Genomic DNA, 124,774 nt, shown 5'->3' on the forward strand with positions numbered 1-124,774 from the left:
GGGACAGTCAGAGGAGGAAAGACATTTGGTCAAACTTACCCATGTCTACCTTGACCTCTACATTTTCTATGACAAAGAACCAGCCAGTGTTTCGAACGTAGCCTGGCAGACAAAGTCCCCGCTGCTTCCATGTCTCGGGTGCTCACAGGTTTGGAGCTTTTCCATGGACCAAGAGAACGAAGGGTTTAGTGCAAAACTCAGCCTCAACAAAGGCGAGTACAAGAGGTGCGCTCAGATAGAACACCACCAGCTTTTGTTTAAGTTCCTTTTATTTTCCTCCACACTGGCAAAAGGTCCGAGGGAGCTTCAAGTTTTGTAAACATTTTAACTATCCCTCTTTCCCACCCCCCACTTTTGAATTTACAAAGCAAAGGAGAGCAGGAGTCCCAATTTTAAATGGTTCCCCATCTCCTCATGCTATTTGATCCAAAAACTATATACAAGTTTATAGCAGTCTCTGTATAGTTATTGTACACATTTCGGAGGGAGGGAGGCAAGAAGGGATAGGGAGAATGGTGATCCAAAAGAATAAAATAGAAACCAAATATAATCATCCCAAACCAAACTGCTCTTAGAGCAACTCCAGCCTTCTTCAGGCAACGATGACAGAAAGAAAAGGTGCTCTACCAGGAGCCACCCCAACTCAGCACTTCGTGCCCAGGGACGGACGTCCAGTGGCTTCAGACCAAAGTGTGATTGGCAATTCCAGGTGATGTTGTTTGGGGAAGGAGGGAGGCTGGTGGAGGCAGGTAGAGTATTTGTTTATAAATAGGGCTTGGGTACATTTATATCTGAAGTGAAGGGCTATTAGGAGGCCACGACCAGAAGCCAACACCAGGCTCTTTCCCCCGTTCTCTCCCTTCCCCGCCATTCTCCTGTATAGTGGTTTCCACGGATGAAGGTCTTAAAGATGATCAGGTCTGGTACGTTCTCTTTTCAGAAAAGGCAAGCAACTTGCCATTCCAGAATCTTTAAACAAAATCTTTTTGGGGCCACAGCAAGACACACACGCAATGCTCTGAGGAACCAGATGAAATTCCGGGCTTTTATCTGATGCAAAAGTTTATCCCTATCCAAAATGAAATTATACAAATTCATACATATGGTAAAGATCCTAGCTGCCTCTTAAACGAGACAAATTTTCAGCAGAAAGGCCCAAAACAAACTGGTCCTAGTCCTCTGAAGTAAAAATATTTATGGGAAAAATCAGTTTTGTAAGAAAGGAAAATTAAGAGTAAGTCCCTCTCCCAGGCCCCAGGGTCTCCTCTGTCCAATTGGGCTGGAGTATGCCAGGGGAGAAGGCAGCTTGCTTGGAAGTCACTATCTAATGAAGAAACATGAGTCCTTTCTCCGAAAGGATGCTCAGAAGGAACAGGCCAAGGGTGTGCAATGCCAAACAATGCAATCTAAACTCCACCCCACTCAGGGCCTCTGGGATGCAATCCCGAAGGCAGCAGTGGCCATGCAGCCTTCAGACCGGGAGAGTGCCGACGGCCTGTCGGACGCTCACGTCACAGTACATGGGCGTCGTTGCTGGCCAATGTCTGTTACCATGAACTCTCTTCACGACTGCACCAGGTAGACCCCTTGCCCTTATGGGGGAGGGGGGAAATAAAATGAAGAAGAAAAACAAGATAAAAGGAAAAAAGTGACAACAGAAAGTAAATTGCTATTGGCAGATCCCAATACACTTTCTGGGGGACAGTAGATGAAATCACGAGGTGAACACGTGCTGCCGAACACGGCCTTGTTGGGGAGAAATCCCAACTGCCACCCCCGAGACACACGGTCTGGTCCACTCATCTATAGTCTGAGATGCTCACCAACAAAAACGGTTTAAAGATCTTGGACACAACGGGCTAGAAGAAAAAGCCTGAGATGATCGGTTCTGTGATTTGTTGCAGAGTGAGGAGGAGTAAATGCTAAGTGTTGTGTCCCAAGGTGGAGAATCCATGGTCAGCAGAGAGAGAGGGAAGGCCAGGCACTGGCAGGTGCTCAGTAGTCATCCACAGTCTCGATTTCACCCATATTGAGTCTCTCCGATGAAGCGTTGACTGAAAACCCTGCAGGAAAAAATGGCAATGAGTGACAACCCTGTGGCTCCAAGTCCAGGCAGTGGGCTGAATATAGGCTCTTGTTTTTGAGCATTCCATAGGGACAGTCAAGAGAAGAAGAAAGGAGGAGAAAGGTCAGAGCAGTGGTGTTCTGCCCTTCCAATGAGAGATTCTTTGTTTTTACTTCTTAGGGTTCTGGTATAATCTAATTAAGGAGGAAAAACAAACAAAACAGCATCACTGCTTAAACAGAATTGCAAACCACTGCCCTAGAGAACTTCTCCTGAGAGGAGCCTGGGGTGTAAGTGTCTGTTAAGGCCAGGCCAGGCGGGACTGTGGGGAAATTCATTCCGGAGATGTGCCTTACATGGGGCAGGTGGGGGGGCAGGAGGAACCCACGGGGAGTGGGCGTAACACGCCCCAGCCCCACCCACCACTGGGACTACTTCTGGCCAAGAGCTGTGCTATCCGAAGGCAAGATCCCCCGAGCCCTCAGATGTTCTTCCTATCACATAGCAGACAGCACAACACAATTTAAGTACTTTATTGCACTCAATCTACTGTAGCAGACCTGCAAAGGAAAGGATTTCAGTTAGCAATATTGACTAAAACGGAATCTGGTTTAGAAAAAGCAGGACTAGCATGGCCATTGAAAGCAACACGCACTACTCACAAACACCAGTGACATTTGAATACCTAGTGCTATCAGCCATTAGTGTGTTGTAGACTCCATAAACTCCACAATCAGAGACTGACAGATAAAGGGAATTATTGACAGAGCCTCTTCGGAAGGAGTGACTCCAGGAAGCCGTTCAGTTCATCCACCTTAAATGAAATCCCAAGCTGTCTCAGCTGCTATTTGAATATCAAAAAGCAAACAAGCGATGCTCTCCAGTCTAAAAGCAGTTCTGTTAATATTATTTGAGTTTTCTGACCCCTCCTTTCTGTTCCTTAATGTTCAAGTTTTCAAACAAAGACACATTTTAAATGTACCAATAATAAAAAATGCCTTACATAATAAAAACAGCTTAATTATATTACATTCTTGACTCCAAAATATCCTGATTTGCAAACATAAACATGCCTATTTCTAAACCCAGGAAGCTGTGGTACAAGCTGCTTACAAGGCCTAATACCTCCGGGGGAGGCTCGGCCTCCGTCCAACCTGGGTTCTACCCATCACTGTGCTCCCATAGCCCGCAAGACTTCTTTCCCTTGAAAATGATGAAAGGCTTAGTGTTCATATTTTAAAATAAGGGTCTAATTAGGTAAGCCTAAAAACCGAAAGACTATGAAATGAGCTATTACTGTATTCTGAAGCAGGTTTTTCTTTGATTTCATATGCACCTCAAGAACAGATGAAAGAAATGTGATAAAAACAATAATGAGCTACATGCAATGAAAGTAGAAATGTAATAAAAACACAAACTAAATTGTTTTTAATCATGAAAAGATGGGAAGCAAAAAGAAGCCTGGGGCCAAAAAAGTTATTCATTGCTATACTATCTTGATTACTAGGCATTTAGCAGACATAATCTCACTTACCCGTCTTAAACCAGTAAGGTGGACACTTCTCCTCCCCATTTGATAGAAAGGAAAACTCTAGGATATCCAAGGCAACACAAATGAGGATTTAAGCCCAGGAAGCCTCGCTCTAAAGACTGCATTCTCTTAGGTTCAGAACAACAGGCTGTTCCCTTGCTCGCACAATTTCTTTCAGGTTTGAGAGACTGTTCTTATCAGGAAAGTACGACTGGGACAAAATGGCATTGTGTATACACAGTTGACCCTGAACAACACGGGTTTGAATTGCACGGGTCTACTTACACGTGGATTTTTTCCAACATAGTCGACCTTCTGTATCCCAGAGTTTCACATCCATGAAATCAGGTATATTCGATCCACAGCTGGGAATCAGTGGACGTGGAGGGCCAACTGTATGCATTGTTCTACGTCATCTTATAGAAGGGGCCTGAACATCCTCAGATTGTGGCATCCGCCGTCGTATTGGAACCAATCCCCCCATAGAGAGCGAGGGACGACTATAATTAAGTTTTTGGGGAATCAAAAAGTAATATGTGATTTCAACTGTGCAGGAGGTCGATGTTCCTAACCCCTGTGTTGTTCAATGGTCAACTGTGTTTGTCATATCCAAGTATAGGACGCTGGTTCACAGTGGCACCTGGCAGCTCTAACAACGAAAAGAAGACACCAGTACAATGGAGGATATGGACCGTTCAAATGGGGCTGGGCCCCTTTCTGATGGTTTGTTTTGGAAGCAAAGATCTCCTCTGAGTAATGACTACAGTTGCAATGGGTAGTTTTGGATCAAATTAAAACCTGTTTCCCTACTCTATGCATGGGGAACTTGTAACTGATGGATATTTACTAATTTTCTTAACCTGTAAATCCATAAGGCACATATCAATTAAAAATAATAAGAGCTTCCCCTCATTTTCAGAGGAACCGTTCCCTGACAGCCTAGCCCTTAAGTGCCATAGCTAAAGAGCAAGGGATTCTTAGCTAGAACCCACAACCAGAATTTAAGGAACACTTTTAAATCTATATTCACCTATTTCTGTCAGAACTAGAAAAAATTTTGGACTATTCCACCCATTCTTAACATAAACTTTCAAGACAGGCAGAAGAAAAACATAATTTCACCAGATCCTTATGTCCCCAAAGCCAGCTTTCAGGCACCAGTTCCAAAAGAGCAATCCTCAGTTGAGTTTTTGTTACTGACATTTTGTTCTCTCCAGGGCAGGAAACCACTGAATGAAAATATAGGATTCTACCCAGGGCAGAAGAGGTTTATAATCTACTGCGTGCTGCGCTATCAGCTCTTTCACGCGGGTTTCTCCACGTGGTGTCTCACAGTCATTTCACTCAACTCACCCAACACTCCAACACCCTGACACCTCCCCGGAAGCCGGCTCCACTTCCCAGTGCTTGTGCTTTTAGCGAAAGGCAACACTACCCATCCAGCTGTCCACACCTGCCCATTCTCCTCGTCCAGCCTATTCTACACCCTGAACTTCTCAAATCCATCTTTGTCCTCTCCCTCGCCAATGCCAGATCCCACTCCAGGCCGCCAGTGTCTTTCCCTGATCTACGCTGCAGCCACCTAACCGGGCCAGCATCCCCACCTGCAATCTTTGCCAATGTCATCATTCTACTCCAGACAGCATGGTTTTATAATAGCCTATTTTACATTCATAAATGGAAAATAATTTTATCATTGCATATAGGTCGGTAGGCCAATTTAGGGAGCACAGGCAGCCCATCAGCTTTGCCTATGCTGTTTATTATTCTAGAAACGCCATTCCCCATCCTTCCTGTCGGTCTTTCAAAGCCCCAATTCAGGTGTCACCTGTTCCACGAAGCTGCCTTGTATGAAGACACTAGTCCTCAATTCTAGACAACAGGTGTGGGTAACACAGAAGAGTGGAAAGCAAACAGGCCTGTTCTGAAACCCCAGCCCCCATGCTGATCGATCAGCTGTGTGACTCTGGGAAATGTTCTAAGTCCTCCAGTCCTCTAGCTTCACTCAGTAGTAAAACGAGAACATCACGCCATAAAGCAGTCATTCTGAGAATCATTTGACGGATCTAGTGAATATATACTCACTACTCAGTTCTTTTCTCTGAATACCTGTTTGGATTTATGGTCGCCTTTCACACAAATTAGCAGTAAGTTTGTAAACAACTTTGACGGTTTTCCATTAGCATTATTTTCTAACTAAATTGAAAGGCCTTCTAGGGAAATTCATATTAAATATGAAACAAGCGTTAAAGCACCATACAATGTAAGTCCCTAAACCACACGAGGCACAATTCTTATACTGAGATGCCCAGTAAATACTGACTACTTATTTTGAGCTGGTTAAAAAAGTTAAATTCTGTGTACGAATTATTTCCTTCATGAAAAACACTCCCCCCGGGAGTCACATAGTAACTGCTAGAACCTGCACTCTCCCAACACTCAGCTGAGATTTTAGGCCTGTGCTCACCTAACAAGCTGGGATCTGCTCGGACCATCTTCTGTTTTTTCTTCTTCTTGCCACTCTGTACGGCCTCAAAACTGGATTGTTGGTTGTTGCTTTGATTGGTCTGAAATACTGAATGTAGTGCGCTGTGGTTCATCCCCCACACAGAGTCCTGTGGAGCAAGAGGGCACAGCTGAGTTTACATGGAGCAGGCAGGCGTGCCCCCGCCCCCCCCAAGAGAAGCGCTGATGCGGCCTCACCTTATCAAGTAACAGTTTAACAACAGGAAGCCTACTGTGCATTCTGATGACAAGGAAACCAAGAGCAGTCCACTGAGTCACCCTTTACCTTCCTGTAGATTCTGACGTCCCTAAGGAAGCTCTATGCCTCCACAAGGCCTGTCCTGTCACTCCACGTGTTCACACTGCTATGACAGCACAGCTGTCAAAACCTCTCAGGTACACAAGGAGTCTGTACCACCCATTAGAAAATTAAATCTATAGCAAATAAAATCACGAATAGACCTCTGCCCTCTGGCAATTTATACCCCTCACCTACCCAAAGCAGAAGGTCCCTTTGTTCTCTGGGCCCCAGACTACAGACCAGCGAGCAGCATGCTACCAAACAAAGTTAGTGTCACGTACTTTATTCCGACCAGCAATCCCAGAAGGGATCTGGTCTTAAAACATTACCCACACTTCCTACCAACTGGTTAAACTATGGAATAGTCTACCAGGTGTTCACACTCAATTGGTGCTCTTACGAGAGCAATTCATTTTAAACTGGGATCAGATTCAATGAGCTAGGTGAAAGCAGGTGGGGGTGGAGAAAGCATTGTGGGAGGACAAGCCTGGCTGTGCACGCACACTGGACCTCCACCTTCTAATTGCAGCACTGTCAGCCATTCACAAATGCAAAAAGCCTTCTGTGTTGCTACCATGTTTCCCGGAAGGTAAGACCTAGCCGACAATCAGCTCTAATGTGTTTTTTGGAGCAAACATTAATGTAAGACCCGGTCTTGTATTATAGTAAAATAAGACCGGGTCTTATATTAATGTTTGCTCCAAAAGACACCTTAGAGCTGACTGCCCGGCTAGGTCTTATTTTCAGGGAAACACAGTATTAGGATGCCTTCTCTTCTGATTCCCGTTCGTGTTTACAACTTTCATTTTCCTGCAGTTGATCCCTGTTAGTCCATCTACCCAAGTGGATTTTAAATGCCCTGTACTTCACTGTACTTTACATATCCCCAGAAGTGACCTATAAAGCAAACATTATCTCTAGTAGAATTATGTGATTAAAGGATATGAATATTCTTAAGCCTCTCCCTGAGTCTTGCCAATTCTTCTTTCAGAAACCCTGAACAAGCAATCCTCATTATTCACGGAGTCCGTATTTGTGAATTGGCTTACAGCAGTCCCCCTTATCCAGTTTCATTTTCTGTGGTTTCAGTCACCAGCAGTCAACCACAGCCCAAAAACAGAAAATTCCAGAAATAAACAATTCATAAACTTTACATTGTGCACTGTTCTGAATAGCGGGATGAAATCTTGCACGGACATATCCCACTCTGTCCCGCCCAGACATGAATTATGCCCTTTGTCCAGCGTATCCATGCTGGGTTCTGCCACCTGCCGTGTGTTAGACAGTAAGCAGCTACCTCGGCTTTCAGAGGGAGACAAAGACACCACGTTCTATACCACTTGTATTACAGTATGTTGTATAATTGTTCTGTGTTATTACTGTTGTTAATCTCTTACTGTGCCTAATTTATAAATGAAACTTTATCATAGGGATGTATGTGCAGGGTTCAGTACTGTCCAGCTGCAGGCATCCACTGGGGGGGGTCTTACGACGTATCCCCCGTGGATGGGGGGGCTGCAGTACTTGCTATAATCTACTTGTTACCCCCAAATCAGTGGGTAATAAAACCGCAGTGCTCTGCGGTTATTCGGGACATGCACACGTGCAGAGCAGTGAACAATCTGAGGGGCTCGAGGCCACCTTCCCAGCTGAGGCAGACGACAGCAGGACTCTGCCTTCTGGTCTCAGCTCTCATACTGTAAACAAGCATCCTTTTCATTCTATTTAGTGTCATGTTTTCGCATTTGTGTCCTTTCTGTTGGTGATTTCATTATATAAAACGGCCCCCGAGTGTGAAGTGCTGTCTAGCGTTGCTAAGCACACGGAGGCTGTGACGTGCCTCCTGGACAAAATGCGTGTGTTAGCTGAGCTTCAGGCTGAGTCACGGCGCTGCTGGCGGTGACTTCAATGTTAAGGACTCCACAATAAATGACATAAAGCATCTTTAAACAGAAACACACGTAAAACAAGGTTACATACTGATCAGCTGACAAAAATGCTGTGACCAGAGGTTCACAAGAAGTTAACCCTGTATTTCCCCTGGGAGCAATGGTCCAGTTTTTGCTGTTTCAGTGCTGGCGGCAACTTCACAGAACACGAAAGCAGTGAACGAGAACTGACTGCATCCCCATCAGAAACGACAAGCTTATCAACACTGGGGGGAAACTGGATCCCAGGCACTGGGGATTTAGTATTTGTAGTTTGTAACTGTTCACAACCAAATTTATGGCTCTGTGACAAGCTGGAATTTGCGATTTGAGGCACTCGCATGAACCAAGAATGATGGGGTTGGTGCGCCTAATGGAAAATGCATGGTTATATTTGCTACCTTTTGGGAAATTCACAAAGGTCTCTAGATATGTAATTTAAAAAGATCACGTCCACCACATTTTAAAAAGCCTGGGTCATCTGATGTACAAAAACGGTATCTTTGTTTTAATTTTCATTTCTCTGGTGCTCGGTCCTTCATGGTACTAACGCTCGGCTCGCACGGGGCAGCGCCCTCACGGCCGCCTCATACCTGTTGCTGCGGCTGCTGCGGTGGCTGCTGCCGCTGGTTGACTTTCTGTTTGGCACGGCGCTCGAGGAACTGCTTGGCAAACTCCTTGGCCTCAGATGTGTCTCCCAAGTAGGCCCTGATATAGTCATGGACCTCATAAGGAGATTCTACTTCTTTCAGGAAAGAAACAAATGTGGGAACTGCAACACGAGGGGGGAGAAGACATAAAGAGCAATAATGAAATATCACATACAAAAAATCAGTTTTAGTTTTTAATATATTGTCACATCCAAAAAACATTAATGATGGAAACTTAAAAGGTATGTAGCAATTGTGTTAACTATTTTTTTCATCTGCTTTAGAAATGAAAAAGAAAAAACAAAAACCCACTATCATCGCAATGCCCCAAATTATGTGAAATAGCATACAATCAAAGACATATCACACATGTTTAGTTTCACTAAATGTTATGTTGATTGAAACAACCGCTTGCCTAAGACTTAAGTTATTTGGGGATTCGTTCTTTTCTTAAATTCAAACAATACTTATTATTAAGTGCTATGATGGGTGCTGTACACCACGACAGATGCTAAAGATAAAGCCGTACCCTCCTTCACGTCACTGAGATTTCATACAGTTAGAGAAAATCAAATGGAACATGCAAGCAGTATGGTGTAGGAGAAAAGCACAAGTATCAGAGTTAGACAGACATGGGTTTAAAACTTGACTCTGGATTTTGCTGGCTGTGTGACCTTGATGAGTTACTTAACCACTCTGAGCCTCGTTTCCTAATTTATAAAATGGGAATAAGATCACCTACATTGTAAAGATATCTTTAAAAATTGCTTCAAAAATTAAATAACTGCGATAACATACATTAACCCCTAGAAAGTGCCCAGCACATGGTAGGTGCTTAATGGATGGTAGCCTTTACTATCATTCACTATTATTCTCTCTGGCTCTTTCAGACCATTAAATATTGTTACAGTGTTGCAAAGAACCCTTCATTCCTTTACCTCTCTGTTTTTAAAGATCCTTGGTTGTGGACAAGACATCAGAGGTAGACTATGAGCTATGGGAATCCCTTCCATATCAAGCTGACGAGTCTCTGTTCATTTGGGGTTGGGGGAGGGACTCACTTCTACCTCAGGCAGAATGTTCTTTTCGTGAACAGCTAATAATTAGCAACTTTTTCTTCAAATTGTGCTGAAACCTCTTCACTTCCACATACTATGCTACACAAAGTACCTCTACTTGCTCTGTCACAGGATTTCCACCCCGCTCCCAAACACAGGAAGATTTTAAAGAGTTCACATTACCTCAGCCTTTCCAGCCCAAGCTGACCTCTGTCCCCACCATGCCAGTTACCTTCCCTTGGACTTGGTCCGGATGGCAATGTCCCTCATTAAACGAGCAGTATGGAACTCTGACTGCCTCTGTCCAGTACATCATAAGGCAGCCTGAGATAGCATTTACCTTTATGGCAACCACTGACAACCAATTTGAGCACAGTATTACAGGGCTTCTCTCACAAGTAATATTACATCCTATACTGTTACAGAAGCAAGTTCTTATGGTAGGTGCAGGACCTGACCTCCATTAGATTTCACTCCTGAGTTCTGGCCCATCATTCCAGTGTGCCAACCTCTTTGTGGGTCCTGCTCTGCCATTCCACATGCTGGGTTTCCCTCCCCAATTCTTACCATCCAAGTTATTTGCCGTATTAAGGGCATGAAGCATCTGTTCACACCACTGGGTAAATCCATCTTGGGCTTTATTTACTCCCTGAAAGAGCTTCAGCAACTTTTCTTCTTCTTCTACTTTCTTATTCTGCCGGTTAGACACACCTACAGATTTACTAAAGCAAAACAATAGGGCGATATTATATTCCCAGAAACTGTTACTATATGATTATACTACAATACCACAAATAATGTCTTGGCAACACTGGGTGGCTGTTCAATCACCCAAAGCTTAGCTCCAAATATTCAAATATTTGGATTTGGGGTGAAGCAGGGGTTACTCAATACCCCCTTAAAAATCTAGCCTCAGCTAATATATTCCAGTTTGTGAATGTAGGGCTGCTTTTCAGAGAAATGATGAAATTCTTCCTGTGTGTCCTTTGTTTTTTAATTTTGCTAAGCCTCAGTTTTCTCATCTGTAAAATGGTACTGATACTTCTTTGGGTTACCATAAGGAATAAAGACATTGTATACAAAGGCCTAGAGCACTGTGCTCTATAAACTGACGTATTTATTTAGTGTCTTAGTCATAATATGTTAGGCCCTCAATTGAGAAGAAATTATCTGACAACACTACCATTTATTAAGTAGTTGCTATGTGCCAGGCACTTTACTAACTACTTCACGTGTATTCATTTAATCTTTACAACTACACCCATGAAGTTGTTATTATTATCTTCATTTTACAGATGAGGGAACTGAGGCTCAAAGAGGTTCCCTCTTGCCCAAGGTCACACAGCTAATAAGTGGTAGTGCTGGGATCTGAGGTCATGTATTTTACACTAAAACCCATGCTCTTTCAAAAAGAATGTACACTAAGGAAAGAAAGATGAAGGTGAAAGGTAACTAACTTATCATAAAAATAAATAGACCGTTACAGAGGTGTTTATAATACTCACTATATTGTAAGTAACTTAAAAAGACACATTTAGGAAAAAATGCTATCATCTAGAGAACACCTTGGAAAAATGTTAAACAACATCAAAAATATATTATTCCTAATATTTATTAAGTGGTTACCATGTGACAGGCAATGGACTAAGTGCCAGCAACAGAAGGAACCCCTAGTGATAATACAGATGTGTTTCTAGGGGGAAGAAAGCAACCCCCAAAATATAACCTCAGGTGCTTAAGATACAGATGAACATAAGTAAAAACTAAATTAACTGCCTTTCCCTGCCCACCCACCATCCCACTCCTCACACGCCCCTTCCCCCCAACCCCCCAAGGAGCACGGGTTTGATCATTTGAGCCCTACCTGAGACTGGCGCTGTTTTTATTTTTATTTGTTGAGTTCCTAGGTCCCACCTCTTTCACTGCATCATCCCAGAATCCCATGTTGGAGTTTTTAGTGTCAGCGTTACTCCAGATACTACTGACTAGGTCAGACGCCCATTGGTTAGGGGCACCAGTATTTATAGAGCCCCAAACAGAATTCCCAATGCTGGTGTGCAGGTTGGAATGCTGGTAGAGAAAAAGAGACACATGATGACTTAACAATAACAAAAATATTTTTTAAAAAAGAGTCCACACCAATTAGAAGTGCTAACGGATGCCATCGGTCCATAGGAAAAGGGACCCACCGTAGTGTTCCGGGCTCTGTTTGGTGGCGGCTGCTGCTGCTGCTGCTGCTGCTGCTGCTGCTTCTGCATCTGCCGGGCTTCCTCCTGCTGGATCTCCAGAAGAGACTTGGCGGTACCTGCGGGTTTGCTGACATTCCCCCAGCCGGAGAGCTTCTGCTGCTGCTGCTGCTGCTGCTGCTGCAGAGCTTTCATCAATTCCCTCTGCTGGCGCCTTTGCTGTGCCACAAAAATGGAAGTCAGCTCAGGCTACCAGTTTTAAAAGTCATAGTTACACATGTCCAGTAACGAAATGGAATGCAAAGGAATACACAATAGCTACACCAAATCAAACACCTGACAGGATTAACTCATTTACTACAAATAAAGATGTAAACAGACAGAGCTACTAGGAGGAGAATAAAAAAATCAAATGCAGAACTACTTCTTAAAAATTAAGTAGGCTTTTTGGTGAAGCACAGAAATGAAACACATGTTTATTTCCTAGAGCCCTACCAACATGACAGAAAAAAAATATTGTTAGAAAGCTAAGTACGAAGAGAACAGAATAAATTTTACAAGCTAGACAGCATACAAATGATGGCCAATGTAACAGACCCGATTAAGATGAAACCTAAGTTACAGGAAGCTCAGAATGGGGCCAGCAGGTGCAGAAAGCTCAGGACAGAGGTGAGCGCATCTCCAACAAAGGAAGGCTGGCTGACAGTCTATAAAAAAGCAGCAGTGAGACCCCAGACTGCCTCCTACAGCTGATGCAGTTGGCCTGCTGTCTCTCCCTCCCCCTGGCAGAAAACGGAAACTTCCTCTTCGGAAAGGCAGAGCCACCCTGGAGGGCAATTCTGTGGGGGAGCTGACCCTGCACAAGAGAACACACCTAGAGACACCAACAGGTCAGGGACCATCACGGCAAAGCCCACCAAGGTGCTATTCACCAGCACCTCCTATCGGCTTTTGAGTGCCTTATTCCTAAATATGAACAGACAGCCCAGGAGTCACAAACATTTGACATAAGCTTCTGAAATGAAAGCCAAAGACACAATCGAGCAAATAAACAAACCAAAAAAAAACAAAATTCAGAGGAAACAAACAAGACGGGAAAGTAGGAGATAGCTTTTTAAAAGTTATCATCACTAAGTAATATTCTTAGAGAGTAAGATGGTGCATTTGAGGAAACAAGAATAAGAGACTATAAAAAGAAACAGAACCAAATAAGGACTCAGAGAAATTTTAAATAAAATAGCATACATTAAAAATTCAATAGGAGGACTAAAAGGTAAGACTGAAGAAATGCCCCACCAAAAAAAGGATAAAAAGACAGAAATGAAAACACAGGAGAGAAAATGTGAGAAAAATCACAATCAGTCCAGGAGGGCAACAAACAACTGAGAAGAATTCAAGAAAAACCTAACAGCTGGGCAGCAAGCCAAGAGCATACAGATCGAAACAGGTCAGAGGGTCCTGGAAAGGACACCTGCATGGAAAAAATGAAATAAAATTCTTAGGTTTTTCTCTCTCTCTGTGAGAAATAGCTATTGAGTGGCATTTTATACCTTTTATAGAGTGTAGGAAGACTTAACAGTTCAAAGAAAAGTAATCAAATGAAAATACAAATGAGGCAATCATTAACTTCGACACACAAAAAGACAAACAAGACCTGTGATTCTGACCCTGATGACCACTATTATTTTTTGACCAGAACAATTTCTAGTCTTAAGGTAAATGATATACTCTGCTCTGCATCCATTTATTATAACCTTTTAAAAAAGAAATATTTCAGAGAAAGTTCAGTCTCTTTTAAGAGAGTAGGAAATCAGGGAATTTTAAAGGTGAAGAAACATTTTAACCTATTTGATGAGGTGAAGCACACTACATGGTGAATATGCAGAGACAACTCCCACTTCTCTGTACCCATGGTTTTCAGTGAACGATACCACCCAGATCCAAAAATGACAATTTGCATTCTATGACAAATTGACCGCTCTACCTCAAACCATATCCAAACAAAGCACGTTCTTCAAGATTCTACCTCCTGCCACCTTTTCAGAGAAGCCTTCCCAGATCACACTACCTAAAACTAGACAATCACTAGCAGCACCAAGTTTTACTGTCCATCTCCCCTTAACTAGAGGGTAAGCTTTATAAAAGCAGAGAATTTTGTCAGTTTCAGACTCAAAACATAACCCCAGACTATAACTATAACCAAGTAGATACTCAGCAAATATGGGATAGATGGCTGGATTGTGGATAGATGGATGGATGGATGGACGATGCATGGATGGATGGATGAATGATGGATGGGTGGATGGATGGATGGATGAATGATGGATGGATAAGTGGATGGTTGGATGGATGAATGAATATGGCACCTAATGGCATGCTGAACCAAACCATTTCTTATTCATTTTCTCTTCTGTCAAGAACTATATTCTCCTCCCGCCCTTTCTTTCACTCTTTTGTATCCTTCTTATCCTAATGATATAGACTTACAAGCAGAGACTTTTTCTCCTACTGGAATATTTTATGGTTTTCTAGGGTAGTCAGAAAACCCAATCCCCTTAGAGAAAACTGTATTCTGCATTCTAGAAATCAAATTTACAGAAGGATTATCTGCATAAAGCTCACCCATAATTCTGAAAAACCCATGTACTTTTGTTTATGAGCTACTCTCTCAAGAGCTACATTAAAATGTTTAAGATAAATGAATATTTATGTTATCCCATCTTAATGTTATTCCTGTTACATCCTTCGTATTTGCTAGAATGACCAAATTATAGGCTAAAGAGTTTAATAACGAACATGCAATTCAGACACACAGCAATCTGACAATAATTATCTTTACTAACCACTAATCCATAATGCACACAAGCTATTCTGGAACACTGTTTGAATGGACCCCTTTTACTTTTAAAATTTACCTCTTCTCGAAGCTGCCGTTCTCGTTCTTCCTCCAGTTTTTGGATTTCAGCCAATGACAGCGTTGCCTGGGACTGACATGCTGTTGTATTGGACTGTTGGCCCCACGTTGAGGAAGAGGGAAGCTAACAAAAAGGAAGGCGGAAGAGTTCATGAGGAAACGGAGAAAGGAAATGAAGAGGCAGTGATGCAACATGTACGAAAAGAACATACACACGTGTCCTTCCTTTTACATTGATTCTCCCAGTCAGTCAGCTTCTTTTACTTAAATTTCCTGTCACTACTCTAAAGCTAAGATTATTTTAAAACAACTTAAAATACATACCATACACTTTTATTTGATATACCATTTTGGGATTGCAAACTTGATACATCGATCACTAACATTTATAGCTACAGACATAAAGGGAAAGGATTAAACAAGGAATCATTAAATTTTTAATCCAAGGAGGCAATAAAAAACATGATATGTGACTTTCCAGTGAAAGGGTTAAGGACAAGCTCTCTGAAGGGACAGCCGAGGGGGACAGTTAATGGAAGACACAGGCATAGTTCTTAGTCTTTTATGAAAAAGAGTCACTGTTAACCAAACTATCTTCTAGTTATGAGCACCAAGCTATTTTTAATTAATAATTCTATTTTTTCCTATCCCCTAAAATTATGGACTAAAATAGAGTGTAAATATCTGGGTTCTGAGTACTTCAATGTTCTTAAAAGCCTGATTATTCTAAGAGAATCCCTCGGTCTTCTAGGCCAGAAAAGAAATGCACTCTAATTTTGAGACATCTTATGGATCTCAAAAACAAACAAAAATAACAAGAAACAAATCTAACCAGACTTAAAATATGTTTAATTGAAATAATACATGAGCATGAATCAAAACAAACAAAATGCCCAAAAGCCCCCCAAAAGAATGGCTCTATAGCAGCTATCTCTAAAAACTAGAACTGATGGGCTAAGGGGATAAACAGTTTCAACTGTCACTGACATCACCAAACAGCTCTCCAAATGAGTACCCACAACACTACTGAACAGAATGAGCTGATCCTTAACAGTCTGGGGCCACTATGACAGGTAGTAGTGGGGGGAATTTCTCTCAAAATGCCCTTGTGCTGGGGTGGGACAGGGGTACACAGGAAACCAGGAGAGAAAGATGGGGGGCTAGGTAGGCAAAGCTGAGCGCAAACAACCGCTCTTCTCTGGAAGAAATGACCCACTTGGAAGGTGCTATCAAGATCAAATAGGGCAGCAGATCTCACACCAGGAAGCACCGCCTGGGAGGACCTGTAAAAAACACTGATGCCCTGGCCCCACACCTAATGAACTAGAAGACCCAAAGGTCGGGCCAGAGAACTGCGCCCTTTTGTAATTCTGATGCCAACTATCAGCCAGAACCACTGGTAGTGTCTAAAGTCTCAGTGGATGTGTCACCCACTGTCCCTGGAGCCAGTCCCCAGTTGTCTTCAGAACGTGAGGCAGCACCAGGAAGAGATGCACCACCTCCTGAAATGGCCTCGGCCCCTTTCAGGCACCTCTGAGATCCTTCCAGTTGCTGTGCTGAAACACACTTTCGCTCATGATTCCCGGGCCTGCTCTCTGGAGTAAAGCAGACGAATCCGAGACTTCACGTGACATAAGGGCTGCTGACAGCTATCCTTTTCCTGGTCTTACCTGTGCACAGGGAATACTATCCCATTACGTGGCAACACTGCGTTGGACCATTTTCCGGCCCCCACCATCCTGTACAGCCCACTCAGAGAACCGCAGTTCATCCATCATGCTTTTCAGAAAAATTCTCTGCCAAATCAGAAGCACCCAGTAGGGAATGTGGCACATTCTGTGACCCCTGAATGCCTAATATCCTTCACTGATTTTTTTAAACTTTTACTTTGTTTTCTGCCCTGACACTGTTATCTTACTTTTTACACTATTTTTTATTTAAAAAAAAATAAGATGATTGTGTTCCACATCCAGTAATGACACCACAAGGAGCTGTGGACCAACCCCCAGCAAAAGTGGTAAAAATTATTATTTTTTTTTTAATTATTTAAAGCCTCTAGAAATGGCTCCAAAGGGAATACAGCAAACGACACTTTTTTCCCCAAGAAACTCGATCAGCTAAAACTTGATCAGAACAGAAGATGTGGTACCTGGACCAAGCCCCACTCTCTCCCAGCTCCTAGCTCAGCCAGACAGAAACTCCATCCCAGGTGAGTGCGGCCAAAACACAGGCCTCCCCGCTCCTCAGCTGCCAGTCAGTGGGCAGACTTCCTGAAAAGCACATCAGCACTTCTCAGCCTAAGTGACAGCGAATACAGCTCAGAGGGGCTCCCTTCTTATGCCTACCCTCACTCGTAAAATGGAAGCTACCTTGAGCACTGCACTACTGAGACTACTAGGGTCCTGCCGCTGCCCCAGCTGGAAAGGCTGCCAAGCCACCAGGAGAGGCAGGCCCCAAACACCCGAGGCTACCCGCCCCCAAGGGCTCAACTCCTACAGCAGGGGTGTCACTCGGAGAGCAGCACACCACTTTCTCAGGCTCGAGCTGTGACTCAGATTTCTGCATGGGGGTGGAGGTGGGAGGACCAGACTGGAATATGAGAGCTCCAAGCAGCTTCCCAAAGGAACTGACTTCCTCTGCAAAAGTGTGGAGAATGAGGAGTTTGACTCTATGAGCATTTCAAAACCTCAGTGAAGGACCAGTGAAAGGCAGCTGGGAGGAGACTGGTGGATTTACTGGAGAGGCAGGCTGAACTATCGCCACTACTTTATGTCAGACAACCAAGGAAAGAGCAGAAAGAACAAATCTCCAATACAGACCTGGGCAAGTGTTTCTTCAAAAAAGACAGAAATTGACTCGATCAGATCACAAAGCAACTTATGCCCCAGGGCACTTTGACAACAGAGCAATCCAGCTGGCAATTAGTGGAGCTTAACAGCCGGACCAGGAAAAAGACAACCAAAGAAAGGCCTGCTGAAACCAGTGTCACCCGAGTGGCTGGGCATACCCAATGCTGTGCTCCCAGAAGAGCAGCAGAAGAGACTTCACACTTTGGGGACAGTGGGACTTCACTAAATTAATCCAGCCAGCCACAAAACAAGTAATGCCTACTGCCACCTCTCTCACCACACTGTATTCTAATTGACGGTTTCTAGGTCTTTCTCCTGCGGGCCCTTAAGATAGGGGACACTGAGCCTTATTACCAACCACTGCCCCCACGTGAAGTTCCACACACCTGCCATACACCGCTCGCCCCTTCCCAATCACCCCGGTGGCTTCACCAGTAATCCCACTGCTTTCCCAGTCCCTGAGCACTTCCTGACTAGGACCGCTCCAGACGCTGCCTTGGTCCCTCTGACCGGACACTCGCTCTCAAGCTAATTCTGTCCTGCTGGCCCTTCCTATGCACTGTCACCACCACCATCACACTCTCTTGACTGGTCTCCCCATCTTCACTTCCTACTATTTCCAATAATGCTTTGAATGCTCATAAAACAACCGTTTGCATACATCACCCCAATCCGACTTTCAGTAAACCCACGCACGGTCAGCTGCTTCAGGCCCTGGTGACGACCCACAGACACACCCAAATGTGTGTGTGTCCTGCTTGCGGGGGGCAGATGCCTTCTCCCGCTTCCCTGTCTCAGCAGTGCTGAACTGCTATATATAGAGCCCAGTCCCACGTCTGCTGGGCTGCACTTCATTTACGGACCAGAGACTGCCTCAGCTCTGTGGCACCACTGCTCCAGTCCGAGCCTCTTTCCCTGATTCCTCTCTGGTCGAGAGGCCTACCCCGAAGTGCACGCGCCACACGGCACTCCGCAGTGCTCATACTCAGCACGCAAGGAAGCAGCCGTCTTACCGGCAGCACCGCCCTACCTGAAACCGGGTGCCCAGGCCTTACCTTCATCTGCGCCAGCTGCTGCTGCTGCTGCTGCTGCTGTAGCCTCCGCAGAGCCTCCTGCTGCTGCTGCCGCTGGCGCATTAACTCCTTCTGTCGCTGCAGCTCCAGCTCTTTCCGCTTCCGCTCCTCCTCCTCGTGCCGGAGCCTGGCGGCCTCCTCTTCCATTCGCAGCCGGTTCTCCTCTAATCGACGCTGGGCTTCTTCTTCTTCTCGGGCCCATTTTGCAGCCTCCTCTTCCTTCCCAGAAGGAAAAATAAAGAGAATAAAACTTAATTGTGTTTCTAAAAAGAAAAATGTGAATCACTGTTGAAGGCTTTTGTCAAAAGATTAGAGAAGCAACAGAGAAAGCAGAAACTTTGCTTATGATGACAGGTAGGGTTTTCTTTTAAAATGTATTTATAGTAGCCACAAAGGCCTGGCACGCTTACAGGATAAAAGTTTCACTTCTTTGGTAATTTCTACATAGAAGGAATGTCACTTGGAACATGTGTGGTTAAATACTGATCTCTAAGAGGTCCCCGCCAACTGCAGCGAAGCCCCCAAGAAACGGCTCCAACACTGAGGCAGAGCGAGTGTTACAGAGTGCTGAGTACCTACAGATGCCAGGACCTTGAGGGATACTGATTACTGGGGAAGCCCAGCCAGTTCTGGAACCAAAGCAACTTTACAGGACATTTTCTTCAATCCTGCTCCTCACCCCTGGGCCCACAGGCCCCTCGGACCATCTCTCCCCGATCCATCCTCCACCCGTCTCCTACTGTGCCCCATACACTGGCTCACTTTCCTTCCGCTTCCCTCCCTCAAAACCATGCCATTGTGCCCTCTGGAGCTCTCCTCACCTTCCTAAGCACTGCAATGCTCCGTCTTATCCAGACAGCGCATGCCCCTCTATTGTTCAGAACTCATGCCAGTCACTCTCAAAGGACCTCCCCAGTCTGCAGCAGGCAACTGGCCCTCTGCCTTTTCATTATGTCCAACTGTACCTTTCCTCCGCTCTCTATTTGCTTCTAGCCCATCTAGGGCAGCAACTGTTCCCCACCTACCCAGCATCCATTCCTTTCAGGCTTCTTCCTTGCAGACAGAGCCTCCTCTTATACCAGAGGTTTAAATGCCAGATTTTGCTTTTTAAGCTTCCAATGTGACCTGATTTAGGCCAAAGGTATGTCTGCTGGGAGGCTTCTACAGATGATTTTCTTCCCATACAAAAGGAGAAACGGATGAGAGAAGGACCAACTGTCATTTCGATGCGCGTAGCACAAGTGTATGGGATCCCAAACTCCTGATCATAAGGCAAAGAATGTGAACTCCAAAGTCAGCACACCAGCCAGCAGCAAAGCAGAGTACGCAAAGGACCTGGATCCTTAATGACATCCTGAGTCACACTGAAGCTGTCTGTAACTGCCGAGTCTCCGGGATAGGTCAGGCGATAATGGCAACTATTTAAGCCACTTTTAGGTGAATGTTTTGATTTTGCAGCTGCAAGTATCCTAAATGTGGCATTTATTTCTTGTATAATTATCAGCCATGTGGTCTGCAAGCTGCTTGGGGACAGAAACAATTTCTTTAAAAGTTTTGTACTCCCCCAGGAAACAAGCACAGTAACTGGCATATAGTAGTACACTAACTAAACATGTGAATTGTCAAATGCATAAACCAAAGGACAAATCATACAACACCTAACCTGGGAGCTACTATCTACCTCTTAGGTTTCCCAAAGAGTTTCAATCAAGAACTTAGGCAAAAGCAGGTAATCTCCAGCTTTGTGTCAATCTAACCAACAAACAAAAATCTATGTCCCCAGTGTGGACTGGGCATAGTGACTTCCTCCCAAAGGGGGAGAAAAGTAACTTTACTGGAGACAGCTGACAAGTGCCGCGGCAGCCAGGTGGTCAAGGTCTACGTCCGCAGTTGCGAGTCACGTTGGTGATACGTACCCTGAGAATATGTGATGAAAATGGCACTTCATCTCTGTGATCTTCTCCTAAACACCCATGACTCCCATTTAATTGAGAAAAACTGCAGGTGAATTCCCATAGAGGGTTACCTTACAATATATTGACGAGTATTCTTTAAAACTGTCTAAGTCATCAACAAGGGAAACTCTGAGAAACAATCATAGCCAAGAAGAAGCTAAAGAGACACAACAATGAATGCGATGTTTTGTTTGGATGGGATCCTGGAACAGAAAAAGGACATGACGGGAAAACTGAGGAAATGTGAATAAATTGTGAAAATTGAGGAAATGTGAATAAAAATTTAGTTAATAGTGCATCAATATGGTTTATTGTGACAAATGTACCATACTAATATAAGATAGTAATAGGGGAAACTGTACCATCATCCCAATTTTTCTGAAACTCTAATATGGTTCTAAAAATAAAGTCTATTAATAAAAAAAACCTGCTCTTAAACACTAAAATGAAATGAAATGCCTTAGGGGTTCTGGCTGCCTGTAATGGCAGGACGGCATGCTTAGACTAGAGTTAAACAGTGGCAATTTACTGCATCACCTTGTGAATATATTAAGCAGCACTGAACTGTACACTTTAAAAGGGTGAATTGGGGATGACCCTCAGGCAAAAGCTGTCAACTTGTAGATCTCACACTTGGTTTTTCAAGGGTACATCGTCTTTGGATTTCTTTCTGGTGGTCTGTTTTTTGTTTATTTTGGTTCTTTGTTATTTTGTTCAGCTTTTATAATTGCAGGTGGGACAGTTATTACAAAAGTGTTGTTACTTCTGTAATAAGAGTCAATTAGGTCTCTTGTGGTAATCTTCAGCAACCTGAAAAACTTTTAAATAGGCTATCTGAACACTTTCATTATTAATCACTAATTCCTAGCTTCCAGTAGCAATGAGAAGAGTAGGCCATCCGGTCACCTGCTTGCGTAACAATTCTTCCTGCTTCCGCCTTTCTTCCTCTTCTCTTCTCCTCTCCTCCATTCTTCTAAGAGCTTCTTCTTGCTGCTGCTGTCTTTCTTCCTCTTCTCGCTGTCGCCTTAGTGCAATTTCTTGCTCCCTCTGGCGTCGTAGAGCCTCTTCCTATATTAAAATAAAAAGGGTGTGTAATTCTGAGTTTTAATATATTACATCATAATTTGAAAAGGAATAGGCTATATGCCACTAAGACTCTGTTAACAGTATATATAAAAAGCATACAGAATAAAAAGTATGTAAGTTCAGCAGTAGGCACGTTAAGAGCTAACATGATTTATATTTAAAATAAAAACAGCACTGTCCTGTGAAGTCGACCCTGGTTTCTGCATTAGCTAGATGTACTGGTTACCCCTAGAAATGGCTACATTAGGACTCAGGATTGGATTTCTCCATTGGTACCGTTAACCCCTATTTTTAATCAGCTGAGAATCTACGGTATAGAGAGGTCAAATCAATGTAGCCAACAAAAATGCCTGCTAAGGTAGGAGTAAGTTCTCCAGTCAGAAGTACTGAGTAAAGCTGTGTGTACCAGAACACGTTCTGAAGGACCAAAGTCCTACAGATAGTAAGTATACGGAAGAGGGTCTCGTTGTCAAAACAATTTAGGATATACTGAGCAACACGGAATTAAATAGATTTCCTTACTGCAGCACTTCTCAGAGTCCTTACATGCCAAGGTAGAGTGTGACTCTAAGAAATATTAGCAGTGCTAATCTAATCCCAGCATAGGCCCTTTTGCTTTTCACAGAGTACCCCACGTGGCCAAGAAGAAGTACGAAATGGGAGGTAAAGGCTAGACTCTGGGGCTACTGCAAAGTGGATCTTTTTAATTGAGATCTTAAAAAAGTCCCAGCAGAAAAATGGGCCAAGCACATGAACAGAGAATTCCTCCCCACCCACAAAACAAATAGCAAAAAACCATGAAAAACATTCAATGTCACTGGTCGTAAGTACTTAAGCAAAGACTTAGTTAACTTCTGAAATCTAACTAGCTTATAAAACCCCAGGAAATAAATATGCAAAAGAAATCAATTCCAATGTTTTACTAGGATTGAAGAATATCCCTCTAGTGGGTGTGAGTGGATAAGACAGACATTCTTTCTAAAGGGAAGTGAGTCTTCCAAGGTTCTAAACCTGCTGTTGACCTTGGATAAACCATCTCCTGGAGAACTCCAACCTGTGTAATGGTGGGAGTGAGCGAGAGATCCCGAAGGCGCTCCCTCAGCACTAACCCTCCAGCCACATTTCTCAGAGCTATACCTGTTTCCTCCGGGCAAGCTCTTCTTCCTCCCGCCTTTTCCTCTCTTCTTCCTGCTGTCTCCGAAGAATTTCCTCCTGCTGTCTCCGGAGTTCTTCTTGCCTCTTTCGCTCTTCCTCTTCCCGTTTTGCCCTCATTTCTGCCTCTCGTCTCTCCTGCTCTAGCTGTGATTACACGAGAGCACTCTTAGAAACGTGAAGCCATATACAGGGACACTCCAACATCCCTGCCCAGTACGTTAGGAGAAGATGGAATGTGTGTCCAGACCAGGGGTGTCCAAACTTTTTTCAACGTTTTTCACCAAGGGCCATATGCAGTAAAACACACAAACAGCCGGGCCACTCACTCGAGGTGAAGTACGTATTGCCTCACCTGGTTTATTTAAGTAAACTAAATATATTTTTGGAATTTGCTGCGGGCCAATTAACAATGGATCATGGGCCGCAGTTGGCCCGCGGGCCGCAATTTGGACACCCCTGGTGTAGACACTACCATTCAGTGGTCATTTCTACGGCCACTGAGGGCTGCACCCAGCTCTGTGAGAGCTCTGAGCGCCCAGCATCAGAAAAGGTTTACGCTCTTCTGTCCTGAGTGCACTCTCCCGCCTTTATCGACCTTCTCACACTACACTGCCACACGTCACATCTCCTAGACAGGGAGAAAGTGCCAATATGACAGTAACACCAGACTTCTCTTGGAGTAGCCACTTCTTTGCTCATCCCACAGAAGATTTTCTGATTGAAGATCTAACACTATGGCTACAAGCTTTCAACAGCAATGTTGTAAAGCTGCTGGTGTGAAGAATGATATAATTCTTTGAAACCTGAAGACCAACTACTTGACATATGTCATCATTAATAGTTCTTAAATCCTAGTCAAATCCAGTACCTAGTCTCCAGTTCCATTGCCACAGTACAGTTCAGGCCTTCATTTCCTCATCTACATTCTCAAGAGTCTCTTATCTGGTTCCCCAGAATTCTATTTTGCCCGCATTCCCCAGCACAACATCTACCCTCCATCAAAAACTTACTTCCAGGCTTACGTTAACGCCATTCTTCACCCAGAAAATAAATCCTAACTTTAACAGAACCTGTGCAAGGATCCTTGTGACTGGCCTGCCTCATCTTCTGTAGCCTCCTCTTTCATTATTTATTCTTCAGACGCGCCCTGGGTCCAGACCAGAGCAAATTAAGTCTGTGCTCCTGCATTTCTGAGCCTTTACAGGTGTTGTTTCCTTCAACTGCACTTTAAATTTTACCTCCGCCTACTCTGTCAACTCCAAACCTTTTAACCTGGTTAAATCCTACTGTCCTACAAGTGAGTGTTAGCTCGGGTATTACTGTCCACCGAGAGTGTCACCCCATTCTTGATCCCCACCGCTCCAACTGGACAGCTGGGCCATGTGCCTTCTTGACCTACTTGTCTGTGTGTCATCGCCAGCCCTCCCCCACCCCCCCATAAGCGCCTATCTTTCGTCATCTATGATGAGGTGTGATCAAACAATACAGTGAATGTTTAAAAAAAATGTATTACAGTAAAGGACATATTACCATTAATCACCCTTAAAATACTCCCCCTCACTTTGAACACACTTATCCCATCGTTCTTGCTGCTTTCTGAAGCAGTTCTGGAAGTTCTTTTTCGTGAGTGCCTTTAAGTTACACTGCTGTGGCTGCCTCCATGTCCTGAATCATTTTCACTCTGGGCAAGAGCCAGAAGTCACAGGTGCAGGGTCTGGTGTATAAGGTGGATGAGGACACACTGTAATGTTTTTATTTGACAAAATTGCCGTATATCAGAAGTGACATGTGACACGGAGCATTGTCATGACGGAGGATAATTTATGGCACACTTTAAAACACACCTTCTTTCAACCCTGGCTCATATCCGACTGACTACACCAAACAAGTTGAAACTTGTCACACACTGTTACTTAGGTTCAACGCGCCGCTTCCGTATTGAAGAACCCTGCCTTTCTGTTGGATGGCACTCGGCAGCCGCATCCACTGTTTTTGTATCACAAGAGAAGGGCTCCGTGTCACACATCACTTCTGGTACAGCAGTTTCTGTCAAATAAAAATATTATGGCCTGTCCTCATCACCTTATTTTGCGGACCTGGCACCATGCGATTTCTGGCTCTTTCCCAAAGTCAAAATGATTCAGGACACTGAGGCAGCCACGAAAGCGCAACTAAAGACACTCACAAAAGAGGATTTCCAGAACTGCTTCAGAAAGTGGCAAGAATGATGGATAAGTGTGTTCGAAGCGAGGGGGAGTATTTTAAGAGGGATCAATGGCAATGTGTGTTTTACTGTAATAAATTTACTTTACTCACCATATGTTTTGATCCCACCTGTATGTGTTCCCAGCCCAAAGCACTGAGGAACTAGAACACACTCAAGAATTGTCTGAATTACGGTCTTTCACTCATTTATGGAGAAAGACCCTGACCATGAGCCTTTTCACCATTCTGGGCATTCTAAGGAGACTATCACTATCTCGGGATAAGACTGCACTAAGTATAAAATAGGAACAAGACCCCATAAATCATTCCAGTGACACTAAGTGTTGACAGACAACCTCTTCTGGCAAGTACTAAAACCAAAATTCAGGATTCCTAGCTCCTCCAAAAGATGTGAATGGAATACAGGATCTAATATTAATGTTGAGCTTTTCAGCTGTGTGTCTGAGGACACTAAGAAATGTAAACAACCATTACTATAAAGGTTCCAGGTGGGAACTCGAGCCACAATCAAGGGTCTAATGAGCCATGCAGTGGATATTTCCTTAGTCTTCGTATTTGTAACAAGCATTTGTTTGTACCATGAATAATGTAACTAAAATATACATATGACCATGATCATTAATGTGTCAACCAACCAATCAATTTTAATTACTTAACTTAAACTTGTAATTTTCATTCTGTTCAAGGTCTTTTGGGGGATATATATTCAAAGAATATGTATGTGCTCATACGAGCTAAGTAGCAGCAAACTCAAAGGGAGAAAAGTAGTTAGCTAGGGACAGAGACTCCCTACAGCAATGCCTATGTCCTGCAGCTGGAAAGGATGCATGGCTGTGGAAGAAGGAGGGTCAAACCTTTGCAGCTTTGGCCTTCTCCATCTGCTGAAGCTGTTCAAGGGCAGGTCCTGGAGTCGTGGTGTCATGAGGAAGGTCCCATACACTACCACCTTCCCAAACTGTAAGAAAACGAGGGAAAGGAAGTGAGGGACGTCAGAGCCGACAAGCACGGCCCATACCCATGAGAATAACGTAGCAAGCTGTGTCCCTGTCCCCTGAATGAGTCCCATCACACATACGTATCTGCACTGCTCTGAAGGAGGCTAAACTGCCAGTGCTCTCGTTCACATCAACACCCTTCAACACACCTCGAGGGAAAGACAATACCAGGCATTTACTGAGGAATTAATTTCAACCTCAAAAAACCTTCTAAGATATCTGTTCACATCCTCCAATTTTACAGATGCACAAGCTAAGGGTCAGAGGTGGTTTTCCAACATTCCCAAGGACACAGGGCAAGCACCATGGCCATGTTAGGATTTCAATCCCACCGTATTAGATCCCAACGCCCATGGCATTTCCAACAGCCACACCACCTCTTACTGCACAACACGTGGAGAAGGGGGTTAGGAGAGGTCCAACTGTGGAGCTAGAGTAAACTAAGTAGTCGCACAATATTGTGTATGTATTAAATGTCACTGAATTGTTCATTGAAAAATGGTTAAATTGTGTTATGTGAATTTTACTTTAACAAACGGGAGGGAAAAAAGATAGAGAGAAGAGGTACAGCTGGAGCTAGGGAGGCCTCTGAAAAGGCTGGGCAGGTCTCACAAATGACACTGGGTCCTGTGGACCTGAAAGGCAGCACACAGAGTCAGATGTGAAAGTAAAAAACAAAAAGGCTTCTAAGTCTGTTCTCCTATTGCCAGCAATATTTGCTGACACCACTTTTCAGCATTCTCTATTTTCTACACTCCTATTAATAGCATTATTTATGGGCTATAAATTATTGTCTACATAAAACTGGTGGACTATTTGTAAAGGACCTCGATTGCATCATACCCAAAGAAAGAAATTGTTTAATAAGGTACTTAGTTTCCCAAAAACTGGAGAGGATTTTAACATTCTAACTACAAATGGTTACTAAGAAAAAATAAGGTACATACAGCATGGAAAGTTGATGAAAGAGGATAATCAGTCCTTTTCCTGCCATAATCCCCACGGCTGATGTTAATTAATGAACAAGAGAACTACAGCCTGAATAGCTCAATGGCTCTAAGAAAAATTCAGCAATGCCCACGGTTCCTGAGAATTTCCAACATAAACTATAACCTGTTATAAGGACTATCTGTGATTCACACTACCCACCTCTGTAGGTATCAGACACTAAGAAACAGAAGTGCTTCACAATAAAGACTTTTTAAAAATCCCAGCCCCCAGTTTTTTTTATTTGATGCAAAAAGATCAGAGAATAAAGTAAGATGTTCACTTCAAACAAGGCTTTTCTCTTCCCCAAACTTCTGGACACCTGTGGTGTTAACCTATATAGCTACCCTCGGCTCAGAAGAATAGATCATCACTACTTGTATTTTTCACTTTGGCAGAAGAGATCAAAAACAATTTAAAAGACTTTTACACACTGATTAGAGGAACATGAAAAAGAGAGGCTGGCTCAAATTCAAGAAATTTATCTACTAAATAATTTCTAGCAAATCCTTAATAGTGTATTTTCAACACTTTCAATCCTTTGCTGGGGTCTATAAAAAAAAGAAAAGGAACTTTTTGTTAATATTTAATACAAAACAGGTAAAACAAAACAAAACAAAACAAAAAAACCCTGGTATCTTTTAAAAAGTGAATTATAAAGTTATTCGAGTCTAAATCCTAGGAGTGCTACCAAAGGCCAGTCGAAGCTTTTACCTGCAGCCTGTGAGGCTGTTGGCTGAAGCTCCCAGATAGATGCTGTATCTGGCACTGACACAGACCGAGTCACTGAGGAAATGACGTTCTGATCAGACATTCTGCAAAAGGGAAATACAAAAATTAACTTGTTCTTGTCATTTGCAAAAGTAATGAGGAATTTCTATGTTAAATGTAGATTTGCCAGGTTATCTGGCCAGAAAACTCCTTCACTGTTTTAACTAAAACGTAACACTACCAAAAGCATTTAGGAGAGGAACAAAGAGAGAGAGCCACAATGGTCACACTTTTGGACTCCTCAAGGAATTAGCAAACATTGATTTCCAAATAATGGATATACCTACTATCTTAAAAAAAAGAAAAATCCAGAATATCTCAATAAATCACGGAGGCATGTTATAATGAAAACACCCATAGACAGTAAGTCAAAAGGTCTGCATGCTAGTTCTGTGCCAGAAGTTTTCTGTATATTATGACAACCAAGTCCTTTAGCCTCTCAGCGTCCCAGTTTGCCCATCTGTAAAATGGAGACCTTACCACCTAACCTGCCTGACAGGATGGTTTGTAACTCAAAAGAGAAATGTTAAAGGTTCCAATTAAAATGGACAGTAAGGCTTTTAAGAGCAGTAACCAATACCTTTACAGAGCATAAAACAAGTAATAATCTGAATGATAATCTGAAACAGCAGAAATTTAAGACTTCTAGCATAATTCCCTTTTCCTTTGACCTACCCTACCTTAATAGATTTTGGGTTCTGGAAAATTATAACCCCATGTGGCATTGTTAATACTTTGTTGAGATATCAGGGGTATAAATGAGATTAAACGTCCAGACGACAATTTTTGTTGTTGCTGGTTCCGTAAGGCTACACTACTTCTCAAGTGCTGTTACTCTTTGGTTATCATTCCAAATTTATCCTCTGAGTAAAAAGCAAACAAATGTTTTATATCCAGCTTAATTATTTTAATAAACGATATTGTTTTTACACACAACAGTTTTCTGTTGTGTGTGGATATTTTGATAGCAGAGCTCACAGACACTATTTCCTTTCTTCTCTTTCTCTAACACACACACAATGTGACACTTCATGGAATGACCACCAACCTCATCTTCAGAGCCTGGAACTGTTGGAGGAGAAGTGCCAACTGCTGCTGTTGCTGGGAAGACAGCGCTGCTTTCTGTTGTTGAGCCAGAACCTGTGCATACTGTTGTCTTCAAAAAGTAAAATAAAGTGTAACCTATCCATCCACATTTAGTTCATTTACTAAGACAATAAAAGACATGGTTCAGTCCATCCCCACCCCAAATACCACCAGAAATAGCTATCAAATACGTTTTTTATAATTCTTCATAATAGTCACACAGAAAATTCTATACTTCATTCTAGAAAGAACTGAACTTATAGATGACATGCTTCTGAAAGAGGACAGCAAAAAAAAAAAATCATAGAATGTCAAAAACTGGTCAATTCTCTCAAGATGTGGCCTCTTATCAGAAAACAAATTAAAATCAAACAGATTCAAACAGCTATTTCCACATGAAGCACCTTTGCAAAAATAAAATCAGTTGTATAAAAATGCTCAAATTTATCTTTCAGCTTGGAAATTTTTAGGTAAGATTTTTTTTCACTAGATCAGCAGTAGACAAATTTTTTCTGTAAAGAGCCAGACAGTAAATATTTTTAGCTTTGTAAACCACAGAAAACCACTCAATTCTGCTGTCCGTCACAGACAATGCACAAACAAGTGGGTGTGGCTGTGTGCCAATCAAGCTGCTTATAAAAACAGGTATCGGGCTGCCAACCTCTGCACCGATGATAGCCAATCTTACTCCTACAAAAGAAACGCACAGCCTAAGTGAGTCTGTCGTCATCCCACACCACCTGTAAGTTTAAACTTTTACTTCTTTCCTGTCCTCTCATCTATGTTTTTCTCTGTGACATTCAAAGCTGAGCCATTTAGGAGGCACTTAGTTCTTAGCATGCCTGTTGATTCTTGCTTTAGGAGCTAAAGACCTTACAAGATTATAGTTATATATCATCTTCTGGTATTTAAGAAGACAAAACTTAGAATGTATAGTGGTTAACATGCCACTAGCTGGGTACTGAAGTACCCTATAAACTTTCAGTTTTGTGCCATAAAGGGTGACACACATGAGCAGATTATATGTAAATCTCTTAGGTGCTGTGGTACACTCATTACTATATCGCTGCTCTTACTGTATTAGGAACTGCTGGTACTGGAGATGCTGCATCTGGTATAAAGCCGTGAGTTCCTGCTGCCTGGTCAGTCGTTCCTGGTCCAACTCTCCCTGGGAGTAAAGGGAGGGGGGGAAGAAATACCACTGAATAAATTGCAAAGAGCCTAAAAGTCATTTAGTACATATATCTGAAAGCAAAACAAATCCAGACCTTCATTTCCCACTTCAACTTTATGTCCAAAACGCTTAACTCTAAAAACTCAGGCATCTTTAAAAACCAAACAGTGCCATCTAGTGGGAGAAGGTGGTTGTCTGCATATAAGAGACTCAACTAAGGCAGGACAGGGTCCTTACTTATTTCAGCTGCTGTCTTCCCCTCCGGCCCTTGAAGCTGAATGTTGAACTGTACTAGTTACTAGTGTAACTAAAAAAAAGTATAATTCTCTCAATCTTAAAAGTGATTCATAAAATTGGAGGTCATGTAGGACTTACTGAAATGGGACAAACAGAAAGGAATAAAACTATCTAAAGGTTAAAGAAAAGGTTATGATAGGAATTTTATAATGGCACATAATGAATACAGGGAGCCAGTATGTAAGTATGTCTTCTTAAGATGATGAAAAATTTTAAATTAAAAAGAATATAAAAACTTTGAAAACTATAACTCTCTACCCCAAAATTAGATTTTCCTATTGCTATTAATACATCATAGTTATAGAAAATAAACTGCAGCAAAACCTTGTTTTTTAGCTTATATTTCAAATAACATGGCAGGAATTTAAATTTTGAAAAGCTGAAAAATGTATGAAATGTGAAGGGAAAAAGAATGAACTGTGAAGTGTAAGGTAACAGAAACACAGCACACCTCCCTTACTTGTGGTTTTACTTTCCAAGGTTTCAGTTACCTGCGGTCAACCGTGGACCAATTAAAAAATTCCAGAAACAAACAATTTGTAAGTTCGAAGCTGCGCACCATTCTAAGCAGTGTGATGAATCTCACGCGGTTCCCACTCCCTCCCTCCTGGGGCACGTCCTGGGCATGAATCATCCCTTTGTCCAGCATAGCTGCACTGTAGATGCTCCTGCCAGTTAAGTCACTTAATAGCTGTCTTGGTTATCAGATGGGGGGGGCGCGGGGAGGTATTGGCACACCACATTCGTATTTTAGTACATTGTTGTAATTGTTCTATTTTATTATTAGTTACTGTTGTTAATCTCTTACTGTGCCTAATTCGTAAATTAAACTATCATAGGTATGTATGTACAGGAAAAAACATAGTCTATATAGGATTGGGTACTATCTGCGATTTCAGGCATCCACCGGGGGTCTGGGAACGTATCCTCTGTGGATAAGAGGAACTACTGAAAAAGTATACGGGTGATATAGACTAAACTTACGCAAACCTTTAGTGAATAGCTTATATCTTTTTCATACACAAATTATAGTTTGGAATAAAATATTTGAAATTCAGGAACACTTTTCTTTCTTGTTAAATACTGAAGCTAGATAGAAGCTATGCTAGGTTAATCTAAAATTTCTACATGAAAACCTAGGTTTCCAGATACGTTCATCAGCAAGGTAGATTCTTCTCAGTGTACTTCAGGGCAAAGGCAATCACTGACAGGAAGCAGAATTGCCCCTGGTTTTTCCCCTAAGCGAGTCTGAGTGAGGCTTAGCCCTATAACTGCAAGTCAGGAAATAAATGTATGTCAAGCTCCAAGTAAGGAGCTTTCAGCTCAGAAACATCAAGATAAAAACTCATCCCAATTTCAGAGAAGAGAAATAAAACTCAAAGTTGGTATGTAAGTTAAAATTATATACAATAGTACACAGTATAATTTTTCTTTGGATTTATAACAGGAATGTCAGAAATAATTCCCCTAACCTAGGAATCTTCACTGCTCTCCAAACTACAGGAAGTCTCAACCCATCTGTGCATTGTAAAATCAATTGCTAGGTCAAGATCAACATTTGTATATTTAGAAAAGGAAAAAAATAGAACAAAATATGTGCATGGCACAAAATGTTTTGTGGAACTTGTTTCATATATATATATATATATATATATATATACACACACACACACACATACACATAGAGAAGTGATATAAAACTCACTTTTGTGTTTTTACTACAGGCTATGGTCAAAACATTTGAGAGCCACTATTCTCACCTATAAACTCCCTTGACTACCGAGGTTGTGTCTTATTCACCTTCATCTCTTAAGAACCTACCACAAGGCCTGGCACAGGCCCTTGATATGCAGTTGATGAGAAAGTCAGTGGTGATGTCACTATGAAAATCCACTGTTCACACTACAAGTTTCTGACTAGGGCTACTTTTGGCTATGGCCAGCACCCTACCTGGAGACACTCCTGCCTGGAGAAGGAAAAGTTAAGGCCCAGATCCAAAGCTCTCCAAAAGGAGCTCTACGGCGACAGGCTCAGAAGCAGCTGCAAGGAGTGAGATTTCCCGTTCAAAGGTACTCCACTGCCACTATACTAGGGGGAGGGGTGACATTTGATCCCATTTTTAGTTATTATAAAATATCAGTACCTAATATTCTTTAAAGTTTCAAAATATTCCAAAGCAGTGGACTTTTACATTAGCAACATTTGCTTTAAGGTAAACCTTAAATTTAGGAACTTTATGAGTCAGAAGGCAAATGGAGGGGAGGAGGAGGAGAACGCACTCTAAGTAGAGGCAACAAGGAACTCTAAAGTGAACCGTGCAGGAGCACAGCAGATGAAGGCGAAAGCTCTGACGTGAGAAAGGGATGTGCCGAAACATGCCGGAACTGACAGGCAAGGCAGGACACGGTGTTGTTCTTCCCTCTACACCTGCTGGAGAGCTACTGAAAGCTTCTGTTCCTGAGAGAAAGCAAGTGTGTGTGCATGAGGGGTGGGGGTGGGGGTGGGGAGGAGGGAGGGCATGGGTATTTGAGTTTTGAAAAGATCATTATAGCTAGGTACGCAGTCTCCGATTCAGAATTCCCAGTGCCACTGCAATTACTTTAAAATAACTATAGTTTTCTCATCTTTAGATGTAACAGAAGCAAGTGTTCCTGTGTTTAACATATGTTCTGGGTGAGCTGTGAGGTACTTACCATATGAGGAGGGGGAGCTGGACCAGGAGAGAAGGGAACTCTTCCCCACATTTTCATGATATCACCAAGAGGTTGAAAGCTTTCGTCACATGCTCTCTTCACCAATAAGGACATAGTGAAATAGCCAGCTTGAAACCATTCTGCCATCTCCTGGTTATTAAAGGGACCTATAACAAGACCAATTAAAATAGAAGGGCAATAAGAATCCTTTTCAGGCTAAAAAGGAAAAAAGTGTTTTCTGGGTCTAATCCTCATTCAAGGTAAACCTCTGTTTCAGGTGGCACCCTTCAAATAATCTGTAAGATAATTTAATTTATCTCCAAAGGCGGTAAACAGGCTTCTAATATAATACAACAGAAATGATTTTGAAATAGGCCTTATGTCTACAAGTCCCAGATTCTCAGCAGTGCTTTAGTTATTTTTAAGGAGCGTAAATGTCTCCATCTCACTCAGTCCCTAGGATCCGCTTGTCAGAAAGTATATAAATAAAACTGAAAAAAGTTGGTTGTTCTTAGACTTTGTATCCACTTAAGCACAGAGAATAGAAACATGCAGGGCTGAATGCTACTCTTCCTGCTTTTCATTTTCTGCCAGAGATTACACAACTAAAACCCACAATTATAGGTGAAGACTTCAACATCCCTCTGTCAACAATTGATAGAACTAGACAGAAAATCAACAAGACCATCACCCAACAAGATCTGACATTCATAGACTACTCCAAAGATAGTAAAGTATAAAGAATAATCAATTAAATTAAGACAAATTATAATTCATTTACCAGGTAAGACTAAATCTGGCTTTGGTTAAGAGTTTGAAAAAAACTAACATTCTCTAGAGATGTTTTATAGTAAGAAATAATCAAATATACACAAAATTAACAAATACACTCTGTTCAGTAATCATTCATTTATTCAGTCAGCAAATATTTACTGACAACCAATTATGGGAATACAGCGGTAAACAAAACAAAGTCCTGGATCTTTCACTTCCAGGAAGATGGAATAGATGTACTTTTCCTTCTCCTCCTGATAAATACAACTAAAACCCCTGGCACATTATATATAAGACAAATAAAAGAGGACTCTGAAATTTGGTGGAAGAAACAGGCAGACTGACTCAGGGCCTTGGGGCTTGAGGAACCACGAGGTGGTGAAAGCCCTGGGTTTTCATTTTACCTCATATATCCCAGATTTGGAGCTGAAGAACCCAGCAACATCAAACATGACCCAATGAGATACTGTCTACAAGAAAGTATTTCAAATATAACAATAGAGGGAGGTTAAGTAAAAGGATACAAAAGGATGTACCATGCAAAGATTAATCAAAAGCTAGAGTGGCTATATTAGTATTTGATAAAGTAGACTTCAGAGCAAAGAAAATGAGAGACAGGGACATTATATATAATAAAGGGTCAATCACCAAGAAGACATAGTAATTGTAAAGGTACAAGCAGCAAAGTTGCAAAATTGTGAAGCAAAATCTTGTAGCTGAAAGAGAACAGAAAAATCAACAATTGTGGCTGCAGACTTCAACACCCCTCTCAACAACTGACAGAGAACTAGACAGAAAACCAACAAGATTATAGAACTCAACAACACCATCAACTAACAAGATCTAACTGACATTTATAGAATACTCCAAAAAGAGCAAAATACACATACAAGTACCACAGAACATGCAGCAAAACAGACTATACTCTGGGCCACAAATAATTTTTTTTTTTTAATTAAACTTCTTTATTTATTTTAAGTGTGTTCCAGGACCTATCAGCTCCAAGTCAAGTAATTGCTTCAATCTAGTTGTGGAGAGCGCAGCTCACACTGGCTCATGCAGGGATCGAACCGGCAACCCTGGTGTTACAAGCATCGTGCTCTAACCAACTGAGCTAACAGGCTGCCCCTCAATACATTTTTAAAAATTGAAAGCATATACAGTGTGTTCTTCAACCACAATAGAATCAAACCAGAACTCACACACAGAAAGATAACAAGAAAATCTCCAAACACTTGAAAACTAAACAACACATTTCTAAATAATCCATAGGTTAAAAATGGAAGTCTCAAGGGAAATTAGAAAACAAAAAATAACAAACACTGAACTGAACGAAAATATGTATGTCAAATTTTGTGGTACGCATTTAAAGAAGTGCTGAGAGAAATTTATAGTAATAAATGCTTATATTAGAAGAGAGGAAAAGCCTCAAATAATATAAGCTGTCACTTTAAGAGCCTAGAAAAAGAAGAACAAAATAAACTCTAAGATACAGAAGGAAAGAAATAATAAAGAGTAGAAATCAACAATCTTGAAAATAAAAACAATAGTGAAAAAAATCAATGAAACATGCTGATCCTTTGAAAAGATCAGTAAAATTAACAAATCTCTAACAAGACTGACAAAGAGAAAAAGAGGGCTGAACAAATTACCAATATAAGGAATGAAACAGGGTGAGATACCACTACAGAACCTGCAGACATCAAAAAGATAACAAGGGAATAGTATCACAAAGGTAAGGGAATAATAAGGGAATACTTTACATACACAAATTTGACATTTTAGATAAAATGGACCAATTCATCAAAAAACAAACTACCACAATTCGCCCATATTAAACAGATAATTTCAAATACCCCTAAACTATTAAGGACTTTGAATTTGCAATTTCTAAATTCCCAAAGTCTCCAGATGGTTTCCCTGGAGAATCCCACTAAACATTTCAAGAAGAATTAATACCAATTCTAAACAATCTTTTTGCAGAAAACAGAAGGGCAGGAAATAATTTCCAGATCCCTTAATGAAGCTAGTACTACCCTGATACCAAAGCCAGAAAATGAGAGTAAAACAAAACAGAACAAAAATACTACAAAACAACATTCCTTATGAACACAGATAGAAAAACCGTTAACAAAATATTACCCAATAGAATTCAGCAATATATAAAAAGAGTATACATGATGACCAAATGGCATTTATTTCAAGGATGCAAAGCTGGCTCAATATTCAAAAACCAATCAACATAATAACTCACTATATTAACTGTCTAAAGAAGAAAATCGTATCAGATCAATAGATGTAGAAAAGCATTTGACAAAATCCAATACTCAACTATGATAAACTCTCTCAAAAAATAGGGTACTTCAACTTGATAAACGGCATCTACAAAAACCCAGTAGCTAACATTTCACTTAATATTAAAGACTGAATGTGTGCCCCCTAAGATAGGAACATAGGAAAAACAAGGCAAGTATGTCTGCTCTCATCCCTCTTATTCAACACAGTGTTGGAATAGCCAATAAAGGCAACAAAAAGAAATAAAAGGCATATAGATTGGAAACGAAAAAATAAAATTGTCCTTATTTGTAAATAACAAATAATGTTATTTAGAAAATCCTATGGAATCTAACAAAAAATAATTCTTAGAACTAATAAGTAAGCTCAGCAAGATCACAGGGTAAACATAAACATCCAACATTCACTTCTATATAGTAGCAATGAACACACAGATACTGAAATATAATTTATAATTGCTCAAAAACAATAAAATACTTAGGTGAAAATCTAATAAAACATGTATAGAATCTATGCTGAAAACTACACAGAGCTGATGAAAGAAATCAAAGATCTATATAGAGAGACATACCATATCATATTCATGGATTGGAAGACTCAACATGGTAAAGATGTTGAATCTCTTCAAAATGATATAGAGGTTTAACATAATTCCTGTTAAAATCTCAGCAAGATTTTTGGTAAATATAGACAAGATTATTCTAAAATTTCTATGGAAAGGCAAAACAACTAGAAAAGCTGAAAACGATTTTGGAAAGAAAAATAAAACAGGAGGAATCAGTCAACCCAATTTCAACACTTATGTAGCTAGTAATCAAGACTGTGGTATTGGTGGAGGGACAAATACATAGATCGAAGGAACAGAATGAATGAATCCAGAAACAGACCAACACAAACATGCTCAACTGAACTTTGACAAAGGTGCAAAAACAATCCAAGAGAGGACCTGTTCAACGAAAGGTCCAGGACCAACTGGGCATCCATAGGCAAAAAAAGTAAACCTTCATCTAGGTCCTAACCTTATACAAAACTGAAGTGCAAATGGATCACAGACTTAAATGTAAAACATAAAACAGTAAATTTTTTCCGGGGGTGGGGGGGAACATAGGAAAAAAAAAATCTTTGGGATCTGAAGCTAGGCAAAGTGTTCTTCTTAGACTTAATACCAAAAGCACAATCCATAAAAGAAAAAAAAAATCGGTCAACTGGACTTCCTTAAAATTTTAAACTTTTGCTCTGTGAAAGACTGTTTAGAGAATAAAAAGATACAGACTGGGAGAAAATATTTGCAAACCATGTATCTAACAAAGGAGTACTATCTAGACTATATAAAGAACTCTCAAAACTCAAAAGTGAAAATAGCAAACAATCCAATTATAACATGAGCAAAAAAAATGAAGACACATTTTACTGAAGAGGATAAATAGCTAATAGGCATATAAAAAGATGTTCAACATCATCAGCCATTAGGGAAATGCAAATTAAAAACTACAGTGAGATATCAACACATGCAACATCAACAAATACTGTCAAGGATATAGACAATCTAGATCATTCATAGATTGCTGGTGGGAATACAAATGGTACAGCCCCTCTGAAAAAACAGTTTGGTGATTTCTTAAAAAAACTAAACATGTAATCACCATACAACCCAGCAATTGCACTCCTGAAGATTTACCTCAGAGGAATGAAGACTTATGTTCACATAAAAACCAATCCATGAATGTTTTATAGCTTTATTATAACACCCAAAATGTGGAACCCAGATGCCCTTCATGAATAAATGGTTAAACAAACTATGATAGATCCGTATCACGGAATACTAATACTCAGTAAATTTTAAAAAAAACTATTGATGTATGCAACAACCTGGATAAATCTCCAGAGAATTATGCTGACTGAAAAAAGCCAAGCCCAAGAGGTTACATACTGTATGATTCCATTTATATAATATTCTTAAAATGACAAAATATAGAAATGGCGAACGGATTAGTGCTTGCCAGGGTTGAATAAGGAGGAGAAGGGGGTGTAAGTGGGAAGGGAATAGTGTATCTGTAAAAGGGCAACATGAGGGATCCCTGTTGAGATGGAAAGGTTCTGAATCTTGTCTGTATCTATGTCAATATCCTGATTGTGATACTGAGCTAGTTTTGCAAGAGGCTACCACTGGGGGGACTGGGCAATGGGTACATGGAATCTCTGTATTATTTCTTACAACCACATGTGAAGCAACAATTACTTTAAAGTAAATTTAAACACACAGCACTGCTCTCGTGTACCTTCCATTCTACAGATCATGAACAAATACAGATAGTGCCAGGTAGCAACAGATGCTATGGAGAAGAATAAAGCAGGGAAAAGGGACTGAGAGTGGAAAGGGAGTTATTACGTTGGAGAAAGCTCACAGGATGGCTGTACTTGGTAAAACACTATCATGAAACTGACACTAATATAGTCAACAACCAATTTCAGGTTATAAGCAAAGATTTCGAAAGCAGAAATGAAGAATCAACAAATGTCCTTTAAAGTATTCTCTCCCCATTCTACTTTAACTTACGCACCAAACAAATCTTTTAAGGAATTAGTTTATAATATGGTACTTTCTCTTCTCAAACATTTTTAATAGTTCTTTATCATTTATAATATCAACTCCACTTCAGCGAAACATTAAGCAAGATTTTCCACAATTGCTGCCATCACCTTTTTATGGTAAGGAGACTGAAGTACAGAGAGGTAAGCAACCCACCTGCCTATTAACCAGCTGGGATGCCAGAACGGAGGGAGTCTTAAGCATTCTGCTTATGTCTCTATCGTACTACCACTCACATGAGGCCCTGTATTCAAGTTCTTTTCACTGGACTCTCCCTCCCCACACTGAAATCATCAAGTACTATGGGGCTAAGCCAATAAAAATGTCTTCTATACATACAGAAAAAGAAAGCCCATCTACTATTATGCAAATTAACATTAAACAATCACCATCTTACAGAATCTGGAGGTAATGGCAGACCCTGTACTTAAAGCAGAATGGAACAATCTACCTTGAATTTCTCCCTGAGGATCTTTGTAATACCACTTCTGCATGGCTTCATGAATCAACGGAATTGAAACTCCCTTAGCTCTGTGCTCTTGCAGTTTTGATGCCAGTCTTTCATCATCTAGTGCACTGTCTTGGAGATAAGCCACCATCTTCTCAGCTTGCTAAGAGAAAAATAAAAAATGGATTGTGAAACAAATGATCCTGCATAATTACTTGTACACACACACACAAAAAAGCCTGCCTTTTTTGGACCACCTGATCTGTGCAAGGAACACATCGTACAATGCCATGAAACAGGTACTATCCCCATTTTACAGAAGGGGAAACTAAAGCTCAGAGAGGCCAAGGTCTCAAAATTATTAAGCAAACCGAACTGAGATTAAAATACCAACTGGATGGATCAAAACCCAGGCTTCTAATCAACATGCTTAATAAGAGTAGTTTTTAAACTTATAAGCCATTGGTCAATCCTAAATTGTATAAACTAAACCTGTAAAAACATGGGTGTTACTAGCACAAAGGCTCAACTAATACAATTACAAATAAAATCTTTCACAAGTTGTAGTAAGACATTACCCCCTTTCTTTCTTTCTTTAGCATTTCCTGCCACCAACCATCCCACCCTGAAGGAATAGTATTTCTACAGATAATTTCTTCTGCAGAAAACAAGCTATCACTTACTCTGCACATAAATAATGGTATGTACAATCTTAGGGAAACCTAGAGACATAACTAAGATTTAATATCCTGAGAGTGTGACTATTTTTTCTGTCACACTTCAGGCAAAATACACAGAAGACACAGTGTCCATCCACAGCTGCTTGCATTAGCCATTTTTGGCTAATTGATTCCATTAATTTCCAAAAAGAAAAAAGAAAAGCAAACAGCTAAGGGCAACCTCAGAAGAGCAAAAAATAACCTGACATAATGACTACTACATAGCAGAAACTTAAAAGCATGAAATGATTTGAAAGACAATTACTCACACAAATAAATACTAGATACACAAACAACTTTTCCAGTACATACGATCTAGCGCACAAAAGTTCCATTTTTGATTACTCCTTCAATTGCCTTCCAATTTTCATGGTGGTATCAGAGGAGAGAAAAAGAAAGAACTGTCTGATTTTTACCTGCTCCAAATGTTTGAGACCCTCTTCATCATCCGGCTCTGTGGAAACACTGCCCATTCCAGGGGCACCTGCGACCGGCGTTTCTACTGGCCGGAGGGCAGCAGTAGGACTGGGACCAGGTGGTGGAAGTATGAGAAGAGAAGAGGCTGGATCAGAAGGAATCTGGGACAGGGGCTGCTGGACATCAGGCACCATTTCTAGAGGAAAAGAACGTAGACAGATGAAAACCCTTTAAAATACAGAGACTCTTATGAAGGATAACTCTGCATGATCACGTTGGGCAGCTTGCTAAATGGGTTCAACAGAAATGTGACCTGTGTCATGAATACGGCCGCTCCTTCCTATGGAGAAGTGTAGTATTTCTCCCTACAATGTCAGAAGTACCGCCATAGAATGACAAAACTAAGGAGTAAAAGGTATCCAAGGGCCTCCGACAGCGCCTACCTGTGTCACTAGAGCATCCACCCAACAGCTGCAGGTCTACCTCCTGAAAACAAACCGCATCAGTCTAATTCCTTCTTTGTATCAGGTCTCCACATAGTAAAGACACTTAACAAGGCACTGCAAATCTTCTCAAAGATGTCATATCTCATCATCGAAAGCTTTATTAAAAATACCTGCAATTATCTTGAGTAAGTACCTATCTCGAGTCATAATTAATGTAACTCAATACATTACATTTTGTAGGACAATGAAAAACACTTGGAGTCTGTCTACCTGTACTGCGCAGGAAGTTGTTCTCAGTAAGAATAAAGACTGCCAAAGAGGTTGTGTGTTGGCTCTTCAGGAGGAAAGGGGGATGGAAGGAATTCAATACAACTGCGGTTTCCCCTATGAAACCTTGTTTGTTCAATTACAGACAGCTTCTCCAAATTCCTGCCCCTGTTGCTCTTCCCTTCCTTTGCCAATCTAAAAGGACAATGCACACAAGCTGTCTCCACTTCGCCACCACCCACACCTGCTACAGGGTGACTTCCACACCCACCCCTCCAGTAAGTAAAGCTTCTCTCTCCGAGATAAGCAGTGACCTCAAGTCCCCACATCCAGTATTTTCCTCATCCTCATCATCCAACCTCTTGGTAGCATCTGACATTATCTACCCAAATCTAAGTTGAAAACGTTCTCCTTCCTTAGTCGCCCTGCACTCACACTCCCCTCTGAAGACTTTTCTCTGGCTCCTCTTTATCCTCTAAAAATAGGAATTACCCAAGGGTCTGTTCTCAGTCCACTTTTCTTTTCACCCCAAACAAGTATATGCAATTTTGTGAATTTTCATCCTCTCTCTGGACCTGAACGCTTCCCATCTAGCTCTAGTCCCGTACTCACAACTATTCTCTGGCTATCTCTACCTAATTCCTCATCAACACCTCAGAACCCATGTTCAAAACTGAATGTATTCTTTCCCCTCCCAACGTGCTCTTCAACTTCTACTCTCTCTGCTGATGGTACCATGATCCTCTCAGGCACCCCCCTCATCTTTGCTTCTTCCCTGTCCTTGGCCCTGACGTACGAGCAGTGACTACGTCCTACCAATTGCTACTTGGAAACCTCATCTGCCACTATCTCCCTTTACAGGCGCACTGCCTCCATCGTAAGTGACTGCTGCTGAGGAGCCCAGCAGGTCACACTGCAGCCATCTGTCATCACAGCATCAACCCTTCATACAGTCAAGTCCATGCTCCAGCCATGTTTGCCACCATTCTCCTTTCACACCTCAACTTCATCTAAGTAAAAACAGGAGCTGATTCCTGCCCATGCCTGGGTCAGTCCCAATTCCTCACGTTTGCTCCACTGCTACCTACTCTTGGAATGCCCTCTCCCATTTTATCCAGCTACACTTACCTCCAAATTCTACATATTATTCCAAGACAAACTCAAAGACACTTGCTTCCTGAAGCATTCCAGGAGTTTGCCAATTGTGAATTCATGTAGTTCCTTTTTGCCCTAGATTATGATACACACATGCTTTATCTCCTCTAAACCCAGAGCTTCAATCTTTAATGCACATCTATGAAGACTCTCAAAGTACACATATATTTTAAGTCCATCCTAAAATCTCCTAGAATAAAGCCCCAGGCATGTACATTCAAAAGAATGAACCACAAGTAATTTGGGGCCATCATAACTGAAAAATGACTACCACAAATGAAAGAGGTCTCCAAATGTACAAGTCACACCCTGCCTGATATACCAGGGGGGCTAAAATAATGCAGACAAGCGGACACTTTGGTCAGCAGTAGTTCGCCATAATCAGAAGTGTCTGGACGCTGATGGTAACCACTCTGAGCACCTCTTGTAATTGCAGAAGTTAAACGTGACTTGTATTCATCTTTTATTATCGGTATACATTGAGTATTACAATTTTAATAGTTTTCCTTTCTTAAAATTTGTATACGCTTTTTTGGCACTGGCACCCTCCGTATATAGTAGAGATTTAAATATTTGCTGAATTCATTCATTCAGCTTTGTTCAAGACATGAAAAACTAAAAAGAAATCTTTGGTTCAAGCCCTCAAAATATTAGTTTATTGGGCAAAAAAGATAAACAGATCTTTATAATATTGTATTACTACATTAGAAGTAGTGCTGGTTGTCTAAGAAACAAGACACCTAAGCCAGCGTGGGAACGTGGAGTGGGAGAGTGTCAAGCACAGAGAATAACACGTGCTATGCCATAAGACAAGAGAACAAGGCACATTTTGGGACCTAACAGGCTGTGAGGCTGGTGAATAGCATGAAGGAGTCAGAGACTGGTGCTGACACTACACGGAGGGAGGCAGATGTCAGATCATGCAACGTCTCATAGGTCTCGTTAAATGGTGTGTTTTCATGGTGAATCAATCAGTTAACCCTTCAAAACCAGGCATTACAATGTCGTTTTTCAAATATGTAAAGAATAAACATGGAAATGAACATTAACATTGCCTACTAAGGTACATGAGCAATTTGAAATCAATACAGTAATGGTGGAGAACATACTTTAAGCTTATTCTCTAGTAAAGGTGATGAGACTTCCACATGCCCTTTTTGGCCTCTTTTGGAACAATGGCATTTTGGTGTGTCATCTGGCACACACAGCCTTAGCGTGAGAAGAAGGTACCTGTCTGACGTGGGAATCAAATGACTGCAGAGAATCAGCAGCCCAGTTTGCTGGATTGACCAAGGTAGTTATGTCCTCACAACCTAGGAAATGAGATTCCTGAGCTCCACCTTCCTTCCTCTAACTATTTTGGTGAATTCAGGGATGGACACATGTGTGGGAAGCAGTGTTTGACTAGGTTTACCAGGGAAGTAATCTATTCTAGGAACTCACCACTAGTACAGTTCTAGAGGCACAGACAGAAGCCTTTCTTGTCATGTGATCACCGGCCCCAGCAGAATCCCAATGCTTGTCACTCTCATAAATACATACCGTCCCCTCTGCTGGGCACTTTGGTTGGCAGACTATTTTCTGTCCGACTCTCTTCTTCAGCTTTTTCTGTTTGTTCAGTTTTGGATTCCTCTTTTCTCTCAAACTGTGGTGCTTCCTGAGCCTGGTGGTCTGAAGGAGTACCTGGTCTAGCAGATGATGTTAAGGTTTGGGGTGTTTCCTCACTAGCTTCTGTAACATGAAGTAATCTTAAATTAACAATTTAGGAAACTTCTGGTTCAATAATAAAAAAGGTAAAAGACAAAACTGCGCCTCACCAACTCCTATTCTATCTGTCTTCTCTCCCTCTTTCTTATTTGTCTTATCAGGCTCTTTGGCTTCTTCATTATGGCTACCCTCCGAGTCAGAGCACTCGTCCCCTTCCTCTACAGGCCGGAAGTCCATCTCCTGCTCTTCTGGAATAGGCTCTTTCTGCACTTTCTGTAGCAAAAAATACAGCCAAAGGTTAACACCATGTTTTGATTTGGTAGAAGGTCAGTGCCTGTCATGCCATTTAAAACACACGTTTTACCTTGAGAGACAGGAAAGCGCCAGAGGAGTCAAATGTGCCCATCTCCTCTTCGGCATCTTCTAAGCACCACTCTGGTAAGCTGTCCCTGTCGTCATCTATGCTGCCACTGCCAGAGCGCACCCTTCGGTAACCCCGTTCATCATCCCGATCTCGAAAATCAAACTCAAACCTTCGCCGTCGTTCCATGTGTTCCCGCCAGCCTGCAGAACGAGGGCCATCTGGGATGAGGAGGGGACAGAAACCTTAGAGACGTTTTATGACAGCACTGGAAAAAGAAAACCATGGATGGGAATAAAGGAGAAAACTACCACTGAAAGCAAATTCAAATGGATCAACCTACTAAAGAGAAAACTGGGCAAATTACATGAAGTTCCGAGCTCAGGATACGAATACCATCACTGAGTGACAGTAGGTAACTTCATTAAGGACCAAGCTATGACATACTCCAAGGCTTTTAAAGACACATTTAAAACAAATCACTTTTAAAGGACACTTCATTAGAAGTATGTATTTTTAATAAGCCTTAGGTATCTGATTGAAATGCTGATTAGCCACTCATGTGGCCTAGACTTGCAGCATTGGGTATCTTTCCATACTAAAACCCATGCCTTCCCTTTGGCAGGTCTTCAAGCATTTCTTCTCATGGAAATATCATTCTTTATGGCTAAGACCAGTTCCCTGTGTCAATTCATAATATCAAAACCATCATGCCTACTTGCTAGCACCAAGATCCCTTTTGTAACTCTGACTCCCAACAGTAAGTCATGGAATTATAGTACTGACAAATGTCAGAGATTTTGTATAGCCCACTACCCTAATTTTATAGTTTAAAAAAATCAAAATTCTGACAGCAGAAGTAACTTGCAGTTACTTGCAAAGCAGAATTATAATTCATTTCTACATCCTCTACTGCTTTTTCCACAACAACATGCTTCCTCTTTCCCTTCCTCTCATCTCTTAACTTTCCCTAGGGAATTTTTATTTCCGTATAACACCCCCAAGGACATTCCTAAACCCACCCTAGCATACTATTATATCCACTATCCAACAAAAAGAGACTGCTTAAGAATAAAAGATCCTAAAGTATTTTTCTAAAAATGAAAGGGAAACTTGTTAAAATGTGGCAAACCTGAGTCTAAGAGAGTCTTAAAAAGAGAGGCAGGTTTTAACCTATTTGAATTTTCTATCCTTGACTGATTTCTCTGTGGGAGAAACACAAAGAAATGAGGCCAAAGTGAAATGTTCTTACTACTGAGGCTCAGTTTGCTAAAATGAGCAATCTAAAAATCAAACTGAAAACCAAAGGGCAAAATATTAAAATGTCAAATACAGGTAGTATCTTATCAACCACTCACAAAAGGTAAGGAAATATCATTCCCACACTCCTCACCTTTTACTTTCAACAACAGAACACTACTTACTACCTTCCATGAAAACTAAGGAATTTGATACACAGATTCCTTAAATGTAACCTAGAGTCATTACTCAAAAGAAGTATTCGTGATCAAGTGCTGAATTCCAGAGCACTCCGTCTGCTACTATCTTTTCTAACCCGTCTGTAAGTATGCACCATGATAGGAATCTATCCTTCTAGGCATCTGGCTCATGTTTCTCTTACTGACTTTCCTAAGTTCAGCTCCCAGAGCAGATGCTTAGCTGCCCTTAACGCTTCCACCTCCATGTACACCCAGATGTGAGCCCTACTTTAATACACCCTACTTTAATAAAAGTATGTCCCATAATTTCGTTGTCTTACCAATAGCAAATAAAACTTTATTCATGAAAGTAAATGTAGCAGGTAAGGCACATCTGCAGCTCGTTAAGACTGACCACTGCTTTACAGACCTTACATCAGAACTAGTGTGATACTATTTTCACAAGATAAAAATCAGTCAAAATCATTATATTAAAATTTTAATCAATTCTAATAAAAGATTAACATCTAAGAAACGTGAAGAGTAACATAACAACGGATATAATCAGACTCAATTTTTAATATGATGGGTTGAAAGAGGAGATAGTATTCGTTTCTAAAAATGCATCTTCACAGTGCTTTTCCCGCTCCATATATCTTTATATTCCCCCAAACTATCTTTTAAAACTATATAGATAAAAATTGGGGGGAAATTGTCAAGTTGATGACAAATAAAACTGACATGAAAGCCAAACATTAGGGAGAAAGATTCAGAAAAGATAAGAAAAAGACAATATATATCCAAAATCAAAGTTGTTGGTTGAGGAGGGTCGGTGGTACAATATGACACTAAATTTTACTTTGTTCAATTCCCTTTAACAAAATCAACATCAGACATTTGGGCTCAGAAACACTGTTCATCTTCCAAAACATTCACCTTGTTTGTTTTTGATCAGCTGGAATTTTTCTTCTCGCTCAGCCCAGATCCTGTCCATTCTCACTGAATGCTTGTTGGGAACATAGTCTACAAACCCTCTGCTTACAGGCAAGCTCAGCAAAAAATGCTGTGATGCCTTGGAGAGAATGATAACATTTGGTTGCCCAGGACACAGACTGATGAGAACTGCCTCGATAACTGTGATGTAAACAATGCCCACTAATGACAGAAAACTCGCCCAAGAAACAGTCGTCAAGTATAACTTCATCCAAAGATTAACTTCACAAAGTTTCTCCCTACCCACCACTCCAGAAAGCACTCTGAATGCCTGTTATGTTTACTTAGAGCAAGACTAGTGGTTTTGCTAATAACTTGATTTTAAAAAGCAAATAAAAACAGTTTACATTATTTTAAGTTCCTCTAATAAAGGTAAGCTCTCTTGGCACATGATTCATAGATAAAATCTTACATTATGCACGTGAAATTCAAAAGACATGTACACATTGTGTATGCTTCAGTTCTTCCTGACCCCACGATTCAAGCTAGAGTGGCATCTGATTATCATGAGGCATGGAATCAGCACTCTGGTAGGGAATGAACTTTGACACAAAGCACCAGTGTCTTCAATTACCAGCATATCTAATGTCAGGGAAGAAACAGTTTGAAGCATTCTTCAGAGTCGAACAGAAGAACTTACAAAACCACTAATCGCTACTACTCTCTCTCCTTTTTCTAAAGTTAGAGGGACCAAAAAAAAAATGAACTTGTGATTGTTTTTGACCTGGGTTTAAAGTTTATTCTTCAAATAAGCATAAATCACATTTTCAGGACAAAAAAAAAATTGAAAGAATGAATTCTTTCTTATGCAGGAAAAAAAAAACATTTTAGGGGGAGCACATGTCCCTAAGAGAGCGTGTAATTAATTATACATTTATAAGTTTTAAAGCATGCTAAAAAAAGACTCAAAGATTTAGAGTTAGACAAAACCAAACGAAACACTCTTCTTGGTTGTGCAGTTAAGAGCAGGTGCTTCCCATTAAACCCCACTATTTGCCCCAGAAAAATAAGTGATTTTAATCAACTGAATAGATGTAGGGAATTTTTGTTGAAATTTTTTGTAGTAATAAGACTGAGTGATGACATAAATAATGACTCCAGTTGTTTTTTTAAAAAAACAGTTTATCTTTTCCGCTTATTCCCTAACCATTTCCACCAAACCCTCAAAAGAATTCTTACCAGGACTATGAGGCCGCCACCTCTCGCCATCCCGTCTAGATCCAGCTAGCCGCCAACCTCCCTCTTCATCTTCTCCATTTTGTTCCTCTCTAAAAATACGCCAATTGTCACTTTCTGATCGTATAAATTCATGCTTTCTTCCCACTGATGTTGGTCCACCTTCCTCAAAATTTGGTCTCCCTGTAAATAAAATAAGAAACGTGAGCCTGAGCCAAGAAGGATTTTAAAAATAGACTTGACTGCTCAAATCAAGCTCTTCTGCAAATGTGTCCATTTCAATGTTCAGGTAGAGCAGTAAATAAAATGAGGATATATATTATTAAACACATTTCTTAAAGCTGAATGTTAGCAGACTGGGCAATTATTTTTAAATATATACGCATTGAAAAAAAGGGGCAGGCAAAGAAAAGTGAATCAACTTTCCCCTTACACAAGACCCCCCCCAGTCTTACTCTCCAGGAGTTTCTTACCAAGTCTTCCCAAAACTGTCCACAGCTAGACTTATGCATATATATACAGACCCCTCATTTGCACTCACGTAACACCACCCTCAGAACGTTATACATGCTGTTTTGTACCCTTGCTATTTTCACTTAACAGTGTAACTTGGCAATCCATCCTTACCAGCACATATTTCTTTCCTTTTTTTTAAGTCAAACAATATTTTAAATTATATGATGTAACTTAATTTAACCAACTTCTACTGGTGATTCTGCCCAAACAGGATTATCTGCAAATTTCTCTCCCTCTTTTATTCCAAAACAGGTTGTAAATTCAAAGGCAGAGATTGTGAGCTGTAATTTTTCATTTACTCTAGCAGGAAGTACATTACAGGCATATAACAAATTGCTTTTGAACAGAATTCAAAGCTAAGCTATGTCTAACCTGATGCAACTCAAGAGCTACATTAACGGTAAAAGATATCCTGGTATACCAAGTAAACTAAATTGGCACTTTCAAAGGACAAGATAATTCTAAACTGTGTAAACAGATTCTTTAATCACCATCCCACATATGCTAATATATATAATTCATAACAGATTATTTAAATTTCACATTAAAGTAGTTGAAAATTTAGAACATACACTGATGTCCTCAGTTTATAACAGTAAAAGTTACATATTCTCTCATTGACAACCTCAATTCTTTTCATTAAGCCATCATGAAAACCGAAAAACAAAATTGTACAGTGGCACCTGAAAATGAAGACATTTTATTTTTTGGTCATCCTCTTATAGTCCATTTAGCATTATGATTCAACATCCTGTTTGCCCAAATGTCTGTTAGGCTGTTATCAGATATTGTTCTTAAGAGATGAAGATTATTTTAAAGGATAAAAGAATTTAGAATGGGAGGAAAAACACTACCCGCTTTCTTATCACGGCAGGCAGCCTCTAACATTTGTGTAATCTCCCCCACCCCATGTGTGCGCTGGACTTACTGACTCTCCTAACAAACAGAATACAGTAGAAGTGATGAGCTGTCACTTCCAACACGAAGCTTCCCTGTTGGATACTCTCTCTGAGGGAACCCAGTTGCTATGTCATGAGGCAGCTCTGAAAGAACCAGGCCTGCCTACAGCCACATGAACAAGCCTAGAGGCAGCTGCAACCCCAGGTGAGCCTTGAGGTGACTGCAGCCTCAAGAGACACCCAGGCCAGAACCACCTAGCTGAGCTGCTCCTTCCTGGCCCACAGAAACTGAGATAATCAAGAATAAATGTTGGCTAATTTTAGCCACTAAGTTTTGGGGTAACTTGTTATACAGCCATAGATAATAAAAACACTCGTTAAACTGATTTAATCTTCATAACAATCCTCAGTATTGGAAATTATTTTTCCCATTTTATAGCTGAGAATATTGAGGCTCAAAAAGATAACCCAAGAGAATTGTTCAAAATCATACACTACTATTTAAATGGCATAGATAGGATTCAAAAGTTAATCTTCTGACTCATTCAATAAATATTTATTGCAAGCTAAGTGCCAGGTTTTATGGATTCAAGTACAGACATATCCCACATGTCTGGCCTTGGGTTAGAAGGGCTCGAAGACCTTGCAAGCTTTCTTGCTCAGAATTAGAAGGGAATAACCCATTTTACAAAGCACCACATCCATTATACGACTTGATGAAAAAATGTAGGCACACTTATGAAAGAAGAACAAATTTAAAACAAAGAAATCGCTAATGTATATAAATTGATACATGATGGGAAATAGCTTTTAACCCGTGTAATCAATCAGCTGCAGTATACACGTATGTGCCAGGTACTATACAATGACTTGGGAACATGATAGTTGAACCATTCATTTTCATCTACTTTTACATTAAGCCTTTGAAAATGTAATGAATGGGGGCCGGCCCGGTGGCTCAGGTGGTTGGAGCTCCGTGCTACTAACTCCGAAGGCTGTCAGTTCGATTCCCACATGGGCCAGCGGGCTCTTAATCACAAGGTTGCCAGTTCAATTCCTCGAGTCCCGCAAGGGATGGTGGGCTGCGTCCCCTGCAACTAGCAACGGCAACTGGACCTGGAGCTGAGCTGCACCCTCCACAACTAAGACTGAAAGGACAACAACTTGAAGGTGAATGGCACCCTCCACAACTAAGATTGAAAGGACAACAACTTGACTTGGAAAACAAAAAAAATGTAATGAATGTACAAGGTAAGCAAAATAGCACTAATGACAAAATGCTTAACTCATCAAAATTGGTCATTATAATTTTTTCTAACAGATGATAAACTACAAAAAACATAAGTTATTAAAAATACTAGTAGTCCCTCAATCTAGAAATAGAAGTCTATCTGTGGTTAGCTTTTACGTGACTTTATTTTTATGTATTATAGTTGCAATCAGTATACCTATTTTATAATCTACTTTTCATCTATGATAACAAATACTTCTCTGTGATTATGTATCTTCCAAATAATACAAATGGGTATATACCAAATATACCTTGCTGCTGCAGCATAATCCAGCAGATTATTCCCCACTGCCCCACTGCTTTATATCTAGTTTTTTGAGAACTATAGAGATAAGAAATACCTGTGTGTACATGTGTTTTGCTTTTTTGAACTATTTCTTCTGAAAAAAACTTCAAAGGGTGAAACTGAAATTACTAGGTCAAATGACAGACTTCATACATACCTTTTCCCTCCTAAAAAAGGGTCAGGCCACCACACCACTTTACATTATCAACTTTAAGCGTTCTATCTTTTAAAAACTTTTATTACTTTAATAGTTATAAAATGGTATACTAATGTGGCTCAAATATGAATTTTTCATATCAAAGATTTTTCCTGTTGTTTACTGACTTTATTTCGCTTTATGTGAATTGTTTGTTTGCATTTTTTAAATAAACCAACAGCTTCTTTACCTTTGTAACTGTCAAATCCTATACATACTTTTCATATTAGTACCTAGGAATAAGAAAAATGTAAAGACAGAATAAGGTCAAAATAAGAAAACTACAGGAAGGAAGAAGTTTGGTTTTTCTACTTACTGAAAACTATCTTGTAATTCTCAACCTGTTAGAAAACCTGCACGTCTAAAGTCTGAATGACTACTTATGCCATTCCTTGCTCCAAAAAGGATTTGAGACAGAAATTTGGAAGATAAAGAAGAGCACAGTATCAAAGAAAGAATGAAGATCTTGGAGTCACTAGACCTGATTTTAAATTCTGGCTTCAATTCTGATCTACACACTTTGAAGAGCGTGTGTGTGTACACAGAGAGGTGAGGCCAGGCCACCTGATTGGACACAACCACCAGCCCATGCTAGTTCAAAAATTCTGTAATAAAGGAGTTCAGATTTTGTTACCACGTGCTTGTTTCCACAAAATAATTCCTTAAAACTGCATTACACTTTTTGATGTATCAAATATTGCATAATGAATAAGTGCAATAAATAGAAAGATCTAGTTGACAACTTCTCTGGTAAACCAAGGAAAACCAGAATAATGTAATTCTGACAGGCCAAATCTATCCCATCCATATGTAAGTGCAAGGCAGGTGGAATTCTACCCTCAGGGGTCACTGCCATTTTCATAAGAGAAGGGTGAAAAAGATCCAAGCACTTTTAAATGGACTTCACACATCTCCTCCCCTACCTTCTAAAAAACTTATTATTGAAGTATAACATTCTTATTAAAAAGTACACCAATCACAAATGCGCAATTCAAAGAGTTTTCATAAAGCAAACACATCCATCCACGTAACTACCCCCTACGATTTTTAAAAGCAAAAGAATGTCAGGAGCTCTGGTGTCCCATGTCCTCCCCATCAGCCTTGCCCACGAGCAGCACTATTTTGACTTCCAGCCCCCAAGATTAGTTTTCTGTGCTTTTAACCATGTTTATAAAAATGGAACATTCGTTGCTGTCCAGCTTCTTTCCCTGAACACTACAGGACAGGCACGCACACAGTTACCCAGAATCGCAGCTTGCTCTTGGCTGCTGCCCTACAGGACCTCGTAGTATGAACAGACCAAACATATTTCTCTTCTCTACTGTGGATTTAGGTTGCTTCTACTTTTTGCTATTATGAATTGTGGGGCTATGAACATTCTTGGATATGAAATTTGATGAAGATGTTTACATTCTGTTGGTATTTTCCTAGGAGTGAAATTATGACCTGGGTCATAAGGTATATTCAACTTTAGTAAGTACTACCAAAAATTTTCCCCGACAAATAGTACTACTTTCTTTACCACTTTTTTGCTTGTTTGTTTTACTCAAACCTCTAGTAAACATCAACTTGAGTACCTCCTCCACGGACAAACCCAAATGAAGACATTGGACTGGACATAAAGAAGAGACACAGACACAGCACCTCCGCTCCAGGTCCACAGTGGACACGCAAGTAAATAAATGACTTGATCATTACAGTTGACAAAATACACTGCTGTATCTCTTCAGATCCTCACAATAAACAAACGAGTTAAGTCAAACATTATCATCTCTACTGTTCCCTTGAGGAAAGGGATACCTGATAGGGGAGTTTCCCAAGGTCACATAGCTGAATAGTGACCAAATCAGAAACAGAATACAGGTGTTCAAACTCCTAATCCAGGGTTTACTCACATATTAACCCATCAGAAGTAGCCAGAAATTCTAGAAAAACTAAAGTAGGAAGAGTTAGATCTGAGATCTAAATCTAATAAGCTTGAAAAGAGCAACAGACATACCATGCATGGAACAAGTTGGCGACAGACTGCCCACATCTCTAAAAGGGGGAAGATGGAACTAAATTTGTTGAATCTTACAGCAGAAACAACATACCCCTGAAAAAAATAACTTCAAGAACTATCTAATATACATTTTCAATTACTATGAATGTAACTAAAAATTACACTGTATGCAAAAATTGCTCTAAAATATTAAAATAAACCCTTTATAAACTAAATGATTACAGTAGACTTATATTTGCATAAATTTGGGTGGGGAGTGGAGGTGCCAAAGAGAACTTCACCTGAATAATTTGAGTTAAAAAATAAATACATTTGTATATTACTGACATAATTTTAGAATAATAATAAATATTAAAGTCATTCACGGGCAACTTAGATAATATCTAAAATTCCTTTCATGTTGAAGAATTCTTCTAGGATTCCACAGTGACCAGGGCTAAACGAGTGAGGGGAACCCCCAAGGCCTTTCTCAGCATTGAAAATCCAAGTCTTCCTCCTCCTATGGCAACAGCACCACGACAAAGATGAGTATTTTGGTTGACTTTTTAAAATCTTAACCGATTAATTTGTAAACAAGCTGATTTAAAAGTACATGCAATTGGATAATTTATAAATTAATGCCTGAACCAAATATTCCTAATCTACAGTCAATAAATGAGCCCCAGGCTACGAATCCTTGAACTGGAAGCACATATTGTGTTATCATGCTTTTTTCTTTTTTCAGGGAAAAGGGTCTAAGGTTTCTGTCAGTCTTAAAGGTATCTATAACGTCCAAAATGTAAAGAAAGACAAATTTAAAATGTATTTTTTTCCTGTTCAATATAGCAAATATGACCATTTTATGAGCAAACTATATTATCTGTATAATAAATGTTTTTTCTTACATCACAGTAACTGAAAATGTATGAAAGGTGCTACAATACAAGGTATTACATATCTAAGTATTTTCCCCAGTGGCAATAAGTACTTGTTTCTGCTTTAATGTATTAAGTCAGAATAGAATTCTTCTAAAAGTAAAATAAAGTTAAAATGCAGTACTGGTTTTAGTCCGGTCTAATTGAGTGGACTTCCTAAGGAGAAAGAGCAGTAAAAGGGCACCTGTGTGCATGTTTGACACACAGCCAAAAATCGTGTTTATGGAAAACTTCAGATGGAGCAAGGAGGCGCTCAGCCAACAAAATCTACAGCTGTGAGACTTGGAACCTACAAGTGCCCCAACTCCAAAAGCAAACGTGGAATTATGGGACAGACTTTGAAGCTTGTTTATGTGCAGATTTTTCTTGCAAGTAACTTTGTATTCCTCTATTCAGATATATACTCTCTGATCAACACTAAAAATATTTTCTAATGCCAGAGAAAACAGTGAAAGGGAATCCCATCCAGGTGTACACATCTACCTCCCCACCCCCACAATTACTTGTAAACAAACTCTTGGTGGCGAGGATGGAGTAGTTTCAATTCCATACCCAGAGATTCGCAACTCTTCTCCCATCCTAACCCCTGAGGGGCACCAATCCGCTCCACTGGTTAACATGGGTCCCGAAAACACAGCAGTTCCGGGCTAGAAGGGAGAATCTCTTTGAAAAGTGCCTCCTGGGGTTTGACTGTGCCCCATGTCCCCGCAGTGCTCATGCTCAGTCGTCCGCTGATAGGCATCCAGACGCTGCCTGCAACCTCTGGGGAAGGTGACCCGTAGGTGAGCCTGGATGCGGAACTGGAAAGAGAACAGGCACCTTCTAAAGAAAGCTAAGTGGACCATGCAAGAAAGAACACTAGAGAAACCCTAGACACCAGGGTTGACGTTCTGACATTGGGAGATTCTCTATAAACACCGGCAGGACATTCAACTAAAGGTTTTATTGTTTTCAACTACAGTGTGGAACACTTATGGATTATATACTGAATTACTTCAGCCAGAAAGAAAACCAAACACCCTTGGGGCAGAGAAGTGAATTTAATAAAGAACAACCGACCTGGTCTCGGCACCTTGCTTAATCGTTATGATTTTGAATAAAAAAATCAATCAATCAATGAACAGCAACCTAGCATTTATGTTCATTCATAGAAGAGATGTTTTACAGCCCTCGCCACCTAAAATCACTAATTCTGTGTAGGGCCCACGTGTTTGGGGGTGAAGTTGGCCTATCACCAGGGCCACCTCCACTAACCTGGCAGCCTGCACCAGAAATGAATGAACAGGCTATGGTAACGGGCACGCTATGCTCCCGGTGGGCACTCCAGAGCGGGTCTACACTATCCATGCAGTTAGCAGTGAGGAATCACTGGGTACAGGCCATAGCAGACTTTCAAATTACAGAAATCCAGAAACCAGAACACATCTTCACTTGAGACATTTCTTTCTTGATGATCATTCTGCCAAATAATTTTTGCCTCAATATATTCTGAAATGGAGTATATTATGGAAAGAAGCTTCTAAGTTTGGTAAAATTCTTCACTATCTTGTTTGCTATAGTGTCTGTTCAAGACACATGGCAGATACACTTCAGTACCTCTGCTCTCTGAAAGGCAGTGTTACGCTGTATTTACTCTGGCTTTCCTCCCCTAATCAGTTAACTGGGAACTGATGTAAAGTATAATTCCTACCAGCACCGGCAGGAAACAAGCATCACAGCACAAGTCCTTCCTTGATGCTTTTACCTTCTCTAGTTCTGAAGGTCAGTTTCCAATGCTGTGTCTGAACTTGTATTGAAATGCTTGGCATTAATAAAACAAAGAAAGACTTAATATATTTTTTAATTGTGGGGAGTGGGAAGGAATCTACAAAGGCGGATTTCACTTTCTAAGTAGCATTATATTGGTCTACATTAATAATTTTCCCAGCAGGCCTTCCATGATTTTACTTTGAATAATCGCAGCCTTTGTTTCTAAGATCCTCTTACATGTGACATTTGATCAAAGTTTTAAAATCAGCAGCTAATAGACGTGTAGAAAAGTACTGCTCAGTAAGGCATTATACAAAGCCACCCCACAGCTCATTTCAAGGTTGCTACAAGCTGCATCACAGATGTTTTCCAGCTAAACACTATTTAGATGTTAAGTTAAATTTTCTGTACCCTGAACACTATGTTTTACTGCATGTCATCATACTTCTCCTTAAGGAAACATCACTGAGGCATACCTTAAGACAATTCTTCAGTTCTTTCACACCCGTGTGTTTTTTAAAGATAAGTACACGGTACCAAACAATAAGTTTATTTTTATTCAAGGTCCCTGTACACAGCCTTAAAAATAAAGAAGTCTGCCTCCTTGCCCCTCCCCCAAGAAAGATTTCAGGTAACTAAATTACCTATATTACTAATTCTAGAATTAGTGATAGCCATTCTGATGAGATGGGATATGCAAAGAAAACTGGTAAAAATCAATTAATCAATTCATACCTAAAAGTCCTTATACAAGGATATCTTCCCCAAAGAAATGGAGGGGGGAAAAAAGATTAGTAAAGGAAATATCTCACACTTCGACACACTATATAAGGAAAGACGGTTGAAAGAAAATCTTGCAGGGAATTTTATCCCTTTGAACTTTTAAATAAACTCTTAAGTAAGATTATGCAAACTTACTAAAGACCGGTCCAGATTAGAGGGAAAAAATGCACCCCTTCTCCAAGTCAGTTCTGGAGGCTTTCTCCAGAGTTGTTAAGGTCTGTGTTGGGTAAAGAAAGACCTTTTAACAAACCAGCATTCTTTTCCACATGATCAGAGCTAATTGGCCCCCCTGCAGACTAAGTGACCAATCACATCAGCCTCAGCTGAAACCAGCCCCCACAACACTATAAACGGAGGAATGTGAACTGTAAACCCAGTCCAAGAAGAAAACCTACAAACTGGACTTGTAGAATAAAATTACCTCATCAAAAAGGCAGACTCTGCAAGTTTCTTCAAGACCTACCTGTGCATATAGGCCGACCCAGCAAAAGAACTGGTGAGTACATGAAATAATATTCATTCTTATTTCTTTCCTTAAGGGAGACAGAAAGAAACTGACTGGCAAATAGGGACAGAGCTAGATATTGCCAATAGAGTTTTAAAACAACGATATTACCTATAGGGTCATACATTAAGGTTCTTCATTCTTTTTCTTTAAATTTCAGGAATGGAATAACAGGCCTATTGAAAGTATTACTGGAAATTCTCTTCTTAGTTGTTTTATTAAATGTATACTAACTCTCCATTATAATATAGAAACAAGTAGGAGAGAAAAACCCTAAAAAAAAATACAGTAACTTTTAACAAAATGTATCTTTTTTTTGAAAGGGATTAAAGAACCCAAGATGAACATATAAAAACAAAGGACAAAAAGGAAAAACACTTTGTCTTTATTTTTTAATCCATGAAAAAAGTGATGAGTATCCTAATTTTAAATTTTGTTTTAAGTATGGTATTGCTGAAATTGGATGCTTCTGCAAGTAAGCATCTAAAAGAATCTCTGAGCTTATATAATAGAAGTCACACTGTTTACCCTAATTCTGGAGGGCAGGAGAGACAATTATAAGACTCCCTATACAGTCTTAAAGTGTTCATACCAGACATGAACAAATACATAGTAATACTGCAATCATTTAACACTCGTTATTATAGCCTGCATCTTAACTGTTTAATATGAACTATACTACATTGCAACATGAAAATAAGAGACATAGTTTTTAGAACTACAAACTAAAGAGTAAAATGAATCCATTATTTTGATGACCAATAAAGCAGCCAAACTATCATTTTTATAAAGTACTATTTTTTCCACCAAATAGTTTATATATGGGCAAAAATTTTACAGCCCACACACAGAGTTACAAGCAAACTTTCCCAAGTTCCAATTCTACTTTCTATTGGGATCAGTTGATGAGAATCATGTAAGTACAAAACAAAACAGAAACAAATTCATAGACACAGAGAACAAACTGATGGTTGCCAGATGGGAGGCAGGTGGGGGAAATGGGAGAAAAAGGTGAAGGAGATCAAGAAGTACAAACTGCCAGTTACAAAATTAGTCACCAGGAAATAATACACAGCATAGGGAATACAGTCGATAATATTGTAATAATGATGTCTGGTGACAGATGGGTACTAAACTTATCATGGTCATCACTTTGAAAGGCATATAAATGTTTAATCACTATGTTGTACACCTGAAACTAGAATAATGTTGTATGTCAACAATAATTAAAAAAACAAATTTTAAAAATGGACTGTGTGCCTGCAGGGATATGAAAATTACTTGGAAATGTAAGCACATAAACATAACGTCCGCTCATCAGACATTATGTCACTTTTAAATTTGATGGAAGGAAAATCTACATATATCAGGCAGCAATAACATAATTTTAAAATGCCATACAAGCAGACATAAAATCCTACAGAAAAAAAAGTCCTACAGAAAACCTGTATCAGTTGAGGGAAATGGTAATAAGTTGACAAACATGTAGGGTTTTAAGGGATCGTGTTCTTTAATCCCCCCTTTTCGTTCCCTGTTGAATATAAGGAAGCCTGGCCAAAGGGATGAGGTGGCTTGCCCGCACTCACACGGCTCTGTAGTCACCAGAGCCATAGCCCGGCCAGCTCCGTTCCCCACCTTGTCTTCCTTATGCTAAACACACGGATTCCATGAGTCCACAGAACGGAGTCATTCAGGGACTTCTATTAAACGGGATCAGAATCTTACTGCTCTCAGCTCTTCCACTTGCCACACAATCTAAACAAGATCTAGCAAGCTAGTCTATATAAAAAAGATATTGCTTCACTGTTTTCATATTAGCCTTTTGACTTTCTTGTCCCAAGGTAAGAAAAAAAGAGTGAAACTATAAAAGCCTAGAGTATGAGTGCTACAAAAGTTGTAGGTAACAAGTAACAATCCAGAAAATGCCCAAATGGGAATCATTAATTTTGCTAGCTAAGTCTGTCTAGAAAGGCTACCTCCCCAGGTAATGAATGCATTTTCGAACTTTAACAAAGCAGGTTGAAAATCAATATGAATCATGGAGCTTTCCCCACTCCAAATTACTATGAAACACTAAGCAATCAGTGGTTTCTTGAGTGGCACAAGCACTAGCATAGAGGTCTGTGATGGGCATTTTCATATAAGCAGGAAGCAAGAAACAAGAAAGGACGATGCCATGGTCAGTGCAGAACTGGGCAGTGGTTCACAAGCGACTATTCTTCACTGTTATATCCTTCTTCCTCTTCAAGTGTCAAAATGTCTTTTATAAAATTATGCTAGTATTGTGTTTTTAAAATTCTTTTCTCACCTGGCAAAATACAAACTTGGCAACGCTATGTAAGAACTCTCCTCTCCAGTGTTTTAATTTTCCTGGTCCGGAGAATCCTAGATTATGTAATAATTCGTCATTGCACTAATCTTCAAATCTTGCAAGATGTCTTCCTTAACTGAAAATATATTTCTTGCCTACAAATCCTAAGTCTGAACCTAAGCAAGCATTCCTGAAGAACATATATTTTGTAGTAGCTCTTGAACAAAATTGGTCAAACAGAGCATGTGTTATGCATGAAGGCTAACCAGGGTCAAAATGTCTCCGGCTGCGGTAATACAGCACTGACTATGGACTCAGTATGAGACGTACCACTACTTACTACCTTCGTGATCTTAGGAAACTCACTGTGCCTCAGCATCATTATCTGTAAAATGGGCATAATGATACTTAATTCTGTGAAAGTTAAGAAATATTATCAATAACAATAAAGCAACTAATGCTTACTGAGAGGTTAATCTGACCACGCACTGCCTATTAGCTTCACGAGTTAGCACATGTGAAGTGTTTGGTATGATTCCTAGCACGTAATACATGTTAGCTAATATTATTAATTGTTACTGTCATAAGAATCATGTATAAAGTTAACAATGCTTCAAAACAGATACTTGAGACAGTTTGGGGACAAGAAGCGCGTCTATTAAAGGTGCTAAAAAAATCTGGCTGTCAAAGACTATTTTGTGAATGCAACAGTAATTATCTTGGGAAAGATTTTTATTTCACCAAACTCTCTAAATAGACAGCTTCTTGTAGTGAAAACAAACAAACAAACAAATAAAACTAACCCACTGTGAAGTGAGCCAGATTTGGAGAATAATCCCAATAATCCAAGGCCCCCATCTGCCTTGTGTGAATTTCTTTTATCGCCTGATCGTCCGTGACCTCATCTGAAAATGGGACAATGTCTGTCTTGCTGAGATACCAAAGAATTAAGAGATAATGCAACACGAAAGCACCCAGCACAGTGCCTATGATTATTTTGTTGCTGTTGTTATTATTATTTCCAAAAGGGCAGAGATCAGGTCTTCTAAAACACTGAAAGAATCTAGCAAAATGAGTCATTCAATAGCAGTGCCAAGAAAAAAATATACACTAAAAAAATGATAACGACAACTTGTGAGGAATAATAAATTATAAAACACTGATGCCCTAGGATTTTTTTAAGTTTATGATATGAAGCTGAAATCACCAGCTAATCTAAATAAATGTAACAATCATTCCCGTGTTCCATCATTAATTCACATCTGAAGAAAATAACATTACCAATAAATGATACATGAGCCTCAGGACAAAAGAGAAAGTGTATACCATGCGGGCCCAAGTTCAATTCCGACAACACAGTAGGCAGTCTCCTAAGGCCCCAGACACAGGAAGGACCCAGCAAACCCAGGCAACACCCCAGCTCTACATGCCTCTAACCCACTTAGGCGGTGCCATCCTTCAAAAGGGAGGAAGGGGACATGCGATACTTCCAAGGGCATCTACTTCTGAAGGAAGAAGCAAGAAAAAGAGTCAAGTAGAATTCCTAGTACTGGATTGTTACAAAGAACAGAGGAGCACTCAAGGAGCAAAGCTGCATTTCCCATTCTGTTCCTGATACCTCTACACAAGTCTTAGGACCCTTTGTAATATACAAGGCTGGCCACATGCAAGGACAGAAAGCACACCTTTGATTTCTACTCACCACACAGAGAAAAGGGTAACCACTGATGAAAACTGTTTACAGCTAAAAACTAATTATCTTTTTTAAATTCTCATTTGATGTCTTAATGATTATTTTAGTTCATTAAACTCAAAGTTTTTTCTTCTGGCTTATTTATTTTCATAAGTAATATTATCTAAGAACCTCCACCTAAATTTCTTATTTTGCCAAGAAAATCTCTCTCCACCCCACAATCTAATCAGCATCTAGAATATTCAAAAAGGGCAGCAATCCATCAGCCAGGGAAGAAAAAACCCCATGAAAATGGCCACAAAGTGACAAAAATAAAACCTAATCATAAAACTTTGAATAGGCCAAATAACTATAAAGCATACACTAGAACTACAGGTCTCTAAAAGCTTAGTCTTGTCCTAGCATTAAGTTTGGCTTCAAAACAGTTGGAGACAATTTAACACTACACTTCCAAATGATTTCTATTTATTTACACAGAGGAACACATATATTTAACATTCCCGTTAATTATGAGTTACTCATGATGAATTATTAAATAATTATGAAAAGTTTTTATTTACACATAACGTTTAGTCAAGTCAGTTAAGTAGTTGATGCCTGGACTTGTACAAGAAAAATACAGGCATATCAATAAGCCATGAACCATAATCCTAAACCTCAGAGATTTTAAAATATACTTGGAATGTTACAAAGCCAAACAGTATTTTAAGTCATTCTAGGAAACAAATAAGAGATACCATAAGGCAACTCATGATTAGTTATCAAATGTAGGACTTTGTAAATGCCGCCTTACGTACAGAGAAAAGAGAGAGCCTTCAGACTGGGAAAGCCTGCCCCAACAGTCAGGAAAACATTCCAAAAGCGTATTTACAAGGTGAATGAGGTTTCAGAATTTATTAATGTTAACTGTAAAACAGTTAAGGGTTTACTAATTTACTCTTGATTTCAGAGATTTACAGCGTGAGATGGATGGCAGTAATTGCAAAGTTATTGCTCCTCTCCTAACTCAGAGATACCGGAGGATGGTCACCAAGGATGGCCACAGCACACTCCAAATGGATGGCGCTCAAAGAGGTCTTGTGTATCTTCGAGATGCGTGGGGAATCCTAATGGACATGCGCTGGCGCTGGATGATGTTGGTCTTTTCTGCTTCCTTTGTTGTCCACTGGCTTGTCTTTGCAGTGCTCTGGTACGTGCTAGCTGAGATGAATGGTGACCTGGAGCTAGATCATGATGCCCCTCCTGAAAACCACACTATCTGTGTCAAGTACATCACCAGTTTCACAGCTGCGTTCTCCTTCTCCCTGGAGACACAACTCACAATTGGTTATGGTACCATGTTCCCCAGTGGTGACTGTCCAAGTGCAATCGCCCTACTTGCCATACAAATGCTCCTGGGCCTCATGCTAGAGGCTTTTATCACAGGTAACGGTTTTTGTTCTTTAAAAAAATTACAAAGGTTTTGGAAAGGGGATAGTAAAAGTTATAAGCATTGTGCTATAGAATCATTTATTTGCATTATTAGCAGATGATGCCTGAGACTGCAAGGAGAGCCTAGGGAGACATGGTAGGAGAGATTATAAGAAACCTGACTCTACACTTTAAATTTCACCTATTCTTAAGAACTTCTTAAGAAAAAAGGGATCATTATAACACCTACTTGTAGCAACATCTTATGCCCAAAAAAACAAAACAAAAAATTAACAAAAGTTCTAAAAGGAGTTTTTCAGAGAAGCTAAATATTTCATTAAGTGAATAAACATCAGCACATATTCTGACAGTCATTCTACCTAACAGAGAAATGTGATGGTTTTTGTTTTTTTTTTAAGATTTTATTGGGGAAGGGGAACAGTACTTTATTGGGGGAACAGTGTGTACTTGCAGGACTTTTTTTTTTTCCCCCAAGTCAAGTTGTTGTCCTTTCAGTCTTAGTTGTGGAGGGCACAGCTCAGCTCCAGGTCCAGTTGCCTGGGAGCGCATCCCTTGCGGGAGTCAAACCGGCAACCTTGTGGTTGAGAGGACGCACTCCAACCAACTGAGCCATCCGGGAGGCAGCTCAGCTCAAGGTGCCGTATTCAATCTTAGTTGCAGAGGGCGCTGCCCACCATCCCTTGCGGGACTCGAGGAATCAAACTGGCAACCTTGTGGTTGAGAGCCCACTGGCCCATGTGGGAATCGAACAGGCAGCCTTCGGAGTTAGGAGCACGGAGCTCCAACCGCCTGAATCACCGGGCCGGCCCCCTGTGATGGTTTTTTAAAACTGGACAAGAATTTTCTCCTCTGAGTTCATCTTTTCAGCATTTACTCAACCCTAGTGAGCCCAGGGCACCAAGGTCAGCATTGTATGTTAAAGAACAAGTATACACAGCCTTAGCAAAATGCACCGAAAATAAGGTCACAAGGATTATGAAATTTTGCTTATAAACCAGTAACACACTATATACAATCAAAAAAGAAAACGAAAGAAAACCTGGTCTTGACACACTATCCAGTGATAATCTGAGGTGAGCAATGGGCTGCATGAAGGGTGGTTTGGAATGGAGTCTCAGTGTGGTTTAACAACTGGCTCTATAACTTGTAAGAAACCATTTAACCTTTACAACAAGAGTGCTTACACTGGGTCAGTCGTAAGATAAAATTTAGGGGATCTGTGAACTTAAAACAGGAAAAACTTGCACCTTTTTTCACTACCTCCAACTGAAATTTGCTATTTCCTTTGATTATAAATGTATGCAAGAAAAAAAATAGCATCAGCAATAATACCTGTAACTTTGATACAAACAGAATCAGATATTTTCATCTCACACTACATCAAAATTACAGTACTAAACCCACCACGTTGTTATTTAATGTTTTAATAAAGTATATACAGTACTATACTACAATTCTTTTTAATGTTCAACTGGATTTCAATATATTTGGTTTCCTTTGTATGTATTTTACCTTTATGCATTTAAAGCATAATTCTAGACTTCACCAGCCTGCAACAAGTTCTGGGGCACAAAAGTGGTTAAGAAACCCTGATCTATATAGTTCATGGCCACAAGAAGGATGCACTTGAAAGGTACACTGAAATCACCTTAGAGCCAGAGTCCTCTTTACAAAAAAGGGGGAGAGAAGGTTGTATAAGTTTCAAAGTTAAAAAATTCTTGAATGTATCTAGTGGTCCCCGCTCCGCACCCCAAATCATTCTACTTTGAATCTAATCTCCATTTAGGCTTGTGGTAATCTGGTTGCACCTAAACTGTGCTTATTTTATTACACTTTTTAAAGTAGAGGCAGGAATATAGGTAGTAACCATTCTTTGACCTTGTAACAAACTAGAGGATGAAATATTACATTTCTATGTAACAAAATGAATTTTACTTATCCCTTTTGAAATCATAATTTTTAAATAAGAATGTATGTACACTCTGAAACATTCTTCAGGCAAATGAGACTACCCAAATTAACGAGTTCCATTCCCAATTCATTTGGAAGGCATGGCACCAAGAAATGTGTAACTATTTGATATACCCTTCTCATTCAGAAAAGGTATTGCTATTTGAAGTGTTCATTCTAAGAAAACTTAATGATTTCTAATTTAGGTGCCTTTGTGGCGAAGATTGCCCGGCCAAAAAATCGAGCGTTCTCAATTCGTTTCACTGACTTAGCAGTAGTAGCTCACGTAGATGGCAAACCTAATCTTATTTTCCAAGTGGCCAACACTCGACCGAGCCCTCTAACCAGCGTTCGGGTCTCAGCTATACTCTATCAGGAAAAAGAAAACGGTGAACTCTACCAAACCAGTGTGGACTTCCACCTTGATGGCATCAGTTCTGAGGAATGCCCATTCTTTATCTTTCCACTAACCTACTATCACTCCATTATACCATCGAGTCCTCTGGCTACTCTGCTCCAGCAAGAAAATCCTCCTCACTTTGAGTTAGTTGTGTTCCTTTCAGCAATGCAGGAAGGCACTGGAGAAATATGCCAAAGGAGGACATCCTACCTCCCCTCTGAGATCATGTTGCATCACTGTTTTGCGTCTCTGTTGACCCGAGGTTCCAAAGGTGAATATCAAATCAAGATGGAGAATTTTGACAAGACTGTGCCTGAACTTCCAACTCCTCTGGTCTCTAAGAGCCCAAACAGGACTGACCTGGACATCCGTATCAATGGACAAAGCATTGACAATTTTCAGATCTCTGAAACAGGACTGACAGAATAAGATGTGTCCATAGCACCCTATTTTTTAATGTATTAAACGTACCCTGCCAGTTATGCAGCTACTTTTTCTTTATCATATCTCATATTTTCTTTTTTTTTTCCAATGCTGATTACATCTCTCTGACTACATCATAGTAATCAAGCCTATGCCCATAAAAAATGGCTGAGCTAACAATACACAGTCTGGAAACATAATATTCTACTTTACAAAGTTTGTATCTGTGGTTATCTGCTGAAATCAACACATCTCAACATGACAGATTATTTATATCGAAATGTTGCTGAATTTATAAAGATGTAGTATGACACCAATAATGAAGGTAAAATGAACAGCGAAGTTCAACACAGCTGAACTCTAAAAAAAATCAACCAAAAAATTACTCATTTTCATCTGCAAGTTGAAGCAACAGTCTAGTTTCAAACCTAGCTCCCTGGGTAGAAAGATGATTTCACAATATTTAGTGAACATCCTTTTAAAACTGTTATTTGTTTCAAGACGACAAAGATCATTCTTCTGGTTCTTTATACTACAAAACTGGGGTAAGTATTACCCCTTAATTTTTAACAGCTAAGAACAAAAAATGTACAAGAACAACAGCAAAGTATAGATTTATACATAGCTCCAAAAGCATCTGAGCATGACACCTAAACACACGTTATTTGGGGCAGAAAGTGATCAGAGAAAGTAAGATAAGTTCCAGCTCAAGTGGAACCTGTGGTGGTATTTCTGACAAGGAGAAACAAAATCATACCTACATTAAAGCTACACTGCCTAATAACCAAATCGTGATTTAAAAATTATAATAATCTACTCCTCTAAATGGCTTATAACAGAAGCAAAAACATTCCCTTCCTACCTATGATGCATTCATTGGCATAAAAAACCATGACAGCTCTAAGTAACTCATAAATGCAAATATATTTAAGTTTTTATAGATATAAAGGTTGAGTAAGATATAATTCAACTAGGAAAAAATCTCCATAGATAAAGCAAAAAATAATTAGGCAACGAAGTATTTTCAAATCCAAATTCCTGTTTCCAACTTCAAATAGTTCTTTCTATAAACACAAAATGAGTGTTTATTCACCAGTAGGAGGTTGGACTAGATGAATCTATTATTTCTTTCCAAATCTAATAATACCCCATGAAAATTATGCTTCCTCTGCCTCATTTTTTATTTTATATATATCAAGATGAACCCCATTCCCTTCCCTCCAGTTTAAGACTACCCTTTGTATAATTTTCATTTCAATAAAAATATCAAACTCCCCTCAAACAAAACAAGAATAAATAAGTCACCCTATCTAATTTCAAACAGATTTGTGGCCACTCTTCTTCTCTGAAAATTTCCCTTATTCAGGTTTATGTGGAAAAAGTGAAAGATTACCCCTCCCCACTGGTGACGACCCATGCAGGAATCATCTCTTGAAATAAGTACTAGCTGAGTAAAGGCAAGCAGTTGTGAAGAGCAGAGCACAGCAGCAAGTCACATTTTTCTACTCTTTGACCAAAAGGAAAAGAAATTAAGACGAACTTCGGAGTGGTCTAAGACTGACAATGGCGGAAGAATATCAAGGACATAGAAACTTAATTATCGTGAGCTTTTGCTGTTTGAAAATCTTAGACATTCTTCAAGTACTAGCCAGACCAACATTTTTTTTTCCAACCCAAGACTCTTGTAACACATCTAGACAGCAGTAATTCTTATTTCTATAATAAAGTAACAAGATTCACCTTACCTGTGAAAATAAAAGTTGTATCAAAGATATACATGGTATGTTTTTTCCTAAGAGCTCTATGTCATTTACATAGATCACAATTCCCACCGTTAAGTGAAATTGCCAAAAGAGACACAATAAAGGGAGTGAGCAAGATCTGGGATCTCAGCCTCCCTGGAGATGCAGCAGATTGTCCATTCAAGTCGGATGAGTCGCAATGTACACTATTCATATATAAACTTTGCATCTGAAAACTAGATGTGACTCCCTCCTACACACACCCCAAAGACTCTGTTGGTATACTAATGCAATTTTTTACATGTTTCACAAATAGACAACTAAGAAAAGCAATCAAAAACTTTTGTCTAGGGGGTTGAAAGCACTGTTCATGATTCTTTCACTTCAAAGAATCACAGTTTCTACGTTAAAGATTAAGTTTTCTGCAAAGGTGCTATTATCCTTTCAGAAGAATGGAGTGCATATGAAAAAGGGGGGGGGGGGGGATTACTGGGAGGTGGGAACAGCAGCCCTAATTCCTGGCTGCACAACCCATTACCTGGGCCATCTGAGAGCTCCATGATGGTACTCAGATACATGACCAACCAAGACCACGTTAGATCTAACTTAAAAGTGCTTCTGGAAACCAACAGATAACATGACAGTCAACAAACTGGAGACAAGTAGTTACTAAAAACCATAAGGCCTAGTTTTATTTTTGTACAAGCCCATATTACCAACTGCCAACAGCAGCCCAATAACCAAAAACTACTATGTCTACTTCCAAGTATTTCCTAAATGTATTAATTGGTGTCACACTGGGCTGTGAACCTATTGGTATCATCTGGATCATTTCTAATTTTTTAATGATCTTTTCATTTCATCCTCACAGAATCATACTACAAGATGATAGCTGGCACTGATCTCCCCTATGGAGTAATCAGTTCCCACTGAATTCCATCATCACAGGTCTTTTTCCATCTCCATATTCTCCCAATGGGTGTTCACAGGGGGTATGCCCAATTCTTACCCAGCTGTCAAATTCCACCCTTTTCTTTCCATACAGGAAGCAAATACATGATAAGAACCATCTCTAATTTAAAAAAGGACAAATCATTCTGGAACCTTCAGTATTCAAATTATCTTAACTTAATGTCATAGGACAGCTCACAATTGATCAATATATCGATGCCCCAACAAGCTAATTTAGTACTGTTATTCTTAAAGAGTGTAAGATACAATTATGAGCCATTTTTTTAAAAATCTACAATATTTTCAACAAAAGCGGATTACTCACAAAAAGCAACTCAGAATCATTAGCACAGTTAATATGATACCCTGAAGAGAGCATCTTATCAAAGAACATTCAATAAAAGCCACTATGAAGGATCTGAATGTATTTGTATGTATAAAATTGCCCTGATATTTCAGTAGGGAAAACGTTCTTAGTATTCTTAACTGCTTCACATCAATTTAGTTTTATGGAACTTGCCTTTTCAAACCTATACCTATAGGGTGCAAAGAAAAGACCCTATACTCTTCATAGAGGGTGACTGGGGAAATCACCCTAATTGAATTAATATAGTTAAAATATGACAAAGGAAAATAATGCTAAAAAGGAATTTTATACTCATCTAGTCCAGATTACCGAAGTGTGACTATGTGTCAAACAGTTAAAATCAAGCTGTCCTCATTGACAGGGAACTCACTACTAGGAACCCAAGTCATTTTCAGACAACTCTGATTATTAGATCTCTGTAAGATGGTCTCAGCCTCCTTACACCTGCACTTTAGATTCATACAGATCAAGTCAAATTCCTCTTTTACATGACTGTTAAGCAAATATTTTCAGAGAGTGACCGACCCTGCTCTGTCCTCACCAGTCTTGTCTCCTATGTAAACAGCCCACTTCCGTGATGCATTCCCCATCACAGGGCTTCAAATGCCCTGACCATCCTACTCCATTGTATGGATCCTTTCAAGGTGCAGCCCCAGCACTGAACACAATTCTTAAGCTGTCCTGTGACAACATAGAAGACAGTGGGCCTCTCTCTCATCGACTCAACTAAAGACCCAGCAGTTCGGTAAATGCTGCGCACACTGCCAATTCATGTCCAGCAGTCAGCGGACAGGGCGGTGCTGTTCCCCAGCAGGCCGCTGTTACTCAATCACTCCACAGGTTAAACTGTAGAGCTACTCATGAGAGACTTTGCATGTTCCGCTGTTAAACTTCCATTTGATTTGATCTGGTCTCTTCCACACCTGGATTCTGAGCCCAAGTCCCAGCTAGTCGTCTCTAGAGCTGTCCCTCTGGACCTAAATGATTTGAAAATCTAATCACACACCAACTTTGCCATGCAAAGGATAATTATTTAGCACCCAGCACAAGGCCGAGCATAGGAGTAGGAATTCAATAATCACTGAATGGATAAATGAATTCATATACTCTTAATCCTAAAAATTCTGTGAAGCATGAGACTACTGAATATCTGAGAGCTTAGATTAGCAGTGATCTTCTGACCCCAAACCCTGTCTTCTTTAAACTCCTCATTACCTCTCCATATTCACTGGCAAAAGTATGGACTCAGACAAGGATGGGAGCAGAGGTCCTGACAAATCCCCCAAGACAATACTTATCCAATAGTCTACAGCAGGAGTACAGCCATTCAACTAGCAGTAAGTTATCTGGCCCATCTGTTCCAAATTTCTTCATGCGACACTCATTTAATGGCTTTTCATTTATATTCCCAATGGCATGTTAATCAATGAGAAATAACTGATATACTAAAATGAATTTGATATGGAAATAGTGGTACAAATGTGATGCTATAACTACTTAGTTTTTAAAAAACAATCTGCACATCAGTCTGTAAATGATATTTACATATTTAACACCTGTTTTCGAGAAATGTTTACCACTGTCAGATATGATCATGCTCTGGAGAACTTTCCTAGTACTTCTAGGAATTTGGAACTTGTATGGTGATTTTCAAAACTCCAATGTTACTATGCATGGAATTTTTTCTCTCAGATACTAGTACTACCTACAGGCAGTTTGTAAGGTAGTACCTTTAATCAGTCAGAAAGCCCATCTTAACATTATAGATCTTTAATACAAACGATGATTAATTCAACCATAAACGTTGGAATTCTGTTCTCTTACTGTGTTTGTCTTAATTCAGTGGCTACTTAACTATATAATTTATTTTAACTGCTCTCATTTCAAAACAAGAGAAAAAGATTATACACCAAAAAGACCAGATGAGTAAGTGACTAAAATAAAGAAACTTCAGTTTTAGCCTTTGCTCTCTTATACAAAAGCCAAGATTCTAGCACTTCCCCTATTTCTTCTCACATGTGAGATGCTATTTACACTGGAAAAGAAGTTAATAGATTGGTTTCTAACTTGAGAGTTCAGTTCACATAAGAGCCTTAATAAAGAATGTATGTCTTGCAGAGAACACACAGACTAAAAGTTAACTCCAGGAAATCGTAACTGCTGTACTCCTTCTCCCTGGCCGCATGCAGTAGTAGAGCCCTCAAATAACCATGGACTTCTCAGTGTAGGCAATGCTACAACCCCATCTGCTGGAGAGGTGCAGGTAACTGAGACAATTTTCAGTAAATGTATCCTCATGTGGGAGCCTTGTTAAGGACTAATATCAAGGAAGTCCAGATAAAAGTACTTCAAAACAGTAGGAAAGCCTTACCTACATCTTTTCGTCCTGGTTTTTCAAAACGTCTGTCACCCCTAGAAAAGATAAAGTAAGTTTCAAAAAAGCCTTGAGAGTAATATATAGATTTCCCATCCATGACACTCCCTTTCCTGTCTTTCATAAATAGAATTTCTTTTTCAAATTATAAAACAAATACGTGGTTATAACCTAACATTTGGAAAATACAGAAAAGCACAAACACGAAAACAAAAATATCCACCATCTTACCTGCCAAAAACTAGCTTTACTGATCCAGAAATGTTATTTTTTTTAATTAGATACATTTTTTAGATTAGATATGTGCTTATTATGAACACATGCTGTAATAGTGTTATATACTGCTTTTAGAATGTACTTTCACACATCATTAAATACGAGTATTTTCAAATCACCCTAACGTGAATGGTTATGTAGTAGTCTACTGTGCGAATACACTATTATATAAGAAACCATGCTGATTTTGAGCTGTTTGGCTTGTTTCGAATTACTTCATATCATAAATATCATCACAGTGGACTTCTCTGCACATGCATCTTTGTGCCACTGTCCTTATACGTCATCTTGATTGACTGCCTATAAAGTCACAGACAATATAGAAAAGGCGCTTTGATTAACAGCAATAAACAATAAAATGTCAATGCTTTCCTCTGAATGTTAAGCAAATAGCAAATCTAAATAACTGTTAAATATCCATTCCAGTACTAACATATTAAACTATTTACCTAAAATGCTTATTTAAAGAATCACTTAAAAATTTCTAACATACTACTTGATATTCAATAACAGCATTTTTTGAAATGAAAACTTGTAATTCTACAAAGTGGCTTCTCCTCTGCAGAAAGCAGAAAAGAAGTTTTTTATACCAAGAAACCTTTATACTAAGATGTAAATCCTTAGTTACCTTTCCTCCCAGCTCTGCGACCTATGCATTTCCCTGCCACCTCCTCGACCAAACACACCCTCTACTTCATCAAAGCTTCTTTGGTAAAAACCACATTCACCTCTGCCTCTGCCTGAAAATAAGAAAACAGAAAAAAAATGATGGTCAGATGTCAACATCTGGCACACGTTCAACACCAAAGAGTAATCTTTGAAGTCTGTCTCTATACAAAGCAGGATATCTACATTTAAAGATTTAGCGAGGCCCAATGGATCTTTACCTGTGAGACCAAGGACGGCACTGAAGTAGCTAGACCACAGGAGGTTGAAAGAAACAAGTTAGAAAACTGGTGTAAGAGTCCCAGTCCTGAACAAGAAACAGTGTCAATATTAATCTCTTTAATAAAAAGTTCAATAGTGAAATTCTAAGATGACCACTAAACCATTACTACAAATTTAACCTTTTACTGGATTATTTTCAACAAAAATGGAAGATCTGGAGAGTTTGAGGAAAGCACAGATGAAGTACAAAAGCCAACCACAAATGTTAAAATAATTTGTCTAACTCCAGAGAAAGGATAATTTAATAGGGTCAACTCATCAATTTTGTGAACTAACTCCTTAAAGGATATTCCACAGCAACCAACGACACTCTTTTCCCTTTGTTCAAATGTTGAAGAGAAGTATTGCGACTAAATTCAGAGCTGGTAAGAGTGCTGATGAGGGATTCAGAGGCGCTAGTGTAGTGGTTCAAATGTAAACTGGCCCTTAATGAAGGCAGTCTGGGTAGATCTATCAAAATTTGACTCAAATACTCTAACTAGAATCTGTCCTACTAGACATACTCTTACAAATAGGCAAATAAAATACACATGGAGATGTTCATTATAATTTAAAAAAACAGAAACAATCTAATCAATAAAGGATTGATTATATAAATTCTTATAAAACAATTCAGCTGAACACTATGAAGCCATAAAAGGTGCCATTAAAATAAATCTACATGATTCTATTGAATGACAAACGCATGCCAAGAACAGCACATATAAAAATGATTCATGTATGTAAACGACACGGCTGCAGAGTTGGGGTCAGGAAGGACATATATCCAACTGCCGGGTCTGGGGATAGTATGAACTTCCGGCTTCCTACTTTCTGTACAGTGTGAGGATTTCCCAACTGATTGTGCCCAGGTTTCAAACACACAGGTTTGAAAATTGGAGGAGTCTGGGGATGCATTTACACCTGGACGAAACCTTAGCCATCCCTAGCTCAACTTTTCCAACAGTGTAAAACCACCCAAAGAAAAAGGTTGAATCTTGAAAAAGCATGAAGGCATTCCAAAGCTAAACACAACTGAATTAAATAATCATTTCAAATATTCATGCAGTATTTCTACATCTTGGTTGTAATTTCTCAAGAATTGACTCAGAATACAGTTGTACTTTCACATCTTATTAGGAAATATAAAAATAATGGACAGAATTGCATGTGGGCAATCTTAAGAACAATGGGTACCTTCTTAAGAGTCCAAGTATCCATTTCTTCATCTGTAAAATGTAAGTGAGGACTAGGGTTGAACTGTAATAATCTTAAACTTACCTTCCAGTTGTGTCAACTTAACTTCAAGTCAACTTAAAGTCAACGCCCAGTTTCAGTCCCTCTCTTCTTAGGTAATGTATACATTTTATTTAAGATCCTAAAACACTGTAATACAAACTGTTGTATAACACTAGGGTGATCCCTACAATGATAATTTTTAGTGTGAAAGAAAAAAAGTACCCTGTCCTTGTAGGGAACAATTTTCTAGGGAAAACCATTAAGTAGCTATCACCTTGGAAAAGTGTTTTATGCTGGAAATATATGAACATGAGAAACAGCCTCCTGGTTGCACCAGTCCTCCTTGAGAGACTAAAGCTTTGTAAGTGGGCACGTAAAAAGAATCAGATTCTAGAGCTTCCCAGCTTGTAGAATGTAGGAACACTCTCCAAAGTACAAGGCCCATTTGTAAGTGTAGTTCCCAAGTAAGGAGGAACAAGTAAATATAACATGAATCTTTCATAAAGCTCAGTTTAAAGGACTGTCCTATTGTCTGAGATTTCACTCTATTCTTTTCAGGGATTAAAATATACTTCCTTTTAAGGAAGACAGTGGCTGACAGTTGTGTGAATCTGCTTTATTGTTAAACACCTTAACTAGATAAAATACGAGTGTGATAACTTTATGTTGTTTCCCCATCCACTCAGTTTAAATTTTACTAGGTCATGATAGTTAGAAGTCTAGAAGTCAGTCGCTTTTTAAAGTTTCCTCAAGTTGGAAAGAGCCAGGACTGTCATCTAATGTTAACTCTGCCCATGCAAAAAAAGCCACAATAATCATTATTTAACCAATAAGTTCAAATGAGTAATGAATAAAGGTAATTAAAAAATTTAAAAAACACACAGATTAATGATCTTATGAGGCCATTAAAAAGAATCACAGTTGGGACAATGGTGTTAGAAGTATTTGTCACAAAGTCAATTAATTCATTTGACTAGTTTCAAGCCATTCTTTGCCATCAATGTCACTGCTTTCATCACAATGTCTATCTTTTGTACACACCTTGTTTAAATCCTCTGTATCAGAGTCCTATCCTATGTGATAGCTCTCATTCAAAGAAACCAGGAAGCAGTGAGAAATTTATCAATCCGTCATTTGTTTCTCGATGTGGAATTTTTTTAGCCTGTTTAGAGGCTGATTGGTATTTGCGGCACACAAAGTTGGTGGGCACTTGAGGAGCATAAACAGCTGGCCTGTAGACCACACTCCATCGCACCACCAAGATGCACAGATCTCAAATGAATTCTGGCCAATGGAATCTACCTGCATGTAGAAATCAAAATGATCTGTGGAGCTTTTGAAGCACACACGAGCCTAAATCTCACCGCTGAGTATTCTCTCACAGGGGTGTTTCTTACAAGTTTTATAGATGATTCTAACAACTCCCCAGGTTTAAAACCACCGTTCTAGAGACTGACAAATAAATCCAGAAGGAAAACCATGTATAACTTGGTAATAATACCTGGCCTACAGGTGGAGTGTTTTAGTTAGCCTTTTCATTATACACAGCACCTGCAGTCCCACATTCTGAATGGACTACTGAAAGAAACCTCTTCACAGGAATGCACAATTTAATAGTCTCTATAAAGACTGGGTACAAATTACTCTATTCATAAGTCACAACTTTAAGAAGAAAGTATTTAGATACTCCACACTCATGATCATGCCAATCTGGGTGGTGCGATATGTGGACACAATGGCCTCTGTCTTTGCAGATAGCCAATTCTTCCATTTCTTAGAGAAAATTACAAGGTATGTTTAGACTATTGCTATGATTTAGCCAACTTAGAGGTAAATGCTCAAGTAAATATTTATATTACAAACATCAAGAATACCCTTATGTAGCAGAAAACCAACAATCCCAAAATAGAGACTAGGTATCAAAGAAATGAGTAATATCAAAATAAGAATTATTCTTCTAAGGCACAAATTTTCAAAACCACAAGTTAAAGAAATGACTGCTGCATAATTATTTTTTTGTTCTACCCCCTAAAATAGCCCTAGTATCGATGAGACAGCTTTTACTAAAGCCTCTCTGGCTGGGGACACTCTTGGCACACGGCCTTCTCTACAAACCTGTCACAGAGCCTGCAGGGACCCTGGTACTGCTTCAGCAGCCAAAGCGCATTAGGGAGCTCTGGCTCTCAAAGTGCAAGGCTTCCTGTGCACCAGGAATATGGATAATGAGGGTTTGCCCAAGTTAACTGGGACCATCCAGAATCCTTCACACTCAAATCTCTAAGCTAGAGTTGCCCTCCTCTGCTCCAAACCAGGGGTTGTAAAGCAGATACACCGAGAATCGTAGAAAACAAATATTCAGGGACACTTAGTATGCAGTTAATGTGAAAGAGCAGTTTTCTTTACACCAAATATTAATATGTTTAAAGTGATTTTCCTATCGTCCACCTCCTCCTCCTCCGTTCTCACATGAAGCTCACCTCGTCCTCTCGAAGAACTTCGTCCTCTAGGAGCCCCCACCACTGTGCCTCCTCCTCCTCGTCCTGTCAATCGCAGGACAGCGGCACTATTTACAGACATGGAAAAGTTTCTCTGCAAAAAAAAAGAAAGAAAACATGGATAAAACAGATAAAACTGCATGTTGCTTTTCCCCATCTCCCATTGCATCTATAAAATGGCACCTAATTGCTATTAACAATGGGAAACCATAACTACATAACACACTAAGATGAGCCAAACCGGGTTTTAGCTGAAAATTTCAAATAAACATTTCAGATCAACAAACACTGGCAACCAATGCCTTACACTATGTAGGTTCTGTGAGGAGGTAAATATTAACCAAACTCTCGATGCTGTTATGTATCCTGAAGCAGACAGGGTAAATATGCATCAACACAGAGAAATTTTGGGAAAAGAGATCTGATTTGAAAGGGTCTTTTAACTAGCGAGAGTTAGAAATGAGAGGGAATCACAAACAGGTCTGAATCAAGAGCAGCGTGATACACAGGAAAATGATCGTCTTTGCCTCATTCTGCTCACCAATGTGAATTAGCAACTCCAAGTAGTATTTAATAGAATTACAGGAACCAGAAGTGAATGGGGAAGGGCCAAATAAGAATCTACGTAAGATCAACCACCTCAATGGAAAGGGGGAAGGAATGCTTGAAAAAATAAACAAAACCCCATACGTGCACCCACAGCCAATCTGGAACACAGTCAAGTACAACGGGAGAGTAGTGGGTAGGCATCCTTCAAACATGAAGAGGAAAACAGGAAGACGGGAGGCCTGGGAATCAAAAACTTGTTTAGCTGACACATCTAGATAAATGGAATATATGGGCCTTGGGAAAAGATAAAGCAAGAAGCAATTGTTAAAATTTGCGGAAATGATCTATAAAATGCAGTAGTTATAAGCAGATTTTCGACTGCACAGGACGTCAGCTGGAAGGAGAATTTCACGAGAGTTTTAAACTCAGAAAATGTTGGAATATATCCTTACCTACATACTTCCTATATACTTAGAACCCAATAGACATTTGTGCAAAAGTGCACAGGTGTGGTACACTGAGGAAAATGCAACCTGGGCATGGCTTTAGCCAACGGACCCTCCTGGGAGAAGAGCAAGAAGTAAGTCTAAGAATTGGACTGAAAAAATTTTTTACAACTAATATTTTAAGTCTAAATTGTTTTCCACTATGAAGTCCTGATTGGTTGTTTTGATTCTAAATCAAATTGAAATGTGATGTCTATACCTCTTTTGAAGAAATCAACATATAACTGGTTGAAAACTTCTAGTTTCATTATTAAATTTCTTGTTTTAATATATGGGTCACTTTCTCATTACCTGTCTCATTAGTTGTTTTTTTCAGAATTCTACTCAATACTATTTGTTCAGGTAAACTGCAAAAACTTATCAATGTAAGTAAGTTGTTTTCTTTGAGTTTGATAGATATATAATCATATAATTGTTTAACTTCAAAACTAAAGACTTAAGATGTAATCGATAACTAAAAATTAGAGGACAACACCCAACTCGAAAACGCTTACTTCAAACTATATTTTAATAAAACTTAATTTTTAAAAAAAGCTGGTTGAAACAATGCATTAAGCTTTCAGCACAGAGTAACCAGTAGAGTTATTGAATAATGGCCTCTGGGTCACAACTAAGCAAGAGTATGAAGTCTCACCATCTAAATTAATATATTCTAACACTGAAAAATCAGAGGTCAGAGCTAAGTGCATTCTGTATGCCAAGATCCCACGCAGCTGAACACCTCACTACCAAACTGTCACATGAATACAACTCAAACGCACCCAACTGCAGGATGCGGGGCAACTCTCATATGCTTACGTACGTCCTCACACATTGCAGCAGAAAGTGCAAGCTGGTATAATCACCGGAAGGCAATTTTTCAAAGTACATTTCAATGTCTGTAACCTTTGACACAACTACTCCTCTTCTTACATTTGTGAAAATAACATAAGCAGAAAGATCTGTAACAGCCTTGCTGTATTTTTGTAAAAGCAAAAATGGAAACCTGCTTATTATCAACCAATAGGAGCTAACTGAAAAATCATGGTCATCTACACATGGAATTCTACGCTGTTGTTTTAAGAAATAAGGCAACTCTATTAGGTTGAACCGTATGAAATTGCACAAAAACTGCAATTTCATATAGTCAACCTAACATACGAAGATATAAAGCGTAATTGTAGTTAGAAGCAAGGAGAAGCCAGGCTGCCTGAGACTGAATTCTGGCTCCTCTGCTCCACTTCTCTGTCCTCCTTTTCCTCATCTGGATAATGTGAACAGGAGTAATATTTGTATCCACTTCCTGGGATGTTGCAGGTACTGAACACATTAAACAAGTGCTCAGAACGCACCTGACACAAACTAAAAGCAAAGTATTTGCCATTATCTCCCAAAGAGATGCTCAGGTGAAAACAGTGCAGTGCAAACAGTGCGCAGAGCACGCTCCCATTTACGTGTATTGATGTTTAAAGGAATCCATACCCACTTGACCCTTGAACAACATGGTCTGAATTGCACAAGTTCACTTATACGTGGATATTTTTCAATAAATACTGTAAATGTATTTTCTCTTATGATTTTCTTTTCTCTAGCTTACTTTATTGTAGGAATTCAGTACATAAACACATATACACGTGTTAATCAACTGTGTGTGTTATTGGTAAGGCTTCCGGTCCACCGTAGGCTATTACAGTTTGTGAGAAGTCAGGAAACGTACGCCAGGCAGCAAGAAGCTGCCTTAGGTTATTAGAAGTACTCCCCTCCCCATAGGCGTGAAAGGTGGGAAAGTACGTAAAACTCTAGTCTACAAAGATCTAAATTCTTGAAGGGGTGCCTGACCATCCAAAGGACAAACATCAACATGTTAAGAAATCTTTTACCACCTTTAAGCATTGTCCTACTCTATTATATTTTATAAATAACAAAAGGCTACCTACTGTCAGGAAATCCTAAATGATGCATTTTAAATGCTACTGAAAATGGACCCTGATGATAGTCTGCTACTGCCTGAAAAATTCCCAACCCTTACATTAAGCCCCTGTAATTGTAGCATCCAGACTTAATATCTTAAGATAAACTTTTCCATTATAAAAACAAATGAAGATTTGCTCCTTTAGTCATTCTAGAACCAGTTTTGGTGTGTAGGTGCATTGCATACCTAACTTGATTTTTCAAATTGTTAACTACAGTCGCTAGCAGCGTCTATTGAATAATCTTTGATTTTCCAAATGTTTTGTACAGCCACTTACTAAATATTAATTTCTTATAAATGTCATGGGATGTTTCTAAATCATTCAATTACGCATTCTGTTGATTAAACCTATCAGGTTTTGATAACTAGTAGCAAGTCCTCCTCCCTCCTCATTAAAAAGCTTTTCTGACCCAGTCTCTCTCTAAGAAATCATTTCAGGAAAAATAAAAATAAATCATTAAATATATGCATAAACAGCTAAAAAACTTGGAAGAATAATCACAAAAGATTAAAACTGACTGGTACACTGAGCTATATAAAAATTAGCTTCTGTATTTTTTAACAAATCATAAATGAAATTAAATGCAATTTAGAAGTTTAGAAAACAGGTTAGGTTCAACTCATATAAATAATATAAATCAGTAAGAAAAAGATTAGTATCCAAAAGATAAATTGGCAAAGACAAAAAACAAAAAATTAAAAGAAATATAAACACAAACATTTGAAAATCACTGCACTGCACTGGAGAAAGAAACATAGCCTAAAATAATGGAATAACATTTTTTCCAAATTTACAGAAAACATTTTCAATAAAAACCCTCAAAGTTGGAAGTATAGAAGAATGCTTAGTGTACACCATCACTTGTATAAAAAGGGGAGAGATATATTTAATATCTACTTGGAAAAATAAACAAGGCTCTACTAACACTGGCTGCCTTTGGGAAAGGATGAAAGGTAGCTGGGAGAATGGAATGGGAGAGAGATTTTTCTATTATATACTATACAGTAAATTTTGATTTTTAAACCATGTGGTTTATTACTTATTCAAAAAATAAACTCAAAAAAATACAAATACTGAGCATGGCAAAAGGAGTGGTAAAATGTTAGTTATGGCAGCAGTGCAACAAGAGAGATATCCTTATGCAAAGCTTCTTATAAGCAAGTTAGCAATACGTTATCAATTTGGTTTTCTTTCTGTACTTTCAGTTCTAGTCCACTAATCTATATGTCTATCCTTATGCCACAGTTTTGATTACTATAGCTTTATAGAAAGTTCTCAAATCAGAAAGTATGAGTCCTCCCACTTTGTTCTTCTTTACAAAATTGTTTTGACTATTTGGGGTCCCTTGCAATTACATACAAATTTTAGAATCAGCTTGTCAATTTCTACCCAAAAAGTCACTGGGATTTTTGATGGGAACTGTGCTGCCAATCGATCAATTAACAATATTAAATCTTCCCAAGGCTTAATGAACACTGGCGCCTTTCCATCTATTTAGGTCTTCTTTAATTTCTTCAACAATGTTTAGTAGCTTTAGTGTAAAATTCTTACATCTCCTTGGTTAAATTTATCCCTATGTATTTTACTGTTTTTGATGCCACCATAAACGGAATTGTCTTAACTTCCTTTGCAAATTGTCCATTGCTAGTATATAGGAATACAACTGATTTTTGTGTTGGTCCTGCACTCTACAACTGTGAACTCACTTATTAGTGCTAACAGTTTTCTTGCGGAGTCTTTCGGATTTTCTACATGTAGGAGGAGCATGTCGTCTGCAAACCGAGATAGTTTGACTTCTTCCCTTTCAGTTTAGATGCCTTTATTTCTTTTTGTCGCCTAACTGCTGGGCCCAGAACTTTCCACAGAATGTTGGGTATCAGTAATGAAAGTGGGCATCCTTGTCTTGTTCCCAATCTTAGGGAAAAAGCATTCAGTCGTTCGCCAATGTGTACAGTCATGCACATTTCAGTCAACAACGCATCACGTATATACATTATAAGATTATAATGCAGCTGAAAAATTCCTATCGCCTAGTGACATCCTAGCCGTTGTAATGTCACAGTGCAATGCATTACTCACGTGTCTGCGGTGATGCTGGTGTACACAAACCTACTGCCCGTCATATAAAAGTCTACCACATACAACGATGTACAGTACATAATACACAATAATAAATGACCTACGGGTTTATGTTTTTTTACTGTACCCTCTCTCTGTTTAGATACGCAAATACATTGTGTTACAGTTGCCTACAGTATTCAGTACAGTTTCATGCTGCATAGGTCTGTACCCTAGGAGCAACAGGCTGTACCATACAGCCTCGGCGTGTAGCAGGCTCTACCGCCTAAGTCTGTGTGAGTGCACTCCACAATGTTCACACGACAACAAAATCACCTAACTACACATTTCTCAGAACGTATCCCCATCATTAAGTAACACTGACTGTGTATGTTAGCTGTGGGTTTTGCATAAATGTCCTTAATTATACTGATGAAGCTCCCTTCTATTCTTAGCTCACCAAGGGTTTTATCATGAAAAGGTGTTGAATTTTGTCGAATGCTTTTTCTGCATCAATTAAGATGATCAAGTGGTTTTTTTGATTTTCTTATGTTGCACCACCCTTGCATTCTGGGGCTAAATCCTACCTGGTCATGGTATATAATTCTTTTAATATGCTGTTGGATTCTGGCTGTATTGGTATTTTTTGACAACTAAAGATATAAGGAGAAAATAGATTATAATAAAACATACTAAATGTTAAGTAATTATCTCTACATGGTAAGTTTATGAGTGAGATTTTCTTCTTTATACTTTTCTGTATTTTCTACAAAGAATATGAGTATTTTATTGATTTTAAAGAATAAAGAAATCATAAAATCAACATGAAAGACAAACAACCCAACAGAACATCAGGCAAAGGACACAGACAAATCAAAAACCATAATGGCCTACAAGCAGGTGAAACGATGCTAAACCTCACTAGCAACTAGTGAAATACAAATTAAAAACAACTATCAGAGCCATCATTTTGGCCAAAATTTAAAAACCAAGAACTGGAGGGTTACATAAAAATGAGACCTCTCACACAATGCTGGTGAGAGTGCAAACGGCTTAAATCACTATAGAAATCAATATGGCGATACCCAGTAAAAGTTTAAAAAAATGCAAAGAACCAAAACCCAGCGATTCCATTTTTACAACACGTTATAAGAATGCTTACTGCAGCACAATTTATAATAACAAAAATTCAAAACAACACAAATATCCAACCAGAGATTAAAAAAAAACGCATTTTTCTCCATATGGAATACTATAAAGTAGAGATGAACTAAAGCTATGTATAGCAACATAAATCTAAAACTCATTATTGAAAGAGAAAAGCAAGCTGAAGAATTAAAAACTATAGTATGCCATCTTCAATATAAAATTTATAACCCTACAAAATGAAACTTTTATGGCTTATGAATACACAAATATGTAATGAAAACGTTAAAACATGAATGAGGGAGAAAAAAATAAATAAAACATGAATGAGAAAAGTAATCCAATTCACAGTAATCTCTGGGAAGGAACGGAGGGATACACCCAGGCAATCTCAACTATCTGAGAAACTTTATTTCTTAAAACAGACACAAATACGTCATAATTTTAAGATTTAACATACATGAGTTGTAAATACACTGGTGTTTGCAATAATATGCTCCTTACTTATCTATCTGAAATACTTCATAATAAAAATATTTTTAAGAAAAAGTAAACCAAAATATTGCTAAATGTCAATTTTTTTGAAAAGAAACTTTTCAGCAATCAGTAGAGACAGGACTCTCTTTCCTATATACTCTTTACAGCAATAAACACCTTTTGGTCAATGAAAATATCTGATGACCCTATGTGATAATTGGGTTTCATGAATAAAGATGGAACTAGAAGAAAACCATAAACAAACAAAAATTGCTTATGAAAGTATGGTGCTGAAAATCACCAAAGATTAATATTGCACCTTTCTTAGAACCTAACACAGTTGTACTAGAGTTCTTTTAATAAGCTTTTCTTTCATAATAGAGTGACTTCCTCATGTAAAATATGGCAAGAGTATAGAGGAAACATCCAGGGTTGTCACAAAAGTAATAATGAAATGTTCTGGAATTAGGTAGTTGTGATAGTTATACAACTCTGTGAATATACTAAAAACCACTAAATTGTATACTTTAGAAGGATGAATTTTATGGCATGTTATTGCATCAACAAAGCTGTTTTTTTTAAAAAAAGTAATGATTCTTCATTTAAAGTGGCATTCCAGCATCCAACAAAGCTCTCGTTTCTCCATTTTACTTGAAATCAGAAACTCGCTTATTTATCTTTGGACATAGTATACTATAATAGGACAACACAAAATCTACTTTTCAACCCAAAAGTCTAATTTTCTCATAATATCACTTAAAAAATTGGTGACAGAAAGCATTTTTAAGCACATTTTAAGCTGAAGATCTACATTTTACTCTTGTGGTAGAATGCATTGGTGAAAGTTCAGGTTGCCATTACTTCTGAAAAAGTCTTTTTCTGAAAAAAAAAAAAAAAAGGCCCTCCTTCCCCCACAAAATAACTCTCTCTACTCACATGAGTTCTAAGGGATGGTTGCCATTGTCCTGAAGGATCTAGAAACATTTCCTTATCTCTACATAACACTCAGCTGCTTCAGATCTAAAGCAGAATCTAGTCAACTAAGAGAGGCATCCACACACCAAGAAAACAGTAAGAAGGAAGCAGACCTGTGGGGACACAGGATACTCCTTAGGGCCTCAGTATATCGTAACTTCCTCTTTTCACGCCTCAGTGGGAAGGAACAAGGGTTTGACCTAAGGCCCACAGCGAGACACAAACCTGTTCTTCTTCCGTGAAGGGTACAAGAGCCAACGGCGGCAGGGGCTCCTCCTGGAGGATAGGCAGAAATTCTTTATCCAGAAGGTCTGAAGGTATCTGTTTGTCCAAACACATGACCATGAGATTAACGCTATCCCTCCAATTCAAGAAGGTAAAACAAGAAGAAAAAAAAAAAATCACTCTTCTGTTTATCTGTTGCTAATTATTATAAATATGGATTAAAGTTTATTCAGACACAAGTAACTTTGGTGGTACTTACACATTCTGAGGGGTCAAATATTAAAAACCCCAGTCACCCACCCCATCTTCCCATCAGATATGATATAGCACTAACTCCAGTATTCCAGAGTGCACAGTGGAAGAGTAAAAATCTCTACATTTAACTCAAAACCCAAGATACTAAGGAAAGTTTTATAAGCAACTCTATCTATCCTCAGCAACCATCATTAAAACTGGAGCTTCTCAATCTACTGATAAAATTAAAAACAAAGTATATTTTAAAAATAGAAAATACTATTTCTCACTAGTCAAATCAAAGTTTACTTTATACTGTTTGTGATTTCATCATTTATAAGTGACACAAATGTGGCATCACATTTTAAGATTCTCTCTCCACTAAAAATTTTATATCTCACTCAAAAACGAAAAGAATGAGAGCAACAATTCCTCTTCTTACTCTTCTAACTTCTAACTGGAAAGAAGAGGTGCAATAAAGGGAGAAATTCTTCCTTTCTCAGCCATCAAACTGGGATAGAAATAGACATGCAACAGAAGCTAAGAGGAAACTAATTAGACAAAACGTTAAGTGCTGACTATTATTTCTTTTTCCATGAAGCTTTCTACTCCTATAATGAAATCTTAGGTCTTCTCTAAAAAATGGAGTACATTACACTTAGAAGAAAGAGCCTCTGTTAACTATTGCAGGTTTCAAAGCAGAAAAAAGTTAAGTTAGAGAGAAAAACCATGGGTATTTCATGTCGTCAGTACATCATTGTACATACCCCAAAACTCATTCATAATTCTAAACTCTTTCCTACTTTTTTACCTTGTTGTCTTTAAGGAAAAGTGCTAACATTTCTTCTCTGCCATAACGATAGTCTGCTAATTTATACTTCGGCAATGCTGGAGAAAGAGGAGGGGATGTAATGCTCCCACCACTGGACAGAGCTCGGAGCCTAGAACAGGAGACACAAAGAATATATAAAAATGAAAATTTTTATATAAAAATAAAAATTTTCTGGAACTATGAACTTTTTATTTTTATATAACATACTATAAAATTTTTCATTTTTATTCTCGAAAAGAACAGAAAGAAATCCCATTATGTCAAGGCATCCAAGATTTTAAGAGAGCAGTTCATTGAGAAATAACTAGACAACCATGTGGCAATTCCTTAACTTAAAAGATATTGTGGCATGTCCCTGAGAAAGTTAGGAGGTACGGAGGGGACACTTCTCCAAATTAAAAAAGTAACATGATTGAAACAAAAGTGAGATATCACCTTACACCCATCAGATTAATAAAAATTAATAAATCTGACAATTCCACTTGTTGGTAAGGATGTAAAACAATGGAAATTCTCAAGTAGTATTTGTGGGATTATAAATTAGAACCACTTCAAAGAATGATGTGCTAATAATTAAAATATGTAACAAAGTATGCTATACAAAAGGCAAAATACAGCTTATAAAAAGATGACATTTTTATATATAATTCATATAAATTTGCAAACAGGTTTATACTGTTTAAGAACACATAACAAAAACATAGCAAAAGCATAGAAACAAACATGAACTGACAAATACAAAATTCAAGATAAAATTCTATCTGCAAAGGGATGGAGAGTATAAAGGGTGCTTCCATTATAACTGCAATGTTTTATTTTTTCAACTTGGTGCTGAGTACATGGAGGTTTGTTACAATTTATACTTTTATATGTCTGCAATGTTTCATAATTAATTTTTAATGAAAGCAATTAATGATCAGTGTAGAGAATATGAAAATGCAGTGAAGAGTGAAGTACAAAAATATACAGAAGCTATATTTACTGTTAAGAAGAAAAATATAAAAATATACTCTGAGCTCATAACAGCAGTTGCCTCTGAGAAATGGAACTGGGGAAAGAAGAGCATTTTGTTTAATTTCATGAGATGTTTTTATTAAACACACACACACACACACACACACACACACACACACGGGAAGGGAAAACCTTAGCAAAAACTGGCAAGAGAAAGATGCTATTCCAGCACTATGTCAAACAGCAAGTAGGAAAACTAGTTATCAGGAGTAGCTGGTCATCAGGAAGCTGCCCAAAGTTCTATAAAGTAGCAGACACCGAGGGCGAAAGGGACCAAGGTACTTTGACAGTTTAGCCTAAATTTTTCTTTAACAAAAGAAATTAACAAAATTGTGCTTCAACAAAAGGATTAAAAAACAACAACCCAGAATCGCTAAGTTTTATTCACAAACGTAAAAAAGAAAGGAATAATCTACTAATTACATATTTAAAAATATGAAGGCCAAGCACAGTAAATACTTGAATATTATTCAAAAGTGGCAGAAAAATGTATGCACAGGTATAAAAATGTGCATACATATAGAAGCACCAAAAAACCAAAAAAAGGAATTTGTATTAGTAAAGTGAGACTACATTTTTTTTTCAATGTTTCTATCTTCTCTTTCCACCTTTTTTTAAAAACATTAAATATTAGATAATGGACAATTTTGAATATAGACAAAAGTACCAAGAACATAAGGAACTCCCACAGACCAACCACCCAGCCCCAAACCAACAATCCACGGCCAATTCCCGCTCCTTCTACTGCCCCATCTAATTAATACTCCTTTGATAATGTTAAAGGAAATCTTTGGCTTTCAAGATTTTTTGAAGGAAATTATTTTTAAGTTTGAGAAAATCTTCGAAGTTATCATTTTATCTGTAAATATTTCAGAATGCTATCTCTACAAGATAAGGATTTCTTTTTAAGTCTGGATTTTTATTTTATCCCTGTGATACAGTTTAACACATGTCTGTTCTCTGCATTTCATGTAAGTTGGTCACTGCATGTAGAGACCTAATCAGATTTGGCAAGACTACTTCCGCGTGGCGGTGTGTTACTCCATCAGGAGGCATGTACTGCCTGGTTGGGCCTGTGAGGCTAGCATCCCTTAGGCCAATGCTTAGATCCCTAACTTCACAGGGTTACAAAGTGACTTTATTCTATCATTCCTTCTTTATTTAGAGAAACTAAGAGAAACTTCCCTCTTATACTACTTGGTATCATTACTTAATAGTATACCTTATATAGGAAAGGAAAGAAAAAGCCTTGATTCTTTCTTGTTTGTTTTCAAAAATAATTACTTGGTTCACTAGCATCCTCCGATGATAACAAATTATTTTTTATGAATGTATTTCAACTCACTGTAATTATTCTGAACAATACTGAAATTGTCTCATCTTTGACCATAAGAGACTTCAGATTGGCTCCTGAGTCCTTTTGACACAACCCTCTTAGTCTTTAACAGCTTCCTTTCTACCTGGTACGTCAAAATGTTCCAGGCTCTGCTTATATGATTTCTTGCCTCAGACCTAGAATCAACCATTTCTTCAGGGATCCAGATTCTCTTTACAATATGTTAAGACCACAGTCTGGGTTCTAGGCGTGCTCATTGCTACTAGGTTGGTCTTTTGTTTTTCTTCCCATTATCCTTTGTCCAACTCCTATGAGACATGTTAAACAACCAGGTAAGAAAACAACATGCCCACAAAGGAGTGATGCAACAACCACTGCTAAAGGACCTTCCAGGAAACAGCTTTCCAGAAATTCATGTAAAGTTGGGCTCATTCCTGAAACACTGGAATATCCAGTAAGAACTGAGGCTGGTATTTTTAGACATACATTACCTCATTTAATCTCTGTTAAGCTTAATAAGAACCCCAGTATAACAGAGAAGAAAAATGAAGCCAACAGGTTAAACAACTTGCCCAGTCATAGGGAGTGGTACAAAGATTCAAACTCAGGTTTTTATGATTAACAAGACCAAGATCTTTCCAAAAAGGTCTCCAAATTTCATTTAAAGAGGACAAGGTTTATCCTACTGAACATTAATTTTTATTAGAAATTATTTAAAAATCTTTCTTATACTGAACCAATATACTCCATAATTTCTACCACTAGAGGGCACATCTAAGCACTCTTTAGAGTGAAATCACTCCAGTATTGTCAAATAGTCACTTGTCTCACCAGAGACTTTCCTCATGGCCCAACATCCCTAATTGCTTCATCTGCTCCTCACAAGGTTTCAAATCCACTCAGCACCCAGTTCCCTTCCAATGCGCCATGCGCTTCCCCCCCCCCACCCCCAACTCCACCAAGGGCTTTCCAGTGTCCAGGACGGAACTCCTTATACACAGCAGACCTATCATAAATACCCACAGTGCATTCTCAAGAGATTCCTCCAGCTACTGTGAAGAGACAAGACCGAGAAGGCAAGCCGACAGGAATTCAAAATTCGAGATGGTAGCCTGAAGCAGGATAATGGTTGTGCTCTATTCAATAATCAACAAATCCCATTCCAAGTCCCTCTTCACCTAGAGACAGCTGGGAAAACTAACACATATTTGGGTAATATCCTTTCCTAAAAACCCACCAGTGATCTCTCATTCCTCTAGAATCTCGCTCCACACAACCCTCTCTTCTAGAAATTCAATCCCTCCCTACTTGCTTTCCCCTCAGTCTCTATACATCCAATAGTGGTTCCTTTACAACTCCACTAATGCAGCACCCCTCTCGCCATGCGCCACTGTTCATCCTTCCTCTTTATCTCAGAAACATCTCTGCATCCTCACTTCCCCGTCACTTCCAACCCGATGTCCCCTGGCTTCTCCCCTACCATTCCACTGCTCCAGCGAAGTTCATCAGTGACCTCAACACTAAACGGAAGGGACATTTTTCTACCCTTATCACCTTGCTCCTCCTGGCCATCCTGAGATCTGTCAAACACAGGAGGCCCGTCCTACTATGAGCAGTAACTGACAGGGAGCACCAGCAGGGCCTCCTAAAACTCCATGATACCCCAAAACCTTCACTTGCTAGTTGTTATCCAAAATCCAAACTTCAGCTTATAAAAGCAATTAACAACATCAGTGTAGAGGTATGACGGCGTGGCAGTCAAAGGACAATTGTATAAGCTCGTGATTCTCACTTCTGGCTCTTGATGGCCTTCTGGCCCCTAGAGTAAGACTTTCATATAGAACCACAAACAACCCTCAGGTTTAACATGCCCCAAACCCTATTCAGTTTATTCATCCCAACCCCCCTTCATCATCTGTCTTCCCAAGGCAGGTAAAGACACCACCATCTACTCAGCCACTGGATTAGTTGGGGATCATCCTTTACTCCTCACCTTCTAGTATCTCCCGTACCCAATTACCACGTCCCACCAGTTTTAAATCCTCAATCTCTCAAGCCATTCTGTGATTAACTAAACTGTTACTGTTCACACTTTCGTTTTTACCTGGGCTGTGGCAACAGCATCCTAAACAATCTAACCAGTCATAGTCCATCCTCCGCTTTCCAGACTACCACGAGATGTTTATTTCAAATGCAAATCTGAATTAAAAACTCCCTGCTTTTAACTCTTCACTGACACACAATGATCAAATAAAATCCAAAACTTCTTAACATAGAAGGGATGCCTCCCAGCTCATCTTTTCCACACTTCACGTTAGAGTAAAAACAAACGTCTGGGAGTTCTTCTCTGAAACCTGCAGTTTCTTGCCCCCTTGTACTTTCTGTCCTCAGGAATATTTTTATCGCCCTTTCACCTGGGGAGTGGGGGAGGCAGTGAATGCCTGGGAGAAGAGAGATTAAGTAGAAAGGAGGAGAAAGGAAGAGAAACAGAAGGAGGAGAATTGTGGGGGTCGGGGGTGGAAAGAGAGCAGTATGGGGAAAAGGAGAGAGCTCTACATCCTCAGGGACTTGGCTAGACACAAGTACCTGCCTGGCCCTCACGGAACTAATTGGCCAGTGGGAAAAAAGCTAATAAACAGTCAAGGTTTTCTGGAATGAGAATTAATTATTTTGTTATTTGGACTAAAAACAAAAAATTCTTAAAAGTCCAAATCTACCAGATTTAGAACTAAAAAAAGTTTTAATGTAGTCCTTAATGTTTTGTCAAGGGTGAAGTAAACAGGTAAGGGATGGGAATTAAATTCCTACAATCCTTCAGATGGTCAATCTATCCATATATCATACAAAAGCCTTAGAAATGAAAACTTTTGATTTCATAATTCCACTTCCAAATAATTAATCCAAAGGATCAGCAATACAAATAAAACTGCTCAAGGATGTATATATGTATTTACAATTGCAAAACATTAAGAACAACCTTCCTTTCCAACAATTCACCTATTCAGTTCACAGATATTTGAGTACCTACTATGTGCTAAGAACTGGAGATACAGCAGTGAACAAACTACACAAAAACTGAGACCAAAGTACCTGCCCTCAATGGAGTTCACAGTCTAGTGGGAGCTGGAGGATGGAATATAAATAATAACGAAAATAACAGTAAAATATTTGGTATGTTATATTTTGTTATAGACTAGGGAGGAAAAATTAAACAGGGTAGGGAGACACGGAGTAAAGGGAAAGTGTTACATAGATGGTCAGGAAAGGTCTAAGGTGGTAACATTTGAGAAAGACGCAAAGTGACTACTGTTTCATACCTAGAAATGATTTACTTCTCCATTAAATCTATCACACCCCTTAAATTGCTTTGGTGATTATGTAATACATTTCTTTATTCTAAATATAAAGATAAACTAAGACCTAATGATTCCACAGACCTTAAAAAATTAAAAAGTCCATGCTCATGGTCATTCAGGGTCTGTCCCTACCACAATTTTCAACGCTCTCCCATCTTCACTACTATCCCAGGTACAAATAAATAAATCTCTTCATTTTATTCATCTCTTATTGAACATTGTTTTACATCATTGTAAAAATGATGATTTTAGTAAACAGAATGTAGTATCACTAAATGTTTCTGTATGCTTCAGAATTACACACTGATTCAATGACAACACTCTACACTTTGATTCTCAAGTATTCTGCACACAGCTCCTCACCTCAAGTTTCACAATGAATGGAATATAACATGCAGAAAAACACAGCAGCTTTCTAGCTCAGGGTTACCTGAGTCACTTAAGGGTCTCAAATATTCCCTTTGCCAGAAGGAATTTTGATAGATGGTACAAAGAAGGCAGTATGCCTACTTAAACCTCCACTCCTCAGATTACCAGCATTTCAGATGACCAAGGGAAAGCTTCTAAATTCTAATGCCTGCAGGGTAACAGAGGTAACCATTAGGTAAAGCTACTGTTTAAGCACGGGACTGTTAACTGTTCTCTACTGGTTACCTCAATTCAAATTTTTAAAAAAAACACAAAACAACAACAACACTGGGCTAGTCAAACAAAATACCATCAAACAAAACTTGAGAGTACCAATGAAATGGATGTGTAAGCCACTATTGATAGACTGGGTCAGTGACACACTGAAATGCCTCTGGGAATCCATGGTTTAGGGCAAGAGTCAGCAAACTTTTTTCTGTAAAGGGCCAGAGAATAAATATGGGAGTTTTTTGAGCCAGATGGCCTTTGTTTTAACTACTAAACCTTGCCACTGCAGTGTGAAAGCAGCCAAATGTGGAAACAAATGGGTGTGGCTGTATTCCAATAAAACTACTTACAAAAACTTTATTTACAGCCACACAGGCCAATCCGGGGTGCAGGGCATCAAGCTAAATGTGTACTGACTCTAGAACATGACCAGGAGCTTTCGTCTATTGTTTGGCTACATTCTTGGAGTTGTTACCTGGAGTCTTTTTGTTACCTCTTTATGGAGAGATACTGGAGGAAAAACACTTCCTTAAATTAGATGACGATTTCTATCATGTTTTTACAAAGAAAGAGACATGAGAATGTAAATACAAAAGAGAAGCAGTTATAAATTCCAGATAAAGGCCGAAGAGCAGCACACAAATGGTTAACAAATAAGCTATTTAAATCCACCTGGTAAAGGAAGTTAGGAAGATGTGAATAAAGAGTTAGCTACAATAATGTTCATCAAAAATATTTTTATAATAATGAAAAACTGAGAACGGCCTATATATGTGACATCCAGAAGACTAAATGATGATACATCCATACAATACAACTATTTAATAGAAAATATGTATTAATAAAGATACTTTTGATGTGGTTATTTTTTTAAAGTATGTTACAAAATTATGTGTACAGTGTACACAGTGTATGATCCCATTTTTGTGAAAATAAATGTATATATATACAAATAAGCATACATAAAAACACCTGGAAAGGTAACACCAACCTATTTACAGTGGTATCACAAATGGTGAAATTAGGGTGATTATATCTTCTTCTGGCTTACTTGTAATTTCTAATTTTTCTAGAAACATATACAGGTATCCCCCACTTTTCAAAAGTTCGCTTTACGCCACTTCGCTTTTACAAAAAAACCTACATTAGTACCTGTTTTTGTTAACTGAAAGAAACCCAAAGAGGATTTTCACTTTTACAAAAAAAGGCAACTAGCGAAAACAGTTTGGCAGGGCGGCAACACAAGCAGCAGAGAGACCCCCGCCAAGCTCTTTTCCCAGGATCTACACTCAACATCTCAGCATCAAGCCATCAGAGCTTGATTCTGTGCATCCCTTAGCAAGATGTGTCCCTAAAGTAATTGCTTCTTTGCTTTATGCCATTTTGGCTTATGAAATGTTTCATAGGAACACTCTACTTTTGGAAACCTATATTGATTTGATAATAAGAAAAATTTTTTAATTATAAATATAAAAATAAAATGTAAATATAAAAAATTATTTTTAAAGAACTAAAATAGATGCAGTATTACTTGTATCAACATTTCCAAAATAAACTCTCAAAGTATAGAAGTTGCATCAGTTCTTAGAACTTCAAATAGCGACTTCTCCTCAGTCTCCAAATACTAGCTGTTAAGGACCAAGAAACTTTAGAATGACATACAGAAAGAAATTCATTTAAAAAGAGTCTTCAGATAGGGAGTTACTACAGAAGTCTGCAACATTTACCAAACCACCATCACCTGAACAACCAAGAGTGTTTAAGGCACTACTCTCATTTGTCTACTTTATGTTAAGTAGATAAGGCTTGGTTCGAGGCTTGAATGGAAAAAGCAACTATCACTATTCACACTACTGACAAGAGGATGTTCAATCACCAACTTTGGGGGGAAAGGAAGAAGAGAGGGTAAAAGTCACACTACAATGTGATGGACCTCAAAATTCCATGAGAATTCCATATTCGGGGTCCAAACACATCTGTAAGAGCCTCAAAGGTCAATTGTTATCATAGCAAATGCTAGCCCAATCCTGTATGGGCCACTGTTAACGGCCAGTGTACCTCTGGACAACCTGCGTAGCCCATCAATAAAATAAAAGTCAAAGAAAACTGTTTTTCAAATGAGTCTATGAACAGCACTCACAAAACAACACTGTAGCAGAAAACATATACACATAAAAATGTTAACAATTATATAAAATTGTATATGCACCTAGACAAAGGCTCAAACAAAAAGTAAATTAATTTGGTAGGGTGGTGGGATTGTGGGGAGTTTTAATTCCGTTACCATTACATAACCAGACCAAGAAATTTTTTTAAAATATAGAATGTAGTCATTAATAAAATATAATTTATTCCTAGAATAGCTACATTATTTTCAACGAGGCACATAAACGAGTCTCAAAAACCACCCAACACCTATACAAATACCTTACTACTGTACTGGTCATCCTACATCAAAAAGATGAGATTTTGAAAACTCACCATTCAGGCCCAAAGTTCAGTGTCTGTGTTTCCGCTGCCATTTTTTCCCGTATGTTAACAACAGATTTTTATATGTGGAGAAACCTGTAAAAGAGAAAAATATCTCCATATAGTTAGTCAAGATTCAATGCAGAATCCCAGCCCAGAAAGTATAGCTAGGGAGTGTGTTTTGCTTATGCTCCTCTCAACCAGAATCACCAGAAAGATTTTAAAATCTGTTTGTAACAATATAGCAGCAAAGTAAAATGAATAAATCCACCCTTACATTCCCATTCACCATCTTTTCACGTTTATCTGAGGAAAGGAGGCATGGTATGAGACAAAGCTGGTGAGACAGGTGGGACCAGACATGCAGGGCACTGGGAACCAAATGAAGGATCTTCCTCTTTAGCCTTAGAGCAATGGGGAGTGAATTAAGGGTCACAGATTGCCGTTTTAATTTACGTTACTCCCTGGTAATAGCTGTCCCATCACCATGAGGTATATACCAAAGATGCTTAAAACAAGGACATCCTCCCCACCCCCACCCCTGCTTATCGATCTCACAGCTTCCCCCACAATTCTCCCCACTTTCTGCTTAGCACTTAACACTCTCGTGATTATTTAAAAAATTATCTGGGAACATCAAATTAAAATAATAAGCTAATGAATTTCATGAATAACTTTTCAAAAGCAACGTTAAGATATCAGAGCTTACAGTAAAATAAGTCAGACGGGCAAAGACAAACACCGTGTATTACTTTTCTGCAGAATCTAAAAAGCCAAACTCAGTGAGTCGAGTGGTGGTTACCAGGGGCCGGAGGGTGGGGGAAAGGAGGGAGGTATCGGGCAAATGGTATGAACTTCCAGTTACGAGATTAACAGGTTCTGGCCATCAGCACGGTGACCACAGCTAATAATACTGTGTTATATACTTGGAAGTTTCTGAGAGTCGATCTTAAATAATTTCACCACAAAACAAGGAAATCTTGTTTTAGTTCTCTTTACCATTCTACCTACAAATCTTCTGGTAGTGCCAAACTACCATACTGCACAAATACTAAAAGCGCAAAATTGTTAATACCTTGGTCTCAGAACCTAACTACCACTTACAACAGGGTTTTCCTAAGATTACTTCCCAGTGTAAAGATTTCTGGAGAACTCTTAAGAACCTAAGAATAATAATTCAAGCTATTTAATTATCAACCAGAGTCCTACATTACTCAGAATGGTGTTCTGCTCATTCTCCTTTATGAATTAAAGCAGGAAATGTAAGCGTTATGACTGTTGAAGAAACCTAATTTAAATGCTTCAAGTACTGCACTGGCTAATTCTGAATTCCCCACCCCAGATTGCTCCTTCCAAATTAATTTAAATGAGCCCAGTTCTAATGTATTTATATGTACTGGAGGGATAGTCTTACATGATGCCTCTGAATTATAAATTAGTCAGAATGGAAACTGGGCCTTATTTCTCAATTGTCCTTTCTAAGGATGGAGTGAGGTATTAAAATGAGCATAAGCTTCACCACCATTTAAACCCCACCACGCCACATGCAGTCAACTCCCACCCCCAGGAGACTTGTGACCATTAGAACACAGCTCTGAATTTTTGCAGCAAGCCAGGATCTGAACCAGACGTGGACGCCGTGCTCCCACCATACTCTTCCTCCTCTCTAGACTGCCTTTTCTTGAAACTATTTCCTCCTTTCCCCTCCATGACCAGCACTATACTTTTTTTCCTATTTTTCCTATCATTTTCTTCCTATTTAGTAACCATTCCTCAAAAGTTTCTCTGCTTTTCTAACTCCCCTCTGCATACCCAGGATTTATTTAACTATAAACTCTGTTTAGAACTGTCTTGAACCTTTCTTTATCTACAGTGGTGTTCTCTACTAACACTTTGGGTAGAACTCTGCCTACTAAATCACAGGGAATAATAGGGGACATGCAGGGAGTGGGGGTGGCGTTATAACAATTGCAATGAAAAAATTCTCCCACAAATTTCTAAATTGTCCCCATCCCTGGGGAGAGGCCCCACCCCTGCTGTGAATTACGTATTTGATTCTTTTCTCCCGTGACTTGTGTAGCATTTCCAGGGGCCTGCTCCTCCTGGATATCTATCACATCAACAACTGATCAAGGTACCACTGTTTTAACAGTCGACTGGTCAGCCAGGCTCAAAAGCCCAGAGTTATCTGAAACTCCTTCCTCTTTATCTCTCATATCCAATCATTTTGTCCCAAATTTAGTCAATCTTTCCTTCAAAATTCCGCCTACATTCTCTTTTATTATAATCAAACCTTTATTAACTCATGTCTGGATTATTAGAATAAAACATCTAATTGGCTTCCCTGACTCAGCCTCTAACTATTTCCATCCAGGAAGATCAATCTTCCTAAAGCACCACTCTGGTCATGCCTATCCCCTTATAACAGTCAATTAAATCTACCGCGTATCGTCAAAATTCTTAGTATTTCAGGTTCCCATCAACCTGACAACCCATTATCTCTTCAACTATTACTGTTTTACCTCCCAACTCAAAACCAAATGAGAACTTTCTACTCTACTTCTGTGGTTCTGCTCATTCCATTTCCTTCACCCAGAATGCCTGCCATCTTTCCTTCACAATGGCCTGCACGAAACCAAGGATCCATTCAAATAACTTATTCCACAAAATATTACCCACAGTAGAAAAAGCTCCAAGGAAAGCTCAACTCCAAGGAAAGGAAAATCTAAACAGAAAATGCAAAAATGAAATCTATAGGATTCAATACTGGGAGCGGGGTGCCTTTTGAATCTGAACATAAAGCTTGAAAAAAGGAGAAAATAGAAATGATTTTGGGCGAAGGACACATGGTTTTGGACAAAAGCTGAGGGCCTGAAAAGACTATAATATAAACTTTGAATTTCAGTGCAGAGTCGGGATAAGGAGACACAGATTTTGAAGTAAAGCTACAGAATTGCAACCAAAAATTGGCTGAAACTATCCCAAAGCAGAAGTCAAGGACAAGCTCAAGGGACAAGAACAAAGTCTCAGCAAACAATGTGCAGGAGGATACAGGAAGAAGAGAAAGACCATGTATGTAGTTAGATGTCTCTAATCCTAACCTTTCACCTAAACTCAAATTCACTGACTCTAGCTTTCTCCAATTTCACTGTTATCAAAAACAGAAAGGAGAAAGAGCTAAGTTCTTTTGGGAGATTATCCATTTGTTCAATAAGGCTAAAAACTAAAGAGAAGATCTAAGAAAGCAGTAGCCGTATCACAGAAATGTTTGTATTTTATATCCCAAGGGCAACGGGAAAGCTATGAAAAGATTTGGGCAACAAAGTGTCCAGAATGAAATCTGCACTTTAGAAAGACCATTCAAGGTGCCGGGAGGAGAATGAATTAGCAAGAGATAAAGGAGGGGTATTAGAAATCCAGCAGATATTGTAGAAGCCAGACCTACATAGCACTAGAGAAGAGAGGCGATGATAAGTATATTCACTGACATGAAAAGATGTCAACAATATATTAAGTATCCAAGGCAGGCCGTAGAATACAGAGAATATAATTACATTCAATACATTTTTAATGGGTATATATAGATATGCCCCAAGATGTGAATATTTTTACTTCTGAATGGTGGAGTTATGGGTAATTATTTCCTAGTAAGTTTCTAACTCATGTATACAACAAAGATAGTTCCAGTACAATTTTTTTAATGGAAGAATTCACAAATTTCAAATATTGAAGTCAAAAAAGAGCAAGACTGAAAAGCCTTCACTGGCTTCCACAATGAGGTCACTGGTGACTGGAAGAGTGCAGTTTACAGAAGTGTGGGAGGGGCCAAAGCCGGATTTCAGGGGGATGAGGCGTGGCTGGGAGGGAGGAAGGGAGGACTAGAAATGCAGTCAGCTCTTTATAGAACCTTAGCTGTGAAATGGTAAAGAGAAATGAACTCAAGTGGAAAGAAATTTTCCATTTTTATTTTAGATAAAAGTATCCTAATGGAAAAGTACTAATACAATCAAAAGGTAAAGAAACAATTAGCAAAAATATGGTGGAAGTAAAGTCTCTGAGAAGGCAGAGTGGATGGGATTTCAGAGAACAAATGGGGGAAAAAAGACTTTACTCCTATCCACTGTGACATGTCATATCCACATGACTTAGGATGCCTCCAAACTTATTCTTGTGGGGTTTTGTGTGTGTCTGTGTGTGTGTGTTTGTGTGTGTGTGTGTGTGTGTGATTGGAGGTTGAGGGTAATTCACATTTGATGGCCTCGATTTTCTCAGTCAGGTAGGTAAATGACAGAGGAGATAACAGGGTAAGGTTTGAAGGGAATTAAGAAATGGCTAGCTGCTGTGATATACAATAGTGTTTGTTTTTTCAAAAAATGAACTTTATTTAGAAATACTTGCAGATTTATAGAAATGCTACAAAGATATTACCAAAATTCCCCCGTTTCCCTTAATGTAAACAACTTCATTACCACAGCACATGTGTCAAAACTAAGAAACCAACACTGGCACATCACCATTAACAGTTTATTCAGATTTCACCAGTTTTCCGGCAGTCTGCTTGTTCTGTTGCAGGAGCTAATCCAGAAAGCCACAGTGCAGTGAGTTACAGCAGTTCAGAAGGCCCCATCAACACGAAGATGGCACCTGTCTGCATAGTTGTGGGCTTCTTTCTCCAACTTACAGCCTGCGGCTAGGACAGAGAGAGCTCACCACAGGAGTGAACCAGGATTATGAGTTTGTCAGCAGTAAATGGAAGAGTAAGAGGGCAACGTGCAGGGCGCTGGCAAAAGTGTGATTTGGCACAATGGGCAAGGAGTGAAAACAGAAGAGACTTTACAAATTTGAGGTGCTAGTAATGTCGAAAAGCAGATGTGGTAGGACTAACAATGAAAGCACCAGAAGTAGAGATGGAGGGATGTCAGGAACCAGGAGCCTGGGAGGATTGGATGGATCATCCGCATGGACTCGGCATCACCTCAGGATAATGGCAGAGAGGAGAGTAGAGAAGACAATGAATCAAAGGGTGAGACCACACAGCCTACATCTGATGATAATGAGGGTACAGATACTGTATCATCAGCATGAACTTCAGAGGAAAAGGGATTTCGCACAAAAGATGGAGTAATAATGGCTACGGTAACTATATGTAACCTACCATCTAAACCAGAAAATGTGTGTGTGAAAAGGGTATTAATAATTACAGACAGACCATGGGAGCCAACCAGGCTGAAGGAACAGAACAGGCACACGAACGGAAAAGGATGAAAATCCCGATTCTGCCGCTGACGCACCCACCACCGTGCAGGAAAACACACTGGTAACTTAGGAGGGCTAAAGGGAATGCAACATTACCAGGGCAAGACGGGCTTCAGTTACCTTAACGATGCGGAAATAGCCTACAAACAGTTTAACACATGGAGAGGTTTCACACAAACATGGTATTTCAAAGACCTCAGTAGAAAGACTTTGGAAAAAAATGAAAACTGTGAGAGACTGGGTCAAAAGAAGAAACTCAGAGTGGTGTGAAGATGAGACTACAAAAAGGATGAATAAACAGATGGACTTTAATTTATGGCAGATGACGACAATAACACCTGGCAGAGCAGAATTAGCAGACCTCAAAAATTCTGAGAGAACTAGTCTTAGTTCTCTGAACTAGTCCTAGTCCTAGAATCTCTGAAATATAGGAGCACTCAAATCTTTGAGGAAGTCAGAAAAGGACGTAAAGTGGACATAATGATATTAAGTGGTCATAATGGCATAAAGTGCTTCTGAGGGAATGGAGCAAAACACTGTCAGTTCTGAGACCACCCTATTAGCATATCTTTCTCATGCTGAAAGCAACTGTGACAGAGCAGGTGACAAGGCTCTCACTTCTCTCCTCTGGCCTTTTCTCTCCTTTGGCTACTCCATTCTAGGAATAAGGGCCTCAGACAAAGTCTACCCTCAAATTCCCCCGCCGTCCCCCCCCACCCGCCTCCTCCCCCCTCCCCCCGCCTCCCCCACCCCTTTTTCTGCCTCTCCCCACCCCCCCTCCAGTTCAAGCCGTGGTTTCTCAGTCTAGTTGTGTAGGACACAGCTCCCTGGCCTGTGCTGGTAGTATGAGCCTCGCGCTCCCCGCTGGCTGAGGCCGTCGTCAGTCACCGGCCGTAGGTCAGCTGCTCACGGCAGCTCATGGCAGCTCTCGCTAGCTGCCAGTCGCTCATGGCAGCACACGGTAGCCCACGCTGGCTGCCGGCTGCTCTCGGGAGCATAGCAGCCCGCAGATGCTAACGCAGATGCTAACGGCAGCGCAGATGCTAACGGCAGCCCGGCTCCAGGAAGAGCCACTGTTCACAATCTTAGCTGTAGAGGGCGCAGCTCACTGGCCCATGTGGGAATCAAACCCGTGACCTCGGCGTTAGGAGCAAGGCGGCATTCCAACCACTTGAGCCACCGGGCCGGTCCCATCCTCAAATTATAAAGCGTTGACTTCAGAATAGCTGAAAGAATATTTCTATATTACCACTATTTCAGACCTCGTCCGTTATTCAAAATTCCTTGTAAGTGAATTCAAGTATTATATTCCTTCGGCAATTAATATTAAGAAGTTAGCCTTCATCAATAAACTGCATCCTGTACTTGACAATGGATGTGATATAATCTGTCAACTTCTTAAAAACTCTGACCTAAATTAACCCTCACTAGCAATTATTTTATCTCTGATTACTAGCATAATTATTTTTCTTTTTCTCTATATATTTTTCTAGTTTTCCTGGGTCTTCAACTTCTCTTTGGGACCTCATCTATCACTGTGTGCATAAGAGTGCATGTTCAAAGGATAAGTGGGAAGAGATCAATTTAGCTCTTTGTTATTGTTGGGTTTGAAACAAAAAAGAGAGACCCTGGCCTCTCAGCTCTTCTAGCTACCATTTTCTGCACCCTGGCCCAGTGTCGAGGAGCTAGACAGCTTCTGGACACACACAATCGTTATCAGCATGAAGGAGCTGCAGATCTGTGTAGTAAGTCCTGTCCACACAAACAAAGCAAGGCGAGGCCAAAGCAGAGTCCACCCGGCACAGCAGCTGACAGCTCGACACTGAATGTGTTCCCTGACAATGCTTCCCAGAAGTCTTGATAGACTGATTAGCTAGCACTACTCAACTAACAATTCAAAATATATACTCCTTTGACAATCTCCTAAATCTTTCTTATAAAAACAATTATCTGCTACTGCAAATCTCCATATTGTGGGTATGTAAAACTTACCCAGTGAAGTTTTAGTAAAACAAAACTATGGCAAACCTGGGATTAAGTCCAGCCAGGACAATACAGTCTGCCAAAAAACTGACACAGAGTGAGCACCAAGGAACCTGAATCTGCCCCACACTGCCTTACCTCCATTTTCTCAAAATGAGAAAAAAAAAAGAGCTACTCCCCTAGCACTCTTCACATATACCAAATAAATGAACAGTTCTGTCCCCATTTTAGCAGCTTTATTCACAATTACCATAAACTGACATTTGGTGACTATGTTCATCAACACAAATGTCCACCAACAGATGAATAAAAGTGTAGTGGAGATTCAAGGACGTGAGCACGTGAAGGTGTAGAGAGGGGTGGTGTGACAGAGAGCGCGCTGAAGCGCCGCGCCCCTTCCCACGTACCTAGCACTACGCATCTGTTCCACCTGCTGTTACTGAGCTAGGTAACATTATTAATAATGAGACAAACTACACCACGTGCCTTCTGATGTGAAGCACTAAGAAGGACACAGCATCACTATGATATATTCCTGACAATAATGTATAAACTGAAACTAATCTTGAAAAAAGATCAAATAAACTCAAATTGATAGACATAAAATTAACCAACTGTACTCTCAAAAATATGTCACAAAAGACAAAGAAAGGCTGAAGAATCATCTCAAATTAAGAGAGACTAAAGAAATATAAAAACTAAGGGCAAGGGTGATTCTTAATTTCATCCTGAACCAGCCAAAAATATGCTATAGGAAACATTAAAGAGACAATTGGAATAATTATTTGAACAGGAGTTATGGATTAGATAATGGTATTGTATCAATGTTAATGTTTATGATTCTGAAATTTTCACTGTGTCTATGTAGAATGTTCTTATTCTTAGAAAACAACATTGAAATGTTTAGGGGTTTCAAAAAGAGCATAAGATCTGTAACGTATTCTCAAATGGAACAAAAAAATTATACAAAACTAAATTATATTTAAAAATATGTATATATATACATGCATATATGTGGAGAAAGAAAACAAAAAAATGAATGATAAAGCAAATATGAGAAAATGTTAGAAACTGGTGACCAAATTAGATGAATGGCATACAGAAAAATCTTAATCTTTGCAATTTTTCTGTAAATTTGAAATTATTTCAAAATAAGTTTTAGAAAATTGTAGTATATTTATACAACAAAATACCCAGTAACAATAAAGGTTAACAACCAACTACTGATAATCGCAGCAATATTGCATGAATGCCACAAAAGAAGCCCGCCACCAAAGAATATGCACTGTCTGATCCCTGTTATATGATGTTCAATAGGTAAAATAATCAATGGTCAGAGAGGTCAGAAAACTGCTCACCACAGAAGTGGGACTAATGACCGGGAAGTTGAAGAGGAAACTTTTTGGGGTGCTGGAAATGTTCACTGTGTTGATCTACAGACATATGCAAAATTTTTTCCAACTATACATTTTGGATTTGTGCACATATTGACTACATTTTATACCTCAATTTTAAAAAGGTTAAAATAAATCATAAATGGTTTAGCTGGAATAAAACAGTACAATTAAAAATATTTTAGGGGCCGGCCCAGTGGCTCAGGCAGTTAGAGCTCCATGCTCATAACTCCGAAGGCTGCCGGTTCGATTCCCACATGGGCCAGTGGGCTCTCAACCACAAGGTTGCCAGTTTGATTCCTCTAGTCCCCCAAGGGATGGTGGGCTCCACCCCCTGCAACTAGGATTGAACACAGCACCTTAAGCTGAGCTGCCTCCCGGATGGCTCAGGTGGTTGGAGCGCGTCCTCTCAACCACAAGGTTGCCGTTTCGACTCCCGCAAGGGATGGTGGGCAGCGCCCCCTGCAACTAGCAAGGGGACCTGGAGCTGAGCTGCGCCCTCCACAACTAAGACTGAAAGGACAACAACTTGAAGCTGAACGGCACCCTCCACAACTAAGATTGAAAGGACAACAACTTGACTTGGAAAAAAGGCCTGGAAGTACACACTGTTCCCCAATAAAGTCCTGTTCCCCTTCCCCAATAAAATAAAAAAAATTAAAAAAAAAAAAAAGGCAACACAACTCTATAGGCTATATGGTTAAATTAAATCATGCCTACCACCAGAAGCCATAGGATAAATTCCCAAGTGCTGAATGTAGGATAATGCAGGCATTTAAAAAAAACAAAAAAACATTTCAGTGGACAGGAAGGAAACTATTTTAAATGCAAGTCTTATGATAACAAAAAAAAAATCCCTATTTAAATTTCTGTCATTGAAAAAACTTACACCATGTTAAAATTATTCAAAAATCTGTCTGCTCTTTAAGACCATAAACAAGTCTACATTCAAATCAAGGCAAGACTCAGTCGCTAGGCTAAAATATGTAGGTCTCAAAATTCATTTTTTCCCAAACTTCAGAAAAAAGCTAAGTAAAATAAAAAGGAAAAGGCCAAACATGAGGGGGAATGATATACACATCACTCATAATTGTAAAAGGCTGGAAGCAATCTTGTAAAAGCAGCATAGTCATTCAACCGACTACAGTGTACAATGACATTTGCACAAGAGTGTAATTATACGTATGTTGTAAAAAGAAACAAAGAAATATGAGGTGAGAGTAACGATTTTTTCCATTTTCATAATTTGCACTATTCTTCATTTTCTTTTATAACAAAATATATTGTTTAAGTCCCACAAAAGTGTTTGCCTGGACTGTTTAAAATACCTTTACAACCCCAACATAAATGTCATAGAAAGTTAATATTCTTTTGAACATTAATTCAGTTTAAAAAACAATTTTAAGGTACAAAAATAAAAGGGAACTCTTCTCCCACCTATTATAGCAGAAAGCACTTTTTCCTTCTGTATTCATCTGATGTGGCACTACCAGATCTCTTCATTGTTAAACATGAGAACATTTTGAATAATTTTTAAAATATGATCTGTTAACATATTTACTGATGACAAAATTTCATAAAGCAAAATTAGGCTTCAATTTTTCACTTTATTACTAAACATTTAACCTAAGGAATTCACAACTTTTTCCCCCGAGAAAGTCATCAAAAGTCAAAAAAATTGTCTACCTCTATCTGGGCCATACATTATACATAAAACCTTACAAAATACTATTTATTTCTATGTTAATTATTCTTTTTACGTCCTATCTTCAAAAAATATATACTCAGCTGACTTTTCTCTTCATCCTAAAAGGAATTTAAATTCCTAAGTTACAGTGCTGTGATAAATACTGCAAACCCCCACAATCTGAATCACTACCCATGCCATGAAACTAAGGTCAGCTTTATTCCTAAGAGACCCAAACCACAAACAACCCAAATATTCATCCACAGATGAACAAATACTGTAACAGCCATACCTTGGAATATTCTCAGCAATAAAAAACTGATCACTGATACCTACAGCAACTTGGATGAATCACTAAGAAAAAGAAGCCAAACCCAAAAACAATACATAGTGAATAATTCCCTTTATATAAAATTCTAGAAGAGGCAAAACTATAGTCACAGAAAATAGATTAGTGTTGGGGGAGGGGAAATGACTGCAAAAAAGGAGGAAATTGGGAGGGGGATGAAAATGTTACATATCTTAATTATGGTGATGGTTATACAAGTATATACATTTGTCAAATTTCATAAAATGTACGTTTAATATGAGCGTACTTAAAATGAAGGCTTTTACTGTATGTTAATTATACTTCAAAAAATTTGATTTTAAAAACGACTAAGCTTACTAAAAGTAGACTGACTACCGCCCTCAAAAAGCAATGCATTCCATTTTATATTTTTTAGGTTAAACCCCATTCTTTAAATCTATTAAACAAGATGGTAAATAAAGTTTTGGATAAAATTTAAAAGTGAGGAACACTGTCTAGAACCGTGCTGTCTTATATAGTACCCGCGAGTCACATGTGGCTATATCAAGGTATATTAATTAAAATTAACTAAATTTTAAAATTCAGCTGGGCCCCAAAGTACACCTATTACACAGGCCACTCTACTAAGACCAGGAGACATAGCAGCCCTACCTGATATAAAACAAACACAGGGAGGAAGCCAAAATGGGAAGATAAAGAAACATGTCCCAAATAAAAGAACAGAACAAACCTCCAGAAAAAGAACTAAACAAAATGGAGACAAGCAACCTACCAGATGCAGAGTTCAAAACACTGGTTATAATGATGCTCAATGATCTCAGGGAGAACTTCAACAAAGAGGAGGAAACAAAAATGGAGAGAGAGAGGGCCGGCCCGGTGGCCCAGGTGGTTGGAGCGCCAGGATCCTAACACTGACGTCGCCAGTTCGATTCCCACATGGGCCAGTGAGCCGCGCCTTCTACAGCTAAGATTGTGAACAACAGCTCTCCCTGGAGCTGGGCTGCTGTCAGCAGGAGGACAAGGCTCACAATACCAGCATGGGCCAGTGTCCTACACAACTAGACTGAGAAACAACGGCTTGAACCAGAGTGGGGGGAGCAGGTAGAAAGGGGGGGGAAATGGAGAGAGAAAATGTAAAATGAACCAATCAGAATAAAGAATACAATAACTGAAATGAAGAATACATTACAGGGAATCAACAGCAGATTAGATGAAGCAGAGGATCGAATGAGCAATTTAGAAGATAAGGTAACAGAAAACACCCAAATGACAGCAAAAACAAAAAAGAATCCAAAAAACTGAGGACAGTTTAAGGAACAAGCCTCTGGGATAACATCAAGCGTACCAAACAACATTTGCATTATAGGGGTACCAGAAAGACAAGAGAAAGGAATTGAGAACCAACCTATTTGAAGAAATAATGGAAAATTTCCCTAACTGGCGAAGGAAATGGATATTCAAGCCCAGGAAGCACAGAAAGTCCCAAACAAGATGAACCAAAAAGGCCCACACCAAGACACATCATAATTAAAATGCCAAAGGAAGACAAAGAAAGAGTCTTAAAAGCAGCAAGAGAAAAGCAGTTACGTACCTACAAGGGAGCCCCCATAAGACAGCTGATTTCTCAACAGAAACTCTGCAGGCAAGAAGCAATTGGCACAAAATATTCAAAGTGATGATGAGCTAGGACCTACAACCAAGATTAGTCTACCCAGCAAGGCTGTCATTTAGAATCGAAGGACAGAAAAAGGGAAGAAAAAGCTAAAGGAGTTCATCACCACCAAAGCAGTATTACAAGGAATCTTAGGACTTCTTTAAGATGGAAAAGGAAAAAAGAAAAAATATGAGTAATAAAATGGCAATAACTACATACCTATCAACAATTACTTTAAATGTAAACAGATTAAATGTTCCAATCAAAAGATGTAGTGTGTGTGAGTGGATATGAAAAAAACACCAATACATATGCTGCCTACAAGAGACTCACTTCAGATCAAAAGTCACAGATTGAAAGTAAAGGGATAGAAAAAGCTATTTCAAGAAAAATGGGAACAAAAAAAAAAATCTGGGGTAGCAATACTTATACCAGTCAAAATAGACTTTAAAATAAAGGCTACAACAAGAGACAAAGGACCCAGTAATCCCACTTCTGGGTATTTATCTGAAGAAACCCAAGCGCTACTTCAAGGGAACGTGCTCATCCACACGTTCACCGCAGTATTATTTACAACAGCCAACATATGAAGGCAACCTGGGTGTCCCTGAAAGGATAAATGGATAAAGAAGTGGTACATATATACAACAGAATATTACTCAGCCATTAGGAAGAATGAAATCTTGCCATCTGTGACAGCCTGACTGAACCTAGAGAGTACTGTGTTGTGTAATATGTCAGACAGTAAAAGATAAACGTATGATTTCACTTATAAGTGGAATCTAAAGATCAAAATAAATAGAAACAAATAGATACAGAAAACATTTTGATGGCTGCCAGATGGGACGGGGTTGAGGGTGGGTGCAAAAGGGAAAGGGATTAAGAAGTGCACACTAGTGGTTACACAGTAGTCATGGGGATGGAGGGTATAGCATAAGGAATATAGTCAATAATATTGTAATAACTATGTATGGTGTCAGATGGATACTAGATTTATCGGGATGATAGATGGGAAGGGGGTTGGGGACAGGGTGAAAAAGGTGAATGGATTAAGAAACACAAATTGGAATTAACAAAATAGTCAATGGGATGTAAAATACAGGGAATACAATCAATATTATGGTGACAACTACGTATAGTGTCAGGTAGGTATTAGACTAGTCGGGGAATCTTCTTAAATTATATAAATGTCTAACCACTACGTAACCACTACACCTGATGTAACGTACAGCATAGGGAATATAGTCAACAATACTGTGGAAAAAAATAAAATAAAATCTAGTTCCTCAAGGGGAAGAAGGGAGAATAACTTGACCAGGGACAAACCTGACAAGTTATCAAAGTCCACATTAACAATGACACATCATGTTGACCGTTTGTGCTCTTGATATGATGAAAATGGCACTTTATCTGTGGTCTTCCTCACAAAAGCCCATAATCTCAGTCTTATTAGGAGAAAATATCAGAGAAATTCAACTAGAGAGCCATTCTACAAAATAACTAGTAGTCCTCAAAATGGTCAAGACTGTTAAAAACGGAAGTCTAAGAAAACTGTCACAGCCAAGAGAAGCCTATGGATACCTTACTAAATGTTATGTGCAATCCTCAATGGGATCCTGGAACAGAAAAACACAATAGGCAAAACTAAGGGAATCTGAATAAACTGTGGACTTTACTTAATAACAATGTGTAGATATTGATTCATTAATTGTAACAAATGTACCATAATAACAGTATTGTGGTATATATATGGGAGCTCTCTACTTACATACTATCTTCTCAATTTCTCTGTAAATCTAACATTGTTTTTAAAAATACAGCCTACTATAAAAATAATGGAATTTGAGTTGTAATAAAAAAGTAACATTTCCATCATAGCAGAAAGTTCTGTTAATAATGCTAGTGTAGAATACTATTTTTACAGCACTATTATAAAGGCTGTTTTATAACTAATCACAATTTATGGACAAATCTGTTTCTACCCAGCACTAAAAACCCTCAATGTTTATTCCAGTTTCTATTGCAAACAATTACTTTATTTTTTTAAATGCTTTAAAAAAAAAAAAAATCAATGCAACACATACACATAAACTAACATTGAAAACTGCTCTACTCCCCAGAGCAGCAATTCTCAAAGTAAGTCTTCCAGTCTTCTGAAACTCTTTCAAGGTATCCATGATGCCAAAAAGATTTTCATAATAATACTATCACTTGCAGTTTTCACTATGTTGGCACTGCACTGATCATGAAAAGCAATGATGAGTAAAACTGCTGGCACCTTAGCATCATTCAAATAATGGCACTAAACTGTACTAGCTGTCACTGTATTCTTCACCACCATGTGCCACACACTTGGAACAGAGAAAAAGCCAGTTTTACTTAAGAATGCCCTTGACAAAGCAGTAAAAACTACTGATTTTATTAATCTTGATCCCTGTATAAACATCGTTTTAATATTCTACGTGATGAAATGGGAAGCATGCATGAAGCACTTCTGCTGCATACAGAAGTCTCAAAGAAAGGCACTTTCGCGACTATTTTGAGCTGCAAGATCAACTACCTGCCTTTTTTTTTTTTTTCATGGAACATCATTTTGACTTGAAAGAATAGTTGACACACAAATATGGTTATCCGGACCTGGGTATTTAGTACAATACTTTTTCAAAAATGAATGAAGTGAGACTGTCACTTCAAGGAAAACAATTGACAATACTTGTTGTCAATTATAAAATTTGAGCTTTCAAGCAAATACTAGAACTTCGGAAAACTTCTATTCACCAATATAAGCTTGATGGGTTTTCCAGTACTTAAACTTTTCCAATATTTAAAGGCTTTTTTGATGGGTGTTGATATTAATGAATGTGATTTTTTTGATACTGTGTAATATAAAATATCCATTAAATGTATAAGACCAAGGGATTTGAAGGTATCAGAGTACAAAAGGTGCACTAATATAATTCAGATTTCACGTTGCAACTAATCTTTAAAAACTATTACTTGTTTAATTTTAGTGTAATATCAAAGAATATCTGCAAATATCTGAAAAAGCCCTTAAAATATTCCTCCCTTTTCTAATTACATACATATCTTTGTGAGGATCGATTTCCTTCATATACTTCAACCAAAGTAATAATAACAGATTGAATACAGAAGCAGGTAAGAGAATTCAGCTGCCTTCTATAAAGCAAGACATAAAAGCAATCTTCAAAAAGGTAAAATAATACCCCTCTTCTCACCAAACTTTTTAGAAATGTTTTAGAAAATGGGCGTTTTTCCTTAAAAACATACAGAGGGTACCAAATATATATATATATATATGTAATATATATATATATACACACACACACACACACATTTAAGAAGGAAAAAAACCATATTAAAATTGTAATACTCAATATATACCAATAACAAAAGATGAATACAAGTCATGTGTATATATTTTGGCACCCCCGGTATTTATGGCAACATGAGATTGTTTATTATTTTAAAGCAAATTAATAAATCATTTTCAATTTCTCAATATGATAGGTGTAACTAAAATACAAATAGATGTAACTGAAAACTAAAGCTCTTTAGAGTCCTCTACGTTTTATGAGGGTAAAGGAGTCCTAAGATCAAACAGTTGAGAACATCTATCTCAAAGAAAGGAAAAAATGACAACAAAAGAAATACATATATTAACTTAGAAGATACATACATACCCTGGAAAGCGTATCAAGGGGCATAAAATACCAACAACAACAAGAACACCAACATCCAAAATGTTACACTTATATTTTTTTTAAAGTATCTAGGGCTTTAAAAATGTACCTTTGCCAAGGACAGAGAGACTGCACATTTTGAAATTTACTTATGATTTTTTGGTTGCCTCTGCCACTAGGCTGTAAACCCCATGAAGACAGAACCTTGTATGTTTTGCTTATCACTGTGGATAGCCCAGCACCTGGCACAAAGTAGGTATTAAAATACTTGTTGGATTGGGAAAAAAAACACAAAAAAGACAAAAGACTTACAAACAGAACCCACTGATGTCTCTATTCAAATCATAAATAGAAAATTTTACACTCAAAATTTACCTATTTACGTACCGTGTTTCCCCGAAAATAAGACCTAGCCAAACAATCAGCTCTAATGCGTCTTTTGGAGCAAAAATTAATATAAGACCTGATCTTATTTTACTGTAAGACCGGGTATAATATAATATAATACAATACAATACAATACCGGGTCTTATATTAATTTTATCAATCATATCAATCATAAAAGCCACTCATTGAGAGCCTATTTACTGTAAGTCAGGCATTGTATTGGGCATTTTAGATTTTTAATTTCCACGACCACCATCGGATATGCTTTACAGGTAAGGAAAACAAGGCTCCAAGCGGTTAACTTATTTATCTAAAGTTACAGATAATAAGCAACAGAAAATTACACCCACATTTCTGTTTAAAACTCCACAAGCTTTTCTCTACATACTGATATAGTGCTCAGTAGTGCTTGGTTACCTTTTCTCCCACACTTCCTTGCAATTTTCAGAGGAATTCATTTTGTGGAAGTCCCTTTTCTTTTTCCTAATCTCCCACACTCTGTTCCACTATCCTCCAACTTCCACCCCTCTGTATCACTCAATTAGACAATACAGTAAGCCCTTCGCTTAGGGAAGAGTACATAGTCTCGTATCATACTATCAGAAACTTCATTAACAATGATGGAAGTAAATAAAAGACTAAAGGAGAGTATCCGATTCCAGAACATGAATTAAAGCTCTCTGACCCACTGATCTTGCAGAATGCCTTCACATCCCATTACTCAACTTGCCATGCTGTGGGCAACCCGACCTCAATTCCCACGGGGCCAATTAATCATGAGAGCCCCTGGATGTGGCAATGTCTTCAAGGCCTGAGCCATGATTTACCATTTAGAAAGTACCAAGACCGTATCTCTGCCAATTCCTTGCCAGTCTCTGCAACCAAAGAACCAATACTGAAGAGACCAGAGCTCCCAACACTTCCTCCAGGGCCAGGACAACTTGAATAAAAGGGGCTTTGTTCCCAAAGAACATACTGGTCACAATATCACTGTAAGAAGTGCTACTACTGTTACTATCCTTCTCCCCACTGCTTCTGAACAGTATCTAAATGTTTCTCTTTTTTGCTCCCTTTTGGTGAAAGGAGAACAAAATTAGCAACCATGAACTATTCTGCAAAAATTACAATGCCCTAAATATTACCATGTCATCTGATCTTACCAAGAAGCCAATTGTTTGGAACAACAATTGTTGTGGAAAACAAGCCAATGTTATCCAGAAAGGGATCCCTAGAGCTTGTGAAAGTTTTACATAGATTGTGGAAATCTCTTTAAATCTTACAAAGTCCTGAATAAATCTTACCTCAACATCCAGATTAAAGAAAACATACAATATAAGGATTCTTCTACCTTAAACATGAATTAATCTGCAATCTATTTGCTAAAGAAACCGTGGCTGAAAAAAAAGTATCACAAAAAGTTACATTTGTGGCCTGTCATTCGATACATAACACTATAACAGATCACTTTTATCAGTAATCCCTCGGCTTTGCATCAAAAATCTTGATATACTAATATACTAACGTAAGGTTTAACTAATAAAAAAAATTACTTAAGCAATTGTCACCAAATACATACAATCTACAAACAAAAATAAACAAGACTTCAAAATGTCCATTAAAAAAGAGTTTGCTTCTGTATCACCTAATAATTCTAGACTACAAAAACATACTAGTACAAGTTTATATTGTCTCACTGATCCTTTATTGACACTTCTACCATTCAAATAATGTGAATGTAGATTCACATACAGAAGTCTCAGGCTTCAAAATTCTCTTTGGCTTCCTAACACTCAAGTGTCGCTTAGTGCTATAAAAGTACCCAGAAATTAAAATTTATAAAAGCAATCAATGAAAAATAAATAACCATTTATTTTTTCCACTAAGCCTCCCATTTCCTTACGTTCTTTTGCTAAATCTTTACCCCAGATGCTCATCTGAATCCCCCAAATCAAGAGCTTTTGTTAAAACACTGCACTAGGAAGTTCCAACGAGGATACTTAGTGAGACCTACTGGGCCTCAATTACCAAAAGATATGCATATATTTTTAACTCTTCAGGACACAAATTGAAACTGCTGAGCTATATACAGGAAATTTTTCTAGGGAAGAAAAAACATCTAGAAGCTTCTGTGGGCCTCTGACTAGAATAGCCAACACACCACCTTTTCTGAGACCTTCCCCCTGTCTTAGGAGTAGGATCCTTCTACTAACAAGTGTGCATTTCTAGATCCCAACTTCATGACCATACTAAATGGTACAATGATGGAGAACTGGACCAAGTTCAACCAATCAGATTTTCCCTCCCAGGAATTTGAAATGTGGACACTGAGCTAGTAACCAGTTAGCTAGTGGCACTAGAACCGGAGTTCATATGTGGCTCCAGGAATGAGGTGGCAATTTCCTCCGATGTGTTTGTTAAAGCATAGAAGGTCAGACTGTGGAAAGACAACTAAAGCAGGATAAAAAGAGACAAGAAAGGACATGACTAGCCAGAGGGGAGAAAAGTGCTATCTGGACAACCTTGGCTTCTAAATGCTTCCCAGTTTCTAATTCGCGTCCTTCATGAAGCCAACTGCTCTTGGGTTAAGATACGTCCTTACCCCTACCCCCAAAGCATTCCTTTTCCTGTTTCATGCCATCAAAAAAATCCTTACAACAGTTTAAGACACAAATTTATAACAGGAGCAATGCAGTAAAGGTATGATTATTCTGATGATTCATAAGAGATCTGAGCAGCACCTGGGAAATTGTTTCCATTCACTGTCTATAAGTTCAGATGAAATAACAGGACAAAAATAACCAAAACCTTAAAAGTAAAAATCATCTGTTTGCATACGCCGTCAGCTTTGTACTCCCCTTCAACACTCACCTGTTCAAAAGTTCTTCTGCTTCACAGCAGGAGGTTTGAGCAGACTTTGTTCAGGTCCTTTTAACACTGTAAATAATAAAAGTATTACAGTAAATGACCCAACAATCTCCTAGGAAACTTTAAAAACATAATTTTTATCATGAATATGTTTTACAGGAAATAGAGTCCAAACCTGGTTAAAAATATTAGAATTACCTGGTGTGCTTACAAACCAGATTCTCTGTCCTAACATCTAGAGAGTCTCTCTCAGTAGCTGTTGAGTGGGACTGAAAAAAATGTATTTTAACAAAAGTTCTAAGTGATTCTGATGAAGCTGACAAATAAGCACCAATATAAGGTTTCAGGAAAGTGATCTGAAGTTTTCATTCAAAACCACATTATAGGAATTTGGGATTAACTTTTTAAACATATCTAATAGAAAAATGACAGCCAGCAACATAGCAATACAATAATATGTACTCTATGCAAATAATCAAGGAGCCCCAGGAAGTCTGATCATTGCCAACTCTCCAAAGAGCAAAGCTCCAGGTGTGCTGTCAATTGCAAAATCACAACCTTCTTTTAATGCTGTTGAGACAGTATCTTAAAAATCCACAAGATGGTGGTATTTCAAGTGACAAGGAATGGACTGAACCCCAACAGATTCAAGTGGTTTCTTAGCAATAATCAAATGCTTTGAATGCTGCTTCTAAAGAGTCAAATACAGTAATTAAAAATTACAAAGTTGACAATTTTACTAACAGCAAGAAAGCAACTTGAGAAAGCCACTTCTGCCTTTGATTTAATTTGAAAAAAAAAATAGCTGTTATAATGTCCAAAAGGTCATCCAACTTTACCCACCGCTCTCTACTTTTTATAAAGGCAGACATAATAAATAGAGGGGAGAACAAATTCCCCTCTCCTATAAAATAAAACAAACTCTCCTATAGTAATAAAACAAACACTCCTTTGGTTCCAACTCGAGAACAAGCTCTAGGTTACCTCCTTTTTAAGTATAAATTAAGTTCCAGGGGAGGCTGGATGTCTCAGTTGGTTAGAGCACGACTTTTTAACAGGGTTGCCAGTTCGATTCCCACATGGGCCAGTGAGCTGCACCCTCCATCACTAGAATGAAGACAACGAGCTGCCAGTGGAGTCGCCGGAGAGGCGGCTGGATGGCTCAGTTGGTTAGAGCCAAGAGCTCTCAACAACAAAGTTGCGGGTTCAATTCTCCCATGAGATGGTGGGCTGTACCCCCGCAACTAGACTGAAAACAGTGACTGGACTCGAAACTGAGCTGCGCCCTCCACAACTAGACTGAAGGACAATGACTTGACTTGGAGCCGATGGGTCCTGGAAAAAGCACACTGTTCCCCAATATTCCCCAATAAAAATTAAAAAAAAGAAAATCTTGCTTTAAAAAAAATAAAGTTGAAGTTCAATGAAACTCTGTAATTGACAAGAAAATATGAAATTGTGGTCCTTACTCAACTACTTAAAGTAGGGAAGGTTGTAATACTTTGAAAATATTTTTATAAAATTAATTTTGGCCACTTATGGGAATATCCTTTGATTTTCAAACCTCTCCGCTCTTCTCCTTCAACCTCACACAAAATTATGGACAATTCAACAAAGGTATCATTTTGTATTCCTGTATAATTAATTTAGTATATTTATCAGTCATCTGAGAGCATATAAAAATAAAAAAATTCTAACCTGGTCAAGAAAAATTAGGATTCTAAGTATAAGTAAGCTTGCCTATGGAGTAAAAATCTACTTATATTTTTAAAGCAATGTAATTCTTCAGCATTAAAAATGAACGGAAATCCTACAACTTTATCACCATAAAATCCTAATGGGGGAGTCAAGAGGGGGAAAAAAGCCTGGATTCAGAGCTTTATAATGATGACCAAATGATAAGACAATTCAAATTGTTGAAGAAAAATGGATATTTAACCTGCCTCTAAAACACCTGGATTAACACCAACATTGGCTATAGATTCCACCTAATGAGACTGGTCCCACTATAATCTGTAAGACATAGAATGAAACAGAAAGTACTGAAAATTTACTCAGCCAGGGCTAATGGAGTCAGTCTCTGAAAAAAGGCACAGAGATCCTTTAGGAGGGCAAGAGTAAAGGGACAGTAATAATCTTTTCACCCAAAAAGATTCTCCTAGATAGCAATCACTATCAATACTGTTATCTTCCAGTGTGAAGGTCAACAAAAAGAGAATAGACATATGGAGTACTAAAGTGCAGAGTCATGGGAACATATGAGCTGGTAAGACATCAAAGACATTATCATTTGAAAGTGTCACTTCAAAATTCCACAAAGGAACCGGAGGGAGAAAGGTGATCCTTTTAAAACACTACCCTCCCTACTATCATCACTGTGTCTTTTAGCCAAGGAGCTACACTCACACCCCGAGGTTGTAATTCCTAAGTTCTCATGCTTTGCAGGCAACCATATGACAAATTATTTTTCATATATGCAACTCACAAGTAAAAGCATTTCAAAAGCAAAATATTAAATTCCTACGGTAAATTAACATGAAAGAGGACATTTATGAAAGCTCAATAATAAGAATATGGAGATAAGCTGGAAGGAAATCAGAAAAAAATGTTCTTTCAATGAGAAAGTCTACTGAGTATCAAATTAATTGGAGAACTAGTCTGAAAGGTAAAAGTGGAGGAATGAAAAACTCAGCACAAAAAGTTCTACGCATGTACCGTTTCCCCCAAAATTAGACCAAGCCGGACAGTCAGCTGTGTCTTTTGGAGCAAAAATTCATATAAGACCCAGTATCATATTATATTATACCCAGTCTTATATTACAGTAAAATAAGACAGGATCTTATATGAATTTTTGCTCCAAAAGACACATTAGAGCTGAATGTCCAACTAAGTCTTACTTTCGGGGAAACGGTAAAATGCTATAAAACATATACATAGTAGTGGAAAAGTCCCTGAAGAATTTAAAACGAGGCTGGACAGCACAGAAATAATTTAAAGGAATTCTTTACTAACCACATTAAGGACAACACGAGTTAACACATTGATTTCATTTTTCTTCCAGGTTATATCCCTTAATGACCTGAGTCTAAACTTCAAAGGAAAATCATTTGCCTGCATTTTCAAATATTCTGTGGTATCTCAAAGATCCCCTTCTTAGACAGCAATTCTTTTTTTAAGATCCCTTTAGGCAGTTGATCATCAATCTCATGTGAAAACTATTTCACGACAACTTCCTGATATATGTTCTATGAGCATCTTGAATTTTTCCAAATTGGGGGGACAGGGGGGGTCATGTGGAGGGAGGGGGTGGGGCACACTGGCCCAAATTTCCAGAATCTGATGTCTGATTCCCCTAAGAGTCACAGAGATGTGGGAAAAGATTCCAGGACACTGAATAAACCCCTCTCATCTTAGTACCAATGAACTGGGTACACATTTCCGACCACCCTACCTGTCACTTGTGCCTCTCTGGCTAGAGCCACACCAGATCTGCTCCCACTTCAGTTCCTGCCTCAGGGTTTTTGCCCTCACTTCTGTAGCTTAGAGCATTCCTCCTCCACAGAACTACCGGAATAGTTCCTTTACCTGTATCAGGGCTTTTCTCAAATATTAGCTTTTCCATGAGACCTTCCCAGGACACTCTCCTTAAAATTAACCCCTCCCCCAACTCCCTAGTATCCCATCTCCCTGTCTCATGTTTTTTCACATCACTTACCACTAACTATATATTTTTACCTAAGTATTTATTTGTCTAGAAATGAGCTCCATGGAGACAGGAATTTTTGGTCTGTTTTGCTCCCAGCAACCAACAGTGCAGCCGGGTCTCAATGTTTGTCAAATAAATGAATGATGGCACATGGTCCCTTCTCCCTCTTCAGTCTCAAAAATTCTAAAATGTTTCGTCAAGTATAGAAAAGGTGTGAAGCCCTTTCTTTTCTAGTGAATCACTACCATCACCAGTGTATTCCTCAGTGTTAAATATCAAAGGAAGCATTGTGTGACATTTTTCCAGATACGTGCCACTTAAAATTTTTTTTCTAGTGTCCTCAACTGATGTCAACATCTGATGTAACAGAAAAGTACACATTCCAGTTTGAGCACTCTGAAAGCTGCTACACTAATGAGTAAAACACATAAAAACATCAATGAATGACAGAATGCATTTATGTTCTAACCAAAATGGACAAACTCTGTAAGGTCAGAGCTGTCAATTATTAGAATGATGAGAGTTAACGTACAGATAGGATGACAAGAAAAAAATGTTTTTAATCTAGGAGTCTGAAAAAGAAACACTACATGAGTCAAGATTCTCTTCCCTGCACCAACACTGGGCACCAAAACTGCTTATAACCCAAGGTATACAACATGGGTAAGAAGTTGTTCACAAGTTCTGGCCCCTTCCTCAATTTCTTGCAACTTAAATTGGAATACTTACCTTTCTCACAGAGACAAGAGGTGTGCTTAAGTGCTTTGACTTTCAGGGAAAGGAAGCATTAAAAAAAAACACACAAAACACGGTGCTAGATAAATGCAACACAATATTATTGCTTCCCAATCACGGTCACACAATCTGCTCCACTCTTATGCCCTTCTCTGGTCGCCTGATTTATGCTTCAGCCACAAAACTGAAGTATTCAGAATGCTGACAATTAAGGCTAATGCCCATTTTAACCCGAGGTGAACATTCGGGTACCAAAGATGCCACAGGCTCTACTTTCCCAACCTCTGTCCCAGGTTCCGAGCATGGCTCCACCTTGCCTCAGGCCTGGTCCAGACCCCGTCCTCTCGCCACGGAAGGAGTCTTCCCAGCGCCAACGCTCGGTGAGGAAGAGAAGGGTGCACCTCCCAGAGGCCAGGTGTGGGGAGGCGGGCCGGCCAGCGCAGCTGTCCGGCCGCAGCAGCTGTTACCCCGGGCAGCCCGCGGCTAGGAGGGTGGCTGGCCCCGAGGGGCAGGTAGCGGAAGGCGAGCCCTCTGGCCCTCAGCGAGCCGGCCTGACACTGCCCCCCTCACCAACATCTTCCCTTTCTCGGCTCCCCACCGCGATGCCAACGGGCCCCGGCGGAGGGGGCACCTCGGCTCCGAGGACGGGATGCGCCCGGGCCCGGCGTGCCCCCCGCCGGGGAGGAGGCTCTCTCCGGCCCCGCACCTGACCTGTCCCCTCGCCTGACGCCCGAGCCGGCCGCGGCCGCTGCCGGGGCGGCCTGTGGGTGTCCATGCGCCTGGGCAAGGTCCGCCGGAGCGGCGGGGACGCGAGCGCGGGCGGCAGGCCCCGGCGGCCCGAGGCGTGGGGCGGCGGAGCCAGGGCGCGGAGCAGAGCCCGGCAGGGGAGCGAGACGGAGTCGCTGGTTACCTGCGGTCCGGGACAGGGAGTCTCTCAGAACCCAAGTCAGTCCTCAGCCTCAACAACACAAGATGGCCGACACGTCGCCACGCACGTCACGTGACAGCGCGCTCGCTCCGCCACGCCCCCTGCTCCGCCCTCGCCTCGCCTCGCCTCGCCTCCCTCCCGGCTCATCCAACCTCCCACGACATCCTTCCTTTCCGCTGCCTCCCGCCCTTCTTCCCCGACACTCCCCTGCCGGAGCCCCGGATGTCGAACTGGAGGAGGCGGGGCAGCGCCTGGACGCAGTCGCCTGCGGGTTGCTGGGCCGGGGCTTCCTACCTGCCCTTGGGTTGAGTAGAGTTGGTGTCCAGGTTTGGACCCGTGCCTGGCACCCTGTGACTCACCGGCCTGTGCGCCCAATCCAGAACCTGTTTGCAGTTCAAAAAGTTCTGCATCACTTAAGAGTCGATATTCCAAACTAGAACTTTTCCACAGATTTTCATCCATCATTTTCCTGCCCGCTTGCCATCATAGAGAAAATGGGGAAGCGAGAAGCGCCAAAATTCAAAGCAGTTTCTCTACATATTAACGGTTCTGGTAAAACTGGGAATTCATTCTAGAGTCTTGGAATGTGACAGCTGGAAAGGACTTTGGAGCTCTGACCCCCTCTTACTGCATCCAGGGTTAGGACCCTTTTGCTTTAAAATCTCCCATTTGGCGGTTGCCAGCTAAAATACAGAATGCCCAGCGATATTGGAAACAAATTTACACTAAAGAAGTATTTATTGTTTTTCTGAAATTCATATTTAATTTGGCGTCCTGTATTTTTGTCACATCTGGCAACTCTGCCCTTCTCAGGTCATCCAATTCTTGTGCCTACAGCCTCTTCCCTTTTTACAGGATCCTTCCCATCAGCTTTTACAAATACTAAAAAGGTTCTTCTGTTTTAAAAGTTAATGTTAAAAACTCCAATTCCTCCTCTAAACACTTCCCTACCTCTCTGTTCCCTTTCAAAGCCAAACTGCACAAAAAAAAAAAAAAAGTTGTTTGTAAGCACTTTTCCAATTTCCACACCCGGCAAGCAATCATCAACCATTCCATTGTGGTCGGTATCCTGACCCATCCACCTACCGCTTTGTCTAAGGACAACTCCACCTACAGGTTGATAATGAGTTTTCCAGTCCTCATCCCGACTTAGTGCTTTATCTGTCTTTTTTTGTTGTTGTTTTTGGTTTTTTGTTGTTTTTTTAAAGATTTTTTTTATTGGGGAAGGGGAACAGGACTTTATTGGGGAACAGTGTGTACTTCCAGGACTTTTTTTTTCCAAGTCAAGTTGTTGTCCTTTCAGTCTTAGTTGCAGGGGGCGCAGCCCACCATCCCTTGGGGGAGTCCAACCGGCAACCTTGTGGTTGACAGCCCGGGCTCCAACCAGCTGGGTCATCCGGGAGCTCAGCTGCAGCTCAGCTCAAAGTGCCATGTTTAATCTTAGTTGTGGGGGGCAGACCCCACTATCCCTTGCCGGAGTCGAACCGGCAGCCTTGTGGTTGAGAGCCCGCGCTCCAACCAACTGAGCCATCTGGCCACCCGGGAGCTAAGTGGCAGCTCATTGACTTCATTCTAGTTGCGGAGGGCACAGCTCGCTGGCCCATGTGGGAATCGAACAGGCAGGCCCGTTGCCCAGAGCTCGCGCCCTAACCAACTGAGCCACCATCCACATGAGTTCTGCAACTTTTGACAAACATATACAGGTGTGTGTAACAACCAATAAAAACAAGGTACAGAATAGTCCCATTACCCACAAAAGTTCCCCCAATGATCCTTTGTAGTCAGCAATAACCCCCACTCCCAGCCTCTGAAACCACTGTTCTGTTTTCTGTCCTTTAGTTTTACCTTCTGATGTCATATAAACAAAACCATAGAGTATGGTTTTGAGACTGGCTTATTTCACTTAGCAATGCATTTGAGAGTCAGTCATACTCTTGCATATTTATTGCTAAGTAGTATTTCCTGGGATGTATGCACTATATTTGTTTATCCATTCCCCAGTTGAGGAACATTTGGGTTGTTTCCAGTTTAGGAAGATTATTAATAAAGCTGCTAAAAATATTCACATGCAGGTATTTGTGTGAAGATTGGTTTTTATTTCACTCCGGTAAATACCTAGGAATGGGATTGCTGTTTATGTGGTGCTTGTTTAAGTTTATCAGAAACTGCCAAACTATTTTTCAGAGTGCTTCAGCCATATTTTTAGCCCTAAACTATAAGCTCCCAGAGAGAAGAACTGAATCTAAGGGATGATGGTGATGATGGTGATGGTGATGGTGATGGTGATTAAAGGTGATAACATCCCATGCTTTGAACCATTACACATGCTGCATTATTTGACTTTGCATCCTCAGCAGCTGGCATTGTCTTGGCACAAAGTACACATTCAATAAATACCGATAGAATCAAATAAATCCTTGATCATCTACTCCTCAGGAAGGGTGTTTTCCTCTTTCCTTTTAATTCGCTGTCTCTCTAATGTTTCATTAAACAGTGGTTTTTAAAATTATAACAGTAGCTTGATGCCTGCCCTAGTCAGAGATGATAATAAAGTTTCAGCTCAGTGTCATTGATAGAAACACAGATGTTGAAAATGAGACATTATCAGGGAGAGAGGGGAGCAAGGAGTTTAACCTGAAATGAGTTTAATTTGTAATAAACACAGGTGATCAACCATGAGAGGTGGTATTTTTCTAAAGATGGCAGCAACAATATCTTCCATCCAACATACTCCTCTAGAACCTTGGCATTACCCTGTCTAGAGGTAGAGTCTACTTGCCCTCCCCTCTGGCCCTTATAACCGATAGAACGCGGTGGCAGTAAACGAGGTGACTTTCAATGCTAGATCATAAAAGTGATAGAGCTTCCTCGTTTGCTCTTCTGAAGCAAGAGCTGCCATATAGTAAATCTAAATAGCCTGATTCTGCCATTCTGTGAGGAAGCCCAGACCACAGGGAGAGACCCATGTAGTTACCCCTGTCAACAGTCCTAACTGAAGTCCCAGCATCAACAACCAGACACGTGAGTGGAAAAGACCACCAGATGATTCCAGCCCCTGCTGTCAGTCACGCCCAGGTGTCCAAGCCCACGACAGCATGAAGCAGGGACAAGCATCCTCACTGTGCCTTGTGTGAATTCCTGATCCACCAAATCTATGAGCATAATAAAACAGTTGTTTCAAGCCACTCCGTTTTGGGGTAGTTTGTTACACAGCAATAGTGACTGCAACATCACCATTATGGATCTTACTGTGTCCTTCTAATAAGATATGCTGGCCTCCTCACCTCAGGATATACCCAAGAATGTAACCTTATTTGGAGAGAGGGTCTTTAAGAGGTAATCAAGCTAACATGAGGTCATTAGGGTAGGTTGTAATTCAGTATGATTGGTGTCCTTATAAAAAAGGGGAATTTGGACCCAGAGCGAAAACTCCATGTGAAGAGGAAGGCAGAGAATCAGGTGACACTTCTGCACCCCAAGGAAAGCCAAAGATGGCCAGCAAACTATAGAGGCTAAGACAGAGCCTGGAACAGATTCTCCCTCCCACGCCTCCAAAGGAATCAACCCTGCCCACGCCTTGATCTCTGGCTTCTATTCTCCAGAACTGTGAGGCAATAAATTTCAGTTGGGAATACTGGGAATACAGAAGCCCTAGCAAATTACTACAATCATCTAAAGGTCTGTAGAGGCCATTTGAAATGAAGGAGATTAGAGGGGTTCAGAGCTACAGATCTGAGAGTCATAGAGAGGAGATCTTTGAAATCATGGGGAATCACCCATCACCAGCAACTCCTGAGAAGAAAAGTATGATGAAGGAAGGCTCTTGGGAGGAAAGGTGTAGCTGGTGGACAGAAAAGTTACAGGTAGGACCAGATTAGAAGCAGGAGCCAGTCTCAGAACAGAAGGAGGAAAATATTGATTGGCGATGTCAAATCTGCAGCGTTATCAAGGAGTCTGGGACTAGGGAGAAGGCCATGGAATTAATGACTGGAAGTGTCCATGGCACAGGGAGAACAGAGGGTTAGGGAAAAATGAGTGCTGAGGAAGAAAGGGTGCAAAAATTTGAAAGTGAATGAAAAAGCAGGACAGATTTGTTAGTGGAGAAACCAGCGCCACTCAGATTTGTACCCTAACTAAGAGAGAGGACTGATGTGTCCTGAGCACTAAATATATGCCAGGCATGGAATCTGCCAGGTAGGCAATCATCATCCCCATTGGACAGGTGAGGAAACTGAGGCTTAGTGAGGCTAAGTTAACTAGCCTAGTATCTGACTCCAAATCCCATTACATCATGGGATGTAGAACTGATTTGTTTGTTCTCAGGGCAGAGGCAGAACTGATTCGTTTGTTTTCCCTATTGCTCAATCAAAGGAGGGCCTCTCGGAGTGGACTCATCACTTTTCCGGAGAGAATGAGGTCCCCACAATCTCTGCCGTCCTCACTTGCAGAGCTGTCCCCTCAGGCTAGGCTCCCATCTGAGACAGGGTGCTTAGAAAGTCACTCAGTCAGTGGAAGTGGTCTTCCCTTGCCTGTCTCTGTCTGCTCCAACAAACCTGGGATGTCCTTGTGAAACAAACATGCAAGGGATCCCTGCCACATGCGGGACAGTGTGCTAGTCCTATAGCAGTGGGTTAGGCAGAGTTCATGCCCTTGAAAGAGTTCATAGTCCAAAAGAGGAGGAAGGGAAGTAAAAAGAAGGATGCTACATAATGCCGTAAGGAGTACAGTAGAGAAAAACTCAGGGCAAAATGGGAACCCAGAGAAAGGGCATCTCTAGTCTGGGAGGATCAAGAAAGCTTCCTGAAGATAATCACTGAGCTGAGTCATAAACAAGGAGAAGTAGTTTGCCAGTAGGGTAAGGGAGAGAGGGAGTGCCAGGCAGAAGAAGCACCAAAAAGCCTGGAGGAGTAGCACCTTCTAGGAACTGCTTGGTATTGCGTATACCTGGAGTGCACAGTTTGGAAGGAGATAGGGCAGGAGAGGTGAGCAGAGACCAGATCCTGAAAGTAGGAAGCCAAAAACATAAGAGAGATGTTAGGAACGGTTTGCAATGTATAAGGACGATTCTAGCTGCTGGGTAGACAATCAAGACAGAATGAGGACGAGGAAACCAGTTAGAAGGGCACTGGAGAGACCCAGGAAAGAGCCAATGAAAGTCACGGCCGTGGAGATGGGAGGATGAGAACTGTAGGTGACAGGCATCAAAGGAGCAATGTCTGCAGGACTTTGTGCAAAGATGGGGCAAAGAAGTCCTGTCCCTGGATTTAGTAGTTCCATGGCCCAATATTTGTCCTTTGTTGTCTGAAGTCCTTTGTGTTACATTTTCTATCACTGCAATCAAGTTTTTGGCTCTCGCATGGGCCTAATTGTCCAGAGAGGCAAATGGATGTTTGAAGTAATTACACTGTTATCTCCATTTCTTCCTTCTTTTTTTTACTAATAGACTTTATGTTTTAGAGCAGTTTTAAGTTTCTAAAAAAAACTTAACAGAAAGTACAGTTCCCATAAACCTCTCTACCCCTCCCCCTCCAATTTCCTTTATTATTAACATCTTGCATTAGTGTGTGGTACACTTGTTACAACTGATGTGTCCATATTGATACCTTATTAACTGACATCCATAGTTTACCTTAGGGCCCATTCTTTGTGTTGTATGTTCCATGGGTTTTGACAACTGTATAATGAATGTATCTACCATTACAATATCCTACAGAGTAATAGTTTCATTACCTAAAAATCCTCTGTGCATCACCTATTTCTCCCCCATCCCTACCCCCAACCCCTGGCGACTACCGATCCTTTTACTGTCCTCATAGTTTGGCCTTTTCCAGAATGTCCTGTAGCTGGAATTACACAGTATGTACATAACCTTTCCAGATTGGCTTCTTTCCCTTAGCCATATACATTTACATTTCCTCCATCTTTTTGTGACTTGATAGTTCATTTCTTTTTATTGTTGAAAAATATTTCTTTTCATTGCTGAATTAAGATTGCATTGTGTGGATATACCACAGTTTATCCATTCACCAAGTGAAGACTATCTTGGTTGCTTCCGAGTCTGGGCAATTATAAATAAAGCCGCTATAAACATTCGTGGGCAGGTTTTTGTGTGGATAAATGTTCTCAGCTCATTTGGATAAATACCAAGAAGCATGATTGCTAGATGGGACGGTAAGTGTCTCCATTCCTTTTTTATGTCCATTGCCTCTGGTGGGGAGGTTTTTGGAGGGTGACAATCTGACCTGGAAAAATGCCTGAGAATTGTAGGTCTTGGGTTTGTGCAGAAACAGAACTGATCCTCCCTGGGGAACTAAGTGCGTTCTCTTAGGACAGGGGTCCTTACCAGGTCTCCCAAATACCCTGGCATTATACATGGGAAGAAGGGTCATTGGCCATCATCAGAGTTTCAAGGGTCTGGGAAGCAAAAGAAA

At 39.5% G+C, this 124,774-nt stretch overlaps 2 protein-coding genes across 5 annotated transcripts; one reads left to right on the forward strand and one right to left on the reverse strand.

Moving 5' to 3' along the window:
* Nucleotides 1-1,178: 1,178 nt before the first annotated feature.
* Nucleotides 1,179-118,416, reverse strand: GIGYF2 (GRB10 interacting GYF protein 2). Of its 3 annotated transcripts, none has more exons than XM_033111969.1 (29): nucleotides 118,326-118,416; nucleotides 112,977-113,042; nucleotides 93,749-93,832; nucleotides 84,905-85,034; nucleotides 83,860-83,955; nucleotides 75,954-76,065; nucleotides 71,939-72,050; nucleotides 71,032-71,072; nucleotides 48,255-48,434; nucleotides 44,668-44,867; nucleotides 44,414-44,576; nucleotides 44,139-44,327; nucleotides 40,728-40,924; nucleotides 39,596-39,755; nucleotides 33,486-33,652; nucleotides 30,398-30,489; nucleotides 29,284-29,391; nucleotides 28,179-28,279; nucleotides 26,337-26,437; nucleotides 23,239-23,400; nucleotides 21,922-22,083; nucleotides 19,043-19,279; nucleotides 15,140-15,262; nucleotides 12,228-12,443; nucleotides 11,903-12,108; nucleotides 10,606-10,760; nucleotides 8,924-9,102; nucleotides 6,064-6,211; nucleotides 1,179-2,063 (listed from the first exon to the last, which is right to left on the reverse strand). In XM_033111969.1, exons 3-29 carry the CDS (start codon nucleotides 93,787-93,789, stop codon nucleotides 1,996-1,998), a joined length of 3,846 nt encoding a protein of 1,281 aa, XP_032967860.1. In that variant the 5' UTR covers nucleotides 93,790-93,832; nucleotides 112,977-113,042; nucleotides 118,326-118,416; the 3' UTR covers nucleotides 1,179-1,995. The 3 variants fall into 3 exon arrangements, with proteins under 3 accessions (XP_032967860.1, XP_032967859.1, XP_032967861.1); XM_033111968.1 differs by having other exon boundaries at nucleotides 44,668-44,885; XM_033111970.1 differs by lacking the exons at nucleotides 1,179-2,063; nucleotides 6,064-6,211; nucleotides 10,606-10,760 and having other exon boundaries at nucleotides 8,929-9,102; nucleotides 44,668-44,885.
* Nucleotides 57,259-67,382, forward strand: KCNJ13 (potassium inwardly rectifying channel subfamily J member 13). Of its 2 annotated transcripts, none has more exons than XM_033111972.1 (3): nucleotides 57,259-57,383; nucleotides 62,346-62,585; nucleotides 64,984-67,382. In XM_033111972.1, the coding sequence occupies exons 2-3, from the start codon at nucleotides 62,362-62,364 to the stop codon at nucleotides 65,042-65,044; spliced, it is 285 nt and encodes a 94-aa protein (XP_032967863.1). In that variant the 5' UTR covers nucleotides 57,259-57,383; nucleotides 62,346-62,361; the 3' UTR covers nucleotides 65,045-67,382. The 2 variants fall into 2 exon arrangements, with proteins under 2 accessions (XP_032967863.1, XP_032967862.1); XM_033111971.1 differs by having other exon boundaries at nucleotides 62,346-62,821; nucleotides 64,984-67,372.
* Nucleotides 118,417-124,774: the final 6,358 nt, after the last annotated feature.

This window comes from Rhinolophus ferrumequinum, chromosome 8 (assembly GCF_004115265.2).
Source record: "Rhinolophus ferrumequinum isolate MPI-CBG mRhiFer1 chromosome 8, mRhiFer1_v1.p, whole genome shotgun sequence".
Lineage (NCBI taxonomy): Eukaryota > Metazoa > Chordata > Mammalia > Chiroptera > Rhinolophidae > Rhinolophus > Rhinolophus ferrumequinum.

What these genes read in the sequence shown, in the direction of transcription:
- KCNJ13 (XM_033111971.1), top strand. Translation starts at nt 62,362, where the DNA reads ATGGATGGCAGTAATTGCAAAGTTATTGCTCCTCTCCTAACTCAGAGA. An exon ending in GCTAGAGGCTTTTATCACAG is followed by an intron (nt 62,822 to 64,983) that starts GTAACGGTTTTT and finishes TTTCTAATTTAG; the next exon opens with GTGCCTTTGTGGCGAAGATT.
- GIGYF2 (XM_033111968.1), bottom strand. Translation starts at nt 93,789, where the DNA reads ATGGCAGCGGAAACACAGACACTGAACTTTGGGCCTGAATG. An exon ending in CAGCTCCCCCTCCTCATATG is followed by an intron (nt 30,490 to 33,485) that starts GTAAGTACCTCA and finishes CTTTACTCCCAG; the next exon opens with GGAGAGTTGGACCAGGAACG. An exon ending in TTCCAGGCTCTGAAGATGAG is followed by an intron (nt 28,280 to 29,283) that starts GTTGGTGGTCAT and finishes TCCCTTTTGCAG; the next exon opens with AATGTCTGATCAGAACGTCA.